Source organism: Schistocerca gregaria, chromosome 8 (genome assembly GCF_023897955.1).
Source record: "Schistocerca gregaria isolate iqSchGreg1 chromosome 8, iqSchGreg1.2, whole genome shotgun sequence".
Classification (NCBI taxonomy): domain Eukaryota; kingdom Metazoa; phylum Arthropoda; class Insecta; order Orthoptera; family Acrididae; genus Schistocerca; species Schistocerca gregaria.
In genome coordinates, this window is record NC_064927.1 from 138,180,549 (window position 1) to 138,324,727 (window position 144,179).

Consider the following 144,179-nt stretch of genomic DNA (forward strand, 5'->3'; position numbering starts at 1 on the left):
ATGTGATACTTCACTCCCGACGTCCCTGGCGAGGTCCATCTTTGCAACCACGAAACCATGCCACACGGTACAGATGGGCCCAATAACATGCCGAATGGACCGCTCAGGATTGACATCACGATCTCTTCACCGATGACTGTCGCATATGCCTTCAACCATGCAATCGTCGGAGACGTGATTTTAGGTAACCCGGTCAGGCTGAACGCCTTAGACACACTGTCCAGCGGGTGATGTTTTTGGGTGGCATTATGTGGGGCCGACGTACGCCGCTGGCGGTTATTAAAGGCGCCGTAACGGCTTAACGTTACGTGAATGGCATCCTCGACCGATAGTGCAACCACATTGGCAGCATATTGGCGAGGCATTCGCGCCCCATCGCGTACACCTTGTGAATGACTTCCTTCAGGATGACGATGTTGCTCGTGGCCAGCATTTTCTCCAGACATGAACCCCTATCCAACACGCCTGCGATAGATTGAAAAGAGCTATTAATGGACGACGTGACCCACCAACCACTCTGAGGGATCTACTCCGAATAACCGTTGAGGAGTGGAAAAATCTGGACCAATAGTGCCTTGATGAACTTGTGGATAGTATGCCGCGACGAATACAGGCACTCATCAAAGCTAGACGACGTGCTACTGGGCATTAGAGGTACTGATGTGCAGCAATCTGGACCACCACCTCTGAAAGTCTCGCTGTATGATGGTACACAATGCAATTTGTGATTTTCATGAGCAATAAAAAGGGAGGAAATGATGTTTATGTTGATCTGTGTTCCAATTTTCTGTACAGGTTCCGGAAGTTTCTGAACCGGGGTGATGCAAAACATTTTTTGATGCGTGTGACTTAACGGACTATGTTTTTCCGCTTTCCCTGCATGCGGTATAAATGTTCGATATGGTGCCTCTTGAAACACCAAATATTTTGATTACCTCGGTTACGGAAGTGCCCAACGTTCGAGCTCCTCTTGGCACCTGCTTCCCACATAACGCACCTCCATCACGGAACACTGTTCTGACTACGAATGACACGCGCAACGTATGGTGGAAACTGCACAGGAGCCGTTCGTGGTCAAGTACAACAGCACAGCTTGCAGTCTCGGATAGCGTTCATACTGAAGTATGCATTTCTGTCGGTGTTTCCATGCTTTTTTCCGCCACCGTAAAACTTTCATTCGCTATCCATACGGCTGACACCTAGCTACTTAAATGTAATGACTGGCTTCAGTAACTTATCACAAATACTGTAGTTTATTAGTGTCGGATACTTTAAGACGACTACTGCATAAGTATGTCTTATTTTTCGTAACATTTCTGTTCCAAGTAAGTGATATTCCTTCCGCGGGAAACGCAAATCATGTGATATAATATAAATTCTTTATATTTCCATCTAAAGCTTATTCAGCTTGAGACTTATATGAAGACCTCGGGAGCATAAGCTTTCCTTTCTGAGGCCACATCAGTATGTGCCCTGTATGAGAGTTTCGTTGCGTGCAGTGTTCTCGCTAATGCGGTAATGCCAAGGCTGCAGACACAACTCCAATGTGAGTGAAGGACATCCTTACGGAACGCACACTTACGTACAGTACAGTGTGCGAAACAGTATGTGGGGCGCTAGACTTATTTTTGAGCGGGGTAGATTTCAGATCCCAACCCCTTTCCCTCTTTCCTTTGACAATGCCAGTGAAGATTTCTGTGTTGTCCTACATTACTTCAATCAAGAGCCAGGGAGGTCCTTGCAGTAAATCAGAACAGAATGTTTATGTACTGAAATAGCGTTTAGAAGGAATGAAGTGCAGATACTGTCCATTTATCCAAATGTATTTCCTTCGTAGTAATCCAAATTTAGTCAAGGAGAAAGACGAAATGGTTTCCTTGAAAAGGTCACGACTGATTTCATGCATTATTGTCCATTGTGAGATCTGCCCAACTCTTGCGGACCCGTCGTTTATGGGACAAAGTAAAATCGTCGTTACTTCCTGCAAGTTACAGTTGTTTTCATATCATCTTTGTCTAATGGAGCCTGCGTTACTGCTAGTAACCGGCATAGACAAGCACAAATTTACATACATTAAGCGTGTAACGTTCTTTAAAAATATAAAAAGCTTAACGATTATGTTGAATGAATGTCTGGTCTGTGCAATGGGTACTGAATTCGAATTATCGTGTAGCGTGTTGTAAGTGCAAGTGGTGTGCTTACCCTGTGTTACTGTTAGCACAACTTTACACGAATTGATTGGGCAATACAACTCCCAATACCAGTAAATAAATGCAGTCACTGCAAAATACATTCAGCCTCTTAGGCACTGAATCCTCTGACAATGTTCAAAACTGATAACTTTGATCCCTGAACACATAACAAATAAATTAAATTGTCTTACCTCTAAAGCAGCAACGGTGGAACGCTGCATGTTCTGGTCTCTCATAAAGAAATATATTAGCTGCAGGCTCAGCGGTGTGCAATGCTGGCCGTAATTCACATGAAAATCTGTTGGCTGATCAATGAGAACGTTTATGAAAAATCCAACTTCTTTGATAAACATATGACCTGGACAGGGGGGCTGTAGTGATTGTGGTGAATCACTGAATCACTGAGTTTTTTTAGAAAAATTATATTGCAAGTTAAGCTAGTCTTTTCAAAATATCTACAACTGTAGTTACATTGCTTAAAATAATATATCATATTTACTAATTGATCGACAAACAATTATACAGTAAGTGTTATCTATCCTCTCTCACCCGACATAGAAGCAGGTCATCAAATTACATATAGCTCTGCTAATGAATCTTAGAAGCATTACAAAAGTGACGTATCAAACTATACTTGTTATCAAAGCAGTTTACGTACATTCATGGTTACTAAACAATTACAAATTATCAGCCAACTCATCTATACTAACGCGCTGCAAAAATAAAAATAATAATTATTTAACATCTTCACCTTGCTCTCATGAAGACTCCTGCTTCCATGTATAACAGTATTGACATACCTTCATTAGCCTCACACTTGGTGACTTCGCACAGCAAGCCACAAAAACTGTCTACGCCATCGTCTTTCGATCACAGACAGCAACATGCAACCGAGCGCCTAACGCTCTCTTACTACAACAGTACTGTCTCAAACCAGAAGCAGTATCTTTGACTCTGCGGTCGTGCACAATCAGCGATCCGCATTATCAAATCTATCAGAGACCTACATCGTTTAAAGTGTATTAGTTTCATTTTAATTTATAACAATATTCTTATCGTATTCGGTGCTACATCCAAGTGTACCCCAGCAGCTTCCTTTCGAGATTCACATCTTTTTGTTGGGGTAAATCGTCTTTCAGATTTCCTTTTTGTTTCAGTCATCAGGCTTCTGACAGGCTAGACGCGGTCCGACATGAATTCCTCTCCAGTGTCAACCTTTTCTTCTCAAAATAGGACTTCCAATCTACGGCCACAATTATTTTCTGCGTGTGTTCCTATCTCTGTCTCCTTCTACAGCTTTTATTCGTTACAATCCCCTCTAGTACTACATAAGTTATTCCTTGATGTGTCAACAGATGTGATACCATACTGCCGCTTCTGCTTGTCAGCGTTTTGCATAGATTCCGTTCCTGGCCAAATCTCTGGAGAAGCTCCTCATTTCTTGACTAATTAATCCACTCAATTTAAAGCATTCTTCTGTAGCATCCCATCTCAAATGCTTCGATTCTCTTCTGTTTCAGTTTTTCTACAGTCCATGTTTCACTACCATACAATGATGTGTTCCAGACGCACATTTTAAGAAATTTCTTCCTGAAATTAAGGCCTATGTATGATACTAGTAGACTTCTTTTGGCCAGGAATGGCCATTTTCGCCAGTGCTAATATGTTTTTTTGTACCCTCCTTGCTCCGTCCATCATGAGTTTTTTGCTGCCTATGTATGAGAATTCCTTAAGTTCATCTACTTAAGTTCATCTACTCTGATGGTAAGTTTTTGGCTGTTCTCGTTTCTGCTACTTCTCGTTACTTTCGTCTTTCTTCGATTTACTTTCAATTCACATTCTGTACTCATTATTCATTACATTCAACAAAACCTGCAATTCTTCTTCACATTCACTGAGTATAGCAATATCATCAGCGAATCATGTCCTTGATACCCTTTCATCTTGAATTTTATTTCTACTTATAAATCTTTCTTTTTTCCGTTATTGCCTCTTCGACGTTTAGACTGAACAATAGGGGCGAAAGAGTATATCCGTGTCTTACACCACTTTTATTTCGAGAACTTCGTCCTTAGTGTAGCACTCTTATCGTTCCCTCTTGGTCCTTGTGTGCACTGTATATTACGGGTCTTTCCCTATACCTTACAACTAGCTTTTTCATAATTTCAAACACATAGCACTATTTTACATTGTGGAACCCCTTTCGCAGATCGACATAGCCTATGAATGTGTCTTGATTTGTCTTCAGGCTTGCTTCCATTATCAACCGCAACGTCAGAAGTGCGTCTCTGGTGTCTTTACCTTTCGTAAAATCAAACTTATCGTCATCTAGCAGATCTCCGTTTTCTTTTCCCATACTAATCTGACCAGAAATCTTTGTCTTATATCCATTTCACTGCATCTATACTGAGCCTTACATTTCCCTTCTTGATTTTCTAGCTTCTGACATCCCACGCCCCGAATCGCAGAACCATACTCTTCCGTTGGTTATTAAATCTTTTTTATGGTCACACTGTCCCTTCCTAAGGATCAATTCGGAATGTTTTTCCAGTGGAGACATCATTATCCTACAATTAAATTAAAAACATTATCCATCTCCACTTCTGACTAAGATTTTCGGTGATTTCCCTTGGTTACTGGGTGTAAAGTCCCTGACTCTCCAGTGGATCATTACTCGAGCAGTCCTGCCTACCTTTATGGATGGGTATGATAACACTAAAAGGAAATGCACTAGTAATTGGAGATGAACACCCATCATTCATTCATAAATGAACAAACACAGCATTTTAATTTCTTATAGGCATTGGACAGCATTGTGCCAGAAATAAACTGAAATGATTCCTATTCTTCACACCGAACAAGGTTTCCGGGAGGCTACCTTTTGTTATCAGACGGATTTCGGAACTGGAAATCTTCAAGATACCGTGTTATATTTCCCTTTGCCCCATTCCCGGCCTGCTGGGATATTTGGCTCATAAGACCGACGTTGTACAACAGCCCGCCCTGTTCTCACGAGTTCGGAATGAAAGATGTGAAGTGAAAAAAAAAAAAGATACGGTCGCGTTGGAGATTTTTAAAATTGAAATCAAATAACCGACGCGGTATCAGTCTACAGTCATACAGGACAGGCGAAACGTCCAATACTCAGGTGTAACATTTTGTACTTCCGATCGAGCAAAAACGATGGTACTACAACAGCTTAACCACTGGGTATTGTTGGCGCTATCGGTTGTTAATTGCAAATATAATAATGGGGTGTTTTCCCTGTGGTCGTAATTCCAAAGCGAGGTTTTTATTTTTGTAGCTGTCTTCAGCAAGCGCCTTTATCTCTTCGTAACTACTGCAGCCTACATACATTTGAACCAATTTACTGTATTCAAGGCTTAACCCCCCTCTAGAATTTGTACCTTCCAAATTTCTCTCCATTATCAACTTGACACTTCCTTGATATCTAAAGATGTGTTCTATCGGCTGACTGCTTACGTTAGACAAGTCGTGTAGGAATTAATGAAGTACTGTGGGAGGTAGAATGGGACCTCTGGTCAAATGAGTTTAGCATTAAGAATACAATAGGGATAATGCAGGCTTATGGCTAACAATAATAAAATAGGAATGCGGGTGAGCTACCCTGAACAGTATAGTAAACACATTAAAGTAGCGAACGTAGATAGGAAGAAAACAGCTGCCATATAAGTAGAACTTTGTAATTATGTGCACTAGCTCTACAGATGATGAAGAAATTCAAAAAATGTGTGATAATATAACCGAAGTTTTACGGATGGTTAAGGTATATGAAAATTAAATTGTAATAGGGAGCTGGAAAACGACAGCAGGTAAAGGAAGAGCAGGGGAAACAGAAATAGTACATAGACTAGGAGGAAATGAGTGAATTTGAAAGCAACGTGGTAGAAATTTACGCAGAGCATAATTTAGTCATCCTAACATTAATGTGAAAACTATGGAAATGGTTGTATATGTGGAAGAGAGCATGAGACATCGAAAGGTTTCACATAGATTTTTTAATGGAAAGACAAAGAGTTTTAAGCCACATTTTAAGCAATAAAACATTTACAGGAGCAGGATCTGACTCTGATCATAATTTATTGATTGTGAACAGTAGATTAAAACCGTAGAAATAGAAAAAAGTAAGAAATTAAAACTACGGAACCTGAATAAATTGGAGGAACTAGAAGTATTTCGTTTTCTAAGGGATCCTTACATAACAGGTAAAAGATGTACGACGGTAAACGAATAGATATCTTTGAGACATGAAATAATGACGGTAACAGTGGATCAAATATTAAAAAAGACTAGATATAGTATAAACCCCTTGGATCACATGGGAGATATAGAATTAAACTGATCAAAGGAGATAATACACGAATCAACAAAATTTGTGCATCATCCCGATAAGACGTACACGTGTATTGCTATTGTGACTGTTGCCGTAGCGATCGGAACGTCGTCCAGAACGTTTTTTTTTTTTTTTTTTTTTTTTTTTCTTGTTGTACATGCAGTTATCATCAGCGCTACCTAGGGGTAGCACGTCGCACTCCACCGTATCGCAGCATTTTAGTTAAAAGCAAACCACCAGTAGGATCACATTAGAGACTTCTGCGAAACAGTAAAGAGATCATCCATCATGCCACGAAGGCCAGTGGTAGCCACTGATCGGATCCACACCACCTCGTTACGTTCAGACTGATTTTTAAACAGAGACGCTGCACGATGTGTGCGTCGGAGTCAGTTATGGTGCGGACATCGGGTCGGCTCCAGTTGAGAATTTACAGTGCAACAGACCATGCACGATGGACGTGTCAACAGGATGATCGATATCTACGACTTTAGAGTCAAAGAACCGTGGGCTGACGGTTCCAGAACTGAATTCGGTGCTCGAAGAGGCTACTGTACATTATGTATCGCATCAAACTGTTAAGAGACGACTACGTTATGAGAACCTCCCTACTCGACAATCACGACGAGCACCACGTTGTACGCCACAACGCCATGGACTCCATTACAAATGGACAAGAGTTCATGAAGAATGGACGCCCTAGGACTGCCGTCAGGTGATGTTTTCAGATGAAACTCGAATGTGTTTGATAACACAGGCCTCCAAAACAATTTTTTTTTGTCACCTGCATGAGATATTTTTACTGAATTATATGTTTTAGAATGCGCTGATTTCAGAAGTGATTTCCATTTCTTCTATCACACTATTTTTTTTTTTTTTTTGCAAATTCAAACACAAAAAATTGGTAAAAGCACTCGTTTATTCAAAATTATCAAACATAATAGTTTTTTTACAACCAATGAAACATTATTTTGAGACATATAGTAACAATATTATACTTATTCATGTTTTTTATGAAACCTTTTCTTCTTTTCCTTGATACTTCCCTGAGTCCTTTTCCGATTTCCGTCTTTAGTTTCCCGCTTAAGCACACAACAGTAGTCAGCAAGCGTAGTGACATCCCATCTTCCCTGGTACCGTCTCTCGATATCACGGACATCCTGGTGAAACCACTCCCCCTGTTCTTCACTGTAAGCTCCCAGGTTTTCAGGAAAAATATCTATGTGGGAATGTCAAAAATGGACTTTCAAGCTCATCTTGCAGCCTTTAGCTGAATATGCTGCTAGCATCCGTCGACGAATGGTTTTGTAGTCAGGACCCTTAGTATTTCCCAAAAACTTTCGCACTACATCCTTGAACGATACCCAAACTTCTTTCTCCTCCTCATTCATGCTTTCCACAAAGAGGGTTAAAATTTTTCTTATGTTGGGGCCAGTGAAAACTCCCTCTTTCCACTTTGCTTCTGTCAGCTTCGATAATTTTGTACATAGATATTTCAAACAGTCCCCATCCTTTTGCAGTGATTTTACAAATTGTTTCATCAACCCCAATTTGATATAGACAGGGTCCAACAAAACCTTGTCTGGTGGTACCAAAGTAGTATTGATAACATTTTTCTCTCCAAGTTTTAAAGTTTCTGGTGGTTGCCAATCATTTTCAGTCCAGTGCTGTTCTCTGGCTCTACTATCCCACAAGCATAAGAAGCATGGGTATTTAGTATAGCCTGCCTGCTGACCCAAAAGCATGGTGAGTATTTTGAAGTCCCTACAAACCATCCATTGATAGTCCTGATAATTGATTTTTTCCAGGATAATGGCCAAATCGTTATAGTTTTCGTCCATATGCACGGAATGTCCCATCGGAAGCGATGAAAATTTATTTCCATCGTCCAATAACAGTACTTTAAGAGTGGTTTTGGATTAATCAATTAATAGGCGCAACTCAGATGAGTCACACTGCATACAAAAGCAATGCATAAGTCCTTCCACATCACTGCAAAAAACTAAATTTCCTTCTTTTGAGAAAAACTGGGTAAATTCTTTTTCTCGGTGTCTGTACCATGAAAATGAGGTGCCAGATGAGAAAAGGTTTTTATGTTTTAATCTGGATTCTAACAGTTCGGCTGCGTATTTTGAAAGACCTAAATCTCTTACTAGATCACTGAGCTCACTTTCAGAAAATAGTCGAGGCCTTTCATCTTCGTCTGAAGAAAAACCTCAGCTTGATTCACCCTGAAGGAGTAACGTAACTTCGTCCTCCAACTCACTCGGGTATTCATCCCAACTGGAAGGAGGCTGTGCGATAGGAATTTCAGAGCTACGGGGCACTGGGAGCGTAGCTGAGTCAAAGTTAGGCTCACTTATGCTTCTGTTGTTTTTTTAATTGAATCCCTTTACGTCAACTGAACAGAAGTAACAATCAGTGGTATGATAAATCTGTTCACGCAGTATCACAGGAATTCCAAATCTAAAAGCATTTTTCTTACCCTTAAACCACAAACGAAGATCTTCTACACACCATGGTTTATATTGATCACCAAGTTTTAATTTAAAGAAAACAAAACAAACTTTTCTCACAAAATCACTTATGTTTTTCTGTTGACTTTTAATAGTTTATGCATCACAGATATAACTAAAACTGTTTGGAGAAATAACACAACCTCTTGTAGCCATGACTAGACAAAAACAACAGTACTGTCGACTTGAACAGCAGTATGTCTACTGAGAGTTTCTTTTCATTTCATGCGAGATACAAATCGTCACTTAGTTTGTCGCAACACGATAAAACTGAACAACAAGATTGTTTGCATTTGCTTCTGGCGCCCAGGAGTTCACGGTAAAACCTGCAAGTGGTAACAAAGAATAGTTAACATTGCAAATTTATTTTTGATATAATGTTTAATAATAATTAAATTAAAAAAACACATAGGTTTATTGCTAATGATCTTCAATACTGAAATATACATAAAAACCTATGTGACAGAATTCTTTGAATTCTTTTCCTATTTTTGGGATGTCAAAATGTATAAGAAAATGTTAAAAAATCCTATGCAGACAAACTGATGTTTGGAGACAACCTGGTAACATCGAACGCCTGCAACACCTTATGCAACAAGGCGTTGATGGAGTGATGTTCTGGGGTGACATTAGTTGGAGCCGTCTTAAAACTCTCGTGGTTGTCCTGAGAAACCTCACTATTCCATTGTAGAGGGACGAGATTCTGCAACCAGTAGTAAGACCGCATCGCCAACACCTTGGCGACAATTTCTTCTTGAAGGATGGTACGTCGTGTGCTCATCGTGGTGTTCTCGTGAACACTTTTTTTCAGCGTACTAGGATCACCAGAAAGAAATGTCCTGCCTGTTCCCTGGACATTAACCGAATCGAACATTTGTGAGATCCATGTTCCTGGGTGTCGACAACGGTCGCGTACCTTGCGCAGCTAACGCAAAAGAGTGGGATAATTTGGGTCTGGGCTGGCTTGATAATCTCATCGATGGTATGCCACGACGGATTCATGACTGCATCCAAGCAAGGGGACGTTTCACTATGTAATAGGGTTACACAGGAGTGCTGTGAAAACCTCTCTGTGGGAAACAGGCATCTATTTTACGTGCGTCCATTTTCGTAAGCAAACACAGTGATTAGCATGGCAGAAGCAGCCGACAATTGCTGCAGGAGAGCGCTGCGGTCGCAAATCACGTTGAGGGTCACGATCCATGAGACGCAGCTGTTAGTTTCAGAGCGTGTGGCAACCACGGCTGACGCCACGCCTGGCGTGCTTTACGTTGAAAATATGTCCCAAGTGAGGACGGCTTTAGGCCTAGCTTGTGGCTTGCTTCGCTTCTAAAGACTTAGTTGTCAACGGACGTCAATTCCCAATATTTCCTTTGAAAAGTTCGATATTTCTGTCCCTCTCGCTTGTGAGCCGGAAGGAGCATCCACACACGGCCTAACGCAGCTAACGTCGACGTGGAAGCGGACAGGACATTCGACATCACGAGAGACGAGCCAGTGCACGTGATTTGCGCGGCAGACAATTCACCGAGTCCCGTAAGAGTTCAGGCAATTTGTGTGCATCCGCACTGAAGAAGGTCATCAGCCGGTTGGCCTTAACGATATAAAGACGGCATCTGTTCTTTCGGACATGTCCGAAATGAAACATCAAAACCCTCCAGAAAACAGAAGGTGAAAATTTTTGAAGGAGGTGGACGTAAATCTGGTACCTTTTTCTTCACTACTCAAGAGCTCATCACGCTACTAACTGCGCTACAACTTCAGTGTGGTACCTGCGTTTATGTTGTTGTTGTTGTCTTCAGTCCTGAGACTGGTTTGATGCAGCTCTCCATGCTACTCTATCCTGTGCAAGCTGCTTCATCTCCCAGTACCTACTGCAACCTACATCCATCTGAATCTGCTTAGTGTACTCATCTCTCGGTCTCCCTCTACGATTTTTACCCTCCACGCTGCCCTCCAATGCTAAATTTGTGATCCCTTGATGCCTCAAAACATGTCCTACCAACCGATCCCTTCTTCTAGTCAAGTTGTGCCACAAACTTCTCTTCTCCCCAATCCTATTCAATACCTTCTCATTAGTTACGTGCTCTATCCACCTTATCTTCAGTATTCTTCTGTAGCACCACATTTCGAAAGCTTCTATTCTCTTCTTGTCCAAACTAGTTATCGTCCATGTTTCACTTCCATACATGGCTACACTCCAAACAAATACTTTCAGAAACGACTTCCTGATACATAAATCTATATTCGATGTTAACAAATTTCTCTTCTTCAGAAACGCTTTCCTTGCCATTGCCAGTCTACATTTTATATCCTCTCTACTTCGACCATCATCAGTTATTTTACTTCCTAAATAGCAAAACTCCTTTACTACTTTAAGTGTCTCATTTCCTAATCTAATTCCCTCAGCATCACCCGATTTAATTTGACTACATTCCATTATCCTCGTTTTGCAATGTTCATCTTATATCCTCCTTTCAAGACACTGTCCATTCCGTTCAACTGCTCTTCCAAGTCCTTTGCCGTCTCTGACAGAATTACAATGTCATCGGCGAACCTCAAAGTTTTTACTTCGTCTCCATGAATTTTAATACCTACTCCAAATTTTTCTTTTGTTTCCTTTACTGCTTGCTCAATATACAGATTGAATAACATCGGGGAGAGGCTACAACCCTGTCTCACTCCTTTCCCAACCACTGCTTTATGGCCGATACTATTTAAAGAGTGCCTTAAGTCTTACGGGACTCGTTGAATTGTATGCCGCGAGAAATGAGTCTAATGGCAGGGGCACTACGAATGTAGTGTGTGGACTATAAGTTGAGAATGTGGGTCTCATGGTGATCCTCTGTGCCCTCGGTGGCTCAGATGGATAGAGCGTCTGCCATGTAAGCAGAAGATCCCGCGTAAGAGTCCCGGTCGGGGCACCTATTTTCAACTGTCTCCGTTGATGTATATCAACGCCTGTCAGCAGCTAATGGTATTGGTTTAATTGTAATTTCATCCTAGTAATCAGGCATGCCCTTATTGTTTTCTTGCAGGAAATAAAGGATGTGTATATAAATAAGCAGCACAGAACATGTAAACTTGTACACACTTTAGTTTTAAGTAAGGTGCAAAACAGTAATGCTAGACAAACCGGTAGACACGTTTAGTACCATATCTCCTTAAGCCGGTCTTCGAGACCAGGTTTCCTACCTCAGTCAGTCAGTGGAGCATTCTCTATATCCTGTTACATTTATGGACGCTTTTACGGAAACATCCTGTATAATGTATTTGGTGCAATTTTTTATGCAAATGCCAATGACTGGAATGTTACTCCAGTGGTCAGAAATCTTAACTTGACTGCCAATTTATGTCTGAAGTAAACACAAGTTACAGACTGTAACTTTTCGCTGTTATGGAACTTTCAGGTACATACGAGTGTCTGTAGGGGTATGGACTGACTCATGTTTGTATCTTACCAGTAAAAAGCTTTTTCACTGACGAAGAGCAGCCAGAAAAAATCTCATCGTCGATGTGAATTAAGTTACGAAACGAGTCTCGATCTTTATGATATTTTGTACACTGATTTCTGTAAACCCAATAACTAATTCTAGCCTCGATAGATTCTGAGAAGATGGTGCATGAACTTACATCATTTTCAGGAAATTCGGTTTTAAATTAAACCCAACCTTTTTTCTTGCGTCATCTCTTTCCCTTCAATCCTTTCTTCTGATTTCTTGCTTTCTGCCTTCTTTCCTTTACCAGGTCTTCAACGGATTTTTCAGCGGCAGAAAAACGGTGTATATCTACTTTTCTCAAGATGTCTTGATTGAAATTTCCTATCTTAAAGCCCATTCTCCCTAATACCTCCAACCTCCCTTCGTTTTCATCATTAAATACAAGAAGAGCATCATAAGTTGCAATACTGACCACTGTAGCAGATGAAAATGCAGTTTTAGGTCGTTTCTGTACAAGCGAATTTAGATTCTTTTTAGATTCTTGGTTTTGCCAAGAACACACATTTTTTAGAAGTTTAGAATCTACGAGAAACCTGCAAGTGGGCTTTAAAACATCCAGGATACAATTTTAAAGCCTCTCCTTGTGAATGTAATTCAGGGATTCGTTGGTGGCCGAGCTAATACTGAAACTTCGCTTGAAAAAGTAGGCATGGCAGGAAGATCGTGTCATACATTTATTTTTCAGGCACTTTGGATGCTATTTCATGATTATAACTTTCAAGACTTCTTGTCTTTGAGTTCTGGTAATAAATAAAAAATAAATTGCAAAGTGATATTCTCCGGAACATCCCTGACTTAGGGCAGCTCAAGAGGCCTCCGCGACCCACCCTGGCCGCCGGCGCGCGGCAGCGCCTTGCCGCTGAGGAGGCCACGGCAGACGGCAGACGTGGGGCTGGGAGCCGGTGTGGGGCCTTTCCGGCCAGCCGAGGACAATGGTCGGCGAGCAGTGGCGCCGCTTCCGGCGAGGCCGCCGCTTTTCTACGCCTGCCGTTTCCTGCCAGCGCCGGCCGTCTCGCACTACCGGAAGCCTCCAGCTGGAATTATTAATCACCCAGCAGGCACTCGAGGCGGTGCTATAGCCAGCTTCGCTTCGCTCTACACTGAAGGATCGTGGAGCCACGTCAGTACATTCGCCCACCGTGGTGCTCGGTTCCAATCAAGAAGGACAAGATTCAGTTAACCCTAGGACGCCTAAGGAGGGGTTTCGTTGAACCCACAACTTTTTATGGCCCATGCTTTTGCCCAAGTAACTTTCATACTACATATTCTCTTTGAGTTATTGTTTGTTGGCTATTTTATGACCCGTTAGTGTCAATATACAGGGTGTTACAATAAGGTAAGGCCAAACTTTCAGGAAACATTCCTCACACACAAAGAAAGAAAATATGTTATGTGGATATGTGTCCGGAAACGCTTACTTTCCATGTTAGAGCTCATTTTATTATTTCTCTTCAAATCACATTAATCATGGAATGGAAGCACACAGCAACAGAACGTACCAGCGTGACTTCAAACACTTTGTTACAGGAAATGTTCAAAATGTCCTCCGTTAGCGAGGATACATGCATCCACCCTCCGTCGCATGGCATCCCTGATGCAGCCCTGGAGAATGGTTGTGTTGTATCACAGCCGTCCACAATACGAGCACGAAGATTCTCTACATTTGGTACCAATCTAATGATTGTGTCTAACTAGAAGTCTGTAAATATATGTGTATACGAATTAGTTTATTTTAAATTCATCTAAATTTGTAAATACTTTGACCTGTCCTATATCCTTGTAAAAAGATATCTACAGATGAATAAAGATACTACTACTACAACTATCTATCTATCTATCTATCTATTTATCCTTGAAGCCTTATTGTAGTTTGTCTTCCAAAGCGCTTTAAATTCTGATTCTGATGCTGGAGCCCCTATCTCTTCTATATCGACTCCCATTTCCTCTTCTATCATTTCATCAGGTAAGTCCTCCCCCTCATAGACGCCTCCAATGTACTCTTTCCATCTATCGCCCTCTCATCTGCATTTAACAGTGGAACTCCCATTCCTCTCTTAATGTTATCAACCTTACTTTTAATTTCAACGAAAGCTGTTTTGACTTTTCTGAATGCTGAATCAGTCCTTCCGACAAATATTTCTTCACATTTTTCGTGGAGCCATTTCGCTTTAGCTTCCCTGCACTCCCTATTTATTTCGGTCCTAAGTGACTTGTTCCTGAAAATTTTTGCCAAACGAAGTGTTTTTCTTTGTTGTTATTTTCTTCGTACCAAGTTTTTCTTTCCAATTTCTGTGATTGTTCTTTTTAAAGGCGTCCACTCCTCTTCCACTGAGCTACCCACTGAGTTATTCATTATCACAGTATCTATAGCCTTAAAGAACATCAAGAGTATCTTTTCATTGTTTAGTATTTCCGTATCTAACTTCTTTATGCATTAATTCTTACTGACTAGTGTCTTAAACTTCAGTCTGCTTTCATCACCAATGAATTGTGATCTGAATCTGTATCTGATCCTTGATAAGCCTTTCAATCTAGTATCTAATTTCGGAATCTCTCTCTGCCCGTAATGTAATCTAACTGAAATCTACTTCTATCATCGAGTCTTTTCCAAGTACACTTCTTCCTCTTGTGATCCTTGAACAATATTCACTATTAATAGCTTATATTTATTGCAGAGCTCCTGTAACCCTTTCTTCAGCTTCTTGCCTACAACCACATTCCAATACCCCAAAGACTGTTAGATTTTCATCTCGCTTTACGTAGTGAACTACCCACTGAATATCTTCATTCTCTATCCCTTCATCTTCGGCTCGCGATGTCGGCGTGTACACTTATGTTTGTTTGCTGTCAATTCTGACGAGAACAAACCTATCACTGAACTGTTCACAGTAGCTCACTCTCTGCCCTACCTCAGTTAGATTCCTGTTCTTAAGGAATCCTTCTCCCGTTACACTATTTACTTCTGCTGTTGATATTATCCTATACTCATCTGACCAGAAATACTTATTTCCATTTAACTTCAATGATTCCCATTACTATCAGATTGAACCACAGTATTTTCCTTTTTAGATTTCATAGCTTCCCTACGAAGTTCAAACCTCTGACATTTCCCGCCCCGAATCGTAGAACGTTATTCTTTCGCTGACTACTCAATATTTTTCTCATGGTCATCTCCTCCGTGGCAGTCTCCTGCCGGAAATCAGAAAGAGGGCTATTCCGGAATATTTTGCCAACGGAGAGATCATCATGACACACTTTCAGTTATATGCCATATGTCCTGTGGATAAATATTATGTGTCTTTAACGCAGTCGTTTACATTGCCTACTGCATCCTCATGTCGTGATCATTGCTGATTCTTCTGCGTATAGAGCCAGTTTCCCACCCTAAGAGCAAGAATGTGCCGTGAACCTCTGTCCGCTGGCCGGCCGCAGTGGCCGAGCGGTGCTAGGCGCTTCAATCTGGAACCGCGCAACCGCTACGGTCAGAGGTTCGAATCCTGCCTAGGTTAGTTAGGTTTAAGTAGTTCTAGGGGACTGATGACTTCAGATGTTAAGTCCCATAGTGCTCAGAGCCATTTTCTGTCCGCTCCTCTGCCCTCTCTGACAAGACCGTCGACTGAATGAGGGTGACTTTTTATACCGGAAGTCCTCGGCCACCACTGATGATAATTTTTATTCAATATTTGAGTGGCGGCAATGTTCGAACACGGGACCGAGAACGTCTTGATAACTAATCAAAGATGTTACTCATAGACCACGGGTGTTACAACATTTGTTTATCGATTCTGGATTTTCTGTTTTGAATGTCTAATTCACACATGTTTAATAAGTCCTTTCTCTTTAAGCTTGAAGTTGTTCCTTTTTTTCTGCTACATTTACTGACTGCTGTTATTCCGGCATCCAATGGTACTTGCTCCCATGCTTTACTGGTTTTCGATTCTCCGTACACTGAATCTTTATCTTCTCTTCGCAAGTGGTCACGTAGATACACGTGAATCGTAGACCATATTACTCGACAAAATTTGGAATGGCGTCGAGTTCATTTTCAAAGAAATTTTCAGATGTGTGTGAAATCTTATGGGACTTAACTGCTAAGGTCATCAGTTCCTAAGCTTACACACTACTTAACCTAATTTATCCTGAGAACGAACACACACACCCATGCCCGAGGGAGGATTCGAACTTCCGCGGGGGACCAGGTTTCATTTTCATATACAGCCTTTTGCCAATTAAATGAGATCTTTCAGAAATCGATGCGCTCTCAGCTGGTAGTGCAAACCCATGGTTCAAATGGCTCTGAGCACTACGGGACTTAACTTCTGAGGTCATCAATCCACTAGTCATAGAACTACTTAAATCTAACTAACCTAAGGACATCACACACATCCATGCCAGAGGCAGGATTCGAACCTACGACTGTAGCAGCAGCGCAGTTGCGGACTGAGGAGCCTAGAAACGCTCGGCTACAGAGGACGGCTAGTGCAAACCCATTCTCTCGAAATAAATTTCAGAAAACTTGTATGATGTCATCGAGTTCTTGTTTGCTTTCATCACTCATTTGTCACCGATATCACCAATTTCCTCAACATTTTGAACTTCTCATTCCATCGGGAAACTTATCGAAGACTGTTCATTTTTCGCCATTTCTATAGTTCACTTCCAAATGCAAGTCGACACTGATATGAAACAGTTTGATCAACGTATCTTTACTCGCCAAGGAGATAACAACGTGAACTCCCTGAATTCGTCAACAAAGCTGACGGTTTAGCTAGATAGCAGATCGCCTCGACCGCTCCACCGCCGACGTGATTCATTGAACCTTCTGCCAGGCACTTTATTGTGAATAGGAGAGTAATCATGTAGATCTAGATGTAGACCTCGCTCTGCCAGAGACGTATAATGACGGACACCCGAACTAGAGCACGAAAACACGGAAACGTGTGCGAGGAATGTTCCTGCTAGAGATGGGATAAACTGTCATTTCCGATATCAGTGATATCTGTGAATGATAGTTTTTGATAACTGCGATTTGACACAATTTAAAATCACAATTAACGAATTCACAACTAGTATCGTTTCTCAGCGTTTAAATGCGTTTACTGTGATTTATCACTGTAAATGTGGCACTGTGATTTGTCCCAAGTAGCAACTACAGTGATAAATCGCAGAAATATTTTATCGCTACGGAGGGATGCAAGTATATCTGATAACTGGTATTTCTCGCCAAGTGAACTATGTTATTGCAGCGGAAGTGTAATGTGTAAAAACTGAATATTTCTACAGTGTGTCGTTAAAGTCACTGTAGGACTTGAACAGGACTCTTAATACACTTTGAGTAAATAATGAACACTCCATTCTCCTGTTGTTAAAGGCGGCCCGTAATCCCCCGTTTTCTGCCACGGCTGTTTTTGATAAATACGTACTTCGTTACGTGTTTTAAGATGTTTGACATGCTAATAAAAAGAGTGTGAAGTACAGATCTTTCAGTGAAAAGCAGAGTTCGGGAATATTTTAAGTGCAATGCTTGAAGATACACACATTTTATCAGTGTATTGCAGTGCTGAAAAAATATCTATCTTGTGAATACACTATCGGTATCGTGAAACATTCGTAAAACGTTCCGTGGTGTACCTTCCTCCCCCCACCCCCACATAAAAAAGACTTCCCTTTGCATTTCCTTGCATTTTTCGTAGTACCTATTCGATATATGTGTAGTCTATAAAGATGCATTGAAATAATCGTCAGTCTTGTCTTTATCTTTTCTTAATTGACCTTGTAATTTTAGTTTCTATGCTGTTTTTTTTTTTTTTTAATTTTGTGATACGCCACACTACGGCATCACCAGCCTTCCGCGGTCTAACTGTGTTGGCAAGCCAGTAAATATAAACTATAGGGCAGTGACACTGCTGTCACTGCAATATACTTTGGAGGTGTGGCGATGGGATTTGGTGTCCCTTACCACCCTGAAACGGTGACAGTACTCTTCTGTCCGGCATAAAAACGTAGTCGGACATGGGCAGATAGGATTGTGAAGTCGTGGACGTGGCATGGAGGGCTAGTCCTGGCAAAGGAGGCAGCCGTGGCGGGCGTGCCAGGCCCAGCGCTGGTCCTGTTCGGAAGCCGATTCCTCTAGGATGGTCAGCGGAACCGGATGGCGATTCCAGCGACGTGGGTGTGTAGTTCCGACGTGGCGTAGCCCATGGACAGTGTCCCGTAGGGCTGCCACTTTCTCATAGAGCCGCCAAGCGTTGTTGCGTATGGTCTCCTTGAGGGGGACGATATCAGCTCCCCCATGGAGAGACACAATCCTCGCGAGTGGCGGGGCGTGCAGGCTCCACCTGAGCACCTTGTTCTGCAGGCGCTGCAACGTCCGCATTCTGGTGACACTAATCGTGGCTCATGCAGTGGAGCCATATGTGAGGGCAGGCAGGATAACGACCCCGTAGATACAGAGCTTGGTGGGCAGGTTAAGTTCCCTACTGCGGAAGAGGCGGCACAATGCCCTGGTCAGCTTTTGACCCTTGTTGGCGACATACACTGCATGACAGTGGAACAGCAGCTTGTGGTCCATCCGGACCCCGAGATAAGTGGTTGTCGGGCACCAGGGCACCTGCACACCTGCAATCGAAATATTGCGGCGGAGGACTGAGCGCTGTTTCATGAAATAGACTGCCGTAGTTTTGGCGGCATTAAGAGCGATTTTTTTTGTCCGGCACCAGGTGATGGTAGCGTCCACCTGTCGTTGGAGGCGGGCGATGACGGCGTTAGTGATACGTCCAATGGTACAGAGTGCTGTGTCATCAGCATATTGTGCCAGGTGGAACTCGGGGATGACCTATGATGAAATGAGCGTTAAGTGTTCTAAACAGCCTATGGCGCTTAACATACCAGCGCCATCCCTAGGTAAAACACGAAGTGTAAAGTTTTTGTAAGAGCATATTTACTTCTTCGTTCACTTCTTAGACTCTCCATTATACATCCACAGCGTCAGGCACTATATTCCTACGACGAAGTACGAACATGGGTCAGCCAACGGCACACGGCGTTGAGTTTTGTAACGCTTAAATATTATAGTTGCTATAGTGGTTGAAATCGCAACTAGACAACAAGATTTTTACAGAGATTTACGAACTTCGGCCGACAGATGGCACACGACATTAAATGTTGCTGCTCGTTACCTGGCACTTTTAGATGTTTGCAAAAACAGACATAATGTCTTATGGGATAACAGCAAGCAGTGATTTTATAATGTTACTTAAGAACCTTCTTGATCGCAAATTTTTTATTCATATGACCGGTTTCGGTTCATTCAGAACCATCTTCAGATCTGATATTTCAGTTACAGGACGTAGCATGTGAAAATTGCTGGATTTGGACGGGTGACTCCTGTAACTGAAATATCAGATCTGAAGATGCTTCTGAATGGACCGAAACCGGTCATATGAATAAAAAATTTGGAATCAAGATGGTTCTTAAGTAACATTACTTTTAGATGTAACTACAATCGCAGCCAGATAATGTAAAGCTGCCATTACACAAACTAAGAGTTCTCAATCAGTGCAACCTGCAACACGTCGATAATATCTTGCTCCTCACAGTTCCTGCAAATCAGCGCTATAAATGTCAATAAGTCCCAAGCGTCCTCAATCTACTACTACCTGTCAGAAGATACTGCTAGTCATACCACTCAGTTGACTCAAGGGTTCGACCATAGGCTGCAGGATCCTGCGCTATGCTGCAGTACACAAATTACGCTCGATAGCCATGAGGTGCGTCTGACATGAAACCAGACCACCAATCTGGTGAATTCCAAGTCCCAGCCGCTTCCACACTCTTCTACGATCATCATCAGACGTGGTCCAAATGGTTCAAATGGCTCTGAGCACTATGGGGCTTAAAATCTGAGGTCATCAGTACCCTAGACTTAGGACTACTTAAACGTAACTAACCTAAGGGTATCACACACATCCATGCCCAAGGCAGTATTCGAACCTGTGACCGTAGCAGTTGCGCGCTTCCCGCCTGAAGCGCCTAGAACCGCTCGGCCATCAGACGTAGCATAAAGCCTGCAGTTACCAGAGAGGATTACCTTACACGACTGATAAATGTTCCATTTAGTATTTATTGCCCACCATTTTCGTCGCCACAGCGCTGAGGCTTGTTGCATTTCGCTGCGTCTTGTGTTGTACGTTTTAAGGACTGTGTATTACAACCTATTCCAACGCTGCGTAGGTATTTTTACAAAAACAATGATGGTTGGTGAAAGAAACTGTCCAGTCATAAGAATATTAAGAGACACTTATGTATTTCACCTTGGCAGTATAATGGTCACAAGCATTTCCTTCACGCTATCAGCTGTTTTCGGCGGTGTGCCGTGTGTGACACGGTCATCCAGTGTGATCGTATACGTCTGTCATTTAAATATACAACAGCTAGTATGGTGTACACTTCGTGCATGAACACAGGGCGACTGTTTGGAAACAGGTTGTGAGTAAGCATTGGAAATGGCACATCCCGAATTCAGCTAATTGTGAGAAGTAAATGACTGTGACCATAGACATTGTTGTTGTTGTTGTGGTCTTCAGTCCTGAGACTGGTTTGATGCAGCTCTCCATTCTACCCTATCCTCTGCAAGATTCTTCATCTCCGAGTAACTACTGCAACTTACATCCTTCTGAATCTCTTAGGTGTATCCATGCCTTGGTCTCCCTCCAATACTAAATTGATGATCTCTTGTTGCCTCAGAATGTGTCCTACCAACCGATTCCTTCTTACAGTCAAGTTGTGCCACAAATTCCTCTTCTCCCCAATTCTATTCAATACCTCCTCATTAGTTATGTGATCTACCCATCTAATCTTTAGCATTCTTCTGTAGCACCACATTTCGAAAGCTTCTATTGTCTTCTTATCCAAACCATTTATCGTGCATGTTTCACTTCCATACATGGCTACATACAATTACTTTCAGAAACGACTTCCTGACACTTAAATCTATACTCGATGTTAACAAATTTCTCTTCCTCAGAAACGCTTTCCTTGCCATTGCCAGTCTACATTTTATATCGTTTCTTCGACCATCATCAGTTATTACGCTCCCCAAACAGCAAAACTCATTTACTACCTTAAGTGTCTCACTTCTAATCTAATTCCCTCAGCATAACCTGATTTAATTCGACTACATTCCATTATCCTCGTTTTGCTATTGTTGATGTTCATCTTTTATCCTCCTTTCAAGACACTGTCCATTCCGTGCAACAGCGCTTCCAGGTCTTTGGTTGTCTCTGACGGAATTGCAATTATTTCTTCTCCATGGATTTTAATTCCTACTCCAAATTTTTCATTTCTTTCCTTTACTGCTTGCTCAATACACAGATTGAATTAACATCGGAGATAGGCTACAATCCTGTCTCACTCCGTTCTCAACCACTGCTTCCCTTTTGTGGCCCTCGACTCTTATGATTTGCATCTGGTTTCTGTACAAATTGTAAATAGCGTTCCGTTCCCTGTATTTTTCCATTAGTCTGTAAAGAATTCGTGTTAGTATTTTGCAGCAGTGACTTATTAAACTGATAGTTCGGTAATTTTCACAGCTGTCAACACTTTCTTTCTTTGGGATTGGAATTATTATATCCTTCTTGAAGTCTAAGACTATTTCGCCTGTCTCATACATCTTGCTCACCGGATGGTAGAGTTTTGTCATGCATGGCTCTCTCAAAGCTGTCAGTAGTTCTAACGGAACGTTGTCTACTCCCAGGGCCTTGTTTTGACTTACAGAAGGTCTTTCAATGGTCTGTCTAACTCTTCACACAGTATCATATCTCCCATTTCATCTTCATCTACGTCCTCTTCCATTTCCATATTATTGCCCTCAAGAACATCGCCCTTGTCTAGACCTTATTTATACTCCTTCATTCTTTCTGCCTTCCTTTCTTTGTTTAAAATTGTTTTTCCATCTGAGCTCTTGATATTCATACATGTGATTCTCTTCTCTCCAAAGGTCTCTTTAATTTTCCTGTAGGCTGTACCTATCTTTTTCCTAGCAGTATATGCCTCTACCTCCTTACGTTTGTCTGTAGCCATCCTTGCTTAGCCATTTTGAAGTTCCTGTCGATCTACTTTTAGCGACATTTGCATTCCTTTTTGCCTGCATCATTTACAGCATTCTTTTTTCTTTTCTCCTTCCATCAGTTACATTGAGTATTGTGTTTCTCAAGTTCTACTAGCCCTCGTCTTTTTTCCCACTTGATCCTCTGCTGCCTTTACTATTTCATCTCTCAAAGCTACCTATTCTTCTACTGTATTTCTTTCCCCCGCTCTTGTTAATCGCTCCCTAATGCTCTCTCTGAAACTCTCTACAACCTCTGGTTCTTTCAATTTATCCAGGTCCCATCTCCTTAAATTATCTCCTTTTCGCAGTTTCTTCAGTTTTAATCTACAGGTCATAACCAATAGATTGTGGTCAGAGTCCACATCTGCCCCTGGAAATGTCTTACAATTTAAAACCTGGTTCCTAAATTTCTGTCTTACCATTATATAATCTATCTGAAACCTGTCAGTATCTCCAGGCTTCTTCCATGTATACAGCCTTCTTTTATGATTCTTGAAGCAAGTGTTAGCTATGATTAAGTTGTGCTCTGTGCAAAATTCTACCAGGCGGCTTCCTCTTTCATTCCTTACCCCCACTCCATATCCACTTCCTACTTTTCCTTCTCTTCCTTTTCCTACTACCGAATCCCACTCCCTCGTGACTATTAAATTTTCGTCTCCTTTCACTATCTGAATAATTTCCTTTGTCTCATCATACATTTCTTCAATATCTTCTTTATCTGCGGAGCTAGTTGGCATATAAACATACTACTGTGGTAGGCGTGGGCCTCGTGTCTTTCTTGGCTGCATTAATGCGTTAACTACGCTATTCTTAATTAGATTTTCACTCTGCAGCAGAGTGTGCGCTGATACGAAATTTCCTGGCAGATTGAAACTGTGTGCCGGACCGAGACTCGAACTCGGGACCTTCGTCTTTCGCGGGCAAGTGCTCCACCAACTGAACGTGCTTGCGTAGCTACGTTGGTAGAACACTTGGCTGTGCAAAGCGAAGGTCCCAAGTTCGAGTCTCGCTCTTTACACAGTTTTAATCTGCCAGCAAATTTAATATTTCCCCTCCCGCTGGAGGTTCGAGTCCTCCCTCGGGCATGGGTGTGTGTGTGTTGGTCTTAGCATAGATTAGTTAAAGTTAGTTTAAGTAGTGTGTAAGTCTAGGGTCCGATGACCTCTGTGGTATGTTCCCTTAAGAACTCATACCCATTTGAACATTTTATGCACGGTAGCTCAGAATGTTCGGTCAGAGACCCGGCTGGTCTCTGTAATAATAATTATTTTAAGAAAACTGAGTAAAAGGATCAACAACGAACTTCAACGAATGTTGAAAAACTGAGTTACCCAAGCACGACTCACGCCCCGTCCTCACAGCTCTAGTTGTGTAAAAATAATTTTGTTTATTTATAAACGCAATCACATGTTTATGCACAGTCATAACCGGTTTCAGCCATACGATGACCATCTTCAGATTCTAAAGTCGGCATACACTAAATACAGGTTCATGCCTTGTCAACGTTTGACAACTGTGTCATAAACATGTGATTGCGTTTATAAACAAACAATAAACAATTTTTACAAAATAATCAATCACGCTTTTTTTTTCCAAAGCCCTAGTTCTGCCAGCACATCGTCTCCTACCTTCCAAACTTCACAGAAGCTCTCCTGCGTTGCAGGAGGTACAGGCAGAACTAGAGCTGTGAGGAGGGGGCATGAGTCGTGCTTGGGTAGCTCAGTTGGTGAATCACTTGCACGAGAAAGGCAAAGGTCCCGAGTTCTAGTCTCCGTCCGGTACACATTTTTAATCTGCCAGGAAGATTCTTTATGCTATCTTTAGTAGCTTGCCCACGATCCTATTTTTTTTATCCATTATTAAACCTACTACTGCATTACCCCTATTTGATTTTGTATTTGTAAACCTGTGTTCACCTGACCAGAAGTCTTGTTCCTCCTGTCAACGAATTTCACTAATTCCCACTATATCTAGCTTTAACCTATCCATTTGCCTTTTTAAATTTTCTAACCTACCTGCCCGATTAAGGGATTTGACATACCACGCTCCGATCCTTAGAACACAACTTTTCTTTCTCCTGGAAACGACGTCCTTTTTACTAGACTTGGCCAGAGATCAGAATGCGGGACGATTTTACCTCCGAAATATGTTACCCAAGAGGATGCCATCATCATTTAACCATAAGGTAAAGCTGCATGCCCTCGGGAAAAATTACGGCTGTAGTTTCCCCTTGCTTTCAGGCGTTCGCAGTACCAGCGCAGCAAGGCTGTTTTGTTACAAGGCCAGATCAATCATCCAGACTGTTGCCCCCGCAGATACTGAAAAGGCTGCTGCTCCTCTTCAGGAACCACACGTTTGTCTGGTCTCTCAACTGATACCCTTCCGTTGTGGTTGCACCTGCGGTATGGCAATCTGTATCACTGTGACACACAAGCCTCCCCACCTACATCAAGGTCCATGGCTCATGGGAGGAGACAGTAAAAATGGAAAATGGAAGTGCTTTTTAGTAAATTTGTGGCTGCGGTATCCAATGTGAAGTAAACATATTTGCATTATTACTCTGCAATGAGTTGCCGGAGATCACGATCACGTTGTACTAAAATATATGGAAAATATCACTGAACGACCTCAAAATTGTCGGTGAAGCTCCTTGTCCACCAGTGTGACATTTTAAAATTTTGAGATATATGAAGCCATGTTCCACGCCAAAATGGCTAAGACCAAAATTGCGCTTGCGAATTTTGTAAGCAAATAATTTTAACAGTCAACAGTGACTTCCTTAAAAAAGCGATAGTTTCGTTTTGACAAAGCACAAAAATTTTTGATCCCGCGAAAACAGAAGTCCATGACGATTTTTCCGGAACAGTTGCACTACATCAGACGTGTAAAAAAAAAAAGAGTCACATATTCTTGCAACAGGTAGAATTGATGTAGAAGAAAAGGCCGGAAACTGTTGAGATATGGTGCCACCTGCCCTCTCACTTCTATCTCTTCATTATGTAGAAGTTGACGGATAGTGCCGCACGTGGTTACCACGCATCCTGACACGTCCTCTGAGCCCTTCTGCCGAATGAATGACACACTCTTTCAGACACACCTGGCTCCGTCTGGATTGAGCCACATGCTTTAGTCACAGGCACCTGTAAAATCTGCACATTGTCGATTTATTCACATCTTCTTAGCCAGAGATACAAGGGATTCAGATCCAATGAATGGGGAGGCCATACCTTCTCGAACAATACGTTACCCATGAAACGTTGTGATGAGGTAGGTTTTTTCCGCCCTATACGATTAAAACCATACGGTAGAAAAACCAACCATGAAAATTCGAATGGGCATCAAGTTGAAACGTCCCCTTTGAAAAATTGTACACGACTGTGCTAAAACTGACACACAATATTTTTAACGCAACGCAATCTGACTTTCAATAATCCCTACAAAAGAATGGCCCTGACTAACATTAACCTATACCTTTCACAAATCACTTACCTCACCAAAAATCTGCGTTACTCGAACTACTGCAATACAGCGAGCGCCACTTCTGCCAGCTAAATAAAAGATTCAAACTACTGAAGGCACTAACTACTGATAGGAACAGTTAGCAAATGAAAGATTTTAATAGAGAACAAACAATTTATTTACCTTAATAGTCATTATATATATATCAGTTCATGACACCAATTCTTACAAATTTCAAAACTTCGCCATCTCTCTCCCCACGTCCACCACTGCTGGCGGCTCACCTCCAACTGCGCAACGCTACGCGCTGTTAACATGCAGCCGCCCAACACTACAATGGCGAGTATTACAACAATGCCAACCAGCCACTGACTGCACACAGCACAGCCAGTGATTTTTCATACAGAGCGCTACGTGGCGTTACGAATAAAAAAAAACCTAAACAGCCTACTTACATAGCCCCCATGCTCCCCACAAAAAAGTTTACAAATTGTTTCGGGCAGTGGCCAATGCAGATTGGAAAACATTTTTCGTAATTACAATAACAAAGATATCAAATGCATACACTTACTGATACAATGTTGGTCAAAAGCTAAAATTTTTTCACAGTCCATAAAGACAGTCGTGATCATTCATTACAGTAAAATTGCAGATTTTTTTTTAAGTTCACACTGTACGGTTTATGCATATCATTTTCCTGTCGGTCCTTTTTAAGCTCAATTTATGGTGTGTCCTGTTTTACTTATAATGAATAGTAAACATATTACTGCATTATGGTTATATAATCGTCATCGAAAGAGACAACAACGCAAACTTCATGATTGGGTGCGTCTTACCAATGGAAGGAGGGAGGAAGTGGGCTCATGTTATACCTTATTCGAAGACCTAGGTCAAGATTGGAATACGTTTTTCAGTTACTTTCGAATGACCATTCCCCCATCTCACGAATTACATCAAAAAATCAAGAATGCCATTCAGTGACGAAACACACAATTTAAGAATTGCGTAGAACCAATTGAGGTGCCGGCATTGAATTCTACGCTCTGGTCGTGTACTCCTGCATTCACAGTATACTTGACGTACTTAATAAAAATTATTCTGTTGTTGGATACTGAAAGAAATATGAACTTACATTAATAATTTGTGGTTGAACTAAGATAAGCATATGAAAAGTGTTTTATACAGTAGTTGTTTCTTTCAAGAATATAAATGCAGTACCTATGTACAGGTCCACCCGGTTAGCCGTGCGGTCTAACGCACTGCTTTCCGGGTGGGAAGGCGTGCCGGTCCCCAACACGAAGCCGCCCTACGGATTAGCGGCGAGGTTGATGTGCCGTCCAGTTTATGGATGGTTTTTAAGGCGGTTTTCCATCAGCCTCGGCGAATGCGGGCTGGCTCCCCTTACTCCACCTCAGTTACACTACATCGGCGATTACTGCGCAAACACTGTCTCCACGTACGCGTACACCATAATTACTCTACCACGCAAAAATTTGGGATTACACTCGTCTGGTATGAGACGTTCCCGTGGGGAATCCTGGGTTCGGTGTGGGGCGACGGTGGGGTGGGTGGACTGCTGTGGCCTGTTGTGGGGTTGTGAACCACTGAGAGCTACGGCGGGACGAAGCCTCTCCGTCATTTCCAGGTCCCCAGTTTAATACACAATACACACACACATTATCATTATCATTTTCTTCATTATCATTGTTATTACTATTGTCATTATTGTTCTTTGGAGCAACATTAATAGAAGTACTGCCAGTATTAAATTTATTTATTCGCATTGTCCCTGCACAGACTCAAATCATTTTATTGCTATATCTCATATAAAAATTGTTATTTCTTAGGTAACTGAGATATAATAAAAGCACTGTATGTGTGAAATCCTGCTCCACTGTAAGAGAGGGAGTGAAGGCCATAATTTGATCATGTTGAATCCAAACAAACGATGGATGCAGGGTATCAGATAGAATGTTTATGTACGCGTCACTTGTCACAGTAATATCTAGAAGTATCAGTGGTCCTATATCATTCCAAATGAACAGGCCCCACACTTTTACAGAGCCCCCACCATCTTGCAGAGTCCCCTGCTGACATGCACGGTCCATGGATTTATACCCGTACAAATCCATCAGCTCGATACAATTTAAAACGAGACTCTTCCGACCAGGCAACATGTTTCCAGTCATCAACAGTCCAATATCGGTGTTGACGGGCCCACGGGAGGCTTAAAGATTCGTGTCGTGCAGTCGTCAAGGGTACGCGAGTGAGGCTTCGGCTCCGAAACCCCATACCGATAATGTTTCCTTGAAAGTTCGCACGCTGACAATTGCTAATGGTCCGGCACTGAAATGTGCAGCAATTAGCTGATGGGTTGCACTTCTGTCACGCTGAACGATGCCTTTCAGCCACTGTTGTTTCCGTTCTCGCAGGATATTTTTCCGGCCGCGGCGATGCCGGAGATTTGACTTACCGGATTCCTGATATTCACGGTTGTTGTTGCTGTAGTTGTCTTCAGTCCTGAGACTGCTTTGATGCAGCGATCCATGCTACTCTATCCTGTGCAAGCTTCTTCATGTCCCTGCAACTGCAACCTACATCCTTCTGAATCTGCTTAATCTCCCTCTACGATTTTTACCCTCCACGCTGCCCTCCAATATTAAAGTGGTGATCCCTTGATGCCTCAGAACATGTCCTACCAACCGATCTCTTCTTTTAGTCAAGTTGTGCCACAAACTCCTCCCCAATTATATTCAATACCTCCTCATCAGTTATGTGATCTACCCATCTGATCTTCAGCATTCTTCTATAGTACCACATTTCGAAAGCTTCTATTCCCTTCTTGACTAAACTATTTATCGTCCACGTTTCACTTCCATACATGGCTACACTCCATACAAATACTTTCAAGAAACGACTTCCTGACACTTAAATCTATATTCGATGTTAACAAATTTCTCTTCTTCAGAAACGCTTTCCTTGCCACAGCCAGTCTACATTTTATATCCTCACTACTTCGAGCATCATCAGTTATTTTGGTCCCTAAATAGGAAAACTCCTTTATTACTTTAAGTGTCTCATTTCCGAATCTGATTCCCTCAGCACCACCCGACATAATTCAACTACATTCCATTATCTTCGTTTTCCTTTTGTTGATGTTCGTCTTATATCCTCCTTTCAAGACACCGTCCATTCCGTTCAACTGCTCTCCCAAATCCTTTGCTGTCTCTGACAGAATTACAATGTCATCAGCGAACCTCAAAGTTTTTATTTCTTCTCCATGGATTTTAATACCTTCTCCGAATTTTTCTTTTGTTTCCCTTACTACGGTACACTCGTGAAATGGTCGTACGGGAAAACCGCAACTTAATCGCTCACTCAGAGATACTGTGTCCTATCGCTCGTGCGCTGGTCTATAACACCACCTTCAGAATCACTCTCATCTTGTTAACCTCCCACTGTAGCAGCAGTAGCCGGTTCTCACAACTGCGCCAGACGCTTGTTGTCTTATACACTCCTGGAAGTTTAAATCAGAACACCGTGAATTCATTGTCCCAAAAGGGGAAACTTTATTGACACATTCCTGGGGTCAGATACATCACATGATCACACTGACAGAACCACAGGCACATAGACACAGGCAACAGAGCATGAACAATGTCGGCACTAGTACAGTGTATATCCACCTTTCGCAGCAATGCAGGCTGCTATTCTCCCATGGAGACGATCGTAGAGATGCTGGATGTAGTCCTGTGGAACGGCTTGCCATGCCATTTCCACCTGGCGCCTCAGTTGGACCAGCGTTCGTGCTGGACGTGCAGACCGCGTGACACGACGCTTCATCCAGTCCCAAACATGCTCAATGGGGGACAGATCCGGAGATCTTGCTGGCCACGGTAGTTTACTTACACCTCCTAGAGCACGTTGGGTGGTACGGGATACATGCGGACGTGCATTGTCCTGTTGGAACAGCAAGTTCCCTTGCCGGTCTAGGAATGGTAGAACGATGGGTTCGATGACGGTTTGGATGTATCGTGCACTATTCAGTGTCCCCTCGACGATCACCAGAGGTGTACGGCCAGTGTAGGAGATCGCTCCCCACACCATGATGCCGGGTGTTGGCCTTGTGTGCCTCTCTCGTATGCAGTCCTGATTGTGGCGCTCACCTGCACGGCGCCAAACACGCATACGACCATCACTGGCACCAAAGCAGAAGCGACTCTCATCGCTGAAAACGACACGTCTCCATTCGTCCCTCCATTCACGCCTGTCGCGACACTACTGGAGGCGGGATGCACGATGTTGGGGCGTGAGCTGAAGACGGCCTAACGGTGTGCTGGACCGTAGCCCAGCTTCATGGAGACGGTTGCGAATGGTCCTCGCCGATACCCCAGAAGCAACAGTGTCCCTAATTTGCTGGGAAGTGGCGGTGCGGTCCCCTACGGCACTGCGTAGGATCCTACGGTCTTGGCGTGCATCCGTGCGTCGGTGCGGTCCGGTCCCAGGTCGACGGGCACGTGCACCTTCCGCCGACCACTGGCGACAACATCGATGTACTGTGGAGACCTCACGCCCCACGTGTTGAGCAATTCGGCGGTACGTCCACCCGGACTCCCGCGTGCCCACTATACGCCCTCGCTCAAAGTCCGTCAACTGCACAGACGGTTCACGTCCACGCTGTCGCGGCATGCTACCAGTGTTAAAGACTGCGATGGAGCTCCGTATGCCACGGCAAACTGGCTGACACTGAGGGCGGCGGTGCACAAATGCTGCGCAGCTAGCGCCATTCGACGGCCAACACCGCGGTTCCTGGTGTGTCCGCTGTGCCGTGCGTGTGATCATTGCTTGTACAGCCCTCTCGCAGTGTCCGGAGCAAGTATGGTGGGTCTGACACACCGGTGTCAATGTGTTCTTTTTTCCATTTCCAGGAGTGTATATGCACTGCCGACCGGAGCGCAGTATTCTACCTGTCTTTATTTGAATGCACATGCCTATTCCAGTTTCTTTGGTGATTCAGTGTATAATTATGGGAACTTCTGGTTTAGTTTCAACCGATGCTACTCTACCGTATCTTCCTTCGTCGTTGGCGTTGTAGTTGTTGCCGTGAGGCACCGTTATACCAAGTGGAAAGGCGCGTCGATCTTAGAGCATGAGATATGGTAACATTGACAACACACAACGGTCACGGTAGCCGCTGATTCCAGAATAGCTGCAGTAGTTAGGATCTACGAACTACCCCTCTTGACCAGGGCCCCAAAACTTAACTCGTAACGAGATCCCTTCGAAGCAAATTGTCATAAAGATCATCTATAAAAGCTCGTACAATGATAAGAAATGTTAGAGTTTATGGAATAATAACAGATACGACCAAACTGTCTTGTTTCTTCTCTTTTATTTAACGTTAGTTTGTTCACAGTTTTATTTAGCATTCACCACTCATTCACACTCTGACGCGGAGTATATGCGAGTGTCTGAACCTAACTCCCAAGTTCCATCGAAACCCTTTGATGAACAGTTTTGGTTGCTCGACATCAACAGTCAATGATAATGTACAGTATTTTGTAATTGACTTTTCTCGTTTAGCCACCGCGCTCCACGAATGTTTGTTTGGCGTAAGGCAATTACACACCTTTCTCTCCGATCCGCTATTATTAAGAGTTCGCGTAAAAGTTAACGTTTTTCCTCCTTTTCATAAATTGGAGTCCGCTCTCCGCGATATAATTAAAAAAAAAGGTCCTCAATACCGCGTCCCTCGTGATATGCGTATAGATTTATCCCGGAATTGACCGCTCTGTATGTGTACTCAGTTTAATGACCACACTTCGCTATCCGCGATTTCATGTAACCAGATGTCCTTTTGTTACTCTGATCGTATACCGTAGTTATTTATAACTCGCCCCTATACTTTTCAAATTGCACAATTAGCACTTCTTTACTTGTTTACTTCTAAGAGTAAACGAAAAACTGATGCCGTATCATCGGCTTCGTCGATATAAAGCAAAACACCCCAATATGCCTAATTTTACCTCTTCTTATAGGATCGGCTATCTTACTCGATAATTTACTGCATATTATTTCCAATAACACTAAACAGGTATCGCCATTATATTTTAATTGTATTCAAAAGCATGTTATTATTATTATGACCGACCAAATCGTAACAAATCGCGCGGCGTGCGTTTTTAACGATAGCTTTACACTCGCCCAGTCTTTATTCATGCAATATTATATACAAATACACAGACAGGACCGAAAGATCGATCTCTCTACCGTAACAAATAGAGGCAAATACGCTCTTCAAGTTCCGTTACATCTATCTTGACTCGTATTGTTCCCTCCTATAAGAATATGCTACACTTTCTTTTATTTTATTTTTAGACCCTGTATTGGCAGAGAGCCTCATGTGGTCCGTGGTCTGGAATTGGGCTGTTCAGCTGGTGACAGGCAGTGGAGCCGGCTGAGTGACTCACTGTTCTCCGTGGTCTCAGTGGGAGTCCAGGAAGGAGTGCGAGTGCGCAGGCGCGCCGTGGGGAGAGCCCAGACAGCGGGAAAGGGCGGCCGGCGCAGCTGCGGGTGAGTCACGCAGTGCAGAGCGGCAGAGCGCGGCCTGTCCGGGACGGGACGCGGGGCGGCCTTGCGACACGGCGCGTGGGAGGAGCCGAGGGCACAGTGGCAACCCCGCCGGGACGCGGGACCCGTAACGGACCGGCGGGGCTGCGGCCGTGGGGGCCAGGCCCGGAGGAGGCGGCCCACATAAAGAGCGGCCGACAAGACGAAGAACACCGTGCCCTAGTGGGGTAGTCAGTCATTCATGCGTCGTGTTCTCCAGACGCCATCAAGGAAGAGGAGCTTGAGGAGAGATCGCGTAATCCATGCTACTGGCAGGCCTTTGCGTAGGGCGAACAACATTTGCTCGAGGGAGGACCACCATTTTAATCGAGGTTTAGGCGGGGATGTTGTCTCAATAAATTCTGAATGGGCTACTACACAGCGTTGTTTTCTGGAATGGTTCACAATAGAGCTACAAATATTTAAAAAATACTACCAGTACATTGTTGTCTAGAATACTCTCTTTCAAATTCAAAAGGTGGAAGGTGTAAAATACAGGGAGCGAAAGGCTATCTACGGTTTGTACAGAAACCAGACGGCAGTTATAAGAGTTGAGGGACATGAAAGGGAAGCAGCGGTTGGCAAGGGAGTGAGACAGGGTTGTAGCCTCTCCTCGATGTTATTGAATCTGTACATTGAGCGGGTAGCAAAGGAAACAAAAGAAAAATTCGGAGTAGGTATTAAAATCCATGGAGAAGAAACAAAAAATTTGAGGTTCGCCGATGACATTGTAATTCTGTCAGAGACGGCAAAGGACTTGGAAGAGCAGTTGAACGGAATGGACAGTGTCTTGAAAGGAGGATATAAGATGAACATCAACAAAAGCAAAACGAGGATAATGGAATGTAGTCGAATTGTGTCGGGTGATGCAGAGGGAATTAGATTAGGAAATGAGGCACTTAAAGTAGTAAAGGAGTTGTGCTATTTGGGGAGCAAAATAACTGATGATGGTCGAAGTAGAGAGGATTAAAATGTAAACTGCCAATGGAAAGGAAAGCGTTTCTGAAGAAGAGAAATTTGTTAACATCGATTATTGATTTAAGAGTCAGGAAGACGTTTCTTGAAAGTATTTGTATGGAGTCTAGCCATGTATGGAAGTGAAACGTGGACGATAAATGGTTTGGATAAGAAGAGAATAGAAGCTTTCGAAATGTGGTGCTACAGAAGAATGCTGAAGATTAGATGGGTAGATCACATAACTAATGAGGAGGTACTGAATAGAATAGGGAGAAGAGGAGTTTGTGCTACAACTTGACAAGAAGAAGAGACCGGTTGGTAGGACCTGAAGCATCAAGGGGTCACAAATTTAGCATTGGAGGGCAGCGTAGAGGGTAAAAATCGTAGAGGGAGACCAAGAGATGAATACACTTAGCAGATTCAGAAGGATGTAGGTTGCAGTAAGTACTGGGAGATGAAGAAGCTTGCACAGGATAGAGTAGCATGGAGAGCTGCATCAAACCTGTCTCAGGACTGAAGACCACAACAACAACAACAGCATTGTTTAAATTTACTCTATTATATCATTTTCCACTGCTAAAGTACATGAAGAAAATTTATTCATTTTAAATTAGGTGGCACCTAGACTCCGAACAATGTAGTAGATGCCGTTATCGAAAGGCGAATAAGCAAATCGGAAAATTTAATGTCGGCTGTCCTCTGCTTTTGATTGCTGAGGAGTCAAGCAGACTATCGGCACTGCCTCTTTCTTGGTGTTACGAAATGTTGTTTGTGAGTCAGTTTTAAAGTAAGGAGTGTGTTTAAACGTGACCGCGAACGTTCCTATAATTCGGTTTCGCAAGCCCTAGTAAATTTCGTGTGTTATTTATACAATAGCTGCTGATGGGGGAGGTGAGTGTGTCAGTGGGTAGCCAGTACCGACCGAGAAACAAGTGAACATTTCCCCTCTCAAGACCCCACTAGACACATAAGCTGTGTCATTGTTTCTCCGCTCCTCGCATTTCCTAGCACCAAATCATCTTCTTTCGGTATAGTCGTGGGCAGAAAAATACTGTATGTGGACAAAAGTACCAATTATTAGTATTAGTTGAAAACAGTCTTGGTTGCAATATTAGTTTTTTTATTTATCAACTAGGCGTTTCACCTCATTTAGACATCTTCAGGCTGATCTACATAGAAAACAGAGAACAAATACATATATTTAAGGATCGCGATCGCGTTGTGCAGATTTGTATAACCTAAAAGCATGCTTAAATAGGTCAAATACCTTAATTTGGTATTTCTTAGGACGATCCATTAGCAGTGTAGCTAAACGAAGGCGATGTTGGCCTGACGTAATGAACGATGCCCTTTAGCTACACCGTCTAATGGATCGTCCTAAGAAATACCAAATTAAGGTATTTGCTATTTCAGTACTTGATCTGTTTAAACATGCCTTTAGTTTGTCCAAATGTGCACAACGCGATCGCGATCCTTAAATAGATGTATTTGTTCTCTGTTTTCTATGTAGATCAGCCTGAAGATCCTAAACAGGGTGAAACGCGTAGTTGATAAATAAAAAAGACTAAAATAGCAAACAAAACTGTTTTCAACTAATGCTATTAAACACTGGTTTGCTGATTCGTGCCACAGATGGATTGGAAGAATTTCTACAGTACCAATTATTATAAGAAATCTTTTCGGAAACTTTCAGGTCAGGCAAGTAGAACTATAGCTAGTACTTCACGGGATTAATATTTAAAGAAACAGTGATCGCTGAGGAAATATACAGGAGTAACAGGGGCCAATAAGATAGTTAGGAGGATTAAAATAAATTGCTATTACGTTGGAGATTCCGGGAAATACGGAAGAGCCTGCCGTTGTGTGGGCGAAATCTGTAGACCCAGCTACAGAATCAGACGTTTCCTACGCTCAGAAATGTCCGCGGCGTCTTTACCGTAGTCTGGAACAACGCAGGCGATAGCAGTAGGTCATCTCGCTTCGATACGTGGACATAATATAAAAAGGACATAAAATCCTAAAACACTATGTTCTTCTTAGATTTTTTGGGTTTCTGATAACGGATTCTATGCGGGAACTACAAAATTCTAAATGGAGGATCCAGTTTTGTGGACCAAACATTGTGAATTTAGCAGATTCTAGTGAACCTTCTCTTTTAAATTATTCTGAGGTCGCCGATAACGAATTAGAAGTCAAAACTTCCGTATTGAAATGTGTTATTCGATATTTTGCATTTTATCAAATGAAATTATAGTCACAATCGTCTGTTGTACCATTATTGCTTTCAAAGCGATCGCTGTCGCGTTGTCTTTTTCTCATGGGAATATTTGTGTGTAAGATTTTCTCACTACCGCTAGGTATTTTTGTTCTGAGCTTCCTGGGCATCTTCACACAGCCGACCAATCAACAACGGAGTTGCTTCGATCATCGCATATCCACGAATCAAAACTATGTGGACTGATGCCGGCATCGGGCATCGGGCATTATTACCCGGTGAAGTTGGCATCCGACTTGCGAGAAATATACATATGTTTTTCTGAGTTCTTGAAATGGATGATTTAGTTCTAGAGTTCTCTGTCCAAAATTTCTGCAGCATTTCGCTAAAAAAAGTACCATTAAAGGGGGAAATTTTATCCTGTAAAAAAAATTACCTGACAAGTCGTGAAAAAAAGATCATAATTACAAACAGCTCCCCCAGAGTTCTATAGAAATTCCTAACGACATTTTTTGCGCACGCAAAAATTCCGAGATAATTGCTATCATGAGAGGCCAATTTTTGCCGTGCGCAATAACGCACAGTGGAAAAGTAACCGTCCATTAAAAAATTACGAATGTGTGCACTCAAATACATTTGTACTCCATAGCTATAGCATTACGGGTTACGAGAGCCATTTACAAAAGTGGAGGCAACGATTTTGGATAATAACGGTAGTAGTTTAGTTTTAAGTCGATGTACGTCATTGCAGTTAAAAATGTCATAAATATACCTCCTGGAGTGACACCCATCTTATTTTGTCCTGACAAATACGTAGTATCGCTGTCACATATTAAACATGCCACAAAATATCTAAAAAATATGTCGTTGCCCAATTCACTGTTTACCGTCAATTCGCACAGCACTTACAACATAGAGACTGGAATGACATCGCTGCACTGGAATTGTATGCACCAGTGGAATCTACACATGATTTCGCAGGACTGAAATCGGAATATGCAGCCATTTTTTTTTCTATTCTGTTCGGATTCTGAAGCGAGGTGACCCACTGCGCAGTGATACGGAGAATTGTTGCGGAGGATACTCTCGAATTTAAGATAAGATGTACTCACAAATACCCGAAAGTGGATAAATGACTACTCACAAAACCGAAGCCTACGGGCGGAAAACCATAAGATACGAGGGGCGTTTGAAAAGTCCATGCAAAAATAAAAACTACTTGTGTTTGGGGTAATTTTTTGTTTTTCGACATAGACTCCTTTTACACTTACACACTCCGCCAAACGCTGTTCTAATTTGTTGATCCCTTCCGAATAATAGGAATTGTCCAAGTCTACAAAATAGCTATTAGTTGCTGCAAACACCTCCTCAAAGAATAAAATCTTTGTCCCGCCAACCATTTCTTCAAAGTGGGGAAGAGATACCATAGCAGTCCGAGGGAGCCAAGTCTGGAGAACAGGGGGGATGTGAAACGAGTTAGAATCCTATTTCCATTAATTTTGCTACCACAACTGCTGAGGTGTGTGCTGGGGCATTGTCGTGATGGAAAAGGACATTTTTGCTGTCCAATCGCAGAAGGTTTTTCTTGCAGCTCGATTTTCAAACGGTCCCGCATCCGGAATAGTTTTAACCTTTTCCATATAGTCGATGAGGATTATCCCTTGCGAATCCCAAAAGACAGTCGCTATAACCTTTCCGGCAGAAGGAATGGTCTTCGCCTTCTTTGGTGCGGATTCTCCCTTGGTAACCCATTGTTTAAATTGTTCTTTGGTCTCAGGAGTACAGTAATGTATCCATGTTTCGTCCACAGTGACGAAACGATGCTTAAAGTTCTGCGGATTCTTCCTGAACAGCTGCAAACCATCCATGCAACACTTCACACGATTCCGTTTTTGGTCAAGCGTGAGCAATCGTAGAAGCCATCTTGCGGATAGCTTTCTCATGACCAAATGTTTATGCAAAATATTATGTATCCATTCATTCGAAATGCCCACAGCACTAGCAATCTCACGCATCTTAACTCTTCTGTCATCGATCACCATATAATGGATTATATCAATGGTTGCTTGGAGTCGTAACCTCCACAGGGCATCACTTGTGCCCATATTTCCACTCCGAAGATCTTGAAACCACTTATAAACTGTTCTAATCGAAGGTTCAGGGTCACCGAAATGTTTATCAAGCTTCTCTTTAGTCTCCTGAGGCGTTTTGCCTTTCATAAAGTAATGTTTAATCACCACACAAAATCCTTTTTCGTCCATTTTTTGACAATCACCCGACTTCTTTGATTCACACTAATGCCAAACACAAAGAAATTGACAAATATGGCTGAAACTTGGTGTGCGTTCTTTCCAAAGATGCTACTAACTAAACATGACCTCCATACGCGCCGTTGGATATCAACAAAAGACAAGGAGGCTATATAGACTTAATCCTGTACTATCCACATATACCTGCCTACCCTACAATTTGAGACTTAAATGTCTGATAAAGGTGAATACAACCATCTTCAATTCCTCTACAGGGTGAAAAGTATTTAAACAGACAAACTCTGGGAGGTTGTAGGGGACATCAAACAATATATTTTCCTCTGATGTCATTTTTTTCCTATGAGGATAATTTAAACTGATGGAGGCTATATTACGCTCTTCAGTTGTTAGAGGGCGTATTACGCTCTTCAGTTCCAGGGAACTGCTGTCCAGCAATGTAGTAGTGCATTGTCTCTGTTTACTAATGGAGCGATACACCTGGAGTGAGTACACTGATATGGTTGGTGCGTACTGCATGGCGCACCACAGTGGGTTTATCAGCAACAATATCCTAATCACCGTATCCCGCATCATACGACCTTTGCTGCTGTGTGCCAACGTCTGCGTGAGACCGGGTCATTTAGCAGATTACCTGGACAGGAGTGCCGTCGCACGGTAAGAACGCTGCAATCTGAGGAAGCTGTCTTGCAGCATGTGGAGCGGGATCCTTGAATCAACACTCGTGCAATTGCACGCAACATGAGGACGAATCAGACGAATGTAAGAACAGTCCTTCAAGATCTTGTTACGTCCATTTCACTTACAGCGTGTCCACAACCTGGAACCAGTTGATTATCCACCCAGAGCACAGTTTTCGCAGTGGTACCTGGAAGAGTGTGAAATGCGACCTACATTTCTATCCTCTGTGTTGTTTACCGATGAAGCAACGTTCGGGGTTGAAGGAGTCTTCAACATGCGCAATTCGCATGTTTGGAGTGATGGTTACCCACATGCTACAGTTACTAGCGCTCATCAAGTGTGGTTCTTCGTTAATTTGTGCGTCGGTGTTGTTGGAGACTGTTTAATTGGGCCGTATCTGCTACCTAGGCCATTAAATGGCAGGCACTATTACAGTTTTGCCTCCAGCGCATTGCCAGAATTTCTGGAAGGCGTCCCGCTCCCTACAAGACAACGCATGTGGTTCCAACATGACGGGGCGCCAGCACCTTTCAGTCGTCGTGTGCGTTGATTGCTGCACCGACGGTTTCCAGAAACGTGGATTGGCAGACGTGGTCATGTACCATGGCGTGCTCAGACCCCAGATATGTCTCCTCTGGACTTTTTTTATGTGGGGAGAGATACACAACCTTGTTAACGCAACTCATGTTGCATCAGAAGAGGATCTACTGTAATTGAAATTGGGTGGTGTAAATGTGTTGTCACTTGGTCATAAAAAATGTTAAAGTGTTTAATGGTTTAATAAACTGGCCACCAGAGAAATCTTCCTCTATCAGTTTAAATATTCCTCATAGGAAAAAATGACATTAGGGAAAAATATTTGTTCTGACGTCCCCTACAACCTCGCAGAGTTTATCGGTTTAAATACTTTTCACCCAGTATAGTTTCACTCTCGAGACAACGTACGAAATATGAACGCAGAAATCCTGCCATGTGAGCTCTGGTTTCTCTTATACATGGAGATCAAAAGGTTGCGGACAGATTGAGGAACTGATGGAGAAGACGAAATACAGCAATTCTGGAATAGGTGATTATGGTTTTGGAAGTGTTCCTAAGCCAGTTTCAGCTTTGGATCGCCAGGAACGATAGGAACAACCAAGTTAACACGCCGTAAGTTCAACAAAAACATTAACTGTTTCTATGTAGGTACTGTTTGAGGAATTAAACGGAGCACCTGTACAGTTTTCTTTACAACTTCTTGAAGTACTTACCTCCACATGTCTCAGGCTTTTAGATTGAAAGTCATGGTCGAATTGCATGGTTACCAGGGGTCTCGTGATCTGAAGCCCTCTGACTTAATTTTTCTTATTTTTTCGGAGCATATCAAAAGCCTAGTGTACGTGAACAAGTTCCCGAGGAAAAAACACTTCTCCGTTGGAGCCCTGCAGTCTCTGATGGGGTTCGTGCGACGGCTGTTGTGTCTTAAAACTAAGTAAGAAAAACTGTTTTCAACTTTGAAAGGAAAGATAAACTGTTTTCAACTTTGAAAGGAAAGATCGTTAATTTCAAAAGGTAATAATGAAATAAAATTCAATTACATTTGAAACATAGAGTCTGCTGTTATAACGTGTATAAAAGTTCTTCTTTTTCTTCACCCTGCAGAGAGGTACGGAAAAAACAGCAGTTTTACTCTTATCTGCCGGCCCGGTGGTCTCGCGGTTCTAGGCGCGCAGTCCGGAATCGTGCGACTGCTACGGTCGCAGGTTCGAATCCTGCCTCGGGCATGGATGTGTGTGATGTCCTTAGGTTGGTTAGGTTTAAGTAGTCCTAAGTTCTAGGGGACTTATGACCACAGCAGTTGAGTCCCATAGTGCTCAGAACCATTTATTCTTATCTTTTTCTATTTGTTGGTCGCCGGGGTGAATAGGAAGCTGTCAGAATCTGGTTTGGATCTAGGAGAATAAGAAACAATATTCACCTGATTCAAAAAAGTTTTATTCCATAAGTAAAGATTCTTTAAGATAAAAAATCCCGTTTCCTTTTCCTCGATGGTGAGTGTTCATCGGAGGTGAGGGTATCATCTGGAGTGCCCCAGGGAAGTGTGATAGGTCCGCTGTTGTTTTCTATCTACATAAACGATCTTTTGGATAGGGTGGATAGCAATGTGCTGCTGTTTGCTGATGATGCTGTGGTGTACGGGAAGGTGTCGTCGTTGGGTGACTGTAGGAGGATACAAGATGACTTGAACAGAATTTGTGATTGGTGTAAACAATGGTAGGTACCTCTAAATAAAGATAAATGTAAATTAACGCAGATGAATAGGAAAAAGAATCCCGTAATGTTTGAATACTCCATTAGTAGTGTAGCGTTTGACACAGTCACTTCGATTAAATATTTGGGGTTAACATTGCAGAGCGATATGAAGTGGGACAAGCATGTAATGGCAGTTGTGGGGAAGGCGGATAGTCGTCTTCGGTTCATTGGTAGAATTTTGGGAAGATGTGGTTCATCTGTAAAGGAGACCACTTATAAAACACTAATACGACCTATTCTTGAGTAGTGCTAGAGCGTTTGAGATCCCTATCAGGTCGGATTGAGGGAGGACATAGAAGCAATTCAGAGGCAGGCTGCTAGATTTGTTAGTGGTAAGTTTGATCATCACGCGAGTGTTACGGAAATGGTTCGGGAAATCGCGTGGGAGTCTCTGGAGGGAAGAAGGCGTTCTTTTCGTGAATCGGTACTGAGGAAATGTAGAGAACCGGCATTTGAGGCTGACTGCAGTACAATTTTACTGCCGCCAACTTATATTTCGCGGAAAGACCACAAAGATAAGATAACAGAGATTAGGGCTCGTACAGAGGCATATAGGCAGTCATTTTTCCCTCGTTCTGTTTGGGAGTGGAACAGGGAGAGAAAAAGTGGTTCAAATGTCTCTGAGCACTAAGCGACTTAACGTCTAAGGTCATCAGTCGCCTAGAACTTAGAATTACTTAAACCTAACTAATCTAAGGACATCACACACATCCATGCCCGAGACAGGATTAGCGGTTGCTCGGTTCTAGACTGTAGCGCCCGGAACCGCACGGCCACTCTGGCCGGCAGGGAGAGAAGACGCTAGTTGTGGTACGAGGTACCCTCCGCTACGCACTGTATGGTGGATTGCGGAGTATGTACGTAGATGTAGATGTAAATCAGACCTCATATTTTGTGGAAGAGATGAGGTTCGCGAGCCGAGAAGTGGTCCAGTGTACATGCACAGATACTTGGTGGTTCAGAACTTCCTGCATCTTAATTAGCTCTCTTAGTTCCATTCGTTGTTGCGTCAGATGGCAAGCTCGCTCGGCCTTCGTGGCGGATCGTCGTGTAATGCGATGCTTCTCCCGTTGACATTAGCCTCAGTTTATCCGCATTTAGACTTTCGCTTAGTGCGACAGTGCGCGGCACGAGCAGCGTGATTGTTTCGTCAGGCCAATCGGCGGTGGAACAGCGCCGAGGCGGCCGCCTCGCCGTGGGAGCCGCGCGCGACCTAGTTGCCGTCACGGCGGAGGCAGGGCCGCACAGCCGCGACCTCCCGCCGACCTGCCCCGGCCACACCGCAGTCCGGCGCATTCCACACGGTGCCCGGCTGGCCGTTACACGCCGGCCCCTGCTTCAATGGACATCGCAGTGCGGCCTCTACCCAAGTCTCGAGGAGACTTCTTCTAGTACTGCCTGTCGGCTATTCTCTCGAGATCATCGGCTGACGTTTGTACAGTACTGGCCATTAAAACTGCTGCACCAAGAAGAAATGCAGATGATAAACGAGTATTCATTAGACAAATATATTATACTAGAACTGACATGTGATTACATTTTCTGGCAATTTGGGTGCATAGATCCTGAGAAATCAGTAACCCAGAACAACCACCTCTGGCTGTAATAACGGCCTTGATACGCCTGGGCATTGAATCAGAGCTTGGATGGCGTGTACAGATACTGCTGCCCATGCAGCTTCAACAGGATACCACAGTTCATCAAGAGTAGTGATTGGCGTATTGTGACGAGCCACCTTTGAACAGATGTTTTTATTTGCTGAGCGATCTGGGGAATGTGCTGGCCAGGGCAGCAGTCGACCATTTTCTGTATCCAGAAAGGCCCGTACAGGACCTGCAACATGCGGTCGTGCAGTATCCTGCTGAAATGTAGGGTTTCGCAGGGATCGAATGAAGGGAAGAGCCACACATCTGAAATGTAACGTGCGCTGTTCAAAGTACCGTTAATGCGAGCAAAAGGTAAGCGAGACGTGTAACCAATGGCACTCCATACCATCACGCCGGGTGATCCACCAGTATGGCGATGACGAATAGACGCTTCCAATGTGCGTTCACCACGATGTCACCAAACACGAATGCGACCATCATGATGCTGTAAACAGAACCTGGATTCATCCGAAAAAATGACGTTTTGCCATTAGTGCACCCAGGTCTGTCGTTGAGTACACCATCGCAGGCGCTCGTGTGTGTGATGCAGCGTCAAGGGTAATCGCAGCCATGGTCTCCGAACTGATAGTCGATGCTGCTGCAAAGGTCGTCGAACTGTTCGTGTAGATGGTTGTTGTCTTGCAAACGTCCCCATCTGTTGGCTCACGGATCGAGACGTGGCTGCACGATCCGTTACAGCCATGCGGATAAGACGCCTGTCATCTCGACTGCTAGCGATACGAGGCCGTTGGGATCCAGCACGGCGTTTCGTATTACCCTTCTGAACCAACTGATTCCATATTGTTCTAACAGTCATTGGATATCGACCAACGCGAGCAGCAGTGTCGCGATACGATAAACCGCAATCGCGATAGGCTACGACCCGACCTTTATCAAAGTCGGAAACGTGATGGTACGCATTTCTCCTCCTTACACGAGGCATCACAACAACGTTTCACCAGGCAACGCCGATCAACTGCTGTTTGTGTATGAGAAATCGGTTGGAAACTTTCCACATGTCAGCACGTTGTAGGTGTCACAGCATCTTCTTCCTGTCGGTTAAATTTCGCGCCTAAGCACGTCATCTTCGTGGTGTAGCAATTTTAATGACCAGTAGTGTATATCGTAGTGATGTACCTAAAATTGTTCAATATGTTCTAATATTCTTTGGCAATAGATACAGCTGTAGCATGCCAAAAATATCGTCTGCAGTTTTCAGGGTTTGATTCGTGCTTTTTATTGTGGTCAGTCAATCCTACATGTATGCAAACCTCTCTCTTCCTCTATAGTTCTTACCCTCAACAGATACCTCTAGAACCATGAAACTTAATCTCTGATATCTTAACAAATGTCTTACCATGTACACCTACATAGGTGGCAGACAGTACCCTTTACAAGCCTTTCCCTTTTCTGTTTCGCAGGAATACGTTATGTCTCGCATATAGAGATAGGGAAAACGCATGAGCTCTGGGTTATCGAATCTTGTCTTCGTGGTCCTTACGAGCAGTGTATGCTGGCGACAGTAAACCCATTCGGCAGTAAGCTTCAAATGCTGGTTCTCTAGATTTTCTCAACAGTTACACCTTCTCTTCTTCGTTTTCCTTTTTTTAGCCCCTTTTTTCTACAGTTGCAAATGTTCAAGTTGTATGGGTTAACTGGTGTCTCTAGCAACTGAAGTAAGGTCGGCCTGTGTGGCCGTGCGGTCCTAGGCACTTCAGTCAGGAACCGCGTGACCGCAACGGTCGCAGGTTCGAATCCTTCCTCGGGCATGAATGTGTGTGCTGTCCTTAGGTTAGTTAGGTTTAAGTAGTTCTAAGTTCTAGGGGACTGATGACCACAGATGTTAAGTCCCATGTTGTTGATGTGGTCTTCAGTCCTGAGACTGGTTTGATGCTGCTCTCCATGCTACTCTATCCTGTGCAAGCTTCTTCATCTCCCAGTACCTACTGCAACCTACATCCTTCTGAATCTGCTTAGTGTATTCATCTGTTCGTCTCCCTCTACGATTTTTACCCTCCACGGTGCCCTCCAATACTAAATTGGTGATCCCTCGATGTCTCAGAACATGTCCTATCAACCGATCCCTTCTTCTAGTCAAGTTGTGCCACAAGCTCCTGTTCTCCCCAATTCTGTTCAATACCTCCTCATTAGTTATGTGATCAACACATATAATCTTCAGCATTCTTCTGCAGCAGCACATTTCGAAAGCCTCTATTCTCTTCTTGTCTAAGCTATTTATCATCCACGTTTCACTTCCGTACATGGCTACACTCCATACAAATATTTTGAGAAACGACTTCCTGACACTTAAATCAATATTCGATGTTAATCTTAAGAAACGCTTTCCTTGCCATTGCCAGTGTACATTTTATATCCTCTCTACTTCGACCATCATCAGTTATTTTGCTCCCCAAATAGCAAAACTCTTTTACTACTTTCATCATTTAATCATACCGTAAAGCTACATGCCCTCGGGAAAAATTAAGGCTCTAGTTTCCCCTTGCTTTCAGCCGTTCGCAGTACCAGAACAGCAAGGCCATTTTGGTGAATGTTACAAGGCCAGATCAGTCAATCATCCAGACTGTTGTCCCTGCAGCTACTGAAAATGCTGCTGCCCCTCTTCAGGAACCACACGTTTGTCTCGCCTCTCAACAGATACCCCTCCGTTGTGGTTGCACGTACGGTACGGCTACCTGTATCGTTGAGGCACGTAGGCCTCGCCACCAATGGCAAGGTGCATGGTTCATGGGGGGCTAATGCTTAAAAAAAAACTGTAGTAAAAGTCTTATTCATTTTAAAGCATCGTCCGTTGTCAGTGTAATAATATATTTTTTTTTTCTTAACAGTTTTGTTTGTTTCGATCATTAACAGTCCGCATGCTGTTTGCAGTAATAAGTAAAGCATGCCAACTCTTAATGATCAAAATAAACATAACTGTAGAAGAAAAAATTAATTTGTTACAGCGACAACTGAAGATGCTTTAAAATAAAGCGAAACGCGTCTGATCTGATTACGACTTTTACTACAGTTGCTAGAGTCGACAGTAGTGTTTCTCGAAAAGAATACTACCTCCACTCCAGGGACTCCCAATTGAGTTCCCGAAGCATTTCCGCATCACTTAAGTATCGTTCGAACCTAACGGTAACAAATCTAGCAGCCCGCCTCTGAATTAATACCTTTCTTCAATACAACCTGGTACGGACCAAAACAGTCGGGCAGTACTCAAGAATAGATCGCACCCGCGTCCTATATGTGCTCTCCTTTACAGGTGAAACACCATTTCCTAAAATTCTCCCAATGAAGCGCATTTGACATTCGCCTTCCCTACCACGCCTCTCACATGCTCGTTCCATTTATAGAGCTTTGCAACATTGCGCCCAGATATTTAAACGACTTGACTGTGCCAAGCAGGAAACTAGTAATACTGTAACCGAACATTACAGATTAGTACTGTCCGTTCTTCATATTAGTGTTTTCCATATATTCATATAACCTCTGTAGCACCACATATCAAAGGCTGCGATTCTCTTCTGTTCCGGTTTTCCCATGGTCCATGTCTCACTGCTACACAATGCTGTGCTGCAAACGGACTTTCCCAGAATTTTTTTCCTTTTATTAAGATCTGTTTAACACACTACGAGACTTCCCTTGGACAGAAATAGCCTTTTTTGCCAGCGCTAGTCTGCTTTTCATGTCCTCCTGGCACAGTCCGTCAACGGTTACTTTGCTGTCTAGGAAGCACAGTTGATTAACTTCATCTGTTTCGTGTACATCAGTCCTGATGTTAACTTTCTCGCTGTTCTTTTGCCTGCTACTTCCATTACTTTTGTCCTTCTTTCATGTACTCTGTCCATATTCTGTACTCGTTAGACTGTTCATTCCATTCAGCAAATGCTTTAATTCTTCTCCACTTTTACTAAGGACAGATTTGTCATCAGTGAATCTTATCACTGATATCCTTTCTCCTTGAATTTTAATACCAGTCTTGAATCTTATTTCCCTCACTGATTATTCGACGTACATATTTAACAGTAGGGGCAAAAGACTACATCTCTGCCTTCCGTCCTTTTTCATCAGTGCACTCTGTTCTTGGTCTTCTTATTTTTCCCTCTTGGTTCTTGCACATTATATTAACCGTCTTTCCCTATAGCTTACCCCTATTTTTCTGACCGAGCGAAGTGGCTCAGTGATTAGCATACATGACTTGGATTCGGGAGGACGACGGTTCAGTCCCGTGTCTGACCATCCTGATATAGGGTTTCCGTGATTTCCTTAAATCGCTTCAGGAAAATGCAGGAAGGGTTCCTTTCAAAAGGCGCCAGTGATTCCTTCACCATCCTGCAATAATCCGATGAGACCGATGAGCTTGCTGTTTGATCTCCTCCCCCAAAGCAACCCAAACCAATTTCTTTCTGGACTTGGAAAACACTGTATCATTTTACTTGTTGAACGCCTTTTCCAGGTCGACAGATACTGTGAATATGTCTTGATTGTTCTTCAGTCTTGCTTCCATTAATAACCACAACATCAGAACTGTATCACCGGTGCCTCTACCTTTCCTAAAGCCAAACTGATCGTCATCTAACACATTCGCAGTTTCCTTTTCCGTTCTTCTGTATATTACTCTTGTCAGCAACTTGGATGGAAGAGCTGCTAAGGTGATTCTGAATTGACCACTCCACTTGCCTCCCCCTGTATACTGCTCTCATCCAATGTAACCTCTTTCTGGCGTTACGTACATGTTTTCTACTATTTCTTCTCACAAAATAGATAACGTCATTTTCTGTGGGTGCAAAGAAATTTTGGTAAAGTGCATTGCATTTCTGATTGGTTTCAGACCTCACTTTCTCTTTCTGTGCTGACGTAATCGCAACACCAATTATTACTGTGCTAGCTAGCCACGAAGGTGCTCAAATGATCCGTCGCTTATTTCCGTGGTTTATTAGCTTAAAGCCGTTGTTACTCTTATACCAGAAGTTTTTGATCTTGACAAATTACAAATGTTTGACATGTCACGTAACGTAATAGCTGCCTGTTTCTAGGCTGACTGGCATGAATCATGGTAGGCTTAAGTGTTCCGACGACCTTCATCAAAGAAACTTTTTCTCTGGACGTGGCGAGAAATTCATGTCAAAAAAGACCATGAGATTTTGTCGCACTTTTCGTCAAACAACATTTTCTTCATATGCGGCATAAACACACTCTTGGAAATGGAAAAAAGAACACATTGACACCGGTGTGTCAGACCCACCATACTTGCTCCGGACACTGCGAGAGGACTGTACAAGCAATGATCACACGCACGGCACAGCGGACACACCAGGAACCGCGGTGTTGGCCGTCGAATGGCGCTAGCTGCGCAGCATTTTTGCACCGCCGCCGTCAGTGTCAGCCAGTTTACCGTGGCATACGGAGCTCCATCGCAATCTTTAACACTGGTAGCATGCCGCGACAGCGTGGACGTGAACCGTATGTGCAGTTGACGGACTTTGAGCGAGGGCGTATAGTGGGCATGCGGGAGGCCAGGTGGACATATCGCCGAATTGCTCAACACGTGGGGCGTGATGTCTCCACAGTACATCGATGTTGTCGCCAGTGGTCGGCGGAAGGTACACGTGCCCGTCGACCTGGGACCGGACCGCAGCGACGTACGGATGCACGCCAAGACCGTAGGATCCTACGCAGTGCCGTAGGGGACCGCACCGCCACTTCCCAGCAAATTAGGGACACTGTTGCTCCTGGGATATCGGCGAGGACCATTCGCAACCGTCTCCATGATGCTGGGCTACGGTCCCGCACACCGTTAGGCCGTCTTCCGCTCACGCCCCAACATCGTGCAGCCCGCCTCCAGTGGTGTCGCGACAGGCGTGAATGGAGGGACGAATGGAGATGTGTCGTCTTCAGCGATGAGAGTCGCTTCTGCCTTGGTGCCAATGATGGTCGTATGCGTGTTTGGCGCCGTGCAGGTGAGCACCACAATCAGGACTGCATACGACCGAGGCACACAGGGCCAACACCCGGCATCAAGGTGTGGGGAGCGATCTCCTACACTGGCCGTACACCACTGGTGATCGTCGAGGGGACACTGAATAGTGCACGGTACATCCAAACCGTCATCGAACCCATCGTTCTACCATTCCTAGACCGGCAAGGGAACTTGCTGTTCCAACAGGACAATGCACGTCCGCATGTATCCCGTGCCACCCAACGTGCTCTAGAAGGTGTAAGTCAACTACCCTGACCAGCAAGATCTCCGGATCTGTCCCCCATTGAGCATGTTTGGGACTGGATGAAGCGTCGTCTCACGCGGTCTGCACGTCCAGCACGAACGCTGGTCCAACTGGGGCGCCAGGTGGAAATGGCATGGCAAGCCGTTCCACAGGACTACATCCAGCATCTCTACGATCGTCTCCATGGGAGAATAGCAGCCTGCATTGCTGCGAAAGGTGGATATACACTGTACTAGTGCCGACATTGTGCATGCTCTGTTGCCTGTGTCTATGTGCCTGTGGTTCTGTCAGTGTGATCATGTGATGTATCTGACCCCAGGAATGTGTCAATAAAGTTTCCCCTTCCTGGGACAATGAATTCACGGTGTTCTTATTTCAATTTCCAGGAGTGTATTTTGTGCAGTCTCCGTTTTCTTTTCTCCTCCTTTAAACCTAACAAAAAAATACAAGTATTCTTGTCTTTCCTCCTTAGAAAGTTCATTTTCTTTGGCTCACATATAACATTAAGTCCTTAAACATTACACAAGTCAAGGCGTCTTCAGTTTCAGAACTCTCTGAATAGTAACAACAACAAACGTAGGCAGTATTCTGGCAATTAACTTCCTGTGGTAAGGAACTTAAAAACTGCGAATTTGTGCATGGAAGGATTCAAGCTTCATTCTGCAATATTATTCATTGTGTTTTGTCGTTGCGCGGTTTGAGGAGTCATGTCACGGTCTGCGCGGCCCCGCCCGCCGGAGGTTCGAGTCCTCCCTCGGGCATGGGTGTATGTGTTGTTCTTAACATTAGTTTAGTTTAGTTTGTGTAAGAATAGGGACCGATGACCTCAGCAGTTTGGTCCTTTAGGAATTGACACTCATTTCGTGTTTTGCATATTTTTAGTGGCGAAGAGAGTGTATACCGTACCATCCACCTTGAGTGGTGCAACACAGTTGTGTCAGTCTAATAATCGAGCATGTTACACAGCTTTCCGCAGTTAGAGGACCGGAGCAGGAAACGCTCCCTCACTTCTGTTTCCCGTGGTTGGGAGCGCCGCAGCCGGAGATGACGTCGACGCACAGGGAATGCAGACCCGGAGCTGAGGTCCCAAAGGCCGACCTCTGAGCTGCGTGACTCCTCCTCCGTCACTGGCGCTGCTGCGGGCCAGCCGACTGGCGTGTACATTGCGTACAACTGCCTGTGTATCACGTTTTCTGATGACTGGCGCAGTACGACCAAGAAATTGTGCTCACCACAGCATATCGGCTGTAACATCTTAGACAAAATGTTGCGTTTATTTATTTAATCACACGTCAAGTTCCGTAGGATCAAATTGAGAAGCAAAACTCGAAGGACATGGAACGTCTCAGTACATAAAAGTCATAACAGATAAAAATAAAATGTTTATGGGCCCGGTAAAAGTCAGTCCATAAGTTCAAGTAAACGCAATCAACAATGCAACAAGAATCAACTTACTTTTTCAAGGAACTCCTCGACAGAATAGTAGGTGTGACCCATGAGGAAACTCTTCAATTTCAATTTGAAATCGCGTGGATTACTGCTAAGATTTTTGGATTCTTCAATTTCGATTAAAAACAACTGCTTATATTTTTTAATTCTTGTGGTAGCTTATTGAAAATGGATGCAGCAGAATACTGCACACCTTTCTGCACAAGAGTTAAGGAAGTCTAATCCAAATGCGGGTTTGATTTCTGCCGAGTATTAACTCAGTGAAAGTTGCTTGTTCTTGGGAATAAGCTAACATCGTTAACAAGAAATAACAGTAAAGAATACATATATTGAGAGGCCAGTGTCAAAATACCCAGACTCGTGAACAGGGGTCGACAAGAGGTTCGTGCATATCACACCACTTATTGCCCGAACCTCACGTTTCTGAGCCAAAAATATTCTTTACCCCAGAATATAACAACATACGACATAAGGGAATGAAAATAAGCAAAGTAGACTAATTTCCGTGTCGAAAGGTCACTCACTTCAAAAAATGGCTCTGAGCACTATGGGACTTAACATCTATGGTCATCAGTCCCCTAGAACTTAGAACTACTTAAACCTAACTAGCCTAAGAACAGCACACAACACCCAGTCATCACGATGCAGAGAAAATCCCTGACCCCGCCGGGAATCGAACCCGGGAAGCCGGGCGCGAGATCACTCCCTTCAGATAGCGTTCGAATCGTAAAATTTGGACCATTAAGTATTTGAACAAGATCCTGAACGTGGGCTTTCCACGACAGTTTACTATCTATCTGAACACCTAGAAATTTGAACTGTTCAGTTTCGCTAATCATATGCCCATTCTGTGAAATTCAAACGTCAGGTTTTGTCGAATTGTGTGTTATAAAGTGTAAAAACTAAGTCTAACTGTGATTTAGCATTAGTTTATTTTCTACAGCCCATGACCTTAGGTCATGAACTGCACTATTTGAAACCGAGCCAATATTTCGCACATCGTCCTTTACTACCAAGTTAGGCCATCAGAAAACAGAAATATTTTAGAGTTACCATAATACTAGAGGGCATATTATATATGTAAATAAGGAACAGGAGTGGCCCCATCCCTGGGACACCCCCCCACTTCACCGTACGCTGCTCAGACCCCACATCACAGCCACCCTCAAAATTGTGATAATGACCTTTCGCTGTATGTTGCTAAAGTAAGAGGCGAACCAATTGGGAGCTACTCCCCGTATTCCATAATGGTCCAACTTCTAGAGCAATATTTTGTGATCTACACAATCAAATCCCTTAGTTAAATCAAAAAATATGCCTAGCGTTCGAAAAATTTTGTTTAAACCTCCCAGTACCTCACAGAGAAAAGAGAATATAGCACTTTCAGTTGTTAAACGACTTCCTACAAAGTGATTCAAGAGCCCTCTCTAAATTGAGCAGAAATGCTCTGAAGTCAGAGTTAGGGGACATTTAAGCAACGACAATTAGAAGTTTAGTTCCACCAAATTCAACTGCCCCTGCTCAGCATTCAAATATCTTTTCAGTGCAGTGTCGTGAGAGGTCTATGGACTCAAATGGCATACTGTTTTTTACGTACAAAGCCACTTCCCTACCCCGCAAGGAACTCCTTGAAAAACAGTCGGCTAATCTGGATCGTGGTAAAGGAAGCTTCTGAACTGTCAAATTATTTAAGTGGCGCTCCGACATACCAATAATTTCAGGGTCAACATCTATAAGCAGTTCACTAACTTTATCTCTAATACCTCACTTAACACAATGTATGTGCCAGTTGGGTCCCACTAACACTTACATGACACTAGAAGAAAATTACCGAAATTTTTTGGTACATGCTAGGTCATAGGAGGCTGAATGCGGCTATATTCTGAAGTCCATCATCACCACTATTAGTCAGAATACAAAAGACAGTCTACAGAGCGACAGCATGCTAATTCTCCGACAAGGAAGAAATTCGAGACACAGCCATCTGCTGGCAAATTGACTTATGCGGTCTTCTGAGATAGGTAGGATGTGGTTGTTTTGGATGTCTCGGGGCCGAAATCAGTTGTGAATTCTGAGTACACGAATAAGAGACTGCTTAGGCTCGAAGCCTAAATTGCGCGGCCTCTCCCGTCGGAGGTTCGAGTCCTCCGTCGGGCATGTGTATGTGTGTGTGTGTGTGTGTGTGTGTGTGTGTGTGTGTGTGTGTGTGTTGTTGTTGTTGTTGTTGTTGTTGTTGTTGCTTCTGCTGCTGTCGTTGTTCTTAGCATAAGTTAGTTTGAGTAATGTGCAAGTCTAGGGACCGATGACCTCAGCAGTTTGGTTCCTCAGGAATTCACACACATTTGAACATTTACATTGAAACTCATGTCCGAAAAGTCATTCAACGACGCTACAGAGTGTCGAAATTATAGGCGCCGACATCTGTAAATGTATGTGCAGGGTGATTCCGCGATGATGTTATAAACTTTCTAGGATGATGGAGAAGGGTAAATGTATCTACTTGAGGTAAGGGTCCCTGTACCGGAAACGAACGACTCGTAAATTATAAGCGGAAATAGTTCTGATACTGTGACAGTAGAATACATGTACTGGTACTGTTGTAGCTAAGATTCTAGGGTAGGCAATTTTCAGAGGTGGTAGTATGGAACAAAACAAGGAAAAAGTCTAGTAAATATGACCTCTAAAATGGATACCTTAAGAGCATTCACACTAGCGAAGATGAACAAGTGGTTATATTTTCTAGGGCTGCATTTTAGAGCTCATGTTAACTGGACATTTTTTCTTGTTTTGGCCAAAACTACCACCTCTGAAAGCTGCCTGTCCCACAATCTTAGCAACAACAGTACTGGGTCATGTATTCCACTGCCAAAGGTATCAGAACAGTTTTCGCTCATAGCTTTTGACTAGTTCGTTTTAGGTTCGTGGACCCTTACCTCAAATTGATACGTTTATCCTTCTCCATCATCCTAGAAAGTTTATAACATCATTGCGGAATCACCCTGCATATAATACAAGCGCTGGTGCCTGTAACTTTGGCCCTCTGTAGCGCCGTTGGATGACTTTCCGGAGACGGGCTCCTACGAAAAACTAGATCTACTAAGTCTGCTCTACAACCTCTAGAAGTGTGTAACATCAATTGAGAAACACCCTGTAAATAAAGGCTACCTCAATTGTCTTACTTTCTTACTATTGAAGAAAGAAATGGCCAGGAAGGAGCAATCAACCTGTACAATGGCTCTCCGACCACCGGCAAACGGAAATGAGAGAAGGCGAGGCGCGCTCAATTAGAATGAAGGCGCAGTTCCGGTGTGTGACATTTCGTCAGCAGGTGCTGCATTTGTGACAGCAAGGGGCGTGGCGTGTGCCATTCTGTACGAACTGCGGGCACGCAAGTCTACTCCGTTGCCAAGGTCGCGCTCTCCTCGCTCGACTGACAACATCCTGTAAGTTGTGGGTGGCGCCGACCTCGCCCGGGTCAGAGATCGCTGCGTAGTGGAATAAAGACCCTTCGATCTGGTTTGCCGACAGTGTTTTTGCCGTGTGACGATCGGTTTCCCTGGGCGAACTGGCGCCACGATTCTGAACTATTCGAGCGCATGATTTGGCCCATCGAACATCTATGGCACAAAATCCTTCACCGGCAAGTCTTTCACAGTAATTTATTGGCAACTCCATGGAGTGTTCTGTGCATCACGACCAGATAATGGATATAATTGGAAGGAGAAACAGCATTGGTCATGTTTTTTTGTTTTATTATGCGCAAAATCGGTTTTCGGTCACTTAGTGCTATGTGATCCCTCTAAGCTTGTTGATACCAGTGCCTACCAATATTAATTGTATATTACGGCACTGAGGATGTTCACTAAGTGACCGAAAATCGATTATGCCGATAATAAAACAAAAAACGACCAATGCTATTTCTCCTTGCAATTATATCTTTCACAGTTATTGACGGCTGTAGAGACTTCCGACTACTTATTGCCTCCATGCCACATCCAGTTACTGCACTACATCGAAATAAAGGAGATCCGACACGATAGTAGAAAGTATCCCACGACCTTTGTCACTTCAATGTATGAGTTCTCCTCAAAACAGCTCACTACGAAATCCAATTTTTGTACACTGAACGATGAAGTGGACTCAGAATGAGATTTTAAATCTGCGCCGGAGTGTGCGCTGATATGAAACTTCCTGGCACGTTAAAACTGTGTGCCGGGCGGAGACTCGAACTCGGGACCTTCACCTTTCACGGGCAAGTGCTCTACCAAATGACCTACTCAAGCACGGGGCGTGAGCCGTGCTCGGGTAGCTCAGTTGGTAGAGCACTTGCCCGTGAAAGGTGAAGGTCCCGAGTTCGAGTCTCCGCCCGGCACAGTTTTAATCTGCCAGGATGTTTCAAACTGGAATTAGTTTTATAATATTCGAGTACCATAAATAAGCCTATATTAGAATTATTTAACCTATTCTTCAGCAATGGAAGTGCATTTTTTTAGTTGAAGGCATTCATCTTCAGAGTAGGCTCCGAAAAATTCGATGAACAAACTACATCTACGACATTAATTAATCAGATAACTTGTTTGACTAGCTTTGCTTGAAATTCATCACTTTATTTGATTCTTTGACTTTATCCACTAAGAATAAACTACGACATTTTTTTCTAGAATGCCACTGACTGAGCCACACGATTCGAATGTGGAATTTCTACGAAATGAGGTCGCTGGCAAATAAGTTGGTCGTTAGATTGCACCTAGCAGCCAGAGATGAGTAGGGAAAACCTTTACGTGGCTGTAGTGTACTAGAGCGGTTTAGATATTATACTAGGTAGTAACTCTTGGTTCTCCATTGTAGGTTCAAGACATCATGTTACAGGTATTTCAGAAACTGCGGGCTAATGGCTGACATAGCAGCTTGCACTGTTTGATCTCTGCCTGTAGCAATCATTGGCCCTATAAGTGATCTATCCGTGTTTACATTGTGGACGGACTTACAGTTTAAACCCACCGCTATACTTGTTAAAGCAAAGACAGGGCCTCGACTACCAATCAGCCCCAAAGTATTAATGAAGTGCCAACGCTGAGTTCAGAGAAAAACCTGCTACATGCACAGGAGAACGTCGGTCCTCGACTGCCTTGTCAAAGTAGTCTTAGATTCAGGGTACGAGCGTAGGGGAACAGAAGTAGGACTCCTGCGTGGCCGTTCTAGGCAAACTCTTAGTCTAGCTGGTTTGCCGTTGCCTACCCCTGACTTGTTACAAAGTGCCGAGTGTGTATCCGAGTAGCGCAGGTGGCTATGATGATAGCTTATGAAGTGTGACGTTGGGTTTGTGTTGTCATGAATGGAGAGGGCGAAACCCGATTCCTATACATAGCCCACTCTTCGCGAATGGCGCCAAGGGGACAGCCGGGCTTAACGTCCCCCACGCGACGGAAGCATCTCCACCAACAGTGTCACACACACTCACTTCACAGAAACTGTTTCAGGACATTGGCGCAAACAACGTGATCGGGAACTATACTCCACAATCGCTCCTTCACTTGCTGGCCAAGTGCTGGCAATGGAAATTTTCCACCACCAGGTTTCCAACAGGGTTACCATGGCATCCAGTACAGAGTGATGCGACGCAGTATTTAGCACAATGGGCTCTCATTCTGGAGGACGACGGTTCAAATACCAGTCCACGCATCGAGATTTATTTTTTCCGTGACTTCCGTAAACTGATTAACGCAAATGCTGGAACTGTTTCCTGCAAGGGAGCAGCTGATGTCCTTCTCCATCCCTCACTAGTCGGAGTCTGTGCTAGGTTTTGATGACCTCGTTGGCAACAGCACGTTAAACAGTGATCTCCCTTCTATTTCCGTGTTTAGTGCCACCGCACACACGAGCGTTGATGATCGCGCCCGCGGAGAACGGTGCACATTCAGTCATTCGCTTATGTACCGTCCAGGTAGTATTTGTTCTTCACACAGTTGGTGTTTTGCATTATAAACGTTTGTTTCCAATGTTGATTAGTATTCTTCATCAGTTAATTCGTGAATTTAGTTACGCCCTCCAAAATATTAACAGCTGAAAAATTCAATTCTTACGAATAACAATATACTTGACATTCGAGTCGTTAATGTGACATTCGTTGTTAAATTCCACTATACTGGAAATAAAAAACTTGGGCCGGCCACTGTGGCCGATTGGTTCTAGGCGCTTCAGTCCGGAACCGCACTGCTGCTACGGTCGCTGTTTCGAATCCATCCTCGCGCGTGGATGTGTGTGATGTCCTTAGGTTAGTTAGGTTTAAGTAGTTCTACGTCTAGGAGACTGATACTGCTTAGAGCCATTTGAACCATTTTTTTAACTTAGTTGTGAATTACTGCACATGAACATAGGAGATGAAAATTTCAGTTGACAATGCTTTAAATCTTCAAATGCGCTTGAAATATTTTTAATGTCTCATCTTCGAAGGTCACCTTACACTCAGCTCAAGATAAAACACTGGTCTGTTACTTCGCTTAGGCAGGAAGCTCTCCTCTCGGATTTCATCTTGTGAGCAGGACGTCATTAAGTATGCGATCTATTTTTCACTCCCGAAAGTCGTTCCACAATCTGTTCAGCGGTTGTAGGAATCTTAAGCGAAGGGACAAACCTAATCGGTCACCTCACATAAAGATAGTGGCGACCATTACTTTAATAGCTTATCTTCCTCTGGATTCTCGCAGTTGGAATGTATTTCTGAAGACCTCGACTCTACGTTAAGACCATGTACACTCCTGGAAATTGAAATAAGAACACCGTGAATTCATTGTCCCAGGAAGGGGAAACTTTATTGACACGTTCCTGGGGTCAGATACATCACATGATCACACTGACAGAACCACAGCCACATAGACACAGGCAACAGAGCATGCACAATGTCGGCACTAGTACAGTGTATATCCACCTTTCGCAGCAATGCAGGCTGCTATTCTCCCATGGAGACGATCGTAGAGATGCTGGATGTAGTCCTGTGGAACGGCTTGCCATGCCATTTCCACCTGGCGCCTCAGTTGGACCAGCGTTCGTGCTGGACGTGCAGACCGCGTGAGACGACGCTTCATCCAGTCCCAAACATGCTCAATGGGGGACAGATCCGGAGATCTTGCTGGCCACGGTAGTTGACTTACACCTTCTAGAGCACGTTGGGTGGCACGGGATACATGCGGACGTGCATTGTCCTGTTGGAACAGCAAGTTCCCTTGCCGGTCTAGGAATGGTAGAACGATGGGTTCGATGACGGTTTGGATGTACCGTGCACTATTCAGTGTCCCCTCGACGATCACCAGAGGTGTACGGCCAGTGTAGGAGATCGCTCCCCACACCATGATGCCTGGTGTTGGCCCTGTGTGCCTCGTTCGTATGCAGTCCTGATTGTGGCGCTCACCTGCACGGCGCCAAACACGCATACGACGATCATTGGCACCAAGGCAGAAGCGACTCTCATCGCCGAAGACGACACGTCTCCATTCGTCCCTCCATTCACGCCAGTCGCAACACCACTGGAGGCGGGCTGCACGATGTTGGGGCGTGAGCGGAAGACGGCCTAACGGTGTTTGGGACCGTAGCCCAGCTTCATGGAGACGGTTGCGAATGGTCCTCGCCGATACCCCAGGACAAACAGTGTCCCTAATTTGCTGGGAAGTGGCGGTGCGGTCCCCTACGGCACTGCGTAGGATCCTACGGTCTTGGCGTGCATCCGTGCGTCGCTGCGGTCCGGTCCCAGGTCGACGGGCACGTGCACCTTCCGCCAACCACTGGCGACAACATCGATGTACTGTGGAGACCTCACGCCCCACGTGTTGAGCAATTCGGCGGTACGTCCATCCGGCCTCCCGCATGCCCACTATACGCCCTCGCTCAAAGTCCGTCAACTGCACATACGGTTCACGTCCACGCTGTCGCGGCATGCTACCAGTGATAAAGACTGCGATGGAGCTTCGTATTCCACGGCAAACTGGCTGACACTGACGGGGGCGGTGCACAAATGCTGCGCAACTAGCGCCATTCGACGGCCAACACCGCGGTTCCTGGTGTGTCCGCTGTGCCGTGCGTGTGATCATTGCTTGTACAGCCCTCTCGCAGTGTCCGAAGCAAGTATGGTGGGTCTGACACACCGGTGTCAATGTGTTCTTTTTTCCATTTCCAGGAATGTATTTATTGTTTCAGAATCTTTTGATGTTTTCGAGGGTTCGTCTGCCAACACAAAGTTCTGTTTTCTTACGGGGCGCAGTATTTGTTGCACTATGGTACTGAGTGACTGTTAGGGTTATAGACTTGTTACCGCGGAGATATAGATGTAAATGTCTTGGTACACATGGCGTTAGTTTGAAAATCAACAGTTGTACTAAGGATTTGCCTAGCAGATGTCTGTTCTTTTTCGCCACTACTGCAAGGTATCAATTCTCTTGCAGTGTGGTGGTTGGTCTTCGATCACCGGATTGCTTTCGCACAGAATTTCCACCTTCAGCGGCTTTTTTTAAATTATGACGTGACACATTCAGATATACCCATTACTGTGGCTTTAGTAGCGACACTCTGAACACCTTACAGCTGTCCAGCTTCTCGTCTACGATCGTAAGTACTCAAATGATGTTTTGACATAACGCACGATATGTCGCACTAATCGGTTCCACAACAATCTTCGTCAGACACCGTACTGTCGAATCAGTTCAGAGCACAGGCTTCACTACCCGCCTTCCATATTTTCCTCTACTGTCATTTGTCGGATGCTTGGTAACACTTGTCGGTTGTCCCGTAGCATTTGGCAGTTGTTCCTAAGCAAGAGTCAGTTGTTCCTCAGCAGTTGTCAAACAGTGTAGTGACCTTAATAGCGCCGACCTATTATTAAGGATTGAATAACTGTTTCTTGTGGTCGTCGTCGTCACACAGATAACCTCAGATCTGAGGTGGTGCTTTTCCGAAATAGTTCTGGCTCTGTGTTTTAGGTTGTCCACCGAAGCCATCTTCTGATCTAAAAGATGAAAGCTACGCCAGCTGAGCAAATGATTTATCTGCACACATAATAACCGAGGTATCTAATTTCACCTCGACTAACACATATAAGAAAGGCAGCTTCCCGTCCATCTCCACCCCCATTCTAAATATTATGTCTGGACGCATTCCATTCCTATGGTCGACGAACAGCTGCCGGCCGCTGTGGCCGAACGTTTCTAGGCGCTTCAGTGCGGAACCGCGCTGCTGCTACGCTCGCAGGTTCGAATCCTGCCTCGGGCATGGATGTGTGTGAGGTTCTTAGGTTAGTTAGGTTTAATTAGTTCTAAGTCTAGAGAATTGATGACCTCAGATGTTAAGTACCATAGTGCTCAGAGCCATTGGAACCATTTGAACGAACTGCTGCAGCACCTCACAACACAGGGCCAGGTTAAAAATGTATCGTCAACATATCTGAAGATGCAAGATGGATAGCAAGAAGCACTAGGCAGCAATCGTAGTCCAGAATCCTCCGTGAAACTATTGACTGTGATGAATGACATTTTACGAAGTTACCAGTGGAAGTTGTAATGTTATGTGTGCCTGACTGCTTTTTTTCTTTAACTAATTTGTGCCTGATTTTATTCTGAGAAGCTCAGTAATGTATGTAATTACCGTAAATGTAAATGTGATTCAAAAAGTGCTTGAAGTGAAGAACAGCTGAACAGCAAGAAACTCTTTAGCGCGCAATCCCCGCGACGATAGTATTAGAGAATCTTTGAGTCTGGACTAAAAAAAAAAAAAAAAGACAATTCATTTTATTAAAAAAAAGACTGTTGATCTGTATTTTGTGGAAAGAGGACGTGTTCCTAAGCCGTCGCTCAGAACGTGTTGTTACATTTAATAAAAATTAATATTTTTGTGATAAAAACGGGTGAAGTATGTGCAAGAGTTGCCAAACATTAATGTATACAAATTTTCTGAAAGTGAAGAATAGAAATATCTTGTTTTTGGAAAAGGAGGTGAACTTCATTGTCGTTGCCGTCTATCAATCGACAGAATTGTTAAGTGTACAAAGTTCACAAAAATGCAGCAAAAGAAATGCATTCTCTATAGTTTTCATTCAATAAGTAACAACTTCTCATAATTTCTTAATTACAGTAATTGGATTATGTTCTTGTACAATAGTATGGTGCTGACCTCCACTGGCCAATTTTGATGTAGCAGGACGTGTAGTTTGAAGAAAGTTTGTGAGTCAAGCAATCTCCTTTTCTCATGAAAAGCAGATTGCTGTTTCATCTTACTTACTTACAACAGTGGTGCCTTAGGTATGAAAAGTTAAAAAAAATTGGGCTCAAAGCTATCCGCAATACGGCCAAGTAACTAACAGAGTCGTATTTTAAACCTTAAAGAACAATAACTCCCTCCAAATTGTAATAAGTCACCAAATGGTGCAGAAGCCGATCATTCAAGGAGGCAGCAACCAAAACTCTCTGTCTCTCTCTCTCTCGAAACAAATATTTAAATATTTATATTATTATTATTAAATAAAAAAGTCATTTTACAAAGTCACAATAAACTATTGGCTGCCAATTTCTCCCACGAAATTTTTCAAATATTTTGGGGCACATTGAATATTTATTTCTTGCATTGTGAAAATTTGTATTAATTTACTTATGGTACAGTCATAGGTTCGCCACTGTCACCCACCATAGCAGATTTTTCTGTAGAAGAGTTCGAACAAGGCCGACCACAGCGTGCTCCTTCTCGGAAGGACACAAAACAGCGCGACATTATGTGAAGTACTGCGGTGTGGCGTTTCTCGGTCGACGCAGCTCTCTCGATTTCGGCAGAATCTTGGAGTCAGCGCTGGTTACCATTCGCCATTTGTTCCCAGTTTGAAGCACAAAAAGAGGCAGTAGAGCGATCTATCATTACAAGCATTTAAGATTGGATCAGAAAGACAGATGAGAGGTCTCAGTACGTATTATGCAGTCGCATAAGCTACGGGTATTGCAAATTTGCCATGAAACGACGATACAGTACCATGCCGAAACAATTTAAAAATTTAATTGGTACAACGAAAAACCAGTCCAAAGCTGCCAATTTTACTTTTTTGGCTGACTCTATGACTGGTTTCTGGCCAGTTTGCGTTGTAACTGTTGGTTTCACATTTTTCACACGGTTTTCACATCTGTGGAAATACCATTTTTGCTATATTATCACGATCTGTGTCGGACCGAGACTCGAACTCGGGACCATTGCCTTTCGGGTGCGTGTGTTCTACCCCCGATGGAATGAAAGCTGTTAGGACGGGTCGTGAGCCGTGTTTCGGTAGCTCGAGTCCGAGCCTCGGGCCGGCACACACTTTCAATCTGCCTGAAAGTTTCATATCCGTGCACACTCCGCTGCAGAGTGAAAATTTCATTTTGGAGGAATCCAAGAGGACCAACACATAACGCTGCTTCCACTCTCCGATGCAACAACTAGTAAAGTAAGTTAGAGTCATAAACATGCAAGGACTCAGATCAATCTTCCGACTACCTAAGAAAATTAAAGAAGAACTTAAATATCTTCAACATTTCTCGGCCCTGTCAGCAACTGTGTAAATATTAATTTTAATTCTGAAGAAGGTTGGGTTATCCCGCCTGAAACCTAGGTAAATTCTAGGCAAACAGTGCCACTGAGGCTGTTAATTATTAAAATTAAATTAAAGGAAGAGTTGCAACATGTTAAAGACAATCTCAGGCTGAGATTACCAGGGAGTTACAATAGTCCTTGCAAGTTTGTTAAAATTGATGTGGACCAGCCTATACGGACTGTTGCGGTCGTTGTAGTGAACATTAGAGTCTCCCTTTTCCTAGTGTCGATTTTTTTTCCACACCGTACGTGGTTCGCGGTAATGACCTGTCTAGTTAGTGTCAGACTGTCAGACTGCGACAGAAAAGTATCTGTGCCAACTACTGGGAGACAGTGCAGCTCGGCGAATGAGTGTCAGTTGACGTAGGTGCAGGGTTACATGGTCTGCTGTCGGTTGGCTACAAGGTCCACAATCACGGAACTTGTCTGTGCCAACAGGTGTCTGGCTGACCGTCCAGGGCCGGTACTCAGCGGCAGGACACTTGTATCAGCCAACTACGGTGCTGAAGGATCTTGACAGGACTAAACTGTACCCTTTCGAGTGTAAACGTACTTGGAATAATTCCTTCACTCCGCACCAAAGTACGCTGCTAAGACGTTTCATTACGGAGTACACTCAATCACAGTATGAGATATTTGCTCTGGTAAGACACTGTAGGGTATGATTGGGAAATTACGCAGCTCACTGCGATGATCATAATGATTTGGGAAAACTCCACAGAATAAGGAGATCTTTGAGATTTATCTACCAAACACTATCTGTGCCTCCATTTACTCGTGGTACTCTCCACTGATAACAAAAGCCAATTTTTGGTTGTGGTGTTGCGGCCTTCTTCAATCTAAAGAGCAGTCTGGTGCAGTGTTCAGTGCTAGTCACTCCAGCGCAAGTCTCTTCATTTCCGCCAAGCAACTGCAGTATACATCCACTTGAGCCTTTGTATCGTATTCCAACCTTAGTTGCCATCCGCAGTCCTCCAACCTTCCCCCACCCCCATCTCCACAAACTTTCCCATCCCATTACCCGCCGTCCACCCTCCCATCCACCCACCCACTTGAACACACACTCGACTGAGTACTCCTTCATTTCGATAAGTCCTTGTCACTCAGTGCTTCAGTTTATATTTTTGCATATCGCTTTGTTCATATTTGCTATAGTCTACGAGATCTCGCTTTAAATAGTTTCGACATATCGATGCAATTTGTCATCGGCATCTTTGCTTGATTACTGTGACGACGAAGTTTGAACGTCGACTGCAACAGTAAAATGTGCTTATGCCTTTTCAGCGTTCCTGTTTCATGCCTTGCTATGGTGTGATCTTGGAGGTTGCCACATTGATACTTGCATGAATAGAACGGCGAAGGTCCCCTCCAAAGATCCCCAGTGGGGCAGTACTCTGTGACGCCTGACCACATTTATTGAGATTTTAAAAAAAGATGCAGTCATGCAATTTGCATCGCAGGTGTGTCAAGTGGTTGCCTGCCTAGAGGCCCCTATGGCTACTTCACAAGTTTTCTATGTAAAAGAACATTTTAAAATTCTTAATAAATGTGGGAGGTTGCCACGGGGGGAGATTTGGAAGTTCCATTTGCCTTACCCCCTGTGATCACGTCGCAGGCGGGTTTGAAACGGGAGCACCTTTTGCTCCCTTAGATCACTTCCAAGTTTCGTCGAATGGCTTTGAACGGTTCTTAGCGCTTTCACACTGTACACCAGAGCGAAAGGGGTGCGATTACGTTCAGTGGGATTGCACCCCTCTTATATTCGTCGAGAAGGGTTGAATCTCCCAGGATATGGCAACAGGGTCAAAGGTTGTCAAGGAACATCGTCGTGGTAATCAAAGTCCCAAGGAAAGAGGTGGTTTCATTGACGCCCTTTACGCCACTTACTAAGGCCTTTTCGTGTCGTAGAAGGGCGGCGATGTGTCTGAAGTATTATCCTCGGCCACTCATTAGAAAACTGCGTGATTTCAGCACTGCGGAGACAATAGGAGACGTGAAATGTAGTTAAGAGGGGCTGCGGCCCCATAGTTTGACACGTCTACGAAGGCGTTGACAAGAATTGTGGTGAAATTTGATGTCAATGTCACATTATCAATCCACTTTAAGCGTCACATGAACTGCTGAACTCCGGCGTCTCTTTCGCATGTGTCGGCACCTTGCTGCTCGAAGCACCGACGAGCCCAAGCTTTTGCACTGTAGACCTGCATCGCAGTGTGAGACAGTTATAGAGTTGCGAAAATGTGATCATTTAATACTGTTGCGCTGAGTATTTAAATGTGCCACGTTAACTGGCCATCACCTTGTTGTCTTACGAAAGTTAATAGCATGAGTCACAATCACTCTGGTCAATCGCCAATATAATACCGAGTGCTTAGTGAGAGAATTGTAAGTTACTGAGAATTATAAATAATGATAAGTAGAATCTCCCTGGATGCTAATAAAAGCTGTATCATCATGTACTTGACTGTTGGCTGCTGCTGCCAGATATCATGTTGTGTCGCCTCACTTATATAATGCGATGTTATGTATGAAGCGAATTAGCATTGCAACTCATCACTTTGATAAATTGCTGTTGTATCCATTCTGAATTTACGCGTACACAAAAGGGAAGACAAAACAGCCCGATCGCACAGCTGAATGCTAAAAGCAAAAGACTAACACGGTCGAAGTAATCTATTACTCTTATGAACCTATTGATATATGTGCTACTTACACGTATTAGATATGCAGGCCCTCATTTCTTGTCGTTAGCGGAAATTTTGAAAGTTTGTGCGTTGTGATTATTTGACTATTTTCTACTTATTTTCCAGTCAGATTGAATTACTAAATTTGTTCTCTTAGGTATTAGAAATTTACATTCTGCAAATTTGCAAAGTATCAGGGATTATTTTTCATTACATATGTGAACAGTCTGTACTTCTTCATACACCTACACATACACACACACACACACACACACACACACACACACACACACACTTTCACTTAGTTATTCGATCTCGCATCTAATTTTCAGCATTTTCCTGTATCTTCGTATCAGTTTCTTCTTGTCTGTACTGTTAACCATCGACATTACACTTCCATATAAGACTCCACTAGAGATAGACACGGACAAAATATTCATAACACCATTGTATTCAGTGATGTATTTCTCTTTTTGTCACAAAAGCTCTTCTTATTGTTGCCAGCTACTCAAAAAGAAACCACGTTTACTACTTTTAGCGTCTCATTTCTTAATCTAATTTCCTCAGCAGCACCTAACTTGATTCGTCTACATTCCGTTACCCTTGTTTTACTTTATTTCGCGGACATGTATCTCTTTTCAGACCCTATCCAGTCCGTTCAACTGCCGCCTCTTTATCTACCTACATAATTTAGGTAACTATGAAGCCGTAACATTCATTCTCCTCCGTTAATGTATCAGGTTATGAAGTTGAAGGGTTTGCTCAACTGCAATTACACGGGGAGTACAATTTACAATGCTGCAGGTATCAGCCTCATGGACGTGGCTGCTTCGAATGTTGCTACAGCTAAAGCCTAACCTTGAAGCTTAATGGGGTGGCTCAAATGGTATGAATGTTGCCAGCACAAGTTAAGGTTTGAGTCCTGACAGGAAGATACGAAAGTACATTTACTCTTCCATATCTTTTACATCTTACGCACTTAAAATTCTTTCGAGTTTCGTTCATTTATTCTTGACCACATGGCATAACAGTCGTGTGAAGGCGATTCCTTGTCTATTGATTCAGTTTTAATATTGTTTTTACACCTCAGAAAATTTCATTTTACCCATCAGAGGGCAATTAACCCCCAGGCTGGGAACCACCGATGTAAACCGTCTTTTGCATTCACCTACAAATCCCCTATTGTCATAACATTTTCTATTTCATTCCACTTCATTACTGATGTCAATTAATTATTAGCTACAAACGTGGGGTAATCTCGGTACTCAACTACGTGCAATTTCATGTCAAACAGGAGAGAAGAATCCTTACTTCAGTACATTTTGGCGCCCAGCGTGTGGCAATCTCATTAGTAATCTGCTTGCTACGTGATATTACAAACAATTATCGGTTCACTACACTATTTACAGTATTTCAAATAACGATTTCCTGACACAATCACTCATGTACCGCAGCGCTAGTGGACTCCACTGGCTATAGTCGTACACTACTGGCCATTAAAATGGCTAAACCAAGAAGAAATGCAGATGATAAACGGGTATTCATTGAACAAATATATTATACTAGAACTGACAAGTGATTACATTTTCACGCAGTTTGGGTTCATATATCCTGAGAAATCAGTACCCAGAATAACCACCTCTGGCAACCACCTCTGGCCGTAATAACGGCCTTGATACGCCTGGGCATTGTGTCAAACAGAGCTTGGATGGAGTGTACAGGTACAGCTGCCCATGCAGCTTTAACACGATACCACAGTTGCTCTGCCACCATTGACCACACGTTTTCAATTGGTGAAAGATCTGGGGAATGTGCTGGCTAGGGCAGCAGTTGAACATTTTCTGTATCAAGAATGGCCCGTACAGGACCTGCAACATACGGTCGTGCATTGTCCTGCTGAAATTTGGGATTTCGTAGGGTTCTAATGAAGGGTAGAGCCACGGGTCGTAACACATCTGATATGTAACGTCCACGGTTCAAAGTGACGTCAATGCGAACAAGAGGTGACCGAGACGTGTATACAATGGCACCCCCTACCATCACGGCGGGTGATACGCCAGTGTAGCGAAAACGAATACACGCTTCCAACGTGCGTTCACCACGATGTCGCCAAACACGGGTGCGACCAACATGATGCTGTAAACAGAACCTGGATTCATCCGAAAAAATGACGTTTTGCCATTCGTGCACCCAGGTTCGTCGTTGAGTACACTATCACAGGCGCTCCTGTCTGTGATGCAGCGTCAATGGTAACCGCAGCCATGGTCTCCTAGCTAATAGTCCATGCAGCTGCAAACGTCGTCGAACTGTTCGTGCAGATGCTTGTTGTCTTGCAAACGTCCCAATCTGTTGACTATCGAGACGTGGCTGCACGATCCGTTACAGCCATGCGGATAAGATGCCTGTCATCTCGACTGCTGGTGATACGAGGCCGTTGGGATCCAGCACGGCATTCCGTATTACCCTTCTGAACTCACCGATTCCATATTCTGCTAACAGTCATTGGATCTCGACCAACGCGAACAGTGTCCGCAGCTCGTGGTCGTGCGGTAGCGTTCTCGCTACCGTCGCCCGGGTTCCCGGGTTCGATTCCCGGCGGGGTCAGGGATTTTCTCTGCCTCGTGATGACTGGGTGTTGTGTGCTGTCCTTAGTTTAGTTAGGTTTAAGTAGTTCTAAGTTCTAGGGGACTGATGACCATAGATGTTAAGTCCCATAGTGCTCAGAGCCATTTGAACCAACGCGAACAGCAATGTCGCGATACGATAAACCGCAATCGCGATAGGCTACAATCCGGCCTCTTTCAAAGTCGGAAATGTGATGGTACGCATTTCTTCTCCTTATATGAGGCATCATAACAACGTTTCAGCAGGCAACTCTGGTCAACTGCTGTTTATGTATGATAAATCGGTTGCAAACTTTCCTCGTGTGAGCACGTTGTATGTGCCGCCACTGGCGCCACCTTGTGTGAGTGCTCTGAAAAGCTAATCAGTTGCATATAACAGCATCTTCTTCCTGTCGGTTAAATTTCGCGTCTGTAGCACGTCATCTTCGTGATGTAGCAATTTTAATGGCCAGTAGTGTATTTGAATTTTAAACATTTTTATTGGCTGAGGTCCAGCAACCGCACGTTAACTTAATTACAGGATGTATGTACAGCCGTCTCGGTTGCACAAAATTATTGTCAAATTGATATGGTTTCGACCGCACTAAGGCGGTCTTCATCAGTATAAAACTTACACAGTATTACCTAGAAAACTCTATGTAAGTTTTATTCTGATGAAGAGCGCCTTAGTGCTGTCGAAACCATAGTCAATTTGTAGATTATTTTGTGCAAACGAGACGGCTATACATACATTCTGTAATCATATTTGTATAAGTATAGGACGCCCTGAAGGCCATTACCAGCACTTGTTGTATACCCAGATTGTGAACAGATTGTTTTACCATGATATTTGTACCATTTTATGTTATGTGTAACTGATATGTATGGCTGTTAGCTATGGTATATCTTTATGCATGCCTAGATCTTTCTATCCACAGGGTGGCGCACGAAATGGGTTACCATTTTGTTTTTGAATATAAACTTTATTGTCAATACAATCTGAAAGGAGCATATACTAAAATGAAGAGCCGTCCATGGAGATTTGTTCTAACTCAGCACGTGCTCATATATCCACCATTTCGTTTCCTAGCTTCCTTCAAACGAACACTGAAGTTAGTGATTACCCTACGGGACATGTCTTCCGTAATTTCACTGCAAGCTTGAAGAATAAGTCTTCTGAGCTCCATTAAATCACGTGGACGTTTCGGGAAAATTTTTTCCTTTAGGTACCCCCAAAGAAAAAAGTCACATGGATTGCGGTCTGGACTATTAGGGGGCCAATTTTGTCCGTCGTTGAAGGGACCTGGAAACCTGACTGAAATGATCCGCATGTCGAAATGCTCGTGCATTTCCATCACAGTGTTTTCAGTATGTGGCCTTGCTCCATCTTGCATGAACCACTGCATGTTGAAGGGCAAGGCAGTAGGAAGAAGCTGTATAATGGAGCTATTACGAAGCATGCTCAAATAACGCTCTCTGTTAACAGTTTCTTCAAGGAAAAAGGGTCTAATAAGTCCGTGAGTGGAAATTTCTGCCCGAGCTGTAATCCTCGGAGCATATTGTTGTCGTTCATGAAGCACTTGTGGGTTTTCAGTGGCCCAAAAGCGTACATTTTCTTTATTAACCACACCGTCTAAATGAAAATGCGTCTCGTCTGAAAACCAGACGTTGTTGAGAGTTTGTTCCCTATCCTCCGCCCACTGAGCAAACAGTAGTCTGCTGATGGTTTTCTCCAATGAGATTCTGTGCACAGGTCATCTTGTATGGGTACATATGGAGGTCACTTTTAAGAATGCGTTGAACGGAGCGTCTGGATATTCCCAGTTGTACTGCTGCCTTTCCACACGATTTCCCGGAACTTCTCTGTCCAGCAACTCGTACCGCTTCAACATTCTCCGGCGACACAAACAGGCTTAGGCCGAGGTTGCTTCGCTTCCAGTACTGTTCCTTCCTGTACAAATTTATCGTACAACCTCTGGATGGTCTTCTTGCAAGGGACCCATCGTGTGTTAAACTGTTGTCGAAAACGCCTCTGAGTCACAACAAGGCTTCCGTTTCATGAAGTAGTAACACAATTGTCGATCGTTGCTGTGTCGTCAGTCTTCTATTGTCAGCCATTGCTGCTTACTAGTGTCCTAGCGGCAGTATCGTGAATTACACGTCATTTCGTAACTCATTTGTTTTTCCAAGCTCTGCTGGTACTGCTGTAGAGGTCCCAGTGGGATATGTATAGTGCGTCGTAAATTGCGAAAGAAACAATTGGTAACACATTTCCTGCGCCACCCTGTATTTAGCGTTTTTATCACGTTAGTGGTTTTCTCTTTTTTCTATTTGGGGCAGAACACTGTGACTGTGTAGCATACGTGATCAGGACGGATGTTTTTAACCAAAATGCCATGCACGGTCTTGGCCTGGTTTACCGACTTCATGTCTTCAGTTGACTGATCACTAGTTCTGTTGTTGGCTTATCGTGTAATCTGGAGATGAGGCCACTGCAGGCGGCTGGTTGCTGTGGTGACGCAGCGGTCTTCACGGCTGCTGTTACTCAGTGACGCACAATGCGCTCCTACACTTCCTCGACCCTGAACAGGCGGTCTCCTCCAGAATAGCCGCCAACGACGGACAAAAGAACGATGGAACAACAGGAGTACCAGAATAGCCACTGGCCACAAAAGGCGAGTATAAATACCCTTCCTAATGGGGAGGCACGGAGGTGGCCCCAGCTAATGAACTGACCACGTCGCCGGTCTCCGTCACGCTGCTGACTAGACGCTGACACCCAGCGAGTGATCCCGGACGTGCCTCCAATTAGTAAGCCACGCGAATAGCGAACGACTACTGCAGTGCAGCGTCTGCAAGATCTTCGGCTCGTGATGCCTCCGGCGCAGTTAGTTCCACAGTCACTCCTGCATGTGGCGCAATTGCAGGGCACACTAACAAGGGACTAAAATACTGTGTGCAGTTTCACACAGTGCACGTCAGATCCGGAGGTGGGAATGTTGTCTGAACCGTCTCGTCTAAGAGAAATTTACTCCTCAAAACTGAAATCGAACTCAGTTCAGTATTAATGTCTAATCGTCGATTTAATGAGTGCACGAAAAACGAAAGGTAAAATTCCAAGACATGGGTTCCTTACCGAAACTTTATCTAGTAAGCCCCCTCTACAAGCCATACAAGCCTGGAAACGGGATTGCGAAACATCTTGTATGCATATATTAAAGGAACAGAATCAATATTAACTAGATAAGTTGCAGAATTCTATGAAATTTGCGGCTGAGCTAAAACTAAGACAATAAAATATAGCGCAGCAATAAGGAAGACTGAGCAAGAAAAAAAATTGGAGAGGTAATTCACAACTAAGCACTTGTCCACGTAGAATATACCAATACATCTACATCTACATGGGTACTCTGCAAATCACATTTATTACAGAAACCGGAGACACTTGTTTTGCGGATAGGAAATGAAGCCGTTCTGTGAGGATAGAAATTATATACCAACATTAAATTCTGAAGTGTTTTTGGTTACACATCACGTGTAACAAACAACAATAATAACAATAACAACAATAATAACAAAATCAGTTAAGTTCAGTCTTGGAGTCAATCAAGAGAGAACACAAAATTACGGCTAAATGTCGCTTGAAATCATTGGGAACAATGGAAATCCTTAAAACAATCTAAATTCTGTTCACTAATTCCGCAACGAATTTCCTTCCTTTCCTCTCTCTTTATTGCTCCCACCCTCCCTCCCCTCCCTCTCTCTCACTATATATATATATATAGTCACCGTAGCACGGCGCGTTCCGTTTTGCACAGTCACCATAATACACACCTTTGAATTCGACTTCCACTCAGACACACAAATGAAATTTTGCAATTTTTCTCGAAGCTTCATATATATATGAAGCATCGAGAAAAATTGCAAAATTTCATTTGTGTGTCTGAGTGGAAGTCGAATTCAAAGGTGTGTATTATGGTGACTGTGCAAAACGGAACGCGCCGTGCTACGGTGACTAGATGCTTCCGCCACACTCAGTCACTGCTAAAAGTACGATCCTTGTTCATATATTGTTTACATCACCAATAAATGTCCTTCGACTGAATGCGACTCCAGTGTATTCTGTAGCCGCTTCACCTACTGTGTCACAACAGTTACGTATCCTCTGAAGTCAGAAACAAATTGAACAAAGAAGACAGTCGATGGGACCAGACAAACTGATACTAAAGTAACACCGATCAATATTAGGCAGTAACGTTTTTAAAGAGGAATTTTGTTGATATTTACCTATTCGTGCATGAGAAAAGCGGATGTTGAAACGTACCAGCCCTTTCTTATACGATTTCGAAGCTAATTTTTGTCACTTGATTAACGTTATGACGTTAGGTATGACCCACATATGTCATTTTGCTTTTCATCTCTGTAATGTGATTTTCAAGAACTTCAGATCAATGTATTCGCTAATAGTACATACATCCACTGGTAGAACGTGTATCGTCGATTCGTTTAGTTACAATTAGCACTATTCGTTTACAAGCAATTAGAACACAAAAAATGCACCAACTATACAGTATTTTATAATGCTAGGACCCTGTAATAACTCAGTTTGCCATACTGTCAACTTGCTATGTATTTGTTTAACATGACACCATCTAATTACTTCGTAATTACTGTAACTCACAACATGAAACTTTATTGAGAATGCAGACGAAGTGTTTGTTTGGCTACTGGAGCATATATTGTAATTCCGTTTACACTAAAAAAATTATGTTCTCATATTTGAAGCAGGATACATGCTAAAAATACTTTTAGTAACGTAGTTTCTGTGCAGTTAACAAGAATCTAATCAGCATTGTTCATTTGAATCATTTTACTTATTTTTCCATGAGACGACAGAAATGTATTTGAACTTGTATTCCATTTTATGTATTCCAGTCGTGATCACCTAATGATATCATTTACGTAATTTTGAACAACTTCTGCGGTTGTAATTAATGAAATTACTCTATGTAACAATGTTTCGATTCTCAGCGAATGTATTTAAGGCCCACGTGAAATCGCACCAAGGGGGCCAATACAGTGTGAGATTTTCAGATGAACCGTGTGATGTAACACCAAGTCAAGAAATATAAAACATTCAGAGTTCTAAATCTGAATGCGCCTGAGTCAGTTTTTGACCACGTTATTGGAGAACCCAGGTGTTTTCTCTCCCGTTATCACTTAAGAAGTTTACAGGAAGAATCAAGCAGCTGCAAAGGAACAACGAAAAGAACTTAAGTCCACAACAATGTCTTGTTGAACAAGCTGAGCTACACCTGTAAAACTTCAAGAACCTTAATTTCAGCTGCCTTCCTGGAGATTAAAAATCCGTAAAGACTTTTACTTTGATTTATTTATTTTTTCGACAATTATTATCCCCAGCTAGGCGGTTACACCAGAGTGTCACACAACAGAAAAAAGGAAGTTGTCAAGTAATTGGATCGATGAGATGGAGAATCGAAGCTGACCAATCAGGTGTGTAGAGAAGTCCACAATAATTTTGCCAAGCCGTAGGGGTGAATTCCTCCCAGGCTGAGACACTTCATTGCTAGTCTTCATGACGGTTCTAGGTTTTATGTTTGAAACTTCGCTGCTTTTCCTTGTGTAACATATTTCTACATCTGCTGAAAAGTTACATATCACATTAGCCTTGGGTGTGTATTGTAAACCACCCTTAAATCTATTTGTATGTATATTCTGCCCATAAATGTTCAGTCAAGCTTTGCATTACAACAGATAGACAGGTTGAAAACCAATAAAACTGCACGTCCTACAACCATCCTGTGCTCTTCATCCTATACTTATATTTAACGATTGTTCAGTAATTATATGTCATTCGGTGGTTTGTTATAAGTGCCCCAATTACTCGCAGTTCAACATCACACTAACCGCCCAGCCACGTAGATCATTCCAGTGTGTGTTGGTAAAATCACAAATTATTTTCCACTAATTTGCTTTCTCGCGTTGTATCGATATCATTGTTCACACGATCCTTGACTAACATGTTGCAGTTGGAGCGCAGCGCCCTCTGCTATGGCAGCTCCAGGCATGGTGGCCGGTTTGGTGGGTAGTACGATCAGAGGAACGAAGTTGGAACGAACCTTCCAATGGCCTCTGCTGTCGGGCGACCGATATTGCGGTGATGTTACCCCGTGTAAGTTATCGAGTACCGACGTAGCTTGTGCTGTGGTTTATCAAAAGGGCGCCAAGCTGTCAGGGCAATCTTCTTGTCTTTTGGTCTGCGTTCCTTCTGTTTGTTAGATATGGATGCCTATGCCACCACGGTACTCGAAGGGCAATGTGAGAGCAAGATCTGGTAGACATTCTAAACTGAACCGTTTACTGATCTCATTATAACTGTTTTACGTGTTAATCTTATGTATCCATGATGCTTGTGAACCTTTAGCCAGTATTAAACACTGTGTTCCACAAGAAAGCTTATTTTGAACGTTAGCGGTGTGCATTAGTGTATGCGATACCTGTGCTTGTCCGCCTCCCCTTAATTCTTCATATTTGCTCCCCTTTATTTTTCATATTTTTGAAGTAAATGATTGGTCGTGCAATTTTCAATTTGAGGCGCAATGAAACGCTTAGTATTACCAGTTATCACGAATGATCAATTGTTGAAGTCGGAAAGTGTTCCTTTTTTATGTTTTATTGGCTCTTTATAATTTGATTTTTTATGTTCCGGTTTCTTAGTAGCTAATGCTAAAGGTCTATGCTGTCTAAGAAATTGTATTGTGCGTTTGTTCTGTTTAAGTGGCTCAGATAAATTTCAGTTCCAGGGCGCTTTTGCTATCTCCGAACCGTTACGGACTGTGTGTTCTGATGAGCTTTGAATGTCATGCGAGTGTCCTTGCGGCTGCTTTTATGGTTTACTAGAAAGGAAAATTTTTCTCATTGACATTGCTGAAATTATCTTTTAAAAATATTAGAACTTGGTTTCTTAAATTTTTTGGTTAACTTGTTCAGACAGTTGTCGCGGTTTCTGCTAAGAGCTCATATTAATTCTACCCTAAGAGTTATCTGCTTAATGCACGGCCGTGTGTTGGAATTTTAATTAAAATATATATGCTCTAGGAAAGTGTCGTTAATAGTCCCTTGTATTCCATTGCTGGTGCCTGTTTCGTGGGATCGGGCCCCACTTACTAACGCCTCGTCGGCTTGCTTAGCCGGCGGTTAACATCATTTGGAGTGAATACGCTTGGAAGCTCTCTGTGTTGTCTTTTGTGCGGTTTGCTCCAGCGGCAGCTGCATTACTTCATGTTACTGTTAAAGTTAATTTTATACTTGGAATAATTCTTAATTTGTATCCGTTAGCCTGTTTCCTTCACCTTAAGAAAATTTTGACGTGTAGGGACCCCAACATATACCTTAATCTGTTGTAATTTAATTAATCTTATGTTATTGGGAAATCTCTTAAATTTTTAATTGATATGTTTTCCTGAGTTTAAAATTATCTTGCCCAGGTATTGATGTTAGTTTTTCATTATTTTAAGAAAAGTTTCAGGGTTTCTTAATCAGCCAAGTGTAAATGATTTATTCTCACCATTTTATAATTAAGGCCGTTCTGGCCTGGTCTGTTCTGGTAATGTTGTTTAGATTTACGTCTGCCTTTATTACGCCTTTATCCTTATTACATTGTGTGCTTTATATAGCGCGTATCTATTCTAAATAACATTGCCATCTCGAATTAAAGTTAACTTCAAACTTTCTGTTAATAATCTAAACTGACATTTAATTTTAAATGAGTTTCTCATTGCTTGACCTTTTAATTAATAAAAAAGTAAAATCTGAATTGGTTGCTATGTGACTGAAACTGTAAAATTTATGTTCTACCAGTGAAGTGTGTAAAACCCAACTCCAGCACTTCTCGGTTTTTCTTCCTCGCTGAATTAAGAGTCCGTAATTATATTTCAACAGTAACTAAAATTTTAAACACGTACACCAAAAAAGCAATTGTCAGCTTAGTTTTATACCGCGCTACATACATTATCATCTTGCAGTACTCACAACTACATTCAGAAGAAATATTGGCCATGAATTCTGTTGTCTCCTCAGCCTGCAACCTGATTACTCTTAAACTATTCTTTTCTCAAAATTAACTTTTTATCTGCGCATATGGACCGCAACCTGACTGTCACATTTCACCACCCATGACTCAAAGCTACACTAGGCAATCCTAGCCGTTTGAGTAAAAACGCTAACTTTCTTAACCTTGCAGAAAATTAGCTATGAACTCCTAACATAGATAGCTAGTAACGGTGTCCGTAACGACATGGCGACAATTAGTGGGACTCATTCCAGGTAACGCTAAGACCCCTGGTCTTACCTGTGTGGCAGAACGAATGAATCACACAGATGCTGACAGCCAAAAAACTTGCTCGTCCTTATGCTGCTTATAGATCCCCATCGTCACTGCCGCCCTTCTTCGGACCAGTCGTATCCATCCTGGGGGTGACAACCCCCTGATGGGTAAAGTGAAATTTTCTGAGGGGCAAAAACAGTGCTCACTAATTGTTTCTGTCACTAAATTAAATTATTTTCAAAATCTCATTTCTGCTATCACTCTTTTGTTAAACTGATTATGTTTGTAATTTTTATTTGAAAAATAAGCATGACAGTGTAATTAAGGTCGTGAAACAAATATATGAAGGTCTTTCTCACCTAGTCCACCCAATACACATATACTTTTTACTTCGTACCATCCATATGAAACATTATCATTGATATACACATCACATATGCTCAAATACCTCATTAAAATTCATATGGGTTCCAGCAATAGACCAGAAACGGTTTTATTACTTAAACAATAAGCAAACAGAGTTCGATAGCAGAACACAATATGAACTATTAAAGGCCACTACACTGATGTAATTTCGATAGTGTTATGTATTTTGTTTCGCCTTGTAAGCAGCACATGTAACTATTATTTGCCATTGGATAAATTGCTCTCTTATCTTCCCAAAATTGCTTAGTCTTTGCAACTTAGTTCTCTTTTTCTTACATCCAAGCTTTTTTTTTAATTTTCGATTTCCTTCCTTTCGGATTATTTGGTATGAAATTTTCTGCCTGTAGTCCATGTAGTTGCAGTGGGTCAATACAGATTTGTTAGGTCTCTTTAAGGCATTTTGGATTGTCGTGTTAACGCAGAAATTCATCCGCCTTTTCCGTACAAGTGAGGTAAATGACTGTCAGCGAATAAAGTTCTGTGCTTTTTGGCATCTGAGCGCTAGTGACAAGGTTTGATTTTTATGGACAGCGATTTCTTGCACATATTCCAAGTAACTGTATAGGCTTTATCCACTTTTTCTGCATGTGTTTTTTTAAGTACTCTTTCGTTGCTGTTCCTAGGTGCTTGAAGTGTTTAATTTTTGTGATGTTGCCGTACTTGGTTGCAAATGATATCAGGACTAGGCTCTTGGAGTCTATGTATTAGTTACTTTTAACAGATTTGAAGTCCGGTTTTGATGGCAGTCTCACGAAGCTTCTCAGTGAAATGGCTGGCTCCCTCTTGAGTTCGGATAATTATTGCTTCATCAGGAAACTAAAGGCACGCAAGACTGATTCGCTTATCTGTGGTTCCCGAACGTATTGAAAGTATTTCTCTTTCCCGAGTTTCGATGATCTTATCGTGTGCTAGGTGAACGAGGATTTGGGACAGTGTTACTATAATTATATTAGTGGTATTGATCAGACGCAAAAAAAAAATAACCAGCCTTTTACAAACAATAAATGTAGAACACATATTTTACGAGGGTCGTTCAACAAGTAACGAGCCACATTTGTTACCTAAGAATGTTTATTGTTAACAGTTAGAATTTCGTGACAATTTACACACATCAAGAAAAGGTTAAATCACCTCGCTTCGAGAGTTCCGGAACCTGCACAGAAAATTAGAACAGAGATCAACATAAACATCATTCCAGCTCTTTTTATTGTTCATGAAGACCACACATTGTACTTTGTACCACCATACAGCGATACTCTCAGAGGTGGTGGTCCAGATTGCTGTACACGCCAGTAACTCTAATACACAGTAGCACGTCCTCTTGCATTGATGCATGCCTGTATTCATTGTGGCATACTATCCACAAGTTCATCAGGGCACTGTTAATCCAGATTGTCCCATTCCTCAACGGCGATTCGGCGTATATCCCACAGAGTGGTTAATGAGTCACGTCACCCATTAACAGCCCTTGCTGTCATGTTCGATAGGGTTCATGTTTGGCGAACATGCTGGCCACTCTAGTCGAGCGATGTTGTTATCCTGAAGGAAGTCAATGACGAGATGTGCACAATGGGGGAGCGAATTGTCGTCCACGAAGACGAATGCCTCATCAGTATGCTGCCTATATGGTTGCACTGTCGGTCGGAGGAGGGCATTAACGTACCGTACAGCCGTTACTACCAGCGGCGTACGTCGGTCCCACTTAATGCCATCCTAAAACAGCAGGGAACCTCCACCTTGCTGCACTCGCTGGACAGTTTGTCTAAGGCATTCTGCATGACCAGTTTTTCCTCCAAATAGGTCTCAGACGATTGTCTGGTTCAAGGCATATGCGACACTCATCGGTGAAGAGAACGTGATGCCAATCCTGAGCGGTCCATTCAGCATGTTGTTGGGCCCACCTGTACCGCACTGCATGGTGTCGTCGTTACACAGATGGACCTCGCCATGGTCGTCGGGAGTGCCCATCATGCAGCCTACCGCTCACAGTTTAAGTCGTAACACTATGTCCTCTAGCTGCGTAAAAAGCATTATTCAACATGGTGGCGTTGCTGTCAGGTTCTTCCGAGCCATAAACCGTAGGCAGCGGTCATCCACTGCAGTGATAGCCCTTGGGCGGCCTGAGCGAGGCATATCATTGAGAGTTCCTGTCTCTCTGTATCTCCTTCATGTCCGAACAAAATCGCTTTGATTCACTCCGAGATGTCTGGTCACTTACGCTGTTGAGAGCCTTTCCTGGCACAAAGTAACAATGCTGACTCGATCGAACCGCGGTATTGACCGTCTAGGCAGGTTTAACTACAGACAACACGAGCCGTGTACTTCCTTCCTGCTGGAATGACTGGAACTGATCGGCTGTCAGATCCCTTCCGTCTAATAGGCGCTGCTCATGCGTGGTCGTTAACATCTTTGGGCGGTTTTAGTGACATCTCTGTACAGTCAAACGGACTGTGTCTGTAATACAGTATCCAAAGTCAACGTCTACTTTCAGGAGTTCGGGGAACAGGGGTGATGCAAAACTTTTTTTGATGTGTGTATATCGTGTCTTGTCCATGTCCTTTTTTTCTACGTAGTCTCTACCACGTTCCATGGCCGTGTGCCAACGTTGTGGAATAGCATGTACTTCTCGCTGGTAAAAGCTCTTGACCTGTAGGCGCAGCCATGTTTTCACTGCATCCGTGAAAGGAATGCCTCTTCGTCGCTCTCAAAACGCTCCAGCAATTCAGATGAAATGGCCTTTCTTCGAATCGTGGGTTTGCAGTGAGCATTCGCGGAACCCATCTTGAGCACCTCTTTGAATATCCGAGAGTCTCGATCATTGCAGACGCATTTTTGTCGAGTTGTGATACGCCAGTCGGCACAAATAGCGGCATCCTCACGTTTCAACATGCCTGGAGCATGTCCCGAGCGTGGCTGATCATGGAGCGTTGTTTCTGCATTTGCTGAGGCTATAAGTTTCTTTACCCAACGCCCAACTGTACTCCCATCAACTGCAGCATCGCCATACTTTGTACTCAAACGCTTATGGATGTTCATCACGGTTTCTTTTTCTGCTCACAAAAATTCAATAACAGCACGGTGCATGTAATGTGAGTCGTATGTAGACGCCCTTTTGACGCTGTACTACGGCACTGCCATATGCCAGAATGGTTCGAAGCTTCACCGGCGTACAGAATAAACATCAAATGTAAAGCACCAACAAGGACGTCTGTCTGGGTATATTAATGGCTTTATAAAATAATGTGGGGCATTACTTATTGAACGATCCTCGTATCATAGTTGATTTGAGATGGGTGTGCAGGGAGTGGATGAAGCAAGTGCCACTAAGGTGAGGAGTGGTGTAAAGGAAAGATGCCGGTATTCAGCTTTCTTTCCTGACGAGGAGTTGTAGGTAGCATTCAAATTGCAGCGAAATTGTTTGATCGTTCTATAAGAAATGTTCGTTGCAAATAACCAGTATCAGTTGTCTCATTGACTCATTTATTCGTGGTTTAAAAAAACATCTCCAAAAACGGCCTATCATTTATCTTTCATTTGTATGAATAAAAATTTAAATGTTCCTTTATCCAAAATCATGTATCTTCGGAAGTTCTTGACCGATTGCTTTGAAATTCTGATACGTTCCACTCAAATATAAGGTGTTTTTAGGTGCGTTTTTTTTTAAATATATGATGTAACTTTGAGATTTTCTGTAACGTTTACCTATTATTCATAAATTAAAAAAAATTGTTTATCACATATTAAAAAAGTAGGTACATAAAAACACGTAGATTCCCTTCAACTTTATCAGTATTTCAGAGCGCTGTGTCAGAAACTTTCGGAGATTTGCTATTAGAAACATTTACAGTTTCTATATAAGTACAATTAGAGATGTTCGTTTCTTCAGAATCTCAGATCTCCGAAAGTTCTTTACAGATTACTTTGAAATTTCGAAGAAACATTGCGTTCGAATAGGCTAGTTGTTTTACATATCTACCTTGTGTGTATGTAACAAAAGGGTAAATGTTGGTATGTTCGAAATCGTGTACCTCATATTTATTGACCGACTGTTTCGAAAAAACAATGTTGAATTATAATACGGGCATATATATATTTTACACGTCTTTGTAATAAAAGTTTACACACATACAGACTATATACTTTCTAATGTATAAATGTACACTGAAGCGCCAAAGAAACTGGTATAGGCATGTGTATTCAAATACAGAGTATGCAAATAGGCAGAATATGGCAATGCGGTCGACATCCCTATAAAAGACAAGTGCATGGCACAGTTGTTAGATAGGTTACTGCTGCTACAGTGGCACGTTATCAAGATTTAAGTGAGTCTGAACGTGGTGTTACAGTCGACGGAGGAGCTATGGGACCAGCATGTCCCAGGTAAAAATGAAGCGGAGATTTTTCCGTACGACCATTTCACGAGAGTACCGTGAATATCAGGAATCTGGTAAAACATCGAATCTCCGACATAGCTGCGGTCGGAAAAAGATTCAGTAAGAACGTGACCAAAGGTGACTAAAGAGAAGCGTTCAACGTGACGGAAGTGGAACCCTTTCGCAAATTGATGCAGATTTCAGTGCTTGGCCATCAGCAAGTGTCAGCGTGCGAACCATTAAAAGAAACATTATCGGTATGGGCTTTCGGACCGAAGGTCCACTCGTGGACCCCTGATGACTGGACGACGCAAAGCTTTACTTTTCGCCTGAACTCATCAACATCGACGTTGGACTGTTGATGACTATAAACACGTTGCCTGGCCGGACGAGTCTCATTTCAAATTGTATCGAGTGGATGGACGGGTACTGGTATGGAGACAACCTCATGAATCCACGGGCCCTGCATGTCAGCAGAGAACTGTTCAAGTTGGTGGAGGCTCTTACAGTGGTGATATGGGACCCCTGATACGTCTAGATACGACTCTGACAGGTAACATGTGCGTAAACATCCTGTCTGATCACCTGCATCCACTCATGTGCCTTGTGCATTCCGACTGACTTGGGCAATTCCAGCAGGACAATGCGACACCCCACACGTCCATAATTGCTGCAGAGCGGCTCCAGGAACACTATTCTGAGTTTAAACACTTCTTCTGGACACCAAACTACTCAGACATGAACATTATTGAGCATACCTGGGATACCTTGCAACGTGCTGTTCAGAAGAGATTTGCATCCCCACGTACGCTTACGGAATCATGGACAGTCCTGCAGGATTCATGGTGAGTTCTCTCCAGCACTACTTCAGGCACTTCGTGCTCAAAATGGTTCAAACGTCTCTGAGCACTATGGGACAACATCTGTCAAAAATGGTTCAAATGGCTCTGAGCACTATGGGACTCAACTGCTGTGGTCATTAGTCCCCTAGAACTTAGAACTACTTAAACTTAACTAACCTAAGGACATCACACACATCCATGCCCGAGGCAGGATTCGAACCTGCGACCGTAGCAGTCTCACGGTTCCGGACTGCGCGCCTAGAACCGCGAGACTACCGCGGCCGGCTGACATCTGTCATCAGCCTCTAGATCATAGAACTACTAAAACCTAACTAACCTAACGCATCCATGCCCGACGCAGGATTCGAACCTGCGACCGTAGCGGTCACGTGGTTTCATACTGAAGCCCCTAGAATCACTCGGGCACAGCGGCCGGCTTTTCGTGTTCGTGGGGGCCCTACATATTATGCAGGTGATCCAGTTTCGTTGGCTCTTCGGTGTATATAAAATATACGATAGTGAAACGTTGTTAGTAAAGTGGAAAGTTGTATTTATTGCTTATTGGTTTATTACATAATCTGAATTTGCAATAAAAAGAAACAGGGCGGAAGATTAGAGAAACGGGGGAAGAGGAGATGAACAGAGCGATGGTAGTAAATGGAGCCGCCCGCTGTGACCATGCGGTTCTCGGCGCTTCAGCCTGGAACCACGCGACCGCTACGGCCGCAGGTTCGAATCCTGCCTCGGACATGGATGTGTGTGATGTCCTTAGGTTAGTTAGATTTAAGTAGTTCTAAGTTCTAGGAGACTGATGACCTCAGATGTTAAGCCCTATAGTGCTATTTTTTTGAGGAAATGGACATAGAAAACGGGAACGAGGAGATGGACAGAGAGAGGATGTAGAAGGACGCTGAGAGAGAAAGAGAGAGAGAGAGGGGGGGGGGGGGAATAGGTGAGATGAACAGAGAAAGGGGAGAGGAGGCGATGTACTGAGAAAGGGAGAGGGAGGGGGCATGAGAGATTGCAAGAGAGGAGTGATAGTTTGCATAGGGAGTGGAAAGGAGGAGGAGATAGGAAGCTGGAGGGGGAGATGGACAGAGACAACGGATCTATTAGAAACGTATGCTTTCTCTTTTTTTCTGTCCCATTCAAGCTAACAGAACCACAGGAAAGTGTGGCTGGGTGCACCTAGTTTAAAAAATAAAAGTGTTCGAAGAAAATCTTTTAGTTAACTAATGATGTTTATGATAGCGAGGAAGCGAAGGCACTACCTAATACCTTACTGCACTTGGAGGTAATTGTCTCAGATGGGGGACCACTGTTCTAGACTGAAACTTACTGGCAGATTAAAACTGTATGCCGGACTGAGACTCGAACGCGGGACCTTTGCCTATCGCGGCCATGTGCATGTGCTCTACCAACTGAGCTACCCAAGCACGACTCACGCCCCGTCCTCACAGCTTTACTTCTGCCAGTACCAAGTCTCCTACCTTCCAAACTTTACAGAAGCTCTCCTGCGAACCTTGCAGAACTAGCACACTCCCGAAAGAAAGGATATTGCGGAGACATTGCTTAGTCACAGCCTGGGGGATATATCTAGAATGAGATTTTCACTCCGCAGCGGAGTGTGCGCTGATTTGAAAGGTTCGCAGGAGAGTTTCTGTAAAGTTTGGAAGGTAGGAGACGAGGTACTGGCAGAAGTAAAGCTGTGAGGATGGGGCGTGAGTCGTGCTTGGGTAGCTCAGTTGGTAGAGCACTTGCCCGCGAAGGCAAAGGTCCCGAGTTCGAGGCTCGATCTGGCACACAGTTTTAATCTGACAGGAAGTTTCAAATCAGTGCACGCTCCGCTGCGGAGTAAAGATCTCATACTGTTCTAGACTGTCTCTCACTGCACAGCGAGCCCGAAAATTACGCAACAGTCCTAGCTCAGCCCGGCACTGGGCGCCGTAGATAAAGCTCTGCCTACCTTGACGCTGGATGGCACGGCGCAGGGACAACGGCCTGCTGAACTTGCCACCTAACTACTTCGCCGACTGGCCCCTCGTAATTTGCAGACGGAACTCGCTTAACCTGTGACGGCGCCGAGGCAATGGCTTGTGAAGCCTGCAGCCAATGTCAAGGCAGGGGGTCTGTCAGTCGTGACAGGAGTCGCCTGGCGCGGAAAAGGCCATCCACGCTGCTCGGCTCATGGCTCGTGTACGGACGTCAAACAAAAAACGAAAGCGTCGCGGACCAATAAGATTAATTCAGCGCTGCAGTAGTGTTACTCTACTGTGAAGCTACTGATCCAGATTAAGAAGTTTCCGTTACTGTTCCCGAATACTAAACACACCGCCGGAAAAAAACGGAATGTCGTGATGGACAATACCATTTTATTGGAAAATGATGTGACAGATACTTAGTCATTGCTAGAGTGTATGATTTTATTTACTTAATCGTATGGCTAGTCCCCCCCCCCCCCCCCCTGTGGGGCAGACAGATCGTCGGCTGCCATTTTTTTTTTTTCAATTTGACAACACTTCGGGGACCTGCAGTCGATGAGGATGACAGGATGAAGATGAGGACAGCACAGTACCCAGTACCTGGTCGGAGAAAATTCCCCGACCCAGCCGGGAATCGAACCCGGGTCCCGAGGACTGACAATCAGTTACGCTGACCATTTTTTTTAAATTATTATTTTTCATTTTGTTCAGTATAGTTCGTTGCGTTTGGTCTGTGCGGATGTCACATGGCGTCCGTTCAAATTCATCGTTGGTTTCTTTACTCCGTTTTTTTTTTTTTTTTAATTGCAATCGGCCCTCTGACCGCACATGCTGAGCTACCGTGCCGGCATCGATTCGCGGGCGAACGGAGTATATGACAATAAATTGAGACGAAATGAAAGATCAGTGCGCGGTGTATCCCCCCTCTGACTCAAAAATGTTTCAAATGGCTCTGGGCTCTATGGGACTTAACTTCTGAGGTCACCAGTCCCCTAGAACTTAGAACTACTTAAACCTAATTAACCTAAGGACATCACACACATCCATGCCCGAGGCAGGATTCGAACCTGCTACCGTAGCGGTCGCGCGGTTCCAGACTGTAGCGCCTAGAACCGTTCGGCCACCCTAGCCTGCCTCTGACTCAAAGCAGGCTTGTATTCTCGAGTGCAAACGGTTGTAAAGTTACCGAATGGGCAACCAGCAATAGTTGTTCCATGCACGTTGCAACTGTTATTGCAATTCGGCGATGGTTTTTCCAGGTTCTGGATAACGGTAAGTTCCCGTTTCATTATATCCCATAGATGTTCAATCAGCGAGACAGCTGGTGATCTTGCAGACCAGGATAGTTGTTGGACACCATGAAGAGCACGTTAACTCGCAGCAGCCTTATGTGGACATTGACACCGGTGTGTCAGACCCACCATACTTGCTCCGGACTCTGCGAGAGGGCTGTACAAGCAATGATCACACGCACGGCACAGCGGACACACCAGGAACCGCGGTGTTGGCCGTCGAATGGCGCTAGCTGCGCAGCATTTGTGCACCGCCGCCGTCAGTGTCAGCCAGTTTTCCGTTGCATACGGAGCTCCATCGCAGTCTTTAACACTGGTAGCATGCCGCGACAGCGTGGACGTGAACCGTATGTGCAGTTGACGGACTTTGAGCGAGGGCGTATAGTGGGCATGCGGGAGGCCGGGTGGACGTACGCCGAATTGCTCAACACGTGGGGCGTGAGGTCTCCACAGTACATCGATGTTGTCGCCAGTGGTCGGCGGAAGGTGCACGTGCCCGTCGACCTGGGACCGGACCGCAGCGACGCACGGATGCACGCCAAGACCGTAGGATCCTACGCAGTGCCGTAGAGGACCGCACCGCCACTTCTCAGCAAATTAGGGACACTGTTGCTCCTGGGGTATCGGCGAGGACTATTCGCAACCGTCTCCATGAAGCTGGGCTACGGTCCCGCACATCGTTAGGCCGTCATCCGCTCACGCCCCAACATCGTGCAGCCCGCCTCCAGTGGTGTCGCGACAGGCGTGAATGGAGGGACGAATGGAGACGTGTCGACTTCAGCGATGAGAGTCGCTTCTGCCTTGGTGCCAATGATGGTCGTATACGTGTTTGGCGCCGTGCAGGTGAGCGCCACAATCAGGACTGCATACGACCGAGGCACACAGGGCCAACACCAGGCATCATGGTGTGGGGAGCGATCTCCTACACTGGCCGTACACCTCTGGTGATCGTCGAGGGGACACTGAATAGTGCACGGTACATCCAAACCGTCATCGAACCCATCGTTCTACCATTCCTAGACCGGCAAGGGAACTTGCTGTTCCAACAGGACAATGCACGTCCGCATGTATCCCGTGCCACCCAACGTGCTCTAGAAGGTCTAAGTCAACTACCCTGGCCAGCAAGATCTCCGGATCTGTCCCCCATTGAGCATGTTTGGGACTGGATGAAGCGTCGTCTCACGCGGTCTGCACGTCCAGCACGAACGCTGGTCCAACTGAGGCGCCAGGTGGAAACGGCATGGCAAGCCGTTCCACAGGACTACATCCAGCATCTCTACGATCGTCTCCATCGGAGAATAGCAGCCTGCATTGCTGCGAAAGGTGGATATACACTGTACTAGTGCCGACATTGTGCATGCTCTGTTGCCTGTGTCTATGTGCCTGTGGTTCTGTCAGTGTGATCATGTGATGTATCTGACCCCAGGAATGTGTCAATAAAGTTTCCCCTTCCTGGGACAATGAATTCACGGTGTTCTTATTTCAAATTCCAGGAGTGAATGCTTATAACCACACCCCGTGACACGCACACCATCTACAGTTACTTCCAACAGGGTGGAGCAACTGCCCATGCAGCCGGCCACATCATGGAGCACATTTACACAACCTTCTCGCCTGACAGCAGAGGGCTGATGGCAGAGGTCAGTCTGGTTGTGGTCCTAGCTGGCTATCCAGGTCACCTGATCTGTCAGAGTGCGATTATTATGTGAGGAGCCCTTAAGTCTAAGGTGCAGCGCAACCGTCCTCATAGTCTTCAAGAACTGCTGCAGAACGTTTTTGGGTAAGACTGCAGCAATTCCAGCAGTTCAGTCTCGATCCATTTTCAGCAACGTACTGGCCAGAGCCTAAAAGTGCCAAGAGTTGAATGATGGTCACTTTCAACATCTGTTGTAGTCAGGTTAGTCTTGTATTTCCTTTCCTCAGCTGTATTTCTTTGTACGCTGAAACTCTGTTCTTCGAGCACTTCTGTTTGCCCCACCCTGTATATTCTTCTTCTCTCCTTACAATAGGTTGCCAACGCAACGGCACCTTTTCGAAAAATGGTTCAAATGGCTCTGAGCACTATGGGACTTAACATCTGTGGTCATCAGTCCCCTAGAACTTAGAACTACATAAACCTAACTAACCTACGGACAGCACACAACACCCAGGCACCTTTTCGATTTCGCGACTGTGGAAATCATGTGGTTTTAAGGCAAAGAACTCGTCTAGTCATGTTCCGAGCGCATTTTCATCCGGAAAGGAAATTCCTAGAAGAGTTTTCGATAGAGAGTGGAAAATGTTAAAATATGATGGCACAAGATCAGCTAAATAAAGTAGCTGCGGAATGACTTTCCAACCTAACTCCTGTGTAGTATTTTTTGTCGGTCTAGCAGAACGCGGGCGGGTGTTATTGTGGAGCAGTGTCACTTCCCGCACTCTTCCTGTTCGTTGTTCTGGTATTGCACCTGCAAGATGTCTCAGTTGTTGACAATAAATGTCAACAATGATGACTACACCTCGGGATAGCAAATCGAGTACGCCACACCGTCGCTGTTGTGTTACATCAATCAGGTCTTTGTAAAGGAATTACCCCATTGTTTGGCCTCAAACATTCCATTCTTTTCTCTGTCAGCGTAACGATATCATTTCTCGCCAGCAGTAACCATACAGGATAGGGACGATCGATGTTTTGATGACGAGCAAGCAGAGATGCACATATAACCAGCTACTCTTTTTTCTTTTTCGTGTTTAGAGTGCATTGAACACAGACAGCCGATTTTTGAACCTTCTCCATTGTATGCGAATGTCGACCGATGATGAAGTGATCGCAGTTCATCACACATGTCGTTTCTCGAGTACGCTGATGTGAATCATTGTGGATTAATGCGTTTCAACGACCTTCGTCGAACTCCCAAGGTTTTACTGAACGTGGAGAGTGATTAATGCCAAAACCGTCCTCCTTGTACGAGAAAACCATTTTCTTGCCTTTATCGAACGGCATTGTCCCACATACGGCGCAAATGTATGTGTGCCTCTGCGACTGTCACCGCACTGTTGAACTCAAGCACAAGAATATGTCGAAAATGATTCGATTTCTCCACTTGTCACCCCTTTTTATGGCATCCACAAGTTCACTCACCATCTGCAAATGACAAAATGTAAGCTCAGATAACAGTTAACTAAAACTAAAAAATCACAATCGGTAAATAAACCCATAGCATCCGGAATACCAGTCTGCAAAAGAAAAACGCTATGAAATTATGCACCCGCCTAAAACTTTCGTAATGACATGTAAAGTGGCATTAAATATTCAAATAAATATTCAAATATTCTTGTACAGTGGAGGAACGGATGACATGCTGCCGACAAAACATTAATGAAATCGGAAATGTTAGTCACCTAATGATGAGCATGACAGCCGAAACCAATACGATCCCAAAATAAAGTTTCTTCTTCATTTTTATTTTATTTTATTCTACTTGTTGATTTTCTCTTGGGCATGCAGCATGGTAAATACAATGTAATGACATAATAAATTAAAGACGGTAATGTACACAAAATGCTGCTACAATTGTTAACTGCAACACGTTTTACATTAGCAATAGAGCTCTTTCGGCATTATCGCTATCCTCCATTCTGCATCGTGGCGCTGTCGCTGTCTTATAATATTACTTTTGCGTAGGTCGTTCCCAGCGGCAACCCAGTTTTTAGATATTTATCTTAATCTCTATTAATTGCTGTTGTTCACAGATGTAAGACAGGTCTTTTATTGCTTGCATATACTTTTGTGGTTTTGACAGCTACAATTGGCAGCTAATCTAGCGATGTTGTATTTACACTACTGGCCATTAAAAGTGCTACACCACGAAGATGACGTGCTACAGACGCGAAATTTAACCGACAGGAAGAAGATGCTGTGATATGGAAATGATTAGCTTTTCAGAGCATTCACAAAAGATAGGCGCCTGTGGCGACACCTACAACGTGCTGACATAAGCAAAGTTTCCAACCGATTCCTCGTACACAAACAGCAGTTGACCGGCGTTGCCTGGTGAAACGTTGAGGAGCGATGTGTTCCATCAAGTGTCCGACTTTGATAAAGGTCGGATTGTAGCCTATCGCGATTGCCGTTTATCGTATCGCAACATTGCTGCTCGCGTTGGTCGAGATCCAATGACTGTTAGCAGAATATGGAATCGGTGGGTTCAGGAGGGTGATACGAAATGCCATGCTGGATCCCAACGACCTCGTATCACTAGCAGTCGAGATGACAAGAATCTTATCCGCATGGCTGTAACGGATCGTGAAGCCACGTCTCGATCCCTGAGTCAACAGATGGAGACGTTTGCAAGACAACAAACATCTGCGCGAACAGTTGTACGACGTTATCAGTAGAATGGACTATCAGCTCGGAGACCATGGCTGCGGTTACCCTTGACACTGCGGTGGTGTACTCAACAACGAACCTGGGTGCACGAATGGCAAATCGTCATTTTTTCGGATGAATGCAAGTTCTGTTTACAGCATCATGATTGTCGCATCCGTGTTAGGCGACATTGCGGGGAAAGCATATTGGAAGCGTGTATCCGTCATCGCCATACTGGCGTATCACCCGGCGTAATGGTATAGGGTGCCATTGGTTACACGTCTCGGTCACCTCTTGTTCGCATTGACGGCACTTTGAACAGTGGACGTTACATTTCAGATGTGTTACGACCCGTGGCTCTACCCTTCATTCGATCCCTGCGAAACCCTACATTTGAGCAGGATAATGCACGACCGCATGTTGTAAATCCTGTACGGGCCTTTCTGGATACAGAAAATGTTCGACTGCTGCCCTGGCCAACACATCCTTCAGATCTCTCACCAATTAAAAACATGTGGTCAATGGTGGCTCGTCACAATACGCCAGTCACTACTATTGATGAACTGTCGTATCGTGTTGAAGCTGCATGGGCAGCTGTAGCTGTACACGCCATCCAAGATCTGTTTGACTCAATGCCCATGCGTGTCAAGGCCTTTATTGCGTCCAGAGTGGTTGTTCTGCGTACTGATTTCTCAGAATCTATGCACCCAAATTGCGTGAAAATGTAATCACATGTCAGTTCTGGTATAATCTATTTGACCAATTAATACCCGATTATCATCTGCCTTTCTTCTTGGTGTAGCAATGTTAAAGGCCAGTAGTGTATTTTATTTTATTTCAAGTGTTAATCGCTGGTAGCGTTCTTTGATAAAAATGTTTATGGGCTGGGGTGGGGGTGGGAGGGGGTAGGATCATGACCCATGACATCCTCTCTCTCCACCTCCCCCTTGGTGACGTTCCTTTGTTAGCGGACTGACTTCAGACGGGCGCTTGGTGCCCTCTCGGGAGACACTCGGCCGCGTAGTGCACCCGTGTGAGAGCTCCGGAACAATAGGACTCACGGCGGCTCCATTCCTGCGGTATCGGAGACTGCAGCCGACCGGTTCCTGTCCTCGCTGTGGCGGTGCCGTGGGGCCGTGCTGTCTGGCTGCCGCTGCCGCCGCCGTCGTATTCGGTTTCAGCAGCTCTGCGTAACCAGCCCTCCACTCCACGTGGCCAGCGGCGTCACTTTCAGTTGGTGAGTCACTGCTCTTCCGAGCCTTGTGAGCTGCCTGTTCACGTAAGCGACAATTTTAGCTGCCAGGACAGCAGCTGCACCGGTTGTTAAGGGGCGCTCACACGCTCAATATTTATTGTGCAGTACTGCACAATACTATTGACCATCTGAGGTCGGTATTGCTTTGCACAATGTACGGAAGGGGACTGCTGATGTTTACCGCTCAATATATTGAGCAATATATTTTACCGTGCACGTATTACATTAGCCAATAGACGTACTTGCCTAGAGTTGGTGATTCGCAGACGTTTAAAAAATTGATACGGCGACGCTATATGTACACGAAAACACTAAGAAACATAGACGAAAGGAATCATATGAAGTGCAGTGAGAAGAGTAGTTTGATTACATAATTAATACAGTATTTAGCTGTAGAATCATTTGACAGAAGTGCTTAAGTGCAGGGGAATAACATTGCAACGGCTTGTTTGTTCTTTTCAAAAGTTTGAATTGTGTCGCAGAAATACATAACGGCGCTACGATAATGAATCTTAAGCTTTTCATGTTTAGGGGCCGCTTACAGCATTGTGGAAATTTTAATCCGAAGAGAATGTAAAAAATATGAACAGGATGTTTCTGTGCACATAAAGTGCAATGAAATTCATCAGTTCGTTGAAAGTTTCCTCGGTCATCCCTAAATTATTCCGGTGGTCACCTGGCACTGCTGCAAGTTATAATATGTTAGCATGACCGTGTGGTACCTCTTCCAATCCACTTTTTCGCCCATCGCCACGTCCTGTTGCTTTACTTTTCGCAGCAGGTAGCTAGTGCAATCGCAGTACTGTACCTGCGAGTTCTGCATCCTCGAGCAGTGAAGTGTTCGCTACAAGGACGCTGCTGTAACTGAGGCGTCCCAGGCATAAATACTGCGCAACAATACTCCCCCGCACTATCACGCACTGTATTGACAATTGACACATGGCGTTTGCTGACTGTGTGAGGGCCCTCTTAGGAACCACATCAGGTGCTGGCAGCTGTGTATGGGTACAGGACGCCAAGCGGAAACCACAATCTTGGTGGGTCAGCGATTCTGGGGTGAGTGAAGTACACTGCAGTCTTGTTGGTCTTAATCTCGCCATTTTGAAGGAACATAAAATGGTTTTATTCTCCTGAAAGGTAGTCTCTCCATGAGGGAAGAAAATTAACATTTACTGATCTGAGTGATCTCGGAAGAAGTGGGCCGAGCAGTTCTAGGCCCTACAGTCTGGAACCGCGCGACCGTTACGGTCTCAGGTTCGAATCCTGCCTCGGGCATGGATGTGTGTGATGTCCTTAGGTTAGTTAGGTTTAAGTAGTTCTAGGGGACTGATGACCTTAGAAGTTAAGTCCCATAGTACTCAGAGCCATTTGAAGAAGTATTCATAAACAGATCTGTCAACATTAAGTTGCAAATGCTGTTAAAGAACGCCAGCAGAATACTCCATCGACAATAACGCTACTATTCTCACCTTGTGTTCCTCCAGCGATTGTCGTGTTTTTTTTTTTTTCAGGACATTCAAATACTTCTTCTATTTTGATAACTGCCCTATTTTGAGCAAGAGATGACTGAACATTACTTACAAAGAAAGACCTGCTCTGCGACGAACTTGAAATATGTCTGTCGGAAACGTTTCATGTAGTCTTTCTCGGTTTTAATGTTATTTCCTCTTGATACTGGCATTTCGAAGTACCAGAGCATTTCTTGGCCCGACGCTTGAGAAAACTGAGCAGTGGACATGCATGTTTCATCATAAATTAACTGAACGATGCAGCCAAACAGTGTTCTGCATCTCTCTACTGTTTTCACAGATGCATATTTATGATACATGCAAACCCTCAATACGATTTATATTATTCATATTTTTGCCTCCACATTTCCCTTCCTTCATCACAATCTGTGTGTAAGAGTGAATGAATGTATGTGTGTGTGTGTTTAGTATTTCAACAGTAGCGAGTAGCACTTTACTGTCTCCTGTAGACGAGGGTGCCAAACTTAGCGGCTTCAGACAAAGCTAAGATGGTTGTGCCCTCTAAGTGGCCTTTCGACTGTTGTTGGGTTGGTGGCGGAAGATACCCCTTTGGTCATTTCCGCGTACCTGGGGGTTCGTTATTCGGGGAGCGTGCTAAAGGACTTGACGCTCCGTCATTCGTTAGCGCACATCGTATGCGTCTTAGGACGCAAATTGTGTAAGTCTTCAGGCTATCTAAAGTATTCTGATTCATCTTATTTCACAGCGATAGCGTTATAATAATATTTAATAGTTTAGTCGCAAATGGTCTATTTTTCAGGTCTTGTTGAGTTTTTTCTGAGACTTGCTTTCTCTTACGAGACTCTATTGTGTGGAAATGCATTCCACCACCGAATATAAAGCGTTTGAGAGATTCATTTCTGTTAAGTGAAAATGTGCGTGTGAATGTACTCTCTTATGGTTGTTCTGCGTCTACTTCTCGTCATAAATTCATTTCCGTTTCAGTGTTATGAGTAACTTTGCAGTTTTCTTTTGCGTATCTTTCTATGTGTCCTCTTCACCAACCAGTGACATTTTCCATGGTGAACTCGTGTGGTAGCAAAAATTCAGTGTAGTTAAATGTTTTTGTGCGACTTTTTATTGTTAAATTCTGGTTTTCGGATGCTTCCTTTGCTCATTTAGGCCACGTGCACAGATGAGTCGATTCAGTCCTCAGCTCGTTATATTTATCGTTTGCTAATTTGCTTTGCAGTTCATTAGGATTATTTTTTATCGTTGCATCTATTTACCAATTAATTTGTAGCACACATTTAGAACATCTGAGAGGTTCCATTTTGTTAGGTCTTGCACCTATTTGATTCTTCTCTGCATTGCCTTGCATTGTGTGACCGCTCGGTGCTATTTCATTTTTACTGCAGCCTTAATGTACTGGAAGGCACGAACGTCGTGGTCTGTAGTTTTGCGGTGAAGGGCAGACTTCCTTTACTCTGTATTCTTTTTGCATGAACTTAGTGTGCGTTGAATTCATCCTGTCCTTCCTCCATTTACTATAAATTATATTCATGAAGTGCCTTAGCACGCAACATACAGGTCGATGGAATATCAGTACGTCAATATCAGCCACGGCAACTTCAACAAAACTTCTTATGCAGTGTTTCAAACTGTTTATTTCTATGAAAAGAAATCGTTAATGTTTCTCAGAGAACCCCTTCCGTGTTAAAATAAGCACATTGCATCTAAACTGGCGTTTGCCTAAGTGTAATAGCTCTTATGACAAAACGTTTTATGTTTCTCACTGAGAATTTAGTATATAGCTTCATGTGACATTTCACTCGGAAAGAATGTGCATCATGAATAATTCGATTTTAGTTGTTAACTGCTGAAAGCAATTACATTTAATATTCATGTGGATCAAAGCCGTGATTATTTCCCTTTATTGTAAGGGAATTTTTTCAACTTAGTTGGGTGGCAACTCTGAATAATTAATTAAATTTCCAACGGACCTCAGCGATTCCTGTTCTCATTTCCATTCCCAAAATATTCCGATTACACTTCAGAAACCATTTCAACTTTATAATCTACTGTATACAAATAATCGTAAGTGGTCACTAAAGTAGCGTAGGAGTTCGTTGAGAGTAGAGTTTCGGTGGCGATTGTGCAAGGGTGGATTCTTAGCCAAGTACTTCAATTTATTAACATCGATTTAATAGCGCCGCAGCACATGCATTAATAAACAATGCAAGCACTCGTGCTTAGCCTTCCAAATTAGTGCTGATATAACAATATAAATTTGATAAAAACAATTTTGTGCCTCACATTAATGAAATAATTACAACTGAAAGGGTCCCCTAACAACATACCTGTACGATGGAAAACTTAACCTAAAGTATATGTATGCGTCTCATAGATATTGTTCCGCCATGCTTAAACTAACCTTACAGAGGGGGTACTGAAGTAATTGTGCACAACAAAATTAGGTTACCAGGTAAAACAAAAGCGCCCATCTACACTCAACATCTTAATCATCCACCAGGCAGACAACACGTACGAACATCACAATCTAAACTGACACAAAAGTAACCCACTGCCAACTAAGACTCCCGATAAATAGTCCACGACTCGCTTCTACAACTAGCAACGCCACCTACTCGGCAAAGACTACACAGCAATGGGACCGGCCTGTGCTCTCCTTCGCCACGTCATGTACACATGACGTGATCTCAAGGTCTTAAGTGTGGCATAAACCTGCCCCCAGGGCGACAAGTCAGTCTGTCGTTCACCCCTGCATGCTTACCACATAAACGTCTTTAGCCAGCATTTTGCCAGCCAATGTTACGAAATTGGACTAGCATGTTTGGTTTTCGTTTGTGGCTGAATTTCTATAGCGTTGCGGCAGACCTGCACTTCACTCAGGGACTTGCAGTATTCAACAGTTTTCATCGTTTGTGTAACTGCATCCCTAGAAGGTTTAGTTGCACGCAGAGCCCTTAACCTGCACAGAACTTGCAACTATTGTTCGTGTTCAACTAAGGCGAACAGAAACAGTGTTTCATCTCATATATAGGTAACGTAATTGCCTACAAGGAGCACATATCAAAGACAAAGGTCTGTGTGTTGTAATGCAGGTGAATTAACAGTCCACCCATCTTGATGCAGCGCATTTCCAGTGCCTTAGAGCGACTGACTTTAGACATCCTTCGGTGAAATTAAAAACCGGAGTGGTACCATTAAGAGAGCAATGGACATTACCCTTTCAAACACAGAGCAGAGGCCACTTGGATGGAAAGAGTACACTGGAAGACCTGTATGGCAGGGGCGGGGGAGCTGTCTGATATGATGACACTTTAAGTTCAAGTCTATATGGAAGAGATAGATGATCCAATATTAGTCAGAATGTAAGAGAGGTCTGGAAGACTTGCAGATAAGCAAAAGAGATAAATAATGTTCCATCGCAATTTCTAAAATCTACGGGTAAAAGTGGCAACTAAACGACTATTAAATTTCTTACGTAGAATATATGGGACTAGTGGCGTACCATCAGACTTTCGAAAGAACTTTATCCACACAATTCCGAGGATATAAATGCCAGAATGTGCCATAACTATGCCACAAGCAGTTTAACAGCTCCTGTATCCAAGTTGCAGATAAGAATAGCCTACTGTACACAAGAATGGAAAAGAAAGTTGAGTGTATTAGATAACGATCATTTCACCTTTAGGAAATGTAAAAACAGGCGGCTCTGATGTTACGCTTATTCGTGGAAACAATGCTGAAGAAAAATCAAGACGCGTGTATAGGATTTGTCGACGAGGAAAAAGTGTTCACAACGTAAAATGGTGTAAGACACAGATTCTGTTTCTCACCCCTACTGTTCTGTCTGTACGTCGGGAAAGCAATGACTGAAACAAAGGAAAGCTTCAAGAATGGATTTTAAATTAAGGGTGAAGTCATCTCAATGTTACGGTTCGTAACGATATTGCTATCCTCAGTGATTTAACGAAGTCTAATAGCAGCTGTTGAATGGAATGAGCTGTCTAATTAGTACAGAATGTGGAATAAACGTAAGTTGGAAAAAGGCAAAAGTGATGACAAATAGCAGAAATCAAAATAACGATAAACTTAACACCAAAATTGATGATCATAAAATGAAGGAATTCTGCTACTTTTCAAGCAAAGTAACACAAGACGGACGAAGCAAGAAGGACATAGAAGGAGACTAGCACAGGCATAGAGGGCATCCCGCGATGAGAGAAGTCTAGTAGTATCAAATAAAATCCTTCATATGAGGAAGAAATTTCTGAGAATGTACAACATTGTACGGCAGTGAGACATGGACGGTAGGAAAACCGGAACAGAAGAGAACACAAGCATTTGACATGTGGTGCTAAAGAAGAATGTTGAAAATTAGGAGGACTGGTAAAGTAAGGAACGAGGTGGTTTACAGCACAACGGCGAGGAAAGGAAAATGTGGAAGACACTGACGAGAAGATCGAACACGGTGGTAGAATATCCGTAAGACATCATGGAATAATCTCCATAGTACTAGAGGTAGCTGTGGAGGGGAAAAAGAGGTAGGGGAAGAGAGACTGGAAGACTGGAATACATCCTGTAAATAACTGACTACGTAGAGACCAAGTTCTACTAATATGTGGCACAGCCCTTCTGGCCAAGTGTGAGGAAGGCTGTTGGATGCAGTCGAAAACTACTTAGCATTGAGGACGGCGTAAGAATACACAAATACAAAGGTAAACAGTAGTAGAAAGGAGAATAGCAACATCCTCAACATCAATATTGGGATCGGCATGGCAGTGGAACAAGTGATATAATTGTGTGTAAGAAGCAAGACTACACAGGATGGCCGGAACGATGAAGATACCAGAAGTAAATCGACACACTCAAACATTTTCCTCAATGAAAGAGCTCTAGTAGACTCAGAAATTGATTTGTTGTTGTTGGGGTCTTCAGTCCTGAGACTGGTTTGATGCAGCTCTCCATGCTACTCTATCCAATGCAAGTCTCTTCATCGCCGAATACCTACTGCAATCTACATCCTCCTGAACCTGCTTACTATACACATATCTTGGCCTTCCTTTACGGTTTTTACCCTCCACGATTAACTCCAGCACTAAATTGGTGATCTCTTGATGTCTCATATTGTATCCTACCAACCCATCCCTTCTTCTAGTCAAGTTGTCACAAATTTCTTTGCTCCCCAGTCCTATTTAGTACCTCCTCATTAGTTACATGAACTACCCATTTAATATTCAGAAATCTTCTGTAGCATTACATTACAAAAGCTTCTATTTTCTTCTTGTCTAAACTGTTCATTGTCCATGTATCACTTCCATACATGGCTACACTCCATATAAATACTTTCAGAAAGGACTTCCTGGCACTTAATCTCTACTCGAAGTTAACAAATTGCTCTTCTTCAGGAACACTTTCCTTGCCATTGCCAGTCTACATTTTGTATCCTCCCTGCTGCGGCCATTTTCAATTATTTTGCTTCCCACATAGTAAAACTCGTCTACTACATTGTCTCCTTTCATAATCTAATTCCCTCGCCATCACCTGATTTAATTCGACTACATTCTCTTATTCTAGTTTTGATTTTGTTGACGTCCATCTCATATTTTCTTTTAAAGACACTGTCCATTGCGTTCAACTGCTCTTTCAATTCCTTTGCTGTCTCTGACAGGTTAAAATGCCCTCATCAAACCTCAACGTTTTTATTTCTTATCCCTGGACTTCAATTCCTACTCCAAATTTTTCTTTTGTCTCCTTTACTGCTTGCTCAATATACAGATTGAATAACGTCGGTAATAAGCTACAACCCTGTCTCACTCACTTCTCAACCACTGCTTCCCTTTCGTGCCTCTCGATTCTTATTACAGTCATCTGGTTTCTGTAAAAACTGTAAATAGTCTTTCGCTCCCTGTATTTTACTGCTGCCACCTTTGGAATTTGAAAGAGAATATTTCAGTCAACATTGTCAATAACTTTCTCTCTCAAGTCTATAAATTCTATGAACGTTCGTTTGTTTTTCCTTAACCTATGAGAAGTCATACGGTCAGTAATGCCTCGCTCCTTCCTACACTTCACCTGAATCCAAACTGATCGTCTTCCACCAGGTTTTCCATTCTGTAAATGATTCGTATTAGTATCTTGCAACCGTGACTTGTTAAACTGATCGGTAATTTTCACATCTATCAGCATCTGATTTCCTTGTAACTAAAATTACTATATTCTTTTTGAAGTCTGGGGGTATTTCACCTGTCTCATACATCTTGCTGACCAAGTGGAAGAGTTTTGTCATGGCTGGCTCTCCCAAGGCTGTCTTCACGCAATATCCTATCTCCCTGCTCATCTTCCTCTACCACCTCTTAGATTTCCATAATATTGTCCTCAACTACACCTCCCTTATATATATCTTCTATATACTCCTTCTGTCTGTCTCCTTTCTCTTCTTTGCTTAAGTCCATCTGTGGTCTTGATATTCATAAAGGTGGTACTTTTTTCTCCAAAGGTCTCTTTAATTTTCCTGTAGGTAGCATCTATCTTGCCCCTAGTGATATATGCGTCTACAGCCCTACATTTGTCCTATAGCCATTCCTGCTTAGACATTTTGTACTTCCTGGCGATCTCATTTTTATACGTTTGTATTCTGTTTCGCCCGCCAAATTTATTACATTTTTATATTTTCTCCTATAATCAATTAAATTCAGTACCTCTTGTGTTACCCAAGGATTTCTAGTAGCCCTTGACTTTTTATCTACTTTAGCCTCTGCTGCCTTCTCTATTTCATCTCCCAAAGCTAACCAATAATCTTCTTCTACTGTATTGCTTTCCCTTGTTCTTGTCAATCTTCCCTAATGCTTCCTCTGAAACTCTCTACAGCTTCTTATTCATTCAGTTTATCCGGATCCCATCTCCTTAAATTCCTGCCTGGTTATAGTTTGTTCAATTTGAAATCTGCAGTTCATAACCAATAAATTGTGGTTAGAGTCCACATCTTCCCCTGGAAACGTCTTACAATTTAAAACCTGGTTCCGAGATCTCTGTCGTACCATTATATAATTTATCTGAAACCTTCCGGTGTATCCAGGTCTCTTCCACGAACAAGACTTTCTTTCATAATTATTAAAGCAAGTGTTAGCTCTGTGCAAAATTCTATCATGCAGCTTCCTCTTTCATTCCTTTCCCCTAGCCCATTTTCATCCACTACTTTTCCCTCTCTTACTTTTCCTACTATTGAATTCCAATACCCAATGACTATTAAACTTCCGTCTTCTTTAACTATCCGCATAATTTCTTTTCTCTCATCATACATTCCTTCAATCTCTTCATCATCCGCGGAGCTAGTTGGCATATAAACTTGTACTACTGTGGTAGATGTGGACCTATTCCACGCTCCGACCCATAGAATGCCAGTTTTGCTTTTCCTGAGTAGTCGTCCCTCCCCCCCCCCCCCCCCCCCCGGAGAGCAAAATGGGGGACTATTTTACCTAAAGAATATTTTACCCAAGAGGACGCCATCATCATTTAGCCAAATAGTAAAGCTGCATGCCCTCTGGAAATATTATGGTTGTAGTTTCCCCTTGCTTTCAGCCGTTCGCAGTATCAGCACAGCAGGGCCCTTTTGGTTAATGTTACATGGCCAGGTCAGTCAATCATCCAGATTGTTGGCCATGCAACTACTGAAAAGGCTGCTGCCCCTCTTCAGGAACCAGACGTTTGTCTGGCCTCTCAACAGATACCCCTCCGTCGTGGTTGCACCTATGGTACGGCTATGTGTATCGTTGATCTTTGAGGCACGCAAGCCTCCCCACCAACGGCATGGTTCATCGGGGAGGGGGAGAGAGAGAGAGAGAGAGAGAGAGAAAGAGAGAGAGATTGAAATGAAGCCTAGCAAAATATATCCTGAAAGTGGATATCTGGAGCACAAGATTACAAGATTATAAGAAAATGATTCGTGGGCCAGTAGAAATATGCAGAAAAAGAGCTGAATCATCTGTGGTGCTATCGGAGGATGTTAAAAAAGTGCGGACAAATAAAGAACGAAACGAATAAGTGGTGAAAAAATAACTGCGCATTGAAGCCTGTGGAAGACGCCATCCTAAATAAAGACAGGTTTGTGGGACGTCTGTTGCCGTATTCAGAAATAATTAACAAGTCACTGGAAATGGCAGAAACGGGGGTAGGGGGGGGGGGGGGTAGGACGGGTTTAATAGTAACGTACGTATTTAAAAATTGGCACAATATAACGGAAATGGGAGACAGCATCAAAAAGTCGAAAGAAGAAGAAGGTTTGAGAAAAAGGACTATTACTAAAGGCATACTGACTACCCCGAAACGTTTTTAGAATAGGAAAATATAGATGGCCTGATTGGAAACATGTCATAGCCTCCCTCATCTTCTCGTACTTCTTTTGCTACATCTTTTCTGCCAATTGCGCACTTCCTCGAGAGCAGAATTCCGCTCCTTGGTCACGGAGACATTCGAGAACAACTGCGTGAACGTTCTCATCGTTGGAATATCCATATCCTCGCGGAATAGACGGAAACAGTATGACGCAAGATCTGTACTTTGGGATCAGCATAACCTTCAGCTGTGAGGTCTTGGTTAAATTGCTGGCTACATTTCACGACGGCTGTAGGCGACATTGCATTTGCTCCATATACAGCCTGAAATTCACTTCGAGTTTGTGTAATTTAGACATTTTGGCCACGGTAATAGTACCAAGGCGCCAGTTGAACTTCTGAGTATGCTTCCAGTAGCAGCGCCGCTTCATTCACTCGCTGTGATGCACCTGTTATCCGTACCGCAGAACAGTCTCTGCAGGAATCCTTGAACATTTACTGTCTTTGGTAATGCGCCATTCTTGTCACATGCTGGTACTACCGCGGGACGACGTGTGCGAGCTACATCCTGAGGTCCCTGCGTACACAAAGACGCTCTCGGTCGAGGCTACCAGGCTGGTTCCTTCCGCCCGTGACCTAGTTTGGGCAGATGGCCTTCAGCCAGCATGTTGGAACCACGGCGCGTGAAGGTGCGTGCAGGGACACCGACAGACCGGCACTGGCTGCTTCGTACAGGTGCCGGTAGCACAATCAATTAAAACCTCACAGAAAATTGGGTCCCTGAGCGGAACTCGTACTCCCACACAGGCACAATGTTTATCGAAGGTGAGGTTGTCCGGATTTCTCACATAATTACAGCCCTTGCCAGCGAATGGGAATGTTCTGCTCCCGAGTCTGGGAACTGCACAATTTTTAAACTCATAGGAAGTTTCACAGTGGGGCACATTCCAAACATTTATGAAATCCAGTGATTATGGTTTGTCAGTAGTCACTATAGAAAAATGCTTTGCCAACAACTGAGTATAGTTCAGGTAATCAGAATATAATTCAGGTAATCACGCTGTAACAGCATGCGTTCTCGGAAATGATAAGTTCACAAAGATACATGTATCACATTGGAACAACCGGAATAAAATGTTCAAACGTACCTACGTTCTGTATTTTAATTTAAAGAAACCTACCTGTTGCCAACTATTCGCCTAAAATTGTGAGCCATATGTTTGTGACTATTACAGCGCCTTCTATCATAAAGCGAAAAAAAGTGGTCCAACTAAAACTTTCATATTTCTTTACGTACTACATGAATATGTAAAAAAAAAAATGGGGGTTCCTATTTTAAAAACGCAATTGATATCCGTTTGACCTACGGCAGCGCCATCTAGCGGGCCAACCATAGCGCCATCTGGTTTCCCCCTTCATGCTAGACGAGTTTCGTTCTTTGTAGTTTCTTCGTTTAATGCTTATTTCGTGAGATATTTGACCCTGTCACTATCAATGGACCGCCTCGTATACAGCAATCTGGACCACCACCGTCGAAGGCCTCGCTGTATGGTGGTACAAAGAGCAATGTGTGGTTTTCATGAGCAATAAAAAGGGCGGAGATGATGTTTATGTTGATCTCTATTCCAATTTTCTGCACAGGTTCCGGAACTCTCGGAACCAAGATGATGCAAAAAAAAATTTTTATGTGTTTCATTAAAAACTGTTCCAATAAATGGTGGCAAAGTGATAGCGAAACATTATTATAAATTGATTGGAAAAACAGATTCGTATTTTTTTATTATGCGTGTCGCTCGGCTAGGGCTTCGTCAGGTAGTGTTAAAATTAATTCCAAAGTAAACCATCCTTTTCGTACTAAGAATCTTTCATTCTGGTGTTCTTTTGGGTGCGACATACGCCTCTGTTATTAATATTAACATCCCAAAATGACAATTTCACTCTGCAGCGGAGAGTGCGCTGATATGAAACTTCCTGGCAGATTAAAACTGTGTGCGGAACCGAGACTCGGTCGGGCACACAGTTTTAATCTGCGAGAAGGTTTAATATTAACATTATCTGATGAAGGTCTACCCGGGCGAAACGAGTAATAAATAAACACAAATCTGCAACCTACGACTGTTTTTACGTTCACTTACTTTTCTACATAATTGTCAACAATATTAAGGCCTTACCGTAACGTGCAAAAAGCTTTTGAATACCTGCCGGCTGATCAGGCAACGACTGCTTAAAGTACACTTGTTGACACTTGAGGAAACTCATCATGTAACGTCGGAAACAGTTTTTCATCAGCTTTTCCCACCAAATCGTCGGTAACGACAAAAGGTAGCCCACTTTATTCCTCATCGCGCACATTTGTAAGGCCATCTCTAAAAGCTTTCCGTACCATCCCCTCACTTCTAATGTTTTCTCCATAGACTTCACTGACCTGACGATGAATTCCATCCGCATTCACGTCTTTACCACTAAGAAAACGAATCAAAGAGCTTATTTCATACTCAGCAGGTTTCTCAATCGCAGGAAGCATTTCAAACACTCACAGACAAACGTAAACACGCCGAATATTGATGACAATGAAGAAGGAAAATCAGATTCAAGTACAGGCTTTCATGTAAAATTCAAATTGATGGGAAAAGTTTACTTATTTTATTTTTATTTCAAAATGGTACTGAACTTAAAGATACACACATCATAGGATTTCCTCGTACCATTCCTTACGAGTAGTCATATCAGTTCGTTTTAGTTCTCGTACTACTATTAATGTATGCGACTATCTTCTTAATACATGCCACTCACATGCAGGCCACACAGTTCGCAAGAAGCGCGCCAGGTGGATTCTGTAGGACTTTAAATAAAATGTTGCCCCATTCACTCTATAGCGTCGTTTTGTTTCTTTTCGTTCTTTCTTTTTTTTTTCTTCTTTACTTAATGAGCACCCAGTTTCAACAAAACATTTACACCACTCACAAATGGCAAATCTACAGGGAGGATATTTACTGTACTCGATACGCAAACTACGTCGTACAATTGTCACAGACATTGATTCTTCAAACCAAAACACACAGAGAGCACACTCAGGACTGGCGAAGGCAGTCATCTTTCCTGCAACTGTCGCTAGCGCTTATGGTGGCATGATCCGGTATTAGCGTTATTCTTGAGTTAAAACTTACATCCTTCATTATTTTTAACACAGCAGTTCATCGAATAGTTCGACACCTTTCTCCTCTCTTGCACTGGTTTTTTTTATTTTAATATTTTATTTATTATACTTCCAGTGCATAACATTACTGAGAGTAAGCGCTAGGTGTGTGTAAAGAGAGCTATAGAAGCTGGGCTAGGTGGCCAACTGGGTCCTGGGATACGTTTTCAGCGCCCGCTAAACATCGGCATTCGCAGCATGTACTGGCCGCGTGTTTACCTAGCTGGTCGGCCATAGCGCACGGCGCGGCGCGCTGCTTTCTCCAAACACCAAAGCGTCTCTACCCGGACACGCGCGCGCGAACACGGATCTCCGGAGTGCGTTCTTAATGTAGGTGAAGTACGCACGCCGGCGCCGTAACCAGCAGATGCCTGAACAGGCGGCTGCACCGCTATATTAGTCCAGGCAAATGGTGCACGAAAATTGCTCGATGTGGAAACTTTTGGTATAATTAGGTTTAGCGGTTTATTCTCTGTTTTTAGCGGCGCTGAATACCAATCAGAAGTAGTTCAACAAAAATTTCCACGACAATATCAGAAATCAACAAAAAATGCACAAAAAATAACTTGATGTGGTTTCAGCGTATAACTTGCAATCAAGTTATTTACCAAAAAAAGGGGGGCTCAGCAGTAAAATAAAGAGTGGAAATTTACCAACAATTTATGTCTGTAATATTTTTTTGTGTGACGCATAGTTTCCACACAAAATAGTATTACAATATCGGTGAAATCAGTAATTTTTGGGAAAAGGCAAAAAAATAAATTGCAATTTTCTTCTCAAGTGAATTATTTCATCTGCCGTTTCTTGCCTTTCGATGTCTACCAAGCAAACCATAGAAGGAGCGCTTCTTTTCGTCCTATTTGACACCGAACTCAACTACACAACCCCTCTGTCTCCCCCAACCCTCCCTCTCTCATATATATATATATATATATATATATATATATATATATATATATATATATATATATGAGAGAGGCATGAAGTTAATTTCGTTTGTCGGCCGTAGTGGCCGAACGGTTATAGGCGCTACAGTCTGGAACCGTGCGACCACTACGGTCGCAGATTCGAATCCTGCCTCGGGCATGGATGTGTATGATGTCCTTATGTTAGTTAGGTTTAAGTAATTCAAAGTTCTAGGGGACTGCTGACCTGAGAAGTTAAGTCACTTAATTTCGTTTCTGAATGCTTTCGTTGACACACAATATGACACCAACTAGATGACAATGTCCAGCGATAAGTGTTTTATTTGTAAAAAAGACTTGAGTGAAGGTACAGTGAAAATGGTCAAGGAAAAAGGTACAGAAACGTTACATGATGCTAGAAAAAAAAAGCAAATCATAGGAAGGGAGCTATATAGCAGGTAAAACATGTGTTAAAGCACATGTTTCATTTCAGAAAAGTTAAATAAATGAAAGAATGTTAGCTGCTCACCTGAAGAAAAGCCATTGAACCCAGCGCATCATCAGGAAAATTAAGATCATCCTGTGAGTATTTTTATTTCAAATCACAATGTTTTGTGTGTGGAACGGGTATTTCCGAAGATTGTGCAAGGTCAAAACGACGACTGCATCCTAATAAACGAAATTTGGTGCACCAGGTGACCAAAATAGAGACGAAAGACACAGTTGTGAGACAGGCCCAGCTACGTGGAGATGATTTCTGTGCAGTAGTTCTCAATAGGATCCAGCCGAGAACAGACATGGTGCCTGCTGATTGTCAGAACCATGACAAATGTGTAAAGAAACTGTACAACAGTAGGCCCAAGGCTGATGGAAAAAATAAGGGATCGTTGGCCCTCATGCTGAAGAGATTGAGAGGGCGATGAATGACATTTTCACTTTTATGGAAAGCAGATATGAGGAATGTCAGTTTTCATTCTATCAAATAAAGAACTACTACGTCCCTCAAAGAAAAACTGTAATAAAATTTATTGGAGAGATGTTGGAAAGATGTTATCAAAGATTCAAATGGCTCTGAGCACTATGGTCATCAGTCCCCTAGAACTACTTAAACATAACTAACCTAAGGACATAACACAACACCCAGCCATCACGAGACAGAGAAAATCCCTGACCCCGACCTGCGGACTTCTTATCATAGGAAAGATAAAACGGAATACAATCGTTTTCTTCAAAAATACTGGCCATAAGATTTTGACAGACGCTTGTTGCTACGAACTGATATGACTGCTCGTCAGGAATGTTATGTGAAAATCCTACGAGCTGTGATTGTTTCAAATAAGTACTATTTAGAAATAAAAATGAAATTATACCTTTCTCAGAAGAAAGTCTTCGATTAGTTGAGACAGCGGCTGGGATAATTCTTGATGAGATATGATCAGTACCGAATGCCATAGATGTCTATCCTCCTCCAGATTCTTTCTTGGACGAAAGCGAAAGTCTTGCTCCGGAGCCTCTCAAAGTTTTCTTGGAAAGGCTCATTCTCAAGAAGAAGCGGGGGAACACCGACAAGTGGAGAGAAAACGTTTTAGACATGCAACAGTATTTCATCTGTTGGACATTCGAATTAAGAAGTATATGGTTATTAATTTGTACATGTAGGCTTGTTATTCATTTATTGTCGTGTATGCCGGCCGCTGTGGCCGTGCGGTTCTAGGCGCTTCAGTATGGAACCGCGTGACCGCTACGGTCGCAGGTTCGAATCCTGCCTCGAGCATGGATGTGTGTGATGTCCTTAGGTTAGTTAGGTTTAAGTTGTTCTAAGTACTAGGGGACTGATGACCACAGATGTTAAGTCCCATAGTGCTCAGAGCCTTTTGAACCATTATTCTTGTCGTGTATATTGACTAGTTGCCTGATAAACGGTGCGATGTAGCTCACTGTGGTTAGCGCCACCTACGGTGCGCCGGGTGCAGCACATCTGACGACCGTGCGCCCGTTATAACAGAGGTAGTAGCGGAGAGCATACGGTACCATATGTAATTTTACTTATGTTCGAAACAGGCTTACGTCTGTTGAAGTTATTTTATTGGTCTTGACGCAGCCGCTAGGCTAAGACATTTTTCTTTTGTAAGTAATGTATGTAAGTAATATGTCATCACTTACGTAATTTTGAAATTTATGTGTAGATTGTATCACTGGTCTAGATGTTATTTTGCTCACTGTTTAGGACTTCTGAAGAAGGCTGTATTATTAGAGCTGAAATCATGGTCAAGGTTTAAAATAAACATAATTTAGTGCAACTGTAGCCTGTTTTTCATTCGAGACAATTTCGTAACGGTTGCTGCTATCGCTGCCATAATGAAAATAATGTTCTTGCAAATGCATGAAGACCTGTCAGACCAACTGTGGATGCAAAAAACCAGGCCTCAGCTGTTCTAGTATGTGCCTGAACTACGAGAACTGCTGCAGTAACATGCTCATTGCACAAACTGAAGAAGAAGCAGAGAATGACCCAAAGTTACGTGGGTTACTTGATAAAAAATTAAATCTCAGATTTACTCCTTCATCGCTATTTATTTGTGTTGAACATATTACAATATGTTTCTCAATAGGTATCGCTTTCATATCTATTCAATAAATTGTCAAGTATTTGGAATTAACTCACCGATTATTTGTTTTAGGTGTAGAAGAACTGAGAGGCTGTCCTGAAGAAATTACGGAACCTGTGTCGACATGAGCTCGTATTAATACTGAAATACCCATGATTTGTAAATAAATTATCGTCTTTTATCGTCGTTTAGAATAATTTTTACCTAAATGAAATTAAAAAGTACATACTAATTGACATTGTCTATGTTCCAAAAATCACTGATTTTACATGGAAACCATATGACTTAAATAATACGTTAAAGACATAAATTGTAAGTAATTTCCTTCTCTTTATTTCACTACTGGGCCACTTTTGTGTAAATAGCTTCCTTTGCAGGTTATAAGCTGAAAACCACTAAAAACGATGCTTTAGTAGTTTTTTTATGATTTCTCATATTTTCGGGGAAAATTTTTGTTGGACAACTCCAGGTTCGTGTTCAAAACGCCAGAGAACACAAAATAGACCATTATATATAATTACACCAGAACTTTCCACTTGAAATTACCATTTCACCGGACTACATCATTTGTTTGTTAATAGACTGTGTAACAGAAATTTTAATTAATACTTTCTTAATACACGTTAAAACTTTATTAATACACTGACAGAAGACCAGGAAGCGCCGATCCGATTTTTATCAAAATTTGTAGATGATGTTCGTCAATGATGCACCGGTATTGAATGATTAAACTTCAGTTTAATCTGGAACTGAAGTGAACCATCAACACCATTATCAGGAGCGACGCTCACAGGGGCTGTAGCATGTAAGCAAATGACCACTGAACGTCATCTTGATGAATTTCTTGCCACGCCTGAAAAATGCTCTTGTCATTTCACGAAGATTTCTAGCTGGCGACTGACATAAAAGTATACGTCTTCTCGTCGTATCCCAGACATGCCTTAAAATTCCGTCAGTCTTCTGACGTATGATGTGGCCTGCCACAGATTCCTCTTCTGCGCCAATCACTTCATCTAAGTAGCATTTCCGCTCAACGCCCACAATTGTTTGTTGGATATATTTCGATACCTTTCTTCCTCTATCCTTTTTGCTCTCTACGGCTCCATCACGGGAGTTATTCCTTGAGGATTTTAGGATGTTTTATTCCGTGAGGCCTTAACAATTCGTAAGATCGGGTCCCTTCAACTTGTCAACGCCTTCTACATCTCCTCACCGTTTTTGCGTAGAACCTCCTTGTTTCTCACTCGTCAGTGCACCTAACTTTTAACGTGCCTAAAGAACCATATTTCAAACGCTTCATTCCTATTTTTTTCCTGTTTTCCCACAGTTCATGATTCACATTCATAAAGGGCTGTCTTCGTATATACAGGGTGTTTCAAAAATGACCGGTATATTTGAAACGGCAATACAAACTAAACGAGCAGCGATAGAAATACACCGTTTGTTGCAATATGCTTGGGACAACAGTACATTTTCAGGCAGACAAACTTTCGAAATTACAGTAGTTACAATTGTCAACAACAGATGGCGCTGCGGTCTGGGAAACTCTATAGTACGACATTTTCCACATATCCACCATGCATAGCAATAATATGGCGTAGTCTCTGATGAAATTACCCGAAATCTTTGACAACGTGTCTGGCGGAATGGCTTACCATGCAGATGAGATGTACTGCTTCAGCTGTTCAATTGTTTCTGGATTCTGGCGGTACACCTGGTCTTTCAAGTGTCCCCACAGAAAGAAGTCACAGGGGTTCATGTCTGGCGAATAGGGAGGCCAATCCACGCCGCCTCCAGTATGATTCGGATAGCCCAAAGCAATCACACGATCATCGAAATATTCATTCAGGAAATTAAAGACGTCGGCCGTGCGATGTGGCCGGGCACCATCTTGCATAAACCACGAGGTGTTCGCAGTGTCGTCTAAGGCAGTTTGTACCGCCACAAATTCACGAAGAATGTCCAGATAGCGTGATGCAGTAATTGTTTCGGATCTGAAAAATGGGCCAATGATTCCTTTGGAAGAAATGGCAGCCCAGACCAGTACTTTTGGAGGATGCACGGACGATGGGACTGCAACGTGGGGCTTTTCGGTTCCTCATATGCGCCAGTTCTGTTTATTGACGAAGCCGTCCAGGTAAAAATAAGCTTCGTCAGTAAACCAAATGCTGCCCACATGCATATCGCCGTCATCAATGCTGTGCACTATATCGTTAGCGAATGTCTCTCGCGCAGCAACTGTAGCAGCGCTGAGGGCTTGCCGCATTTGAATTTTGTATGGATAGAGGTGTAAACTTTGGCACATGAGACGATACGTGAACGTTGTCGTCATTTGGACCGCAGCTGCAACATGGCGAACGGAAACCCGAGGCCACTGTTAGATCACCTGCTGCACTAGCTGCGCGTTGCCCTCTGTGGTTGCCGTAAACCGTCACCCTACCTTTCCAGCACGTTCATCCGTCAGGTTCCCAGTCCGTTGAAATTTTTCAAACAGATCCTTTATTGTATCGCTTTTCGGTCCTTTGGTTACATTAAACCTCCGTTGAAAACTTCGTCTTGTTGCAACAACACTGTGTTCTAGGCGGTGGAATTCCAACACCAGAAAAATCCTCTGTTCTAAGGAATAAACCATGTTGTCCACAGCACACTTGCACGTTGTGAACAGCACACGCTTACAGCAGAAAGACGACGTACAGAATGGCGCACCCACAGACTGCGTTGTCTTCTATATCTTTCACATAACTTGCAGCGCCATCTGTTGTTGAAAATTGTAACTACTGTAATTTCGAAAGTTTGTCCGCCTTAAAATGTACTGTTGTCCCAAGCATATTGCAACAAACGGTGTATTTCTATCGCTGCTCGTTTAGTTTTTATGCCGTTTCAAATATACCGGTCATTTTTGAAACACCCTGTACGTACATTCTCAGAAAGTTCTTCCTCAAATTGAGGCCGATATTTTACACTTCTTTGGCTAATAATGTCCTTTTTGCCTATGCTAGTTCGCCTCTTAAGTCCCGCTTGCTTCCTGCGTCATGTGCTACTTCTCTTCTAAAGTACAGAATTCCTTCACATTGTCTGTTTCGTGGTCCATAATCTTGAAGTTAAGTTTTTCGCTCATTTCATTTCTGCTACACTTCATTATATTCGTCTTTCTTCGATTTACTCCAACCTATAGTGTTTGATCATTAGAGTGTCTATTCCATTCAGAAAGCTCACCAAGTCTTCCTCACTTTCACTGAGGGTAGATAATTCTTTTACCCCAAGTTTTAATCTCTCTCCTGAACCTTACTTTATTTTCATTATTGTTTCTTCGAAGTGTGTATTGAAGAGCAGGAGCCAGTGACTACATCCCTGTCTTATACCCTACCTAATCCGAGCATTTCGCTTTTGGCCTCCCTTCTTATTTTTCCCTGATTCATGTATGTATTGCATACCAGCAGACTTTCATTACAGCTTACAACTATTTTCCTGAGAATTTGGAACATCTTGTTCAATTTTATACCGTCGAACGATCTTTCAACGTCAATAAATCTTATGAAAATGTCCTTATTTCCTTATTTTTCTCAAATCTTGCTGCCATTGTGAAGCGCAACGTATAACCGCCTTTCCACTGCCTTTTACTTTCCTTAAACCAAACTAATCGTGATTTAACAAGTACATATGCACTGTGAGTAACAAATCACTGAACTGGGCGGGTCAGTCAAAGATTCGTATATTGTTTGCTGAACTACAGTGTGGGGTCTTACGATATCTTGCTGGATTACACCACCCGGTACTCGGCTCGTGAAGACTGTATCGCCAGGGTTCATCATTGGAACCACATGCTGGTGAGCATTCGGCTTTCCATCAACAACTACTTTTACCATGTACAACAGTTTCTTCTACCATGATTCCAGGCGTTGGAGAGGCATGTATCCTGATGATCGCTTCTTCCTGCGACGTTTCGCATTTGGCTTCGATATGACCGCCACAAACTAAATCGAGGTTCATCGCTGAACAACACACGATACTAAATGCCCCAAGCGGCTCTGGCTCTATATCACGCAAGCCTCTGCTGTCTCTTGTTCGGTGTCAGCGGTAAACGACGCGCAGCAACCCATCTTCCATAGTATGATCCCGACCAATCGTGGTGACACTCGTCCTGTGAGCTCAACCCGGATTTCAAGTGTTCTCGTCCTTCTATTTGTCAGAGCTAGCCCAAAAAACCTACGTCTTGTCGTGGAGTAATCCTTCTTTAACAAACCATGCCTGCCCTTCATGCCACACTATTCTCATTCGATGTCTCTACCATTCGTTCAGCATTAATTTCACTACAGCCTGTGTGATATGTCCGTGTACCCTTCATGTCAATGACGCGACCTTTTTGAAAATTCGAAAGATAGCAGTAAGCTTCCGATGTACCCATTTCCAGCAGTTAAAATACAGAATCTTTAAATCAATGTTTCTCGTGCACTTCCTCAGTATAGCAACTAAGATCTTGTGCAACTATTGGTACGATAAAGAATACCATTTCAATGCAGAAAATAAAATACTCATATTCTTATAATCCGTTTGTGGCAATCTTCGTCTCAGGGTGACTTCCAAGGTCCTTAATTGGTATTTGTAGCAAATGAGTAAACTAACAAGTGATTAGTTTCAGAATTTATTCAGAATTCAGGAGAAAACGCACGACATCTGTTTTAACCTCCCAGTTATTCATAACGTCTTTTCCAGAACACTTCTACAGCTTTTCAATAACAAAACTATTGCCTAACAAATACCTCCAACGTTCCAGTAACAAAAAAAAGCCTAACAAAGACCACATAGCAACACAGTTTAACATTCGTTTTCCAGCGAAATGCAAAGAGCAACAGAGACCTAAATCTTGACTGTCCAAGATTACGATTGACTGTCAAGCGATACTATATATAACAAAATATTCTAGAACAGTCTCGCATAATTTTATGAAATTATTTCACATTTTTAATATCCAGTAATTACAAGCAATACAAAAAATGAACAAAGAGCACTATTGCTTCTAAAAAAGTTTCGAAATCAAATTTGTGATGATAAAAGGTTTTCATATATAGTGAGGGTAACAATAAAGGCGTTCAAAATAGTTAATTGTGGAATTTTGTTTACATTTTGCAAAATAGCAATTTTTATACAAATGGAAGAATTTTTTTGTAAAATTACGCACATTTTTACAATCAGGTTATCCATAATGTATCCATAAATAATTTATTTTTCATTGGCTAACTTTTGAATTGAACCTAAACATTATTAACTTGAAAGCAAGTGACATGTTTCTTGCATGCTAATGTTCTCCAAAATTATATTTTCGGAATGTTTTATTGTATAATTAATAGTACGGTTATTATCTTGTGACTCAATGCTTCGTTGTCGAACTATATACACAAAACCTGAAATTTACGTAATCTGACAGTTATGCCTTGTGGATCGGGTTCGTTATTTGAAATATGGTATAAAGCCGGTATTGTACGTTTCATTAAATGAGTTTCACCTTGTTATGTTCTACTATTAAGCTGCTCAAGCAATACTCTCTCTACATGGTGGTGTTATTTCCATGTGAAAAATTCCAGTAACGTTCAACACACCAGAAGCCAACATGTACTCACACCATTCTTCAACTAGAAGAATGGCTTCTTACTGTATTGAAAATAAACTCACATATCAACATGCTCTCAAGCGTGGAAATACTGGTAACATTCGGGCATGGTGTTCATTGTGTAACATGTTTCTCTTCTGACACTGTATAACTTTCTCTCTAAAAACATCGATAACTTCACAAAAAATTATATTTGTCAATGATAGATTAAAAGTATGATGTTAGCAGGGAATCAATACTCATATTTACCTTTGGCTGGAAACACCCTGTCTTACCATAAAGTCACCCGAGAATACATCGCAAAAGCTCCCAATGCAGCACAGATCACATATCCAGACGTAGTTGTAATAAAATGCAGGCCGGGACCATCTGAAAAAGTACCATTGTTCTGCATATAAATGGATTGGAGGGCTTGACAGAGATAGGAAAGTCGGAAATACGACTATGTAACGGAGCTATACTTGTTTAAATTCCTGCTTCCCTCATGCACCAACTTTTGTATCCCGCTTGGAAGGCGGCGCGTGGGTTTGCTCCTGTAAACTGAAGGGTATGCCGAATGTAAGAAGTGGGTAGGAGCAGGAAAAGGTGAAATGCTTCGGTACTGCGTGTAAATTGAAACTCTTTTACTGGGGTAAGAACATATACAAGTGATAATACTTAACTTTGTGTACAGATGAGCCGTAGAGGTATCAAAGCTAACAGCTACTAGTAGTTGGACAAACAAACATTCAAGTAACTGAAGTAACAAAGTCTGTAATGGCTAGCCCCCTATCAAGTAGAAACTATGTTGCTTGGTCGTCTACTCGGAATGAAATGGGCTGAATCAGGAGCGACGGTCGTCGTCGGTGTCGGTGTCGTACAGCCAACCTAGCAGAGCGCACCTACGTTGTGGCATCGTAGCTATCGATACCACAGCAACCTTCTGAAATGAGGGAAACTCTTCCTTCCCCTCCACAGAAGCTCCACTGAAATCTTTCCTGAATTAGCAGCTACAGTTTCTTGCGCTGATTAGTGGAAAGAAGATATGTGAGAAATAGACTGGTCTCCACAATTAAAGCAACAAACGAAAATTTTCCAAGATTGCGTTCATTTTGCCACAAAACAGTATGAACAGCTGGTAGTAAAGTATAAACAAGGTAAAGAATACAGAACGTAATCAGCTGGAGCATGCATAACGGTAGACAAAAATGTTCGTTTTTTTTCCAACTTAACGAATTTGTGCATACATTCTGACGACTGGTTAACGTGCTCAGTATGGGGTGTAACCATCTCTGGCACCAATATAGGCCTGAATACGACGGGACATTCTGTGAATGATGTCATCAATCTCATGTGAGGCAGAGCTGCCCACAAGCCTTGGAGAGTGGTTGGTGGACACTGAAGTGATGCAACCCGTTTCCCTAGTGCATCACAGATATGTTCAAGGAATTCAAATTGTGAGAGCGATCAGGCCACGCCATGCATGCAATATCTTCCGTTTCCAAAAACATATCAACTAACCTTGCTCTATGAGGTCGAGGATTATCGTCCACCAGTAAGAAGTCTGGGCTCACAGCACCTCGCAGCAACCACGCATGAGATCCAAAGATCTCCTCAACGGTACCCGCCACCGTTAAATCTTGCTGATTCATCCGTACAATTTCATAAAAGGTCTTCAAGTGGTCAACATAATCCCTGCCCACACCATTAGGGACCCTCCTCGATATCAGTCTCTTTCCACAATATTTGGGTCCCGAAATCGTGTTCCATGTGCCCTCCAGATGCGAATCGACTGAAAATCACTCTCCAGACCAAATCGGACGCACCTGTGAAAAAAAAAAAAAAAAACATTGCCACACCGTTCGACAGACCAGGAGTCATTTGACGGTTCTAGTATGGACGCTCCCTTCTGTGAAGACACGCCAGAGGTAAAAAGACAGCAAGTCTCGAACAATAAAGGCCACTGTGCTGAAGCCTTCTGTACACAATTTGCCTCGAAACAACATGTCCAGGGGATGCTGCGAGGTCAGATGCCAGTTGCACTGCACTAGTGAGGCGGTACCGTCCTGCCTTACAGCCAAATAACTGTTCATGCTTTCTGATGTCACGCATGGGTTGTCCTGTCCCGGTCTCTGGGATACAGTTCCGTTCTCTATAAAGTCTCCCTGTTCCGGTCTCCGGAATACAGTTTCGGTCTCTATAAACTGTAGCCTCGTCCTAGAAACAACAGAATAATCCACATTAAGCCATAGGGGCCACATCAGTTTGCGACTCTCCGGCTTCCATTCTTCCTACGGCGCTCAACGGCAGAGAGTCTGGTAGGCGTCTTCACTGTGCCATACTGCACAGTCTGCGGCTGTGTTCACGGCGATTGTGGATATGGGACTACCCTGCAAACACTACCCCGCTTGATAACTGCCCTGACGTCATTGCTGACATGGTTTTCCGTTTATTGGAATGCCATCTTCCGTACAGAACTCTATCGTAACGACATCTGTTGACAGTTTGTACGATTTTATCAGGACGGGGAAACAGAAGTTTGTTGCTTTAATTTTGGACACCAGTGTATTTGATTTCTGAATGATATAACAGAAATGATGATTACTAATACTGTTCGGATAATATTACAGAAGGGAAACGTTTGTGTGCTTTCCGAGAGTTGCAACCTGGCAGCTGCCATCCATTCATGAATGGTGAGGCTCATTACTGAATATTAATTCTCTTGTCTTTTCACTTCCCTATAAGTCAGAGAGAGAGAGAGTGTTGGCATCTCTCTCTAATATTCCTTAAAACAATTTTTCATTTAGCTCTATTTACTTCCAAAAGGTAAGAGTTCCTAAGAGCGACGAAAGGAAGGATGAAAGGGAATATAATTTCCTCTCTGATATCATTGCAAGCACAGCACAAGTTGGGATCAGACCAGGATCGCGAAGAAAATGAAACGTTTCTTTCTCCAAAGAATTATCCCTGCATTGTCCTGAGCGATTTAAGGACACCAAGCAAGTTATGAATCTATGACGCTGTATGGTGTTTTTAACCTCACTTCTACCCAACGCACCAAGTGGTGGGGTAAGTGTACCTGGCGTCGAAATTAACGTAATTCCCTGAAATGTACAGACATTAAGTCATATTTTTTAAGTGCTTAAAAATAATTTAAAGAGTACAACAACAGATATCGTTCCCATCCTACAGCATATTCAAAACATGTTTTATGCGATTTAGTATCTCTTACTCATCTTGAGGTCTAATGTCTCAGCAGATATCATGTCCAGCGTAACGAAAGAACTTGGTTGTTTGCTTACTCACTTCTGTATACGTACAGCTTAGTAGCACATCAATTCCAACAGTGGTTTCATTTCTCTCCTGAATCGAAGACACGTGCTCGTTGGAGAAACGTTTCCACAGCTGCACTTGAGCACAAAGAGGTAAGATGATGAACCAAATTTACAAAATAAAGGGTGCAGCTAAATTCAAAATTTTACACAGAAATTACTCCAAAAGTTAATTTAAGCTACACGATAGACGAATTACGAAGGCTGAATACCTGCACCATAAATACTACAAGGATATGAATCTCATATACTATGTTTTCTTACTGTTCTACATTTGTCGTAGTTCCTGCTCCAACGCAAGTCGATGAGACTTCAATGCACGGTGGGAGCAGAAACTCTTACCCATAGGTGGTCAAAAGCACAACAGGATATGATCAAATGGTACTTTTCCAGTCAGGAAGCACTCCTAAACAACTTCAAAAATTCATTTCAAATTAAAGTCTTGGCATTTTTATCCAGTAGTTAGATCTACAAGCATCAACAGATTCAAGGTTCAAAGAACAATGATTGCATTGTCAATCATAGCTGTTTGTAACGTATGTTTAGACTGCATGAAGGACGTATGCTCAGGTTAATTCCTCTGCATAAGTACTAAGAGACATTTTCGTTTACCGAGCGAGGTGGCGCAGTGGTTAGCACACTGGACTCGCATTCGGGAGGACGACGGTTCAATCCCGTTTCTGGCCTTCCTGATTTAGGGTTTCCGTGATTTCCCTAAATCGTTTCAGGCCAATGCCGGGATGGTTCCTTTGAAAGGGCACGGCCGATTTCCTTCCCAATCCTTCCCTAACCCGAGCTTCCGCTCCGTCTCTAATGACCTCGTTGTCGACGGGACGTTAAACACTGACCACCACCACCACATTTTCGTTTCTGTGACAGACCGTGGTAACATTAGTGCGTTTATTTGAGGAACAAAACTGTAATAATCAACCCTCCATTCGACAAATGATTTAAAGACAACGAGAAATATATGAATCAAGATAGACGGAAAGCTCATTTCACATTCGATTCCAGTGCCTCAATCACTCTATCCCCTTCCCTTGGTTTCCATGATATTCCTTCCCCGTGAAAAGTGGGAGACTGTTAGGAATAGGTACTGCTAGTTATAAATAGCCGTTAATGCAGGATGAAAAATGTTTCCCTTGCGTAGTTTCGAATTACACAATTCTAGAGAACAGGTTCCGATAGAATTTACTGTTTTGATTCTGAAGCCACGTATACCCATATCCAAAGAGTTTCGGTGCCGATTTTATTCCTGGTGAATATGTGATGTCAGCGATGCATCTACGGTGGCAGCTTGAAGTGAAAACCGCAAATTACAGATCTGAATCTGACCAGTGAACTGTGAGCAGGCAATGTTAAGCAGTGAACATGCGGCCATAGTGTGTCATCTTGCTGTGTCACATTTTGCAATGCACAAACATCTCTAAAGCAAGTGTTAAGACATTTCCAGAATGTTCCGAAAAAGAGAAGAGCGTGGGCGAAGTTTGTCCCGCCACGCGTCTTGACATACGAACAGAAGCAATGACGCATGGGTACCTGCCGCGATTTAACTGAAATGTAAAATGTGGACAATTATGTTGTGGAAAAAACCATCACAGGTAATTGTGTTATCAGTACGAATCTGCCACAAAACGACAAACTGTAGAAACTCAAATCAAGCGCTAACGGTCTGACTATATAACTGACATTTGAGCATATATGGTCACGAGTTGAACAAAATTCCAAAGGAGCACATTTTCTACAGTTTCAAATGATTGTATGAACGTTCTGGGCATTGTGATCAAGTGGAAGGAGATTATATAGAACACTTGAAGCACTGAAGCCACCATCTTATCTTTTCTCTCTATTTTCATTAATCCACTATCGAGACTTTTAGGACTGACAGGATACTGATTACCGGTTCAGAGGATGGCTTTTACCTTACAGATGTTAATTGGAAGGAGGGGGTGGGATTTTAGATGATTACTGTGGTTAGAATACACACCAGAAATAGCAGAGGGCTATGGCTATGGGTGCTTCTCTGAGATATGGACCTTGCAAAGTAGAGAAACTAGTAACAAACAGTGATATTAGGAGTAACCTATCGTAGTAACTCACCTGACGTCGATATGTTTCAGTAGAACAAATATTTAAAAAATAATTTCTGTTGTTGCTCAGTAACCGTTACTTTCTATGTTATATACCCACAGAAACACTACACGCAAAACTAAATAATGTAACATAAAAATAGCTATTAGTTAGAAAGAACCCGTTACAAGTAAATGTTGTTTGACCATAACAGTAAGTTTCAAGTCCATTAATCATGTTCGTGTTCCTATTATGCATTGTAGTCTCCTAGGATACTTGGTCCCAGTCTCTCTCATTGTGACTATTAAAGCTGTGCTCTCCGCACTTGGTCTTACCTTTAAGTCGTTCACTGACGTTTATGAATGTTCACGTATGATTCATTGCCCCATCAGGTGCTTAAGTGTGCCACGTCTCGTGTGCTCGTGTGTGTGGGGTCAGACGCCGCCCAGGGGCACATCGGCAGGAAGTGTGCCGCCCGTTTAGGAAGCCAGTGCTGGCACACTTGTGGCGCGGCGCGGCGCGGTGTGGGCACCTGCTGGAGCTGCGTAGGCCAGCAGCCTCGTGGGAAACCTGTCAGCTTTCACCGTCTGCCGCTCCAAGCACTCGTGTGCTTCGTCCCCGCCCCAAACTAACGGGAACCGTGTGACAAATCACCGCCAATTCCCGACAATTCTTTCACAGAGGTAGTCTGCGCGTCCTTGGAGGCCGTTGTATTGTGTGACCTGGCGTGCTAGAATGTTCGCTTCTTCAGGAGCGTCTTACCTGACATATACATCTCAGTCTCATTTGCAGTAACTTAAGTCTGAATTGAACAAACAGATTCTCACTGTCTTTACTTAAATTAGTGTAGTAGGATAACCCTGCAATTAACACAATCTTTTGCTTATCTACAGAAAATGGTCTGTGCTAATCCCTTCAGCCAAAAGTAAACCGACGTTGGTTAAGACGACAGCAAACAAGAACGTTCATGTATTTCATTACATTGTCTGATGGACAACCGTAGCCATACGTAGACATCTTGAATAAAAACCTCTTGGGTGCTCTTGTACATGATTTATTTAACGGCCGGTGTCATAGCTTAGAAGCTACATCATTAACCATTAGGTCGAGTGTGACAGTCCATCAAAACTGCCATAAATACAGAAGATGCTCTCAGCTTGCATTTCCATGCATCGCCGTCTGGTGTACTTATGGCACTTTTGGTGCACTGTGACCTTCGATCTAATGGTAAAATGGAAATGCCGTGTGGCTAGGTCCTCCCGTCGGGTAGACTGTTCGTCTGGTGTAAGTCTGTCAAGTTGACGCTACGTCGGCGAGTTGCGTGTCGATGGGAATGAAATGATAATGATAAGGACAACACAACGGAGAAAATCTCCGACCCAGCCGGGAATCGAACCGGGGCAGTTGTGTATGACATTCCGCCACGCTGACCACTCAGCTACCAGGAGCGGACGTTCTTATACTTAAACCGTTATGTTTTGTCCTCTATCTTCCTTTCTGGATTTATGGCACGCTTGAGAAATCGTGTACCCACACTTTCTGCGTATTTGACGAATCGTTAATTGTGTCATTCGTAAGGAATGTCCGGTCCCTTCCATGACGCAAGTTTAATGTCATGGTTTAAAATTTCTGACTTAATGATGTGGCTTCTAAACTACTAAACCGGTCATTAAATAAGTTATTTACAATAGCAGCCAAGCGGTTGAGGTCATCAGTCGCCTAGACTTAGAACTACTTAAAACAAACTAACCTAAGGACATCACACACATACATGCACGAGGCAGGATTCTAACCTGCGATCGTAGCAGCAGGGCGTTTCCTACTGATGCGCCTATACCCACTCGGCTACAGCGGCCGGCGTTTAGTATTCAGGATTTTTCTGTATCTGATTACATATCTACCAAATGAGTAGTCCTGACGACATAGTACCATTTTACGAGATTAATTTTACCTCAAACGGAACACTTTAGTCGCATTGGCAAATATTTGATATTCATCACTCAACTCTACTTCTTCATTTTATGGTTCTTTGTTGTCAAAATAACAGTGTTCTATAATAATATATTTCTCCAGATGTTTTTATTGGATTTTTATCAATTTAGGGTTTCCCCAGTTTAGTAGCTAATAATGGTGTCCCTTTCGTCTTAGCGGATATATGATTCCCTTGGTGCCAGTAATAGTTTATCTTAATTTCAATGGATACTCAGAATTGTGGTTGGCTATGTTCAAAAATGAATAATATTGATTACAGTATCAGAGATATATTTTTATTTGTACTTGCCGCATATGTAACTCAAGCATGCTGATCGACCTCTGCGAACATAGTTGTTCCATTTTATAAGAGCGACGGATGGGCGCCGGCAGCTGTGACCGAGCGGTTCTAGGCACTTCAGCCCAGAACCGCGCTGCTGCTACGGTCGCAGGTTCAAATCGTGCCTCGGTCATGAATGTGTGTGATGTCCTTAATTTAGTTAGGTTTAAGTAGTTCCAAGTCTAGGGGACTAATGACCTCGGATATTAAGCCCCATAGTGCTTAGAGTCATTTGAACCATTTGACGGATGGACAGGCTCAGCAGCTGACTTCAGGTAACTAGGATGGTTACTTTTATAACAAGATTCTGGTTATTTTTCTCTTTATTTACAATTTTTTTTAAAATTTTTGATATTTAATGTGTGTTTTGAAATACGAGAGTACACTCGCCGGTACAACGGTAGATTCTTTAGTTTGTTCCAGAGGAAGACAGTGCGCAACTGTAAGATGTACACTACTGGCCATCAAAATTACTACACCACGAAGATGACGTGCTACAGACGCATAATTTAACCGACGGGAAGAAGATACTGTGATATGCAAGTGATTAGCTTTTCAGAGAATTCACACGAGGTTGGCGCTGGTGGCGACACCTACAACGTGCTGACATGAGGAAAGTTTCCAACCGATTTCCCATACACAAACAGTAGTTGACCGGCGTTGCCTGGTGAAACGTTGCTGTGATGCCTCGTGTAAGGAGGACAAATGCGTAGGATAACGTTTCCGACTTTGATAAATGTCGGATCGTAGCCTATCGCGATTGCGGTTTATCGTATCGCGACATTGCTGCTCGCGTTGTTCGAGATCCAATGACTGTTAGCAGAATATGGAATCGGTGGGTTCAGGAGGGTAATACGGAACGCCGTGCTGGATCCCAACGGCCTCGTATCACTAGCAGTCGAGATGACAGGCGTCTTATCCGCATGGCTGTAACGGATCGTGCAGCCACGTTTCGATCCGTGAGTCAACAGATGAGGACGTTTGCAAGCCAACAACCATCTGCACGAACAGTTCGACGACGTTTGCAGCAGCATGGACTATCAGCTCGGAGACTACGGCTGCGGTTAGCCTTGACGCTGCATCACACACACGAGCGCCTGCGATGGTGTACTCAACGACGAACCTGAGTGCACAAATGATAAAACGTGATTTTTTAGGATGAGTCCAGGTTCTGTTTGCAGCATCATGATGGTCGCATCCGTTTCTGGCGACATCGCGGTGAACGTGTATTGGAAGCGTGTATTCGTCATCGCCATTCTGGCGTATCTCCGGCGTGATGATTTGGGGTGCCATTGGATACACGTCTCGGTCACCTCTTGTTCGCATTGGCGGCACTTTGAACAGTGGACGTTACATTTCAGATGTGTTACGACCCGTGGCCTTACCCTTCATTCGATCCCTGCGCAACCCTACATTTCAGCAGGATAATGCACGACCGCATGTTGCAGGTCCGGTAGGGGCCTTTCTGGATACAGAAAATGTTCGACTGTTGCCCTGGCCAGCACATTCACGTCTGATCAATGGTGGCTGAGCAACTGGCTCGTCACAATACGCCAGTCACTACTGTTGATGAACTGTGATATCGTGTTGAAGTTGCATGGGCAGCTGTACCTGTACACGCCATCCAAGCTCTGTTTGACTCAATGCCCAGGCGTATCAAGGCCGTTATTACGCCCAGAGGTGGTTGTTCTGGGTACTGATTTCTCAGGATCTATGCACCCAAATTGCGTGAAAATGTAATCACATGTCAGTTGTAGTATAATATATTTGTCCTATGAATACCCGTTTATCATCTGCATTTCTTCTTGGTGTAGCAATTTTAATGACCAGTAGTGTAAAACATTAGTTCGCTTTATTAGAATATAGATACGAACTTTTACTTAATTTTGTAGTTCCGCAGGAGAATGAAGTATCACTTGATGCAGTCGAATTGACATGACTGTTCACTTGAAAAATAAATGACATAATGTCCACATAAATATCTGCATAAGACATTTTCTTCAGTGGTGGCCTATCCAAGACGATGCTGTCGTCTTGATAGTTGACTGCGAAGTGGACCGAGTGTTCCTCTGTTCAACCGTAAGTAGACTATCGATAGCGGCGGCGTAGCTCCAGGAAGAATGCCTACGCCGGTGTCTCACATTCGTCGGTGCGGCATGCAGCGACTGTACTTTTCTGTGATACCGTTGCGAGGTGCCAACATTGCTTTGGCATCTGGCTCGTCAGACGACTCGACATTGGTTAATTATTGTAAGTCCATCCAAGTAAGGATATAAATAAAAAAAAGTGAGGTAAAGCTTATTGTGCAAGCTCGTGAATGGCCTCGTGGCTTGACTACATATGAAGTCAGCATTTTTCCCTCCACTGCACTAAGTGGATGAGGATGGCCCTAAGTGTGTATCTGCAGTTTTGATTTTCGAGGAATCCCCGGAAAAGATCCCCCGTACTCATTTGATAGCAGGCTGAATGGACCTGAGACTGACCTGAAGTGGGTGGAACGAGAAAAAATCCTGCGCCTACCCGGGGATTAAGCCAGTACCTTCAGGATCAACGTCCGTTACTCGACCCACTAGACTCTACCAAGGGCACGAATTAAAAAGAACTTCCGGAGCAGACCACATGCTTTATTTTTTCCACGACGACTGCTGACGTGTGCGGCGTGTGTACGATGAAGTTTATGTCCCAGAAATCTTTGGAAAAAAAGTTATTGCATCAACTAAGTGTGTCTCGAAAGAAAAGCAAGCATTCAGCGCGCCACCAATTTATAATCTTCAGGATAAGAGATGTTCTAGTACGATGTACATATCAAATGTTTTCGAGCAGTCGAAGTTCAAGGATTTAAAAACCCGTTGAATACCATTCGAGAGCCGGCCGCTGTGGCTGAGCGGTTCTAGGCGCTACAGTCTGGAACCGAGAGTCCGCTACGGTCGCAGGTTTGAATCCTGCCTCGGGCATGGATGTGTGTGATGTCCTTAGGTTAGTTAGGTTTAATTAGTTCTAGGTTCTAGGCGACTGATGACCTCAGAAGTTGAGTCGCACAGTACTCAGAGCCATTTGACCCAAACATGCAAATAATTCTAATAATGATAGGTCTGGAAATTGACAGAAGGCATCCCGGGCTGGAAAGCCAGTTACATCCTAAGCTTCCAGACTTCATACATGAGACGGTTACAAATGCTTCACATGTAATATCCGCCGTATCGCTGAGGGCGACGTGCGTTCTGCAGTAGAAGTACTTCTAGTACTTTTGCCCGGTATTGCGTGCACTTGTAATACACGGTCCCTCATTCGTGGAGTCGGTACTGTTCTTGGTCCACATGCATGCTGCATGTTGGATTTTACTGAACCGGCCTTGGGCAGGCGTCGATGGGACCTCGTGAACACTGTGCTGTCTGCTCTTAGAGTACGCTTAGTGGTACAGTTGTGCTGCCTCCCGCGTATTTCATTACAATCCGCAATCAAAATGGTTCAAATGGCTCTGAGCACTATGGGACTTAACATCTATAGTCATCAGTCCACTAGAACTTAGAACTACTTAAACCTAAGTAACCTAAGGACATCACACAACACCCAGCCATCACGAGGCAGAGAAAATCCCTGACCCCGCCGGGAATCGAACCCGGGAACCCGGGAACCCGGGCGTGGGAAGTGAGAACGCTACCGCACGACCACGAGATGCGGGCCTACGATCCCCGTACTGTAGATCAGCCACTTCTTCACTTGAATAGGTGTGTGGAACCACGGCAACCACTTCAAATGCTACATGTGCACCCTGCGTTTGCTGTTCACTGTATGATCTGGTACATGGATTATTTGGGTTACGTTTATGGTGCACATGGCTGCTGCACATCTCTGTCGGTTAGTTGAGCACTTTACTTTGATTGGTCTGAAGCATACAATGAGAAAACAATCACAACTCAAGTTTCAGGTCCTTTCCATGGATATTAGAGCAGCGAGGCTGCAGAATAAATACGGTGTATCTTTAGACAGTGATAGTGTTATAACACTGGTATGATTGCACTTTCGTTTTACCATTGCAGTAAACCGACCCCTTTCCCTCGTACTTACAATGCGTAGCAAAAAAAAAAAAAAGAAAGTAAAGCACCTTGAAGACATAGTCGTACACTCTACCGGTGGGTGTAAAAATGATCAGAATTGCAGTTCTCTGTAACAGGCAGAACTGCCACAAGGGTTCATTAGTGTTGTCCGTGTTTAGTGTTCCTGCTGGGAGTGGTGGGGTGTATAAAGGGCGTAATCAGTTCAGTTGTCGAGTGACCACTGTGGAGCACACAGGAATGCCACTTACCGAGCGAGAAAGCGTTTAACACCTGAAAGTTTCAAAGAGAACTCATTGAGGGTCTCCATTTGGTCGGATGGTCGAATCCTGCAATTCCAGATTTTTGGGGCATTCTGATGTGACAGTGGCCCGATGTTGGGCTTCATAGCACAGTGAGAGCAGGAGTATTCACTCTCACGGCTCAGATTGAACAAGTCTAACAATCACAAGGGATGATTGCTGTATTGTGCACGAGGCACAGCGTAAACCCTTCACATATGCGCGTGGTATCCGATAACAAGTGAATAACTCCGTGTAACATTTTTAATCAACCTGAATTATTTGTCGGAGGCTACCGCTAGTGAATTACGGTCCCATGCATAGGTTAGACACCACAGCACAAACTGCTGCGGGTGGAATGCTGTCGTGACCGGAAAGCACCGAACGCTGATGAATGGCGTCGCATTGTGTTCAGCGATGAATCGCCATTCTTCACGCTCTTATTGGCCAGTGTGGCTGCGATTTGCGGAGAGGTCACATTCCTCAAATTATTTGTAGAGGCATAGCAGTGTTACTCCTGGTTTCACAAAGTCGTGAACTGTGGGGTGTGCCTTCAGGGCATTGCTGGTCGTGACGGCGCAACAGTAGTCAGACGCATCCTATTCAGTGTGGTAATGTCATGATGCCATTTCTCAACAGGACAATGACCTTCTACACATGACATGTGTCTCTTTGAACCGTCCGCGTGGTGTTAGTGAACTTCTATGGTCAGTAAGATCCATCCCCGGCAGAACTTGTGTGGTGCCAGCTCCAACGCCAATTCCTTCGTAATGCCAAACTTTAGTATAACAGTTACGCTGGGGTTCATCTTGTCTCTGGAGGAGCCACAACTGCTTCATGAGATTCTTCTAAACCTAACCAGTGCACACGTCCAGGCCAGAGGGATGCCATGTCATGCTGATAAATGGTCCCATAAGGCCAAACTGTAATCATTAAAATAACATCACACATACTCACAACCGATGAGATTTTGTTTCCTACTCCCTTTATGGGAGCTTTACTTTCTTTCTCAGGGGCTGTATAGTATCCAAACACCCTATTTATAATTGATTCTTCTCAAGTAAACATGATTCGTTGTAGCGTCAATTGGAATAGTCGGTTGTGCGTATGACAGCTGACATTTTCATAAAACAGACTAGCAAGACTTCGAACTTCAACTTCTTGGAAATTTTTGAGAAGTGCATTGTATCAGAGCAGTTTATACCACAGCCTAACATAACAGTCGCGACGTTTCGTCTCGTTTTTGATATCCACTGCAATAACAGGATGCCAAAGGGCCAGGAAGTGACACCTCTCAGTACGATATCAGATCAGTGCAAGTACTATGGTTCATATTGATTTGTAAAATGGTTTTTCTAATAGGTCGGACATATAGTGCCATAAAATTTAACAATAACTAAAAAAGAGATCACATTTGTCATTGTTTTTCTAAGGGCGCTGGAAGATATGAAACAGTACATTACAGGACAGTCTGTTTACGATTCTCTTGTAACGTACAGATTTTTACTTAAGAATGTTGTTTTTCTTTAATTGCAAAAATCACCGATAAACACTGGATAATGGCTTTTTTCATAAAGATGTCGTGTATTTATCCAACAACGCGAAGACTTGTTCGCTATACTTTCAGCCAAATCAGTGAATAAAGGACGTAAATCTGTATGGAATGCAATACCTACATTATTTAACACACCAAACAATCCACTACACGCCATAATAAAACATCAAAAGCAATAAAACTGTTCCCCAACAGATAAGAAAGTAATTACACTACTGTCACTACTTCTGAGCGACAAACGGGAAGAATCTTCAAAAGATTCGCTTTTGAAGGAAAAGCAATTCCATTAAAAAAAAGATCGTTTAGCAGAAAGTCGAGTGAAGTATAAGAAGACTAGAAAAATGTTTTTTACTTATCAATGCAAGTGATTGTCGTAATGAGAACAGACAAAAACAGAAATAAATGCTTCTCATGCAAGAAGTATGTATTATATTCCCTTGCTGTCAGTGGGGTAAGCTGAAATTACATATATTCCAAAGCACTTCTTCTTGAATTTATAGCTTGTGTCACTGAAGTATCAGTGAAATTCGGCTGTTTTTACTTTATTGCACTATATATCATGCACCTTGCTGCTTTACTAACACGTGGAAGGGAAAAATGGAAGGTGAACATTAATAAAAACGGTACACTGCAGGGACGAGTTCTTGATTGCAAATCGAGGAAAAAGGAACATGTGTTCTGAAATCCATCGCTGTTTCGGTTGATGGTTCTGACGAATGAAAGCTCCTCTGACCACATGCCGTGTCTTCCTCGTGTGTTTCATGTTGGGTGTTTGGCGCAGAGTACTGTAAGCAGCAGAATGGTCCGGTATTCAAGTCGGTAACAAGCCGAGATGGAGTTTGTGTACCGCTAATCAGATGGAAAAGGTCGAGAGGCAGCACAGATATACCAAAACAGGTACCCTCACAGAAACGAACTACATCACGCGACAGTTCAAGCCCTTTTTGTGTGTTTATGTGATTATGTGCCCTTTCAGACGTGCAGGGGGTGGCGGGCTGTGCATACGTCAGATTTGGAAGACCGGGTTCTGTTGGATATTGATACGAACCCTAGTACAAGCTCCATGCATTTAACCCGCCAACATGGTGTAAGCCAAAGTACAATTATGTATATCCCGTATGACAACAGCTGTTATCCCTATCACCTGCAACGAGTGCACGGATTGTCAGCAACGGATTTCCGTCTACGGGAAGGATTTTGTCGATGGTTTTTGCACCAGACCATCACAAATATTGCATTTATGTCATCAATCCTATTTGCCGACGAAGCAACTTTTATCAGAAATGGCGGTATCAAAATGCATAGTCGTCATCTGGGGCAACAGACACGGCACGTGGTCAATCGAACTGTCATTCGTCAGTGCTGTCTGCCGTAGCAAGATGTATTTCCGGATACACGTTCATACGACCTTTCTTTCCTCCAATTCGAGTCACGATTCCGTCCATGCAGTTTGGCGGTTTTATTAATGTTCATCCTGTGTAAAAATTATTTCGATAATTAACTATAAAAGTATACAGAATGAGATTTTCACTCTGGAGCGGAGTGTGACACATTGAAACTGTCTGCCGGACCGAGACTCGAACTCGGGACCTTTCGCTGGCAAGTGCTCTGCCAACTGAGCTACCCAAACACGACTCACACCCCGTCCTCACTGCCTTAATTCTGCCAGTATCTCGTCTCCTACCTTGCAAACTTTACAGAATCTCTCCTGCGAACCTTGCAGAACTAGCACTCCTGAAAGAAAGGATACTGCCAGGACATGGCTTAGCCACAGTTTGGGGGATGTTTACAGAATGGGATTTTCATTCTGCAGCGGAGTGTGCGCTGATATGAAATTTCCTGATGGATTAAAATTGTGTGTCGGACCAAGACTCGAACTCGGGATCCTTGCCTTTCGCGGGCAAGTGCTCTACCAACTGAGCTACCCGGCTCACGCCCCGTCCTCATAGCTTAAGGTCCCGAGTTCGAGTCTCGGCCCGGCACACAGTTTTAATCTGCCAGGAAGTTTCATATCAGAGCACACTCACATGCAGAGTGAAAATCTCACATCCCCCAGGCTGTGGCTAAGCCATTTCTCCGCAATATCCTTTCTTTCAGGAGTGCTAGTTCTGCAAGTTTCGCAGGAGAGCTTCTGTAAAGTTTGGAAGGTAGGAGACGGATACTGGCAGAAGTAAAGCTGTGAGTACCGGGCGTGAGTCGTGCTTCGGTAGATCAGATGATGGAGCACTTGCCCGGGAAAAGCAAAGGTCCAGAGTTCGAGTCTCAGTCCGGCTTACAGTTTTAATCTGCCAGGAAGTTTCAAAGATAAAAGTAATTTTAAAAAAATATCCGTACGAAATATGTAACAGTTTTCTGAGTGCTAGCGTCGCTCCAGCTGTCATAAGGTAATAAGTTTCACACCAGAGAATGTCGCAGCGGTGTGTATTAGACAGTGGTTTATATTACAAGCGTGCGAAAGATGAGCAAAACCGCCGCACACTTCCCGTACCAGGTTGGGAAATAAACGCCGCCGCATTTTGGGTGCGGACAGGCGGCGTCTTCCCTGGGGAGGGGAGAAACCAGAAAGGCGCACGCACCTGCTGCGCGCCTGGATGGGTGCGGTGGCTGAGGCCTGCTCGGCCAGCCCCAAAACGGCGACCCCGCGTTCCCGTCGTGTCCGCGTCCGCTGCTAGGTAACGGGACGACGCGATGTGGAGCGCTCGCATTCCGCCACGGAGACGCAGCCAGCTATGCGCCGTCAAAACACGCGCCTTGGCGCCTCTCTGGCAAACACGATAACGAGGCCGCAGGCACTCACTGCCACAGGCGCTCACTGCCGGAGGACTGGAGCAAACAGTACGAAGCAACGAGTCTGTCGTCGCTGCCGTAAATATCCAGCTCTAGTGTGACCAGGCAGCCAGTTCATTAGTTTGTAAGGTGTCAGGCAAATCCAACACCTTCCATGAAAACCCTGACATGATAGCAAATTCGGCAATATGTCACATAGCTCCGAATAAATCCTGACATTAAATTAACCAAAGTAATTCGATGAACGAGTGAGCAAATGGAATACCACAGACTAACACAAGAACGTCTAATGCATGTCATACCTTCCCACCGTGACACAGACTCAGTTCCTAGGCGAGAGCGAGAACAGACGCCGAGTGCAGAGCCGTGTAGGCTAGAAGGCCCTACGATAAGAGCGGGACAATGGGGACCCACATCGCCGGCCGACCGCCAAGAGGTCCATCCCCCAGCCCATATTAAAAGATAGAGCCCTCCAGAGGAACAGTATACATCTTACGATAGCACTAAAAGGGCCACACCAGCTGCAAGATTTAGCATTAGGCTATACGCGTCTCTGTTACGTAGCAAACATTAAAAACATTGCCCAACCACGAAAAGTATAACGTTTCTCATTGGATAGACAGAATTTTTGTAGGCAGAGCTTAAGGTTAACATTGAGACACTGATTGGCCAGTTGAAAACACAGCCAGATACCTTTTCTTAAACCAACTTCGGTAAATAGTAGTAAGGATATGTTCGAGAGAGTTGCTACCGAGACGGCGAGGTGTGTGGAGCTGCCCCGCCAGCCGCCCCTGATGCTGCCCAACCGCCGACAAGGTAATGAATGCACACAGTGCCGCATAGGAACGCATAAGGGTTCACTCAGAACTGCAGAAGGCTCATCTGTTACATCCCCTTTTTACGTAATACTAGTGTTGATAGGTAATGAAACTTCATGGTATTCACATTTGCTACTTGAAGTTAAAATCTGAAATGCGATGATTTTTCTGTTATATAATTATTGAGAAGCCACATCAGCCACTGTAATTTATGAGCAAGTTAAATAAGTAATTAAAGATAATTGAGGGTCACTGTAGACCATTTTTGATAGTTTTCTCTTTTATGAATCTTAAATTAAACCTAGATTATAGATGTGATATGGCATAGGTCATCCTTCGATCCATTATAGAACTTGAAAACTCATTCAGGGAATATTCGTTCACATTTTTGTTGAACACAGTTGGTTTTTATCATCCTGTATTAAAATATTTTCTTTCATCAATAGTGAAATTTATAAACAATGTTTTGTGAGTAGAATAAAAATTCTAATGGTAACTGTTTTTTCGACGTTATTTTACCAGCTAACTGGAAATAGGAAAGCGTTGAACCCCTTCCACTAAATTTAGCTAGTATTAAGATTCTTTTACAGGGAGTGCAGTGGAGATGACACTGAAAGCATAAAGTATTTGATTATATCATCGCTAGTCTCACTGAACTCTTCTGAACTCTACATGTCATGTGTGGTCTGGCGCCTCCTTACCAGCAACAGGTCCCAGGTTCAAACTAGTCAATTCCCTAAAAAAACACGCTCAGAGCGTCGTTGCGCAAAAGTAGTACGAAGACAATACTTAGAACAAACAGACACCACGCAGAATGTTAGAAGTTCAGTCTTTGATCCTATTCCAGTCCAGTCATTTTCTTGTGCTAATTGCTACTTTGAACCTCTACTTCAGGTACGGATCCATAGTTAGGTTCTGGGGTAGGTAGAGGGGATCGAGTTTGTTATTGCGTATCTTCCCTCCCTCCCCTCGAAAGGAAAGTACCTCGAAAGGAAAGTACGGAGGAAAGACTGAAACAACATCCTCGCCGAAAATCCTCTATTACTTGTGGTAAAACAGATTTCTTTACAACCTTCTAGACTGCTTTCTATATAAACCAATCTAGATAGACAGAAAAATACGAAGAAAAAACGGGTAATGAGGTCAAAGCAGAGTAGGAAACGTCAAGGCAAGCTTTTTTAAATGGCTTCTGTCTTGTTTGATCGGGTCGACACGAATTCCTCTCCTATACCAACCTGTCAATCTCAGAGTTGAACTTGCACCCAGTGTCCTCAATTATTTGTTATGTATATTCCAGTCTGCGTATTCCCTATAATTTTTGCCCTTTACAATTGCCTCTAGTTTCGTGGGACTTATTCTCTTGTGTTTTAATACACGCCCAGTCGTCCTATCCCTCACTCTTGTCCGTGTTTTCCGTATGTTCCTTACTTCGTCGATTCTGTAGTTCAAATGGTTCAAATGGCTCTAAGCACTATGGGACAACATCCGAGGTCATCAGTCCCCTAGAACTTAGAACTACTTAAAGCCAACCAACCTAAGAACATCACACACATCCATGCCTGAGGCAGGATTCGAACCTGCGACCGTAGCGGTCGCGCGGTTCCGGACTAAAGCGCCTAGAACCACTCGGCCACGGTGGCCGGCCCGATTTTGTAGAATAATTCATTTCTTATCTTATTAATTTACTTACTTTTCAACATTGCTCTGTAGTATTACATCTCAAACGCTTCGATTCTTTTGGGTCTTTCTTTTTTCCCCTGATTCACTTCCATACAATGTTGTGCAGGATCAGACTTTCAGATACTTCCCTAATGTCTCACAATACGGCAAGATCACATCCTGCACCTGTCAAAGTTCTTCTAAGACTGGCCAACTGATTGTCTGACTTAACAACACCGGATTTTTATCTGTCTGGGCAACAGAAGGCATACCTGAGTAGCAAACAGTTTTGACATTGCAATGAGAGTAATGCGTGAAAGTAATGGTGCACTGACCAATCTCAAGAGTTTACGAAGTTGAGTTATGTTCTCGCAAAAATGCGGGTGGAGCAGAGGGGACATTTTAGATTAACCAATGATTCAGACTAGACAAAAACCTTTATTTCAGGAAGGCTAGCCCTGTAGGGTAAACAGCAGAACTTCTGTAAAGTTTGGAAAGTAGGAGAAGTCGCTTTGGTGGAAGTAAGTCTGTGATGGTGCGTCGTCAGTCGTGCTTGAGAATTTCAGTTGATAGAGCAGTTGCTTGCGAAAGTCAGCCGTATGAGTAACGAGTGCTGTCAGCTATTTCATCCTCTGCGCTGTGTGATGAGGCGTGGACGTCCAGTGGCTCGCCACCCACTCATGACTTCCCTGTCCTTCGACCACTTTCCGTAGATTGCCACGACAGAAGCATGTAGTTCACCAGTTTCCCCGTTTCCGAGAGTCTCGTTCCCAGATGACGGGCCATAACAATCTGCCCTTAGTCAAAGTTATTTATGTCAGTGGGCTTTCCAATTTCTTGCCCGTATCACCGCAAGAATGACTACCAATTCGTTTCTACTCCTCTTCTATATCTTCCTTGCTCCGTCATGTCCCCACAGTGACATCACGCTGCATCAGCCTCGCTGTGAGCTGTGATCACGATGTTTTGGTTCATCAGTGTATGTTCACCATCTGATCAAAATATCTGTACAGCGGACATGAATATGAGATAACGAGCTGTTCCATGTCTGTGGAGGAATGGCAGCCCATTCTTTCTCAGTAGCCGAAACCAGAAAAAGTAGCCATGTTAGACGCTAGGGTCTGGAGCGAAATCGACATTCTGACTCATCGCAAAGTTCAAAGGAGACCTTTCACTCGTTTGAATAATTTATTTACCCTTGCTGCATACACGATAGTGGAACGAAATAGAATAAATCACTCCAATCTAATATCAACAACGCGAAATGACTGACATCATCTACGTACCAAACACTAGAAGGCACTACTTTCAAAGATGATCTACGGTGGTGTGGAACCTCATTAGAATAAACTAACGTGATCAAAACTGCTTAGGTTTTATTGCTCTAAAAGCAGAAGGAGTTTGCGATATCACCGTATGTACTGCGTCCGGTACGTCGAAGTGATCGTTCTCGTACTCGTCTGGGACCATGGAAGAACTCCAGCCACAAATAAACTATTTCAGGCATCAGGACGGCAGAAGGCGGTCCTCTGACTAATATACTGTAATACTGTCTTCTCCTCTTCGTGTTCTACAGACGAGAAACGCGAACTCCCAGCCGCAAGTACGGAGTTGAGATAACGTCTCAACATAAGTATAGGCAGAGGAAGTGCTCTCAATTACTGAATGCTGCGTACTCAACGACGACTTCCAACACGGAGGTGAAGTCTAGAATCGAATAGGATTGCAACAGTACAGTGCCTAACTGTTCTAACTATAAACTCTCCTCAGAGCAAAGACACCCAAGTCCGACAGTCCCAACAAAGCTGATATAGAGTGACCGTCACACACGGGCGCTCACAGCGGAAGACCTCGTCTCTCCACCGCTGGCTTCCCAGCAAGGCTCAGCTCCCCACTATAGTAATTCCGAAAACGAATCATATTACCGTAACCATGGAATATTATCCCTCTCTACAGATTCTTCCGAGCGCCGACAACCATATTTTAGTCTTTTGTCGTTCAGTGCGGAAAGTTTGCGAGAAAAAATCTGTACCCGTATAATGGTACCTTTGTGAGTAAAAATCCTTGGAAATAACCCAACCTGACTGGTTTCCGAGGTGCCGCTTCTTCGTTCCTCTCACCTGCGTCCAAGATTTGCAGCGTTCGGAAATATTATCAGGTTATCCTTCCGGTCCTACTACAATAGCGGCCGGCCGCTCCTGTATTGTGCTCCAGAGGTCAGGTGCCACGACATCCGTCTACCTACTTCCTGTGTTTAAGTAGGACCAACACACCTGTGCGGGCCTTCCACCCAGAACTCGAGTTCTGCCTGCCGTTTCATTTCCACTGCCGTTCCAGCCTCTACTAGGATAGTCAATCATTCATTACCCCATTCTGATAATAAAGACACTCCGTCACCTTTCATGCAATAAGCATTAACAATTATTGACAAGGCATACGTGACAGTGTCAGTCTGCTTTAAATATTCGTATATACGACGAACCACCTATCACATGATATCTAATTGTGTTTATAGATCACGGCAAAGTATGTGGATGGGTGCTTGTAAGGTGTGAAAATATAGCCACCTTACACAGTCATTCGCTAAACCAAAACCCTTTTCACCTGGTAAAGAGTAATTAATCATTCCAGATCACTAATTTACAGTCACCTGTTGTCTATTGGTATCTCTCTTTACCCGACATCAGGCGTCGCTTAGCATTGACAATAACAACGTGTGCTTTAGGAGGAGCTACTGGTGGATTGTACCCCAGTCTTTTTTAAATACCTTCGCATAGCCACTGCGTCAGCTGGACAGCTGGTAGCACTTTGAAGCCCACGACTGACTCCTGCTGATTTCGTGCGATTTCTCACAACCGTCCTCCGCAATACTCGACGGTCCCCGTCCTTCGGTAGATGAGATCTGCCTGGTCTTGGTTTGGGTGTGGTCGTTCCTTCACACTCACAGTCGACTTGAGCAGCTATCAAAGGGTTGGCATGTCGCTAGGCAGCTGCACAAGGGAAACCCGTTGGAAGTCACTGAGCTCTACTGACTGACCCATTTTGCTCCTGTATTGACAACACACTACTCCTCGCTCCCTTTGTTTTGGTGTGTCCATCCATCATGACATCTGGTGGTCAACTCCGCATTACAAAGTGGTGTCCGAATAATTTTGTTCAGATAATATATACATGCAACGAAATAAAGTTTGCCGATAATCACTTGCTAGAAGGCCTGTATACGATTTTTCATCGCTTCGAAAGTAACTTAAGAAAGGAGGATTTCCAGTAAGGTTTATATTCATAACTTTTTAGTGTTGGCGATCATAAATTAGCTCTTTTTCCCAAAATTAACAGTACGTTAACGACATTTTCCTCTCAGAAGACCGGCCAGGGTGGCCGAGCGGTTCTAGGCGCTACAGTCTGGAACCGCGCGACCGATATGGTCACAGGTTCGAATCCTGCCTCGGGCATGGATGTGTGTGATGTCCCTAGGTTAGTTAGGTTTAAGTAGTTCTAAGTCCCACAGTGCACAGAGCTATTTGAACCATTTGAACCTCTCAGGAGACTATTCCTTAGAGTAGCACTGTCCGTACGGACGACAAGGTTTGCGTGCCCCAGGGAAGCAGAGGGCCATGCCAGCGGTAGGTAGATACCGGTAGGGCCTCCCAAGCCGGATGGACCTCTGCAGAGGAACTAGACAATGCGTGTCTCACAGCGCCCTTTCCTTCCTATTATCCGATCCTGTTTCCCATCTCTTGTCTTCAGAGACACGGACTTCGTTAGTTCTGGTATGCCATCCGTGTAGGAGAGGGACAACTCCAAATTGAAACCCGGAATCGGCGTTTCCGCTAGGCGCAAGTACGGTCCAACCGTAAATGAGTGGCAATTGCCTGCAGCCGACCTGACTCCGCACTTCGCGTGTTTTCGCCCCTGCGGCACCAGTCAGCTAGGCCGAGCAGGTGGCGCGAGCAGTGGCCAAGCTCGCCGTCAACTAATATCTGCATCCCAGGTGCAGTTGCACCTACGGAGAGGACACTCCGTCCGTGTGAAAACAACACGGACAGCATCAGTTACGGTCATAAGCTCGCTCTAATGGGCGTAGGGGTGGACGCCAGGGTTCGCTATTGACAGTGGAGGGCCCATCGTAGGTCCACTGGCCAGTCACAGTCCGCTTCGAGCTGGGCAGCCCCATCCTGGTGCCGACTGTTCCATTGGCTGTGTGGAACACTAGCGCTGCTAGAAGTCGTCTCCATAATATCGATACCTGATACTACAAATATAAAAAATAAAAATAAAAAGTAAAGATATTTCATCCCGCATCGGTACATGGAACATCCGCACTATGCTGCAAGGCTTCCCGGACACCTGTGGAAGCTCACAAGAGCCACGCAAAACTGCTGCTACCGACTTAGAGCAAGGCAGACTAAATGTCGCTATGACAGCACTGCAGGAAACCAGGCTACCAGAAGAAGGCTCAATACGGGAAAAAAATTTAACTTTTTTCTGGAAGGGCAAAGATGTTTCTAGCCCCACGGAATCGGTTTTTCTGTCTGCAATGAGTTGCTGTGTTGTACCGAAAACCCGATTGGGATATCAGAACGCATTATGGCTCTCCGTTTCACAACAAATAGTGGACCACTGACGTTGACATCTGTTTATGCACCAACAGTTACCTCAGTTGCAGTTGCCAGGGGTCAGTTTTATGAACAACTCAGTGATGTGGTACAAGGAGTGCACTCTGGGCACCGTCTTTGTATCCTTGGCGATTTCAACGCTCGTACTGGTAGTGATTTTGCCACTTGGCGTGACTGCCTAGGCAAATACGGGCAAGATGAATGAGAATTCTGAGCAAAGTATCAGTTGTGTGTCACCAATACAAACTTTAAAGGTAAGCTGAACCACAAGGTTTCCTCGATGCACCCCCGCTCAAAACATTTTCACCAATTAGATCTTATTCTAACCGAAAGGAAAGATCAGCGTTATTTCCTCCATACACGTTCTTTCCTTAGTGCAGACTGTGACATGGATCATGCTCTAGTAGCGACAATAGTGCGCCATGAGACTAAAAAGTTTCACTCTGCCAGAACACCTTTCAAAACAAAAATTAACCTTTGCCAAACAAGAAACACTGCTGCAAGTATTTTATGACGAGATACGAAAAGAGATGGATCCCTGGGACCCAACCGCTCCTATTTGTGAAGACTAGCAGAAGATAAAATCAGTTCTTACCGTAACGGCTGGAAATTTGTTCTGTAATCTGGAAGTAAAATCCCAGGATTGGTTCATCGAGAACGTAGATGTCCAAAAATCTCTCCTTTAGGCTAAGCGTCAGGCCACTGTCATCTGGCTAAGCAAAGCAAAGGCAGCTGTTTAACGCACTGTCCGCAACTGCATCAGTTCCTATTGGGAGCAACTTTGGGCTGGCATACAGGAGCGTGCCATTGGACCCATTCCAAAGAAGAGCGTACCACTCAAGGAAGTAGATGGAAAAGTTATCAGAGACCGAAATCGTCAGTTGGACCGCTGGGATGAACATTACTATAGCCTCTACTCACATACCATCAACATTAGTCCAAACGCAATGGATGAAATCGTTCAGACGACACTTTACGTGGATGCCACGCCTTCTATGGAGGAGCTTCAAAGAGAAATTTCACAGCTCAAATGTGGGAAGTGCCCAGGCAAAGACAACATCTCCACTGAAACTGTAAGATACAGTTTTTTCGCTGATTTTTAACCTCTTACTGAAATGTTGGGCTAAGGGTACCGTGCCGCAAGACATGCGCAATGCTAATATTGTTACTTTATACAAATGTAAATATGATCGCAGCGATTGTAATTGCCACCGTGGAATCGCACTTCTGAGTATACCTGGAAAAAGAATTGCCCGTGTGCTGTTGGGCAGACTTCAGACGCTTGCCGAGCGCATATACCCTGAGAAACTACGTGGGTTTCGTCCCCAACGATCTACAGTTGATATGATCCTCACACTCCGGCAAACTCATGAAAAGTGCCGCGAGCAGAAAACCCCTCTGTTCATTGCCTTTATCAACCTAAACAAGGCTTTCGATACAGCAGAGAAGGACTGTATGCAGTACTTTTGAAGATAGGGTGTCCTCCATAGCTCTTAAAGGTGATCAAGGCTTTTCACGAAGATATGGAAGGTGCTGTGGTCTTCGACGAAATCACATCTAACCCGTTTGCTGTGAAAACAGGGGTTAGTCAAAGCTGTGTATTGGCTCCAATTCTGTTGAATACTTTTTCTCAGCACTCCTCAAAGTCGCTTTTGGTGAAACTAACCTGAACATTCATCTATATACCAGAGCTGATGGGAAGCTCTACAACATTTCTCTACTCAGACTCATGCGCTTCCGAGAAGACTTGCTTGTAAATAGCCTTTTATTTGCTGACGATGCTGCATTTGTTGCGCATACTCAAGACGATCTACAAGAGCTTGTGAACAAATTCTCTAATGAATGCAAGCTTTTCTCCATGTCTATAAACGTAAAGAAGACGGTTGTCATGGCACAAGGATAGACAGATCGACCGTCATCAAACTGGACGATTCCTTGTTGAAGATAGTCGATAAATTCTGCTATCTTGGTTCAATAATGACAGAAGATCTCTTCCTGGATGACGAGACAAACGCAAGAATAGGAAAGGCTGCCAGCGCTTACGGAAAGTTGCGCACACTAGCATGGGACAACAAACATCTTACACTGTCTACAAAAATGCCTGCATATCAATGTGTGCTGAGTGCTCTCCTGTATGGAGCTGAGACTTGGACGTCGTATGTCAAACAGGAGCGAAAGCTCAACGCCTTTCACCTGCGGTGTCTACGGTGCATCTTGGGAATATCATGTTAGGATCATGTGGCAAATTATATGGTGAAACTTCCTGGCAGATTAAAACTGTGTGCCCGACCGAGACTCGAACTCGGGACCTTTGCCTTTCGCGGGCAAGTGCTCTACCAACTGAGCTACCGAAGCACGACGCACGTCCGGTACGCACAGCCTTACTTCTGCCAGTATCCGTCTCCTACCTTCCAAACTTTACAGAAGCTCTTCTGCGAAACTTGCAGAACTAGCACTCCTGAAAGAAAGGATATTGCGGAGACATGGCTTAGCCACAGCCTGGGGGATGTTTCCAGAATGAGATTTTCACTCTGCAGCGGAGTGTGCGCTGATGTGAAACTTCCTGGCAGATTAAAACTGTGTGCCCGACCGAGACTCGAACTCGGGACCTTTGCCTTTCGCGGGCAAGTGCTCTACCAACTGAGCTACCGAAGCACGACTCACGTCCGGTACTCACAGCCTTACTTCTGCCAGTATCCGTCTCCTACCTTCCAAACTTTACAGAAGCTCTTCTGCGAAACTTGCAGAACTAGCACTCCTGAAAGAAAGGATATTGCGGAGACATGGCTTAGCCACAGCCTGGGGGATGTTTCCAGAATGAGATTTTCACTCTGCAGCGGAGTGTGCGCTGATGTGAAACTTCCTGGCAGATTAAAACTGTGTGCCCGACCGAGACTCGAACTCGGGACCTTTGCCTTTCGCGGGCAAGTGCTCTACCAACTGAGCTACCGAAGCACGACTCACGTCCGGTACTCACATGATGTTTCCAGGCTGTGGCTAAGCCATGTCTCCGCAATATCCTTTCTTTCAGGAGTGCTAGTTCTGCAAGTTTCGCAGAAGAGCTTCTGTAAATTTTGGAAGGTAGGAGACGGATACTGGCAGAAGTAAGGCTGTGAGTACCGAACGTGAGTCGTGCTTCGGTAGCTCAGTTGGTAGAGCACTTGCCCGCGAAAGGCAAAGGTCCGGAGTTCGAGTCTCGGTCGGGCACACAGTTTTAATCTGCCAGGAAGTTTCACATCAGCGCACACTCCGCTGCAGAGTGAAAATCTCATTCTGGAAACATCCCCCAGGCTGTGGCTAAGCCATGTCTCCGCAATATCCTTTCTTTCAGGAGTGCTAGTTCTGCAAGTTTCGCAGAAGAGCTTCTGTAAAGTTTGGAAGGTAGGAGACGGATACTGGCAGAAGTAAGGCTGTGAGTACCGGACGTGAGTCGTGCTTCGGTAGCTCAGTTGGTAGAGCACTTGCCCGCGAAAGGCAAAGGTCCCGAGTTCGAGTCTCGGTCGGGCACACAGTTTTAATCTGCCAGGAAGTTTCACATCAGCGCACACTCCGCTGCAGAGTGAAAATCTCATTCTGGAAACATCCCCCAGGCTGTGGCTAAGCCATGTCTCCGCAATATCCTTTCTTTCAGGAGTGCTAGTTCTGCAAGTTTCGCAGAAGAGCTTCTGTAAAGTTTGGAAGGTAGGAGACGGATACTGGCAGAAGTAAGGCTGTGAGTACCGGACGTGAGTCGTGCTTCGGTAGCTCAGTTGGTAGAGCACTTGCCCGCGAAAGGCAAAGGTCCCGAGTTCGAGTCTCGGTCGGGCACACAGTTTTAATCTGCCAGGAAGTTTCACATCAGCGCACACTCCGCTGCAGAGTGAAAATCTCATTCTGGAAACATCCCCCAGGCTGTGGCTAAGCCATGTCTCCGCAATATCCTTTCTTTCAGGAGTGCTAGTTCTGCAAGTTTCGCAGAAGAGCTTCTGTAAAGTTTGGAAGGTAGGAGACGGATACTGGCAGAAGTAAGGCTGTGAGTACCGGACGTGAGTCGTGCTTCGGTAGCTCAGTTGGTAGAGCACTTGCCCGCGAAAGGCAAAGGTCCCGAGTTCGAGTCTCGGTCGGGCACACAGTTTTAATCTGCCAGGAAGTTTCACATCAGCGCACACTCCGCTGCAGAGTGAAAATCTCATTCTGGAAATTATATGGTTCTGAAAACTTCAGCCGGCAGCGGTGGTCTCGCGGTTCTTGGCGCGCAGTCCGGAACCGTGCTACTGCTACGGTCGCAGGTTCGAATCCTGCCTCGGGCATGGATGTGTGTGCTGTCCTTAGGTTAGTTAGGTTTAAGGAGTTCCAAGTTCCCGTGGTCTAGGGGTAGCGTCTTTGATTCATAATCAAAACGTCTTCGGTCCCGGGTTCGATCCCCGCCACTGCCTACAATTTGATAAATAATCAGCATTGGCGGCCGAAGACTTCCGGCATAAGAAGTCAGCCTCATTCTGCCAACGGCCTTGTCAAAGAGGGCGGAGGAGCGGATAGAGGTTCAGGGCACTCTCTTGTCCTAGGGGTGGGAAATTGCCCCTAAAGGCCGAAGAATCAGCAATGATCAACGACATGAGGATGCAGAAGGCAATGGAAACCACTGCATTAAAGACACGTAACGTGTATCCGCAGGACATGTGGCCTGCAGTTGAAGAAGTGTCATGATGATCTCTCCATTGGCAAAAGATTCCGGAATAGTCCCCCATTCGGATCTCCGGAGGGGACTGCCAAGGGGGAGGATACCATGAGAAAAAGATTGAATAATCATCAAAAGGATAATGTTCTACGAGTCGGGGCGTGGAATGTCAGAAGCTTGAACGTCATAGGGAAACTAGAAAATCTGAAAAGGGAAATGCAAAGGCTCAATCTAGATATAGTAGGGGTCAGTGAAGTGAAGTGGAAGGAAGACAAGGATTTCTGGTCAGATGAGTATCGGGTAATATCAACAGAAAATGGTATAGCAGGTGTAGGATTCGTTATGAATAGGAAGGTAGGGCAGAGGGTGTGTTACTGTGAACAGTTCAGTGACCGGGTTGTTCTAATCAGAATCGACAGCAGACCAACACCGACAACGATAGTTCAGGTATACATGCCGACGTCGCAAGCTGAAGATGAACAGATAGAGAAAGTGTATGAGAATATTGAAAGGGTAATGCAGTATGTAAAGGGGGACGAAAATCTAATAGTCATGGCCGACTGGAATGCAGTTGTAGGGGAAGGAGTAGAAGAAAAGGTTACAGGAGAATATGGGCTTGGGACAAGGAATGAAAGAGGAGAAAGACTAATTGAGTTCTGTAACAAGTTTCAGCTAGTAACAGCGAATACCCTGTTCAAGAATCACAAGAGGAGGAGGTATACTTGGAAAAGGCCGGGAGATATGGGAAGATTTCAATGAGATTACATCATGGTCAGACAGAGATTCCGAAATCAGATACTGGATTGTAAGGCGTACCCAGGAGCAGATATAGACACAGATCACAATATAGTAGTGATGAAGAGTAGGCTGAAGTTCAAGACATTAGTCAGGAAGAATCAATACGCTAAGAAGTGGGATACGGAAGTTCTAAGGAATGACGAGATACGTTTGAAGTTCTCTAACGCTATAGATACAGCAATAAGGAATAGCGCAGTAGGCAACACAGTTGAAGAGGAATGGACGTCTCTAAAAAGGGCCATCACAGAAGTTGGGAAGGAAAACATAGGTACAAAAAAGGCAGCTGCGAAGAAACCATGGGTAACAGAAGAAATACTTCAGTTGATTGATGAAAGGAGGAAGTACAAACATGTTCCGGGAAAATCAGGAATACAGAAATACAAGTCGCTGAGGACATTAAATGCTGTGGTTGTTGTCGGCTGGGACAGGTCTTCTGATACAACCTTGCTGCCCGCCGTCAGTTGCCATTTGCCTGTCCGTAAGTAAAAGCCACGTCGTCAAGCTCTCGATTCAAATACGGAACCATTGTGTACAATGCTGTATCGTATCCACTACGAGACGAGTCAGCAATTACAATGGCAGGAGTGAGTGAAATCTCATGGGACTTAACTGCTAAGGTCATCAGCCCCTAAGTTTACACACTACTTAACCTAAATTATCCTAAGGACAAACACACACACCCCTGCCCCAGGGAGGACTCGAACCGCCGCCAGGACCAGCCGCACAGTCCATGACCGCAGTGCCCCAGATCGCTCGCCTAACCCCGCGCGGCTACAATGGCAGGAGAGGGCTCTAGGGTGTGACGTACGGGAAACAGTACTAGCCTCTAGGAGGAAACGATGGATATTGTAATTGTGGTTGCATGGTACAGCTCGTATTAGACCGCAGTCTCTGTAACAAAGTATGACTAAATAAATGGTCTCTATCATTGTTCCATGAGTTTCGGGACATGAGCTCATTACACCTTTTTTGTTCCGTATCCTCTGATCGATCAATCCCTAGAGTTTGTACCCGTTGGAAAAAATAAGCCTATATTTAGTACTCACAGCTCCAAAAACTGTCAACAAGAAACTTCCGAGTTGGAGTCCTTGCATGCCTGTCTGTGTAATCACGTGTTTGTGAGCACATGCTTTCATTTCTGTGTGGAGATCCACAAAAATCATTCCATTTATTTAGTTGGTTGGTGGGTTGTTTTGGGGGAGGGGACTAAGGAGTGAGGTCATCGGTCCCATCGGAGTAGGGAAGGACTTGGAAAGAAGACGGCCGTGCCCTTTCACAGGAACAACCACGCATTTGCCTGAAGCGGTTTAGGGAAATCACGGTAAACCTAAATCAGGATGGTTGGACGTGGGTTTGAACCATCGTCCTCCCGAACGCGATTCCAGTGTGCTAACCACGGTGCCACCTCACTGGGTTTTATTCAATAATAGAGATTCTGAACGTCAGTTGCGATACTAAATATCTTATGTCTGTATAGTAAGGAATTAATAAAATTGGTCACAATTTGATGTTACTTCTAAGCAACAGCGCCAGTAAGAGTTTCTGCAGGAGAAAATGGATGCAAAATTCTGTTATGGCCACCAGAAAACAGCGATATGCTGTACGATTCCTGAAACTTCATGTCCGTCTGTTCACGAAGGACATTCTGAGCCTGAAATCGCAACAGATGTCAGTGACTATGACGGTGACCACAGCCGACTCCTTATAGGAAGTCTGGTTTTGTAATAGCAGAATTTGCTGGCCGCGGTGGCCGAGCGGTTCTAGGCGCTTCAGTCCGGAACCGTGAGACTGCTTCAGTCGCAGGTTCGAATCCTGCCTCGGGCATGGATGTGTGTGACGTTCTTAGGTTAGTTAGGTTTAAGTAGTTCTAAGTTCTAGGGGACTGATGACCTCAGATGTTAAGTCCCATAGTGCTCAGAGCCAATAGCAGAATTAGATGTAGAATCAAAAAGTTACAGCTATGATTCTGAAGAAACTAACCGAGGAGTGTAGGACACATTGCCTACTACTTCGAATAATGACAGGAGAAGAAAGATCCAGTAGAACAACCACATTCATGTATTCCGGATGAGCAAGAGGACCGTAACTGCTGCGAGGAAGTGTTGATCACGTCATTTTACGTCTGCAGCGTCTCTTCGACGTCTCTAGTGTTGGTATAGAAGATACTGTGTAAGTTTCCATTCATAATAACGTCAATATTATGTCCTTCTCATTTGTTTCACATTTTCTGCCCATGTCCAGTTCCTAATCCATTACATACGGAAACATTTTTATACGTCTTTCTTGCATTCAAAAATGGTTAAAATGGCTCTCAGCACTATGCGACTTAACTTCTGAGGTCATCCGTCGCCTAGGACGTAGAACTAATTAAACCAAACTAACGTAAGGACATCACACACATCCATGCCCGAGGCAGGACTCGAACCTGCGACAGTAGCGGTCGTTCGGTTCCAGACTGTAGCGCCTAGAACCACACCGCCACTCTGGGCGGCTTTCTTGCATTCACAGCGCCAGATTTGCGCCTGGTGGCCAACATTTGAACAATTTGTTACAGAGTAAATCGATGCCGCACTAACGCATTAGAATATCTACCAAGTTTCGCTGCCATACGATAGCTACAGCTCACACTGGACCTCTGTCGGCAGCTGCATTTTCATTATAACCAGCTGGTACCACACATGTGAACGAAACCGATGATGGCGGGTAGGTGTGGTCCCATTGTTCGCTGCGTCAAGCAGGCGCTCTTTACCAGCCAGACTCGAGGGTTCCGTATAATAACACGAACTTCCGCAAAAGACAGAAATAATTTCCATTTTGAAACCGGATAAATCTTCAGTTCTAACCTGTGCAAAACCATTATCCAGATATTAAAACGTAAACCGCCGTTGAATT

The 144,179-nt window shown here is 43.6% G+C and overlaps 1 long non-coding RNA gene across 1 annotated transcript; it reads right to left on the minus strand.

Annotated features, from left to right (window-relative positions):
- Window positions 1-7,465: 7,465 nt before the first annotated feature.
- On the minus strand, window positions 7,466-118,259 carry LOC126284703 (uncharacterized). Its single transcript, XR_007551530.1, has 3 exons — window positions 118,086-118,259; window positions 112,619-112,738; window positions 7,466-9,388 (listed from the first exon to the last, which is right to left on the minus strand). It is a non-coding gene; the product is annotated as an uncharacterized LOC126284703 (long non-coding RNA).
- Between the last annotated feature and the right edge of the window lie 25,920 nt (window positions 118,260-144,179).